This window comes from Cyrtonyx montezumae, unplaced genomic scaffold, assembly GCF_038088225.1.
Source record: "Cyrtonyx montezumae isolate F1298 unplaced genomic scaffold, pur_monq_1.0 scaffold_8, whole genome shotgun sequence".
Classification (NCBI taxonomy): domain Eukaryota; kingdom Metazoa; phylum Chordata; class Aves; order Galliformes; family Odontophoridae; genus Cyrtonyx; species Cyrtonyx montezumae.
Window position 1 is genome coordinate 37,572,340 of NW_027072089.1, and position 144,179 is coordinate 37,716,518.

At 37.7% G+C, this 144,179-nt stretch overlaps 1 protein-coding gene across 2 annotated transcripts; it reads left to right on the forward strand.

The window, feature by feature from the left end:
- The first annotated feature begins 41,775 nt into the window (after positions 1 to 41,775).
- PCMTD1 (protein-L-isoaspartate (D-aspartate) O-methyltransferase domain containing 1) lies at positions 41,776 to 82,681 on the forward strand. Of its 2 annotated transcripts, none has more exons than XM_065753074.1 (6): positions 41,776 to 41,979; positions 58,872 to 59,292; positions 63,357 to 63,459; positions 74,850 to 75,021; positions 76,639 to 76,762; positions 81,221 to 82,681. In XM_065753074.1, exons 2-6 carry the CDS (start codon positions 58,986 to 58,988, stop codon positions 81,589 to 81,591), a joined length of 1,077 nt encoding a protein of 358 aa, XP_065609146.1. In that variant the 5' UTR covers positions 41,776 to 41,979; positions 58,872 to 58,985; the 3' UTR covers positions 81,592 to 82,681. The 2 variants fall into 2 exon arrangements, with proteins under 2 accessions (XP_065609146.1, XP_065609147.1); XM_065753075.1 differs by lacking the exon at positions 41,776 to 41,979 and adding an exon at positions 42,763 to 42,781.
- The last annotated feature ends 61,498 nt before the right edge of the window (positions 82,682 to 144,179 follow it).

Below are 144,179 nucleotides of genomic sequence, written 5' to 3' on the forward strand. Positions count from 1 at the left end.
CCTAATAATTGTATAGATGCACTTTAAATTCAGCCTCAGAACCTTCTAGTTTGGTAGCCAGGTACTGTAGGGGAGAAAATTTATGAGTAGTTTATGAAGTTTTGTATTAATGCTGTGTGGGTAGCCACAAACTATGTATACTTCCATTTACCGCTTCTAGTGGGGGGGGCAGTTGGTGACATCCAGTGTGCAAGACTTTCCTTCCAAAAACTCAAACTGGCATATGTAGGGTAAAGTGGAGTCAAACTTATTGTTTGGATCTTAGTAATAATCTGGGCAAGGGACAGCCACTGTACTGCATGTGTACAAGTTTTTCTTGGCACTAGAAGCAGAGCAGGAGTTGCCTTGAAAACTTCCAAGTCTAACAGGCTTGCAGCTATCTGTCACAAATATCTCCAGGATTAGAGAGGACTGTTTTAGGTATCAGTTAGGGATTTGGGAACCTTGAATTCTAACCAAGTCTTTCTGGAGGATTTCCTAAACCCCACAGCAGATATTTGTTTCAACTAATTACAGACAATCTGTTCTGGAGAAAATGAATATTAGTGCAGAACTGAAATGTAGAAGATGCATCTGAGTATCTGAGAAACATGCCCCTTTCCATAACATCATACATTTCTTCTTGTTATTTTAAAGGGAACGTGAAGTCGCCTGATAACTTTCAAGGTCCACAAAAATATGGCTTCTGGCAGTCAGTGTCTTGTCTTTTTTTTTTTTTTTTTTTTTTTTTTTAGAATTTTATATAATGTTTCTTCTGCTACTAAATATTAGCTTACCAAATGAATGCCCCTGTTTCAAGTGATTAGAGCAATCACATGTGTCCTGAAACTTTCAGGCTGCATTATGAGGTCTACAGAAAGCCCAGCCAATGGTTATGAAGATATTAACCTAATCTGCAGTATTGCCCACACCACAGTTGGTGCTTCTTTGCATATTTGCTTGCAAAGAAGATCCATACTGGTACTGTTTTAAAGTCTCCACTCCACAGAGTTAGAAAAAAATACAGAAAAAGAAAGGAAAGGAAAGGGAAAGGAAAGGAAAGGGAAAGGAAGGAAAGGAAAGGAAAGGAAAGGAAAGGAAAGGAAAGGAAAGGAAAGGAAAGGAAAGGAAAGGAAAGGAAAGGAAAGGAAAGGAAGGAAAGGAAAGGAAAGGAAAGGAAAGGAAAGGAAAGGAAAAGGAAAGGAAAGGAAAGGAAAGGAAAGGAAAGGAAAGGAAAGGAAAGGAAAGGAAAGGAAAAGGAAAGGAAAGGAAAGGAAAGGAAAGGAAAGGAAAGGAAAGGAAAAAGAAAAGGAAAAAGAAAAGAAGGAAAAAAGAAAAGAAAAAGAAAAAGAAAAGAAAAGAAAAAAGAAAAGAAAAGAAAAGAAAAGAAAAGAAAAGAAAAGAAAAGAAAAAGAAGAAAGAAAAGAAAAGAAAAGAAAAGAAAAGAAAAGAAAAGAAAAGAAAAGAAAAGAAAAGAAAAGAAAAGAAAAGAAAAGAAAAGAAAAGAAGGCCTAAAATACCATTTGTTCTTAAAAATAAAAAAAGACTGTTAGAAATTAATTTTCACACCAATAGTATAAATAAGGAAAGAGATCTAGAATTCCAGAGTAGGGTTTTATTACTCTTGTATTTTAGTGCACATATTTCATGGAATGTCAAACAATTATTAAGGATAACAGCTGAATATAGCTGCCTAATAATAAATCAGAACTGAATTTTACAGAATCTGTACAAATATCATCAGTTTGTGTACTGTAATACTTTACATGAAATACTCTTCAGCTGAGATAATTTAGAAGCACAAATAACTACCCTAAAGGAAGTGAAGCAATAAAGCTTAATGCAGCACATCTAGGAGTAAAATTAATTATTTGCTCAGGCAAAAAAATAGAATGTTTCCTGCTAAAGGAACTAAGAGCTTCCCATCATCATTAGGGTAACAGCATACAATATACTACAAGTAGTGATAAAATATGCAATCTTGTGACAACGAACTGTAATGTCATGCTTGGGGAATAAATGCTACATGCGAATGGGGAAAGTCACAAAGAGATATTAAAAAATAAAGCTTTAAATTATGTGCAAAGAATTTAGCTCCTTTGTTCTTTTCAGTGTTCCCCATAGCCAGAAATAAACTTTTTAAGTATGATGTAAGAATTTCCCATCTAGCATAAAACATTAGAATCTCCTTTTTCTGTCCAAATTTCATCCTGTCTCCTGTCTTCAATGAACTAAATAGGCAAGAATTATTCTATTATAAAGAGATTAAAATGTTATAGAAAGAAATTATGAAATATCTCTAAGTTGTAGTTCTATGGTATATTTCTTCTGATCGATGAAAAGTGATCTCTGCTTCATAAGTACAGTGCTAATAAGCTGAAAGCATTCATTTTTTGAGTAGCCAAGGATAGATAAAGACAAATTTTACCATTAGGCAGCAGAATTTCCTCATCATTCTTTGGTTGATCTGCAAAGTCCATCAAGACAGAGTTTACCTTCTTATCCTTAATACAGATCCTCAATCTCTCTCATTTAAAATATCCCGAAAATAACCTTCAACTTCTTTAAAACATAAAGCTTTGGCATTTTGGAGAAACTGTAATGAGCCAATAAACCCAATTTGGAGACTGGTTAGTATCACATAAATTAATTTCCCTGTTAAATGATCAGAAGAGTCACATCCACCTTTTTCACTACCATCTGCCTCACAACAAAGTTGGCACTGTACTCCTTTGAGAGGTGGACTGTAAAAGTGTCATTTAGAAAACGCTTATTAACAAAATCCTTCCTAAGTTCCAATTTTCCTGTTCCAGAGTAATGATCACAGACAGCACATATATACCGCTAGCAGGAAGCACTCAAATGTCCATATGGCACGAAGAGGAAAAAAAAGCTTAGTAAATAGAATGCGTTTATGGCTCTGTATAAATATTCGCCTCTTTTTTTTCTTTTTCTTTTTTTTAATTTGCCTAGGTATTTGGTCACAATGAGTCTGCTAGTTTTTAGTTGTATCTCTGAAATACAGTACCTGACAGTTGGAGTATTTTCCATTGCCTCTGGTCCACATAATCAAGCATTTTGCTACACCTATAAAACGATGCTGGAACAAACGACTTCTCCTCATCTTGCTTATTTTTTTCCCCTGTCACCATTCTGATATGTAACAAACACTTAAGGTAGCACCCTTGTCTGATTCATTTCATTCCCCAGCACAGCCAGGTACATGCCAACACTTTGAATATGATGGTGATGAACATGCAGAGAACAAATGCATGCTCCAACTCTATGCAGAAAGACTTTACAACTTCCAAAATTCTAATTTCTAAGTTCCTAATTTCCAGGAGTATTCCTAATCATAATGATCCAAAGCTCCAAGAGGGCTTCCCTAACTGACTGAAATTTCCCAGTTTCACTGTGAGTGGATGTGGCATGTATATCCTCCAGCACTGAGGAGGAAGTGATATCCAAATGCAGGTGAGGACTGCAGTCCCTCTGTGGATACATTCCAACAGGTCTATGTCTCTCCTGTACTGAGAACTCTACGTCTATTCCAGGTGAGGCCTCACCAGCACAGAGCAGAGGGGCAGGATCACCTCCCTCACCCTGCTGGCCATGCTTCTTTTGATGCAGCCCAGGACACTGTTGGCTTTCTAGGCTGTGAGGGCACATTGCTGGTCCATGTCCAGCTTCCCATTCACTAGTGGCTCATGACCAGCTTGCCATCCCCCAAGTTCTTTTCATCAGCGCTGTCCCCTCTCCTTACATCCCCCATTTTGTAATGGTAGTAGGAGTTGTCATGACTCTGGTGCAAGACTTTGCTCTTGGCTTTGTTGAACCTCTTGAGGTTCTCCTGTGCCCACTGCTTGAGCCTGTTTAGGTCTGCCTGGATGGCTTTCTCAGGCCCTATTTCTCTTCTTGGGTTTCTCTTTGGTTTTCTTCCTGTCCTCATTCCTGCACCACTTCAGCAGTTTCGCTTACTCTGTGCAATGTGAAGCAAACTGTCTTTGTGGTTTGCTAGGAAAACTTCTAGCTTATAAGTTCATAAGTTCATAAGGTTGGAAAGGACCTATAAGATCATCTAGTCCAACCATCCTCCTATCACTATCTCAACCCAACTACTAAATTAAATCCTTTAGCACCTCATCTAAACGCTTCTTGAACAGCGCCAGGGATGGTGCCTCAACCACCTCCCTAGGCAGGCCATTCCAGTGCCTGACCACTCTTTCAGAAAAGAAATGTTTCCTCAGGTCCAATCTAAATCTTCCCCGGCGCAACTTGTGGCCATTCCCTCTCGTCCTGTCGTTAGTTTAGGCTTTATGTTTACCAGCTGTTTCAAACCACAAAAACTTCCAAATGTGGTTTCTAGATTCAGATTAGAAACATAATTCTGGATTTTTTTGCACAAACTGTGAGTGAAGATGCATAGACTCATAGAGACTAACATGTTCTTTTGACTGAGTAGCCTTTTTTGAAGGTAGCAAAGTTTTAAGTTCAGACAGGGCCTGTGACAATGTGGTCCCCTCCTGCCTCAAGATCTTCCTTCAAACTGGCAGTTATTCTCATGAGTTATGCTCTTGTGGTCAGTGAGGCGCCAATGACAGCTCAGGACTGATAGCGATCAAGGTATAGCTAGATAATGACCACAACACAGTTTCAAACTGAGTGCTCAAAAAAATGATAGACATCTGGTTCAACAGGTGCCAATTGAGCATGTGCTAAATACTATGATTGTGAGTCGATTATATTACCCCAAAAATAGTGAGCAGCCCAAGAGGCCCTCAAGCCCTCCTGCATGGCGGTAGCTCGCATGATAGAATTTCCCCTTGGGTAGAGATGCCTCCTAAGGTTACACCTGTACAGACAGCCTTTGCACCTTGATGTCAAGATGCCTTGTCTATACAGATCCTCAGTAAACAACTATTCATTTTAAGCTTTATTAAGGTAATGTCTTTGATTGATTGTGCACATCTAATCCTTTATAAATAAACTATTGACCATGTCTGGGACTAGGAGTGAATTCAGCCATAGTGGGACTCCTTACTTCCATGGTTCAAAGAGTTTAGATAGCAAGGGAGACAATGCTGAACCTCATGACTCAACAGAGAGGACTCCTGTATGTGTTATCCTCTATGCTGTAAATAATTAAGTATATCCAGCTGTTTTGAATCTTGTTATATTACTGTATTCGTTGTTAAATCACTATATTATATAAATAAATACAATCCCTGCTTTGCTGTTACGAGTGACGGATAAAGAGTAGTGCAATTTCCATCCATGAGAGCAGTGCAATTTCCATCCATGGCAGGTCCTTTGATCTCCTTTTGCAAATAATGGAAAATTAAAAAAAAAAAAACAACAAAACACCTTTAAAATGTAGCTACTGAAGAAATACATTTTTCCAGGTAAAGAAAGTGAGTAGAAAGTTGAATGCTCAAGTAAAAATGTGTAAATAAGCATTTCAATTCTATACAGAAGAACAAGAACAGAATGTTACCAGTGTCATTTATTTTGCAGTGAATGACACTGTCTCTTCCTGGGCTGAGGTACCTGTGGACCACAAGCACTCAGACAGGGGAATAGTACCAACATAATGTAAAATTGTCATGCTACATTGCTCTTATTCACTAAATCTCCTTCAGTTCTACCTAGTACAACATAACCAGCAGCTTTGCTTTACTTTCCAGGATAAGCCTTATCTTCTCCAAATTCTTAAATCCTTTTTTTTTTCTCCTTATCATTAACTATAAATTCTGATGTAGAAACAGTTTTTTTTTTCTTTGACTGTGGTGACCTCTCTATTCAAAAAAATGGAGAGGAAATAAAAAAGTAAAGGTAGAAATAATTAAATCTATCTAATTTTTACTAGAAACTTGAAGTTCTTGTGTTTGTCTGTTTGTTTGTTTTGTATTGTTTTTTTTCTTCCCTCATTATAGGTGCTCCCTCTGGTTTATTTTTAAGGGTATTATAAGGACTGAGTTTTAAGACATTGTTTTCTGTGAATGTAGTTAGCAACTTCAGATATTTTGAGAAATAAAATGAGTATCAATAGTGTCAAGAGTCAAAGTTCACTCTGAAGGCATTTTTAAAATCACACTATATATTTCTGATCTCATTTTTATCCTCAAAATGGAATCTAAATTATTTGAATGAAAATTAAAATTAGTAAACTATATGATTATAAAGATCAAAAGCTAGGTCACAGAATTATGCACAGTGTCTCTTTCAGATTTTTTCCCAAATACAGAAAGAATTCCTCTCTATAGAAAATACTCCTCTATAGAAAACTTCCTTTCTTTTGAAATCAGTCCTGCCAGTAAAACACCTAGAATAATTAAGATATTACAACTTTTATTATATTTTCTCAAGGTGTTTATCATCTGAAAATGTATTTTTTTAGGAGAAAGAACTGTATTACATGAAATATATTTTCTCTCATTTTCCATTCCCATTTCCAACAGAGATTTCATCTTGATCATACTACTGGTTTTTCTAGTATTTAAAAAAACACATTACAGAATAGCCTAAAACTTTCTGGCATCTGGATACAGAATGTCTTAAAGTACTGCAGTCCCCAAAATACAAGCAGTTGCAGTATGGCAATGCTAGTATTAGGTAATAACAATAACAAAAATCCATATTTCAGAGTTTTTTGGCTCATTTTGGGTATAGGAAATGTTGTCCCCATTCTGGAAGGTCCGGTCTGCCTGGGGCTAGTGATCTCCCCTTGCTAGGGCCATAGCTACAAAGACACCAATATGGGGATGTAGAAAATGGCCTTTAATAAGGCAATGCAGTTCTTTATATACATATCTCTCTTCGTCTACGCCCCTTAAGCACACGTCACACATCACTCACAGTGCAGGGAAGGTCCTATCGCGTCACATCCGGATGCCCCGGTCACGCCTAATACAACAAGGAAACATTTTAGCAATGCTGTATAAATAATGTTTGTCTTGAACTTGTTTCTTTTTTTCTTTTTTTTTTTTTTTAATATTCTACAGAAATACTGCCTGTATTCCATCCCATTTGCAGGTTCAGAGATACTTCACTGTTAATTAAAGTAAAAGCACTATTTACACTGCATATGTATCAATGTATCAACAAGTATCAATGTATCTGAGATCTTAGTTTGCCAGGTGAGTATTAATCTGGACAATTTTCCACCATGTGATCACAGAAAAAACAGAAGCCTTCTGTACAAATAATATTATGTACACAAGACACGTTGTTTACATTATCACTGAAGAGCTGGAAGAGTGCTCAGGCAGCAGAGCTGGCATGCATTGTGGGTGTGGAGTGCAGAGATTGGCTGCACATGCCTCATGCAAGTACAAGGTGTTCATGAAGCAAGCAAGGAAGAAATAAATGTTACCATTATTTTCTGATAACTGCACGTTGAATGGCATTGTGTGTTTCAGCACTTGTGATTTCTCATCTCTACATGAAGCCTCATCCCCTGTATGGAAGTGATAGGTTTTTTTGGTGTGATGCATCCGGACCTTGGGCATGGTTAGTAGTGTGGTGGATATGGGTTAATAGTAAGACTAGATGATCTTAGTGGTCTTTTCCAATCTTTATCTTTGTGTGACTCACATAAGGCTATTTTAACATGTTACTGGTGTACTACATACACTGAAAAATATTGCTGATTTTAACTTTGTTGTTGATTTGCTTAAAAATCAAATCTAAACCTTTGAAATACCATCACTGTTTCTGTGTACATGCTTTTGGCACAAATACAGAGCTGATTTTAGGGTAAATTGTTTGGTATTCCACAGATGGAAATGAGTGTAGTCACTCCATATTTTCAGCTGAATGGACAGAAATACTCAAAACTGCAAAAGCTACATAATGAAAAAAAGCTATGGCCACAAGTTGCGCCGGGGAAGATTTAGATTAGACCTGAGGAAACATTTTTTCTCTGAAAGAGTGGTCAGGCACTGGAATGGCCTGCCTAGGGAGGTGGGTGAGGCACCATCCCTAGCGCTGTTCAAGAAGCGTTTAGATGAGGTGCTAAGGGATTTGATTATTAGTTGGGTAGGGATGGTGATAGGAGGATGGTTGGACTAGATGATCTTGTAGGTCCTTTCCAACCTAATGTACCTATGACCTACGATATTTAAGATGGCAGTGTGCTTGGGGTGCACAGTCTTGCTCTAGAACAACAAGAAATCTTGCAAGGTTTATTAACCTGACCACAGCACCATGTAAAATGTGGCTCTGCTATTTCTAATTCTGCTCTGAGCATATCCAGATATGATACCTGATATTATACCCTGGATAAGTATATTTTGAAATACAATTTTGAACAGAAAGTACTCATCTGGAAGAAAAGCATAAAAAACCCAACAAAATAATTCAAGTAATTTAAACATTGTCAAATGCTGCAGCACCAGCCGCCAAGGTCTAGGGATACATTTTGGAGCTGTTTGGATGCTCACCCTGAATAAGTTTAACATCAAGGTAGGTCTGTATAAGTGTCTTCCTTGGAAGTAATCATCTCATAGTATTTTTCTCAGAACAGAAGAACATATTTTAAATCAGATCTCTCTCAGACCTTTGGAAAGGTTTCAACTACTTTGGACCTTTTTTACCTCATCTTCAGGTGTGTTTCTGACCTGCTCTGCTCAGAAGCCAGTATCTACTTCTCATCAATATTTGCTGTGCTGACTCCAGATGCTCAGTCTTCCTAGACTGTCTATGCTTTCTTTCACTTAGGAATTCTCCCTCAGAGGAGGATGAAAATGTTATTTCCAGGGAGAACTTGGTATGCTGCAGGTTGGCCAAGGTGCTTCCTTTCTCTTCTGATGTAAAGAAATACAGTAAGACTTAATGTATCTGATCAGTTGTACCATCACAGTACACAATTGTACACCTCAGAGCTTCCTTCTTGGCTGCAGTAGAGGACAAAGAGACTTAAAAACACAGTGAGTCAGACTGTAAAAGCTATCCAAGCACCAAACTTGTGCTCTAAATCAGTGATTCTTGGGCTGTGTGCATGCCAGGCCCTACAGGTCTTTAAGCTCTACTCACATGCATGTGAGTCTCAAAATGCTCTATGCAAGACGCCCTGATGCAGACTCAGCATTTTGGTGGTGCCTGCTCAGTATTTTGATTCTCTGTTCATGAAGTCTGTGAGGAGGTTTTGGATTACATTATGGATACAATACACCAAAACTGGGTGCTACAGCTCATAATTTCAACCCACAGCAAGCAAATGAATAGAACTTTCAAACCTGTCAGAAACCGCTCGAGCTTTACTGAGGCTGAGGACACAGTCTTAAGAACTAACAACAATCTTCCATGGAGAGAGATCTCATGTGTATAGAAGTTACGTTTTAACAGCTTAATTTAACCTGGGTTAGGTGCATTAAAATCTTCAGAGTGAATTCTGGGACTGGACATTTTCTCCATCTATGCCTTATTTACAGCAAAGCCATGTACCTGCCCCAGTACTGAAGTAGGCTTGGACTGATCCTTCCTTTTAGGACACGAGGTAATGGCTTTAAGTTGTTCCAGCAGAGATTCAGATTGGATGTTAGGAAAAATTTATTCTCAGAAAGAGTTGTGAGGCATTGGAACAGGCTGCCCAGGGGAATGATAGTCACCATCCCTGGAGGTGTTCAAGGACTATGGAGATGTAGCACTGCGGGATATGATTAGTGGGCATGGTGGTGATGGGCTGACAGCTAGATTAGATGATCTCAGTGGTCATTTCCAGTCTTGATGAATCTATGATTTTTGGTATTGGTTGGCCCTATGGGGCAGCAATAAATGCCATAGTCCTAAGCAGAAAAAGCATAAAGAAAGCAAAAAAAAAAAAAAAAAAGTTAAAGTTGATGTAAGATCAATGTATAAACTGTTGGTAGTCTGCATGCTTTTTTTGATATATATATTTTACTAGAATTGGAAGACTAAAGTTAGAGAGACACAAAATGTATCAATAATAGTCTGTAGATGTGTGCAAAGTGTCAATGACTTTTCAGGGAAGAAGTTGCTCAGATGTTGTCACCACTAATAAAAAAATAAAGCTTATTTGGCTAAGAGGTAAAGACAGTGGTTTTTGTGTACATAGGATGATACAAACTATTTTGGTATTCTAAAATCCTGTTCCCCTTAGTTTATTCAAGATTTCATTGCCTTGAGAAGTTTCAGTGGTTTGTTTGTAAATACCTGATTTTCTGTTTTTATTTATTTATTTTTTGGGGGGTGAAAGCTTGAATTTTCCGTAAGGGAAAGAAATCAGATAAGGGCAACAGGACAGTCACTCTATTATCTTTGACAAACAGTCTGTTGTACAGCTTTGTGGAATATTAGGAAGGTTACCATCTCTCCCTGAAGATATATGAAGTACACAGGGAAATAAATTCATTGGGTATAAAAGTAGGGAAGGGATTTATGTTGTTGTTCCTTTAGGGTTTTACTTGACTTGGGCCTAATTTTGGTGCTGCTGATGAATTCTGGGGCTTATCATTTAGTTTTTTCTTCTTTAGTTTGACTTCTTGATGTAGCCCCAGCTAGAGATAGGCAGCCTTCCCCACTGCTCAATTCAAGCCAACTGTTCTTTCCTATGATGATTCTAGAATTAAAATCAGAAGTATGGATTGAGAAAAACTGACAGACACTGCAATCTATCGTCGTGCTGCTATTTTTCAGAGAAATCCTATACTGAGTGACAGCTAGTCCATCTTTGTTTTGGCAAGTGTGTGGAAGTTTGTAAGTGGGGCACAGGATCTTTTTATGTCAGACACTGTATTTTTTGAAGTAGCTTTAAGATGAGTATCTATACCAGTAGACCAGCATGGTTATCATCCTGACACGAGTTTAAAAAAAGAATGATAGGTGTTTTCTATTTTTGACTGAAAAAAGTGACCCATGAGAGTACAGATGTGATCTGCTCTAAAAAAAAAAAAATGAAGAGGAGAAGCTGGAAAGATTATACAAATATGCCAATAAACTTGTATATTTTTTTTAATTTGTCCAGATGGTTTGACAGTCTGTAGTATGTTTGTGATTCTAGAAGCGAGTATCCTTCTTGGATTGCATATTCTTGGTTCTTTTTTTATGTAATGAAGAATGTTATTTAGTTAGTTATAGAACTTGGAAATTCATAAAACATTGTTATTTGACCCTGATCAAAATTTATTCTACTTGGATAAGAGAAGTTGTTCAAGATCATGTGCTTTGCAGTTGCTTCAACTGGGACATATGGGCATAGTGATACACAAACCCTTTGCATTAATGAAGTGATGGGAAAGCTGTTGCTGACTTCTTACTTGTCAAAAAAAAAGAATGAGACCCTTGTAGCTACTAAAGGCCTCTGCTGCATCCCAGCAATCTACCTTCAGCAAGTACAAAGATTCTTAGTACACTGTATTTGGCCTTTCTGCACTGGGAAGAGAAACATTCTGTCAGTCCTGCAAGCTTCTATAGTTAACCCAATGACGGTATTTTTTCCAAAATATATTGCCATTACATATGCACATGATAAGAAATATTATTGTTCATCAGTTAAGTGTTCCTTTCTGATTCTGATAGAGGCATCCTGGATTGAACTGCTAGGTAGCATAAATGTGCTGCTTAGATGTTACAGTGGTAGGGAACTTAAATCTCTAGAAAGATCCCTGCTAAATGATATGCTCTGCAGATAAACCCCTGCCAAATTCTATTCAAATAGCAAAGAGATAATGTGAATATGACTCTAATGAAGGAAGGCTAGAGTTGCCATAATGCATGCAGGTGCAATTGCTCCAAATATCTCTTAAAATCCATTTTCCTGCCAGTGCTCATTCTTCCTTTAAACAGAAGTTAATACTCTGCTGACATTACTGAACTCCATCATGCTCATTATCTCAGACTAGCATTTAGATCAGGTTTTTGGAGGTGAAAGACCAATTCATTAACTCTATTGTGCCATTCAATGACTTCCCGCAGAGAGATCAAAAGTCAGATGGTGGGTGCCACTGCTGGAAGATAAAAGACAGCTACAAAGTAGGAAGACAACTGGTATAATTTTTGGGGGAAAAAAAAGATAAAAATATCAGTTACTCTATAGCCTTTAATTTCTTTTCATAGTTTAGGCCTTAAGTACATTATTAGATTTTTGTGCAATTGAGAGATTTTTGTTGAGAGTTTCTGATAGGGAATGGAAGAGATTATTGGTTAGGTAGTTCTCTTGGCCTTAAAGAAAAGAAATAATACAGGACTAAATAATATAGAACAAATAACAGAGCAATTGCTCTAAAGATTAGTTAAAAATAGGAATTGTAAAGCTATATATGTTGAAATGCCCATATGTAACGACTTGACTTGGCTTAAGGGGAAAAAAGACTACTTGGAAAATTATCACTTAGTAAAAATGGGAATGTTATGAAACTGTTTAAATTTCCGTTAAAGAAAAAAAAAAAACAACAATCAAAATTTCTGTTAAAGAGAAAAAAAAATCAGATAAAATATTGTTCCCTCAGATTAAAGAAAAAGTGTTTATTTTGCAAAGATCTCTAGGATATAGGCTTTTCTTCAGGACTTTTTTTTTTTTTTGTGGAAAATAGACTGCTACTGCTACTGGTTATCAGCTGAAGATGAAGCTTCTCAACTTGCACATGGGAAATAAACAACTGAAACCCCTTTTTATGTCAGTATGAACAATTTGCAGCTGCTTAACTTGAAGAAACAGTGTCTCACAGGGAAGCTCTTTGTTAGAGCTTCACTGCTTCAGTTCAGGTACCCTGTACCTATTGCGTAACAAAACCCTGGGAGGTAATTTGTATGATTCATTTCTCCTTAGCTGTAAAAAGCACAGGGCCAGGGAAGGACTTTTAACAATGCCAAATCATAGGGCACCTCTAAGTTTCAAAGTACAAAGATAAAAGCCCTTTTCTGTGTATTTTTGCTGTAGGCAAATATGAAAATGGGTTATCAGTCAGTATGTGAAAAGTAACTGCACAACTCTTGATTCATTTCAAGGTAGAATATAGAATCATAGAATCCTTAGAGTTGGAAGAGACCATTAAAGGTCATCTGGTCCAACTCCCCTGCAATGAACAGGGACATCTACAGCTAGACCAGGTTGCATAGAGGCCTGCCCACTCTGACTCTGACTTGTCTCCAGGGTCAGGGCTTCCACCACATCTCTGGGCAACTGTTCAAGTGCCTCATCACCCTTATTGTAAAAAAAATTCTTTCTTATATCCTGCCTAAATCTCTCCCCTTTTAGGTTCGACTTTGAACCATTGTCTTATCACAACAGACCCCACTAAATAGTCATCCTTCTTCCAGATTCTCTTTAGATACTGAAAGGCCATTATCAGGTCACCTTGGAGCCTTCTATTCTACACGTTGAACAGCCCCAGCTCTTTCAGCTTGTCCACATAGGAGAGGTGTTCCATCCCTTGGATCATTTGTGTGGTCCTCCTCTTGCCACCAACAGATCTATGTTTCTTCAGTAATGAGGACTCCACATTTGAACGCAGTACTCCAGGTGAGGCCTCGCAAGCACAGAGCAGAGGGGCAGGATCACTTCCTTCACCCTGCTGGCCATGCTTCTTTTGATGCAGCCCAGGACACTATTGGCTTCCTAGGCTGTGAGGACACATTGCTGGCTCATATCCAGCTTCCTATCCACTATTGTCCCCAAATTCTTTTCATCAGGGATGTGTGCTATCCTTTCATACCTTAGTTTGTATTGGTAATGGGCATTGCTTTGACTCAGGTGCAAACCTTGCTTGCATTTTGCTTTGTTGAACCTCGTGATGTTCTTCTGGACCCATTGCTTGAACCTGACTATGTCTCTTTGGATGGCATCTCATCTCTCAGGTTTGTGGACAGCACCCAGAGCTTGGTGTCATCAGTAAACTTGCTGAGGGTGCACTTGATCCCAGTGTCAGTGGCATTGATGAAGATATTTGAGTATCAGCCCCAGCACTGACCCCTGGCAGACACCACTTGTCACTGATCGCCATCCGGATGTGGAACCATTGACAACCACTCTCTGGATTTGAACCTGCGCACAGTTTTTCATCCATCGAACAGCTCACTCATCAAATCCAATTCTATCAAATTTAGAGAGAAGGATGTTGTGGGGTACTGTGTCAAAGGCCTTACTGGAGTTCAGATAGCTGACATCAGTGGCTCTTCCCTTGTCCCTTGATGTAGTTACTCCATCACAGAAGGCCACTAGGTTGGTCAAGCAAGTTTTGCCTTTGGTGAAGCCATGCTGGTTCTCCTGTATCACCTCCCTGTCTTCCATATGCCTTGGCATAACTTTCAGAAGGATCTGCTCCGTGATCTTCCCCAGCACGGAGGTGAGACTGACAGGTTGGTAGTTCCCAGAGACATCCTTTTTACTCTTCTTAAAAATGGATGTGATTTTTTCCAGCCACCAGGGATTTCATCTGACTGCCATAACTTTTCAAATATCATTGAGAGTGGCCAGTTCCCTCAGAACTTTGGGATGTATCCCTTCAGGACCCATAGGCTTGTGGATATTCAGATTCGTCCGGTGGTCAGGAACCTGATCTTTGCTTACATTGGAGGGCCTTGAGTTATTAAAAAATGAGACTTGAGAACCTTAAATTCTCACAGTTTCACATCTATTCTAACCCTCTTAACACTAATAAATCTTATTTTTCCCCATTGATTCCATTACATTCTTATTCATTTGTATGAACAAAAAGTGCAGTTCTCAAGCTACAGATGAAAGAACAAATAAATTCTTCTTTTTTTACAAGCTAGATTGGAAGCAGCTACCTTTCCCTCTTTGGGCCGTACCTACTTTATTCTCACCTTAAGTGAGAATTTCCATCAGGATTCCTTTAAAAATGAAAGACAGAATTGAAAGAGGACTCAGAAGAAAGAAATCCTATGGCGGTATAAATCTCTCTACTATTCATACTGGAAGTTATTGATAAATTTGTTTCTTCTTAGTCTGTTATCCTGCAATATCTTTTTGCTCTATTTTTCTTTTGAATTGAGGCAGTCTCCACAAAAGCCTTCATTACTTTCCATCCATTTTACTTCTTATGTCTCCCCCTCCTCACCCTCTGCAATTGTAGGCTGTGTGCATTTGCAGTATTTGCTTTCTATTTGCAGACTGGTTGAACTTTTTGCATCAAGTAGCAGCTATGTAACTGGAGACCAAAGAGTCACTTAATATAAGGATCACTGAGAATCATAAACCATTTTCTTCTTGACCTTTTCTACCGAAACATTAGCTTCTGAATCAGCCTGCTTTGAAGCTACAGAAGTACTACATATTGTGTTGTTGATTTCTGACTTCAAGCAATTCTTTTCTTCCATTTCCTCTTATTTTTAGCATCTGAAGGCTGAAATTTTATAGTATGCTGAAATTTTATAGTATGCTGCCGCTCCTTTTTTTTTTTTTTTTTTTTTATTGGGAACAAACGTTAGCACATCAAAAGCTCACTGCTTTTAGTGTGTGTCACTAGAGATCACTAAAAAAGAATAATTTGTATTTCTCCTTATTGAATCATAAACCGTGGGTGCTACTAAAAATACTTCTCACAGAAGTTCTGGGATCAGTCATTTAAAAAATCTTATACAATAAAGTGAAGGACTAAAGATGAGCATTAACCCAAAAATGAAATATTATGTAACCAAAACATAATTCTTCTATATAGTCTGTCTATACTTTGTTATACAGACTGAGCATTTTTGGTATAAATTATATAACATTTTTAACATAAATAGCTGTATTTTTGCATACACATGTACTTGAATTGCTCACTTCCTCACTCTATCTCTTTTTACATGCCAGTCATAAATCTTCCAGGTGTGAAGGGCCTTCTGCAGCAATGTGATTCTCTGACAGGTGCAAAATAGTTGCTCGTTCGCAAGGTACATTGTTTCAGATTTCTAGGCAGATGGTTCATACTGGATTCCTGATCTTCAGTGACTAGAGAAAGTAGGTGTGAAGTTTGTGTTATCACTGTAGACTCATCTAGTAAGTATAAAGGCCACAGCAGCTCCCCTGCCACCTTAGCTGTGTTGCTATATAAATTCACATCCAGTGTAAGCAGATAGCTATCTCACAACTATATAGCTAAGGCTGCAGACAGAGTCAGCTGCCTATCAGGATGTAGAACTGCAAGTCACGTATAGTCTGCATCATAAACTCTGCATCACGAGTTAGGAGAACTCTTATTTTCTGTGACAATGAACAACTCCTTGTCCTGCTACCATGCCAGAGATGTTCACTGAGGTATTCAGAGGTGTTCACTGAATTTAATGAACATCTAGGAGCTGTGCAGTAAGCGTAGAGACTTCAATAAATTTGGCAGGAACAGGGAGTATAGATTTTTCAGAACTTTGTTCCTTTTGCCATTCATCAAGTTAGAGTGTAATGCAATAAATAAAGATGGAATATATCAAACATTTAAAATAGGGCTGCTAAATTGCCACCTAGTGGTCTCCTAACGTACTATCTATGGCATGCTGCTCTGGGTGAGAAAACACCCATGTACATTTTCAACCATCAGTGTCTCAGTATTGTTGCTCATTGTCCTCTTGCTCATGGCATTAACAGAGTGAAGGGATGGCTGGACATAATTCCTAAGCCAACAAAGGACTCTGCTGAAGGAACTTTTGGATGCTGGGGAAGACTTCTCAGGGCATGGACAATGTAATAAAAGGGAACCTCAAGGGCAATCAGCAAGTCTGAATTTATGATAAAAAAATGCTGTTGGGTAAAAGCTAATTATGTATAATCTCTATTTCATGCTATTTTTTTCCCTTTTAACTAAAAACAAAACAAAACTATTAAAGATAAGAGTTTTGATATAAAAGGAAATAAAAGATCTTCTTGGAATCCGTAAATAAGTAAATACTTAGGAATTTTGTCTTCCTAAGGCTCAGCAACCTCTAGTGGAGGAAGCCCTTTGATCTCCTGGGGTATCCTCCTACCTTCCAGTCTCACCCTGCCTGAGCCATTTGCATGAGTTCATCTGCATGTGCTGTTTATACAGAGCTATGCAGATAGGAAACAACCAAGGAGCACAAATTGAACAATAAGTTTTGCAGTTCTGCTTTTGTGATTTGCAGTGGAAATCTTCTCAGAAGCTACTATAAGAGACTAAAGAAATATTTTAACATGATGAACTGCACAGACAAAAACTATAGTGGCTAATGCATCTTCAGTCATCTTGCTAGTAATCTGCTTGGGATGCAGTGGGCTGTGTGCTGACAAAGATGATGCTTACAGGAGGTGGAGGCCTGGAGCGGGGGCTGCAGGCTACATCTCTTGGTGAACTCACCAATTGTTTCAGGGATAAGTCAGAGATAAGTCAGTCCACAGCAGTAGAATCCAAATGATTCATCTTCCTCCTCCACAGTCACCTGCTGGGTTTCAATGTAATTAGTGGCTGAAGAGGAAACATCAGCCCAGGGAGACAGGCTGGGGACCAAGGATTGCACATTCACTGTGGAATTTAAGGTGTCATGTGAGTGAATTGGTCTAGGGATGCTGCAAAATCATAAAACTTGACCATGGCTGAAATATGTTCCCTAGCAGATCACTGACTCCTCAGTTAAGGTATCAGTAGTTTCCATATCTTTAATGATGAGCCGAAAGCCCTCACTTATTTATCAGGGAAAGTTATGGAACAGATGATATTGAGGGAGATCACACGACACGTGCATAGCAATAAAGGGATCAGACCCAGCCAGCACGGGTTCACCAGGGGCAGGTCGTGCTTGTCCAACCTCATCTCCTTCTATGACTGGGTGACCAGACAGGTAGATGAGGGAAAGGCTGTTGATGTAGTCTACCTGGACTTCAGCAAGGCCTTTGACACGGTCTCCCACAGTATTCTCCTAAGGAAACTGGCAGCCCGTGGTGTGGACAGGTTCACTCTTCTCTGGGTGGAGAACTGGCTGGAGGGCCGTGCCCAGAGGGTAGTGGTTAATGGAGTTAAGTCCAGCTGGTGTCCTGTAACGAGTGGTGTCCCCCAAGGGTAAGTTTTGGGGCCCATCTTGTTTAATATCTTTATTGATGACCTAGACGAGGGAATTGAGTGTACGCTCAGTAAGTTTGCAGATGACACAAAGCTGGGAGGATGTGTCAAACTGCCTGAGGGTAGGGAGGCCCTTCAGAGGGATTTGGATAGGCTGAACAGCTGGGCTGAGCTAAATGGGATGAGGTTCAATAAGACCAAGTGCCGGGTCCTGCACTTTGGCCATAATAACCCCATGCAATGCTATAGGCTTGGGGCAGAATGGCTTGAAGAATGTAGAGAGGAAAAGGACCTGGGGGTGTTGGTTGATGCTCGGCTCAACATGAGCCGGCAGTGTGCCCAGGTGGCTAAGAAGGCCAACAGCATCCTGGCCTGTATTAGAAATAGTGTAGCCAGCAGGAGCAGGGAGGTGATCATCCCCCTGTACTCAGCTCTGGTACAGCCGCACCTCGAGTACTGTGTTCAGTTTTGGGCCCCTCACTACAAGAAGGACATTGAGGCCCTGGAGCATGTTCAGAGAAGGGCAACAAAACTGGTGAGGGGTCTGGAGCACAAGTCTTATGAGGAGCAGCTGAGGGGGCTGGGATTGTTCAGTCTGGAGAAGAGGAGGCTCAGAGGAGACCTTATTGCACTCTACCACTTCCTGAAGGGGGGTTGTGGTGAGGAGGGGGTAGGCCTCTTCTCCCTGATAAGTAATGACAGGACGAGAGGGAATGGCCACAAGTTGCGCCGGGGAAGATTTAGATTAGACCTGAGGAAGCATTTCTTTTCTGAAAGAGTGGTCAGGCACTGGAATGGCCTGCCTAGGGAGGTGGTTGAGGCACCATCCCTAGCGCTGTTCAAAAAGCGTTTAGATGAGGTGCTAAAGGACTTAATTTAGTAGTTGGGTGGAGATAGGGATAGGAGGATGGTTGGACTAGATGATCTTATAGGTCCTTTCCAACCTTATGAACTTATGAACTTATGAACTTCCCACATCAATCTGTTGTAGAAGACAAAACGGGTTGGGCAAAGAATAAGACTTTATTGGGTAGTGTAGATAAACTATTGAGTCACGGCCTGAACTAGTAATTGAGCACCTGCTGAAGGACTGTGGCAGGCCCAGGAAGCACAGGTGCAAAAAATTTACCTGGGCTTCCCACATGACTGGGAGTGGTAGACCTGGTCCCACACTCCCCCCACCCTCATTTAAAGGCTAGCCTCTGCAGGGAGAATGTCTTCTGGATGAAGGGTGCTGCCTGAGAAGGGGTGGTTCACAACTGGAGACCCTCATTGTCAGCTGGGTGGGTTAACCTTTTTCTTGAATATGGCTTTGTATTCTCAAAGATACTTAGCCTGGTATTGTAAAGAACTTGTCAGAAGTAGTTTTGCTGCTTCATATATGAAAAGATAGTAACAAGCATTTCAGGCTGATGACAGGAGCACTGTTTTCTTATGCCTTCATTTTTGTGACTGCAGTACAATTCACCATATGTAATATAGTGTGTGGTTCTGTTTGTCCCTTCATCCTTTGATGTTATTTTCAACCTGGTTGACCTTAACTTGTTCAAAGATACTTTCTGATCTCTGAAAGCTAGGTCACTCCCAAATGTACTGTAGGTTATTTAGTTTCTAAGGAGCACGCAATAAACAGTGAAATGTCAACACTGCTTGAGAAACTGCAGTTTTAACTATGTTACCTGTTGTCAGCAAAATAATTCTGGGACAGAATGTCTGTTAAACACAAGGAGGTTCTCCAAAAAATAAACTACTTGCTCATTCAAAGCTGGAAAGCTGCAAAATATCATCTAGAAGACAGTTGCTCACTAAAATTGTGATGTGTGACATCAATTTATCTTTTCTCTAATCTGTTCCTGAACTCATTAGTGTTCACTACGAATGGCATTGATTATTAGATTTACCACAGTCAACCTAACGTTGTTCTGCTCTCCCATGAAAGTAGCCTCTTGATTTTTCAGGTCCTGTTCTGATTGCCATTCTAAATGGCAGACACATCACTCTGTATTAGATAGTACTGAATGCCTTAAGATAGATATCTTTGCAGGTTCTGCTGATGTTTGCAGATAGAAAGTTCTAGATCCTCTTGTCTCATTCCCATAAATATTTAGCATTGCTGTTTTTATCCACACTAAATGGATCACTCATCTGTACTAGATACCTATGTACACTTACATAAACAGAATATTACTAGTAGAAAGGAAGTGTGGTCAAGTGTTACTGTACTAGCCTTTGACAAGAGAAATAACTGTTCAATTGCCATATGTAGGGAATGTGTGGCAACTTGAGGGTGCCGAGGGCTTGCTTGCACTGATTTTAAAATGGTTCATTTTCTCTACATTTTCTTCATGCTGAAGAACGTGGTTTTACTCAGTTCAGAACAGTCAGAATGAACTTTTCTCCCCACCGAAAACAACCTAACAGACTAAGCATTGTAGTGATACTCAAACCTGAAGAAGAGTTTTGTGGAGGGAGTTATCTGGATGGACTGTTCTGTAAGGGAGCTGCCTTAAGTACAGGCAGGCACTTAAAAATGGAATTAGCTTTCTTATCGAATTAGCACATCTCAGGTTAACTGCCAAAACTGAGCTTCTAGGCAAATTTCTTTGAAAGACCTTAAAGGCATGAGCACGTCTCACAATAATAAAACAGCCATGACCTGAAGTAAGATCTTTGTTTAAATGTAGAATGCTTTTCCATCAAAGGGATGTGAAAGCTGATATAACTGGAATGCTGTTTTTTTGGGTTTTTTTCCAACTAATTTTGATAAAAATGTTGTGGGAGGAAGCAATTTTGACCTTTCACAAGCAAGAATTGTTATTTATTTTTATTATTTTTGCTATGTATGCCTGCCTAACCCAGGAATACTGAACTACTAAAAATACTAAAATACTGAATACTAACTGGGAATACTGAAGTCAATTTCCCCTCCTTTGTTTATTTAGATGGAGCTGGTATTTATGATGAGCCTCCAGTCAGCTCTGTCATGTTCAAACGAATGTTCTGAATTATTGTTTTTCACCCGATTTCACAATCAGTCCTTTGCAACCCATAACACTGTCACTAGCAATCTGACTGAAGGCAAAAAATTTCTTTAATGTCTAAATCGGTTTATACTGGATAATCTCAACACCTTTCAGCAGCATTAGTATTTAAATACAGCCGAAGAAGAATGTGTCTGAGTTTTAAAAAAGCTTTGTGTATCTGTTATTCTTTCTTTCTTCCTGGGATCTTAAGTGTTGCACTTGCATTCTTTTTTTTTTTTATTATTATTATTTCCACGCTTTGCTAAAATTCTGCCTTGTCTTGTGTGTAAATGTTAGCATGTTTTAAGACTGATAGTCTTTGACATGGGAAAGTGACTGTTACAAAGCCATAGATATATAAAACTATACATAAACATTGTGTTTAAAAACTTGGGTTAAGAACATTTAGTAATATATCTATCAAGTATACACCTACTGTCCTGTTGCTGTTGATGAAGAGTACAAATTTTTTTTTCTGGAGGGGGTGGAAATTGTAGAAATAAAATGGCCACAGACAGTATCCCTATTTGCTGTTTGAAGTTTGTTTCCAGTCACAACTTCATACTTTTTCTCTGCTTTTCTGTGACCCTTCCTTATTCCCAGAAAAGAATAGCAGGGATATGAGATTTAGATGAAGAGTTGGGTGTAGTGAAGGCAGGTTGTTTATGTCCATTCTTCATTCAATTATTTTAAATTATTTTATCCTTTTCTATAGAAGTAGAAACCTTACCAAAACACTGCTTCCCACGCATGTATATGCTGGGATAAAATGCAATATTTCAACCATGTTTTTTTCTATAAACATGCTAAATAAATATGAAGAAAGATTAATAGCATCTCTATTTATGTAAATGTGCTAAGTATTCAAAGCACTAATAAGGTTAAATAGATAGAAACTTAAAAGTCTTTATCTCCTAGCTGTTTGCTGCATCCTGTGCTCTGGCTTGGTATGTGAGCTGAGCACCAGCAGAGGGCATTGTGCGCCTCAGGGAAAAGCAGATTGCAAAGCAAAAGCAAGGGAAGGGGAAATTATAATGATCTTTAGGTCATTGCACATTTTAGGAAATTAAGCAGAAACTTAATACAAACTGAAATTTACCAAACACAGGATCTGACATATTTCCCAAGTACTTCTTCATCTCTGTAGCTCCTGCACTGGGGAAAACAGTGAGTGAGCTATTTTTCACTTACAAACAGTGGGTGAAACTCCACTATTAGAACTGAAACTATTCTCCATTCTGAGCAGATGAATCTGAACAAAAACTGATTTTTTTAACCTATTCATTGGATAGCTTTTTCACTTCTACTCTTGGCTGACACACTTCCCTTACTGAGCCACATTCTCCCCTTGTCAGTATGACTTTTGCTTTGTTAGCATCAAGCAGCACTGACTTTCAGCATCTGAAGTGGCAGCCTTTGAACTATGTTAGCCAAAAGGGATTGGGCAGAGCAATGAGTGCATCTGCCACCTAAAAAAAAACCACCAAACAACTGCCAACAAAGAATGGCAGTTGTTGCTTGATTTCATTTTACAGGTATATACATAACATATACAATCTTCTACTACAAGCATCCTATCTACTATCATTACTATCAGTATTACTCTTTTCTATGAACCTAGCAGGTAGCATCTGATTTAATATCTATAAATTATAGTTTTTTGTAAGTGAAACAAAATACACTGGGGGGAAGGGAAGCCACCCTGAGGGACCTGGGTAGGCTGCAGAAGTGGGCTCATGTGAACCTAATGAGGTTCAACAAGGCCAAGTGCAAGGTGCTGTGCTTAGGCCGGGGCAATCCCAGGTATTTATACAGACTAGGGGAAGAACTTCTTGAGAATACCCCTGAGGAGAAAGACTGGGGGCTCCTGGTGGATGAGAAGCTGGACATGAGGCAGCAGTGCATGCTTGCAGCCTGAAAGGCCAACCATATTCTGGGCTGAATTAAAAAAGAGGTGGCCAGCAGAGAGAGGGAGGTGACTGTCCCCCTCTACTCAGCTCCTGTGAGGCCCCATCTGGAGTACTGTGTCCAGGCCTGGGACCCCCATCACAAGAAAGACACAGAGCTCTTAGAAAGGGTCCAGAGGAGGATCACTAAGATGATCAGAGGGCTGGAGCATCTCTCCTTTGAGGAAAGGTTGAGGGAAGTAAGTTTACTTAGCTTGGAGAAAAGAAGATTTATTGGGACACCTCACTGTGGCCTTCCAGTACTCAAAGGGAGCATATAAAGCAGGAGGGGGAATGAGTGTGTAGACAGGTTGATAGTGATAGGACAAGGGGGAATGGCTTTAAACTAAGATAGAGTGATTTACACTGGATGTTAGGAGAAACTTTTTCACTCAGAGAGTGGTGACACACTGGAACAGGTGGCCCAGAGAGGTTGTGGATGCCCCATCCCTGAAGGCATTCAAGGCAAGGCTGGATATGGTTCTGGGCAGCCTGCTCTAGTGGTTGGTGATCCTGCCCGTGGCTGGGGGGTTGAAACTAAATCTTTGAGGTCCTTTTCAACCCAGGCCATTCTGTGATTCTTGTTACAGTTCTGTACAGCTCCTCATTGAAATTGGATCGATCTTGTAATTTAATTTTTTATGAAATCTGAGATTTTGGTAACAATTCTAGTGATCCCTTAACTTCAATCATGGAAGCAACACTCTCATAGGGGAAAAAAGAAATTATGTCATCTTGCCTTTTCATCTTTACACTTGGAAAGAAGTTCTCTTACAAATGCTGTTCTGACAAGTAATATCTTGCATTTCTTAGTATGTTGACACTTCTCTTCTGGAGTGTTTTCCATGTCCTCAGTGAAAGCAGTACGAGAATCCAAATGCTACTGTAATGCATAACCATGTATTACCAAATTGAATGCACTCTAACTGTATCATTAATTTCATTAAAATATTCTTTTTAAAAACATACATGAAAGAAAACTATATGTTTAGTTAAGCTCTGCAGGGAAAAATAGAACATCTGTATTTCTGAAATGTGTAAAGCTTGCTAAATAAACTTCATGATATAATACGTTTCTTCCTAGGAAAATACTCAGCTATCACTTAAGCTGCTGATGAAACTGTTCTTATGTAAGACAAGAAGGAAGCTAATGTTCAGATGAGTCATAGAACAGTGAAAATTAAAAATATTTACTTCAGTGGACTGAATTGTTTACACAAGGATGAAAGGAATACTGTAGTCAGTGATCCCTTACATAAAGGATTCTAGCTTTTTAAGCTTGTAGATGTGTACTTAACATTAAATCTCAGAAAGCGAACATAGCACAATACTTATTTGCCTGTTTTTAAGCTCAGTATGTGCAGTGCTTTAAATCTAATGCTTGGATATTGCAATTTCTACAGGTGATTTTCAAGTTGATGCCCAGAATGTTACTACTGAGAAAGGCATATTCACTTCATCCAATGTGGCGTTGCTTCCTTAAATGAATACTTCAACAGCAAATCAATAGCTTACTGTAAAGTGTATATTGGAAATCTATCTCACATTTGTAAGTTTACATTTAATTCCAGTCCTAAAATTTTATTACTATTTACTTCCTTTTGCTTTAAAGGACCATATGACGAATATCTTTCCAATAACAAGAGTCCAGATGTGAATACAGATGATAATTTAGATTTTCTTTCCTTCTGCTTGTTTCAGAACTCAGTAAAACACTTTGATGAGAAAAGTCCTCATCCAGATAAACCTGAAATTATATTGACTTTCAGCACTGATGCAAATGAAAAAGTACTTTGAGTTTAAGCTGATTAATGTTTAGTGACTTCCATCCACCAAGTCAGTAACTGAAAGCTCTGCTCAAAGCCCACCTACATGTATGGGCCCTCTGCAGTCATAAACTGTTTTGATGTAAAAGCTTATGTAGATGTTTAAACTAAGGTCTGAAAACAAATGAACCTGGTGTCTCATCTTGCAAATACTTCATCTCCTATTGCCTTTATGACGCCATTCTAGTTGACTTTTGGAAAAAAAATGCATACCACAAACACCCTGCAACCCAGTTGGCATTAAAGGAGTAAATTAGCTTTATGCTTTTTAAGTAGAAACTTCTGCACTGATTATGCACATGAACAAATATGCATGAAATAAATTTGCATCCGTGTACTAACTAGTAAGAAATGCAGTGGGAAGACTGTGCTCGCTAGCCAAAGGTTGGCTTTCCACAAAAGTTTTGAATAGTTACTGTTACAAGTCTGTGATTTATGAGTGTTCTTCTTGGTGGCGAGGGCTTTTTTTGACACCTCTGTTTCTTTCTGATATTAATAGATAACAGGAGAGTTGCTAGAAGACAGCCCAGTCTATAACAAGGCCTGAACAAAAGAGACATTGAGAGTAGTCCGCATGGGGAGAGCTACACTACCACCAGAGCTACTGTCATCAGGAGGAATTTGGCTGAGCGTGGCAGCAGCTGGAGGGAGTCTAAGAGATAAAGGAGTATGTAAAGCATGATCTGCCTTTGTGTCACTTGGATCCAACTCCTTTAATAATGTTTTCTACTTTATTAACATTTGAACTACTCTTAAGGCGCTGTATCAAGATATGAAAGTTAGCTTTATGATCTTATGTGAGGACTAGGTATCACCAAAAAACTTCTCACATGAATAATTAGGATAAGAATAATAGCATTTATTTATCTCAGTGGGCTGATTGTGAGAATAAATTGCTGAGATACCATAGCAATGCATTCTAGTTGAATCTTAGATCAAAAAGAATTTTGAAAACACAAATGGTATTCTCCTGTTGTTTTTTTTTTAGTAAGTAATGATACAAAAATCTCTTTTCAATAACTATAAACTTGCTGTATGTAAGCAGAGAATTTCTAGATGAAAAGCCCAGAAATGTCAAGAGTGCTTATAGGGAAAGTCCTGACTTACTTGAGAACAGAATGGCTAAAGAGGATGCTATTAAGTGACCTACACTGCATAGTTCTGCAGCCAGGGAAGTGACTACTAGCATGCTCAGTTTGGTCTCTTCAGAATGCCTGGACTGGGGCTCTAGGTTGAAAAGTGATTATGTAAAAATAGCACTTCCTACTCAGCAGATCTGTTCTTGTGCGCTTTAGCGGGGAGAAAAAAATATCACTGTATGTCTTCACTGCTAAGCCACCCTGTCTCTAGGGGAAGAAAGTCTAGTTTATGCAACTTCATCAAAATCACCATTTTAAAGCTATAGTGTACCTAGGCAAAAACAATCATTTCAAAAGTATGTTCTTTGAAATCAGACCTGCATAACCTCATTACCTCCAGCTGAATGGAAATAAATGAAAGGAAAGGAAATAAATCCTTCAGACTGAAAAATCATGATTGGATTCCTTCCAGCTTCCTATCATCACCCAAACTAATCAAGCTATTTTCACCCCCAGGAGGAAAATGAAAAGAAAGTGAAAGGTAATTATTATTCTTTTTTAAATATTTGGCAGGTAGACTCAGAGCATGGAGCCCATATAAGTTTCAAGAGGTTACATGAGGACTACAGAAGGCTAATAGCATGAGAACATCTGCTAGCACAGGGATGTAAGCAATGCAAACATCAGATGCATGCAGTTTGGCCAGCTTGTTGCCAGGGATGTCAGACTCCTGAGTGATGAAGAGGGCTTTGCCACAATCAACATTATCTCCAGTTTCCAAAAGACTGGTATTCCACAACAACTGTTCCTCTTTCTGTCTTTCAAAATAAGTTTTATTTAGCAGTGTAATTGTTTTTCCAGATGAGGAGGCTGTTGAAGTAAGTGTTATTCTTAAAACTGGGAAGTGTATACCTACAATCTATCCAGTGATTCAAAAGAATACTTTAATCATTCTCGCTCATTATATACCTGTTAGAGGTGAATGTATAATATTCAGTTAATCTGCAAAAACTTCTTTCATCATAGACATGCCATTTGTCCTCAAAGCTGTTGTCAAAATTTCATCTCTAGATAACCTAATGTGTGAAGTGATGAATTTGTTTTCAAGTCCCTTACAGAATGCCTTCCATTTTTTTCACTTCAAAATAAAGCACGTACCTAACAGGTGAACTGCCTCTCCTGAATATTCTTTAAATATAAATATAAATAAACAATGCCAAAATCTTTCCCTTAGGGTTTTGCCTGACATTTCTTTTAGTTTTCCTTCTCAGATATGTTCTAATGGCATTATGTTATAGATACAACCCTTTTCTTAATGAGCAGAGATGTCTAATTATTTCTCCTTTCTATCTATAATACATATCATTCCAATGGACTTAATAACCCTGAATGATGTCATCTAAAAGCCTGGAACTTTAGATCTAGAAGCCTGATCCAATCTAGGACTGCAAGTTCTGGGTTAGGACTGCCATGCTTATTGGAAATAAGTCATACTCTAGAGAACTACGTAAGTTCGGAGAAAAAAACACATGTAGGGTTGGATAAAAGCTGTTTCACTGGTGGACATTTTGCACTATACTTAGGACTCAGGTCTGTTGCATTAGATTTAGGTATGACAGATTATTTAAAAAAAAAGACAGATTTTTTTTGTCTAATTGTGTTCTTACAGAGTGTGTGTTTTCCGAGCAACAAGCAAGCTTGAGATTATTTTCTTCTACAAAGAAAAATTTTAAAGAAACATAGTATTGCAAATCTTTTATGTATTTAGTGAGTAGTATTTGCTTTGAACTCTCTGACAGCATCTTGGAGACCTTTCAAGCATGGTCTGTGTTTATCGAGGAAGCATTAGGTAGTCCTTACAGTACCAGACATCCTATAATTAGGAGATTAAGACCTCGTACAAAAGAGGTATGCTGTCAGCAATGTATCTGGAATCAGCACTGTTAATCAGCACTTCTTTACAGTCCTAAAATTGAAGTAACCTGATAGAGCCTCTCAGAAAACAAAACAAAGACAAACATTTGAGCTACATTTAGATTCTCAGGTCCTGTTGGAATTGCTCAAGTTTTTTTGCAGACTGCTTATTAGAGTTCCTACTGTAGGAAGTTCTTGTGTACACCTGAGTAAGCTGGGGTCCACATGCCAGCAGTATTCCTCATCAGACCTTGAAGGAATAACTCCTTTTGCATAATCACCATCGTGGTGGGAGAAGAAAATGTACTGACTTACAAGGTCAGACACTGCAAAGACCTAACCTGTAAAATACAAAATAGACAATAAAAATATTAGAGAGAATCCTTTAACAAGGGAAAAATTTCTTTTGCACAGTGTTAAGCCTTTTCATTTTCGGTTATCACAGAAACATTTTGGAGGTTATAAGTAGTTTTTCTTTCCAGTGACAAGATCAGTAAATAGTAAAACTTGATAAAATGTCACAAATAATATTCTTAATATTTACAAATATATTCAATCAGATTATAGGAGAGGTGTTTTCTTTTTATAGTTTTATAGTTTTTCTTTAGTTCTTTTTCTTCCTTCTCTCTCTCCTCTCTCTCCCTCTCTCTCTCCCTTTATTTTATTTATTTATTTTTGTCTTCAGTCAGAGGACTTATATTCTTTGCAAAATATATTTTTTTTCTATGTGGGACAAATTTGTAGAAACAGATCTACTGAAAAGGATTTTGACACTTTCTTGGCAGTGATGCTTAGTGAAAGCAGCTAAGTTTTGCTGTAGATGAAATTTGTAAAAACTCATGAAAACAGTTTCTGAACTCATCCAAATGTCAGCCCCTTAAAGACTAGTCTAAACAGAAATGTCAGGATTATAATTTTTACCTCAGGCACTGCATTCAGTATATCATCCTTACAGTTTAATAGCAAGGTATCTTTCCACAGGAAAAACAAACAAACAAACAAAAATAACCTGTGACTTTAAGTGTTGACTCCATTTGTTTGTTTGCTTTCCTTTCATAGAATCATAAAATAGTTTGCGTTGGAAGGGATCTTAAAGAACATCTGTGTGTTGTGAGCAGGGTCATCTCCCACTAGATAAGGTTGTTTAGGGCTCCATCCAACCTGCCCTTGAACACCTTCAGAAATGGGACATCCAAAGCTTCTCTAGGCAGCCTGTGCCAATTCCTCATCAACATGAGTAAAAAAATATTTTCCTAATACATATTCTAAATCTACAATGTTTTAGTTTAAAACCATTCCCCCTTATGCTGTCATGACACTACTGCTCACTTTTCCTGTAAGCTCCATTGAGGTACTGGAAGGCCACAATGAAGTCTCCTCAGAGTCTTTTCTTCTCCAAGCTGAAGAAGCCCAGATCCCTCAGCCTGTTTCTGTTGGAGAGTTGCTCCGCCCCTTTGATCATCCCTGTGGCCCTCCTCCAGCCCCATTTCAATAGCTCCATGTTCTTTCTCTGCTGGAGGGACCTGATCTGGATGCAATATTGAAGATGGGATCTCTCAAGTGCAGGGCAAGAGGGGACAATTACCTCCCTGTAGCCCTGCTGGGCACTCCTCTTTTGATGTAGCCCAGGATGCATTTAGCCTTCTTTGCTGCAAGAGCGTACTGCTGGTTTGTGACTAGATTTTGTCTGCCTCTGCAGGGAAGCTCTCAATCCTTCAATCACTCCGTCTGTGTTGATGTTTGAGGTTTTAAAGTTGCCTGCACTAGACAGCTATCATGTAATTTTGTCAGGAGACAGTTTTGCTTTTCGTGTAAGAGTGGACAAAAATGACAGGAATGCCTGTTTTGCCCAGCTCCACTGAAACAGATAGAAGAGAGGCAAGACTAAAGCTAAGGGTTCTCACATTGTGTGCCATAAAGTACAGATCATTCTCTACCACCTTGGAAAAATGAAGGCTTATGATACAAAACTATTAGAAGAAATCAACAACATTTGGGGCTCTTCAGAGTAGCAGAAAACTCTATGCTAAGTGATCTAGACATGGTACAAGCTGGCCATTTCTGCTCTATAATCAAACTTTTGTTTTTATTCTAGTGAATGCTCTGATTTCAGAGATAGTTCATAAGCAATTTTCATTGAACAAAGCAGCACATCAGGGAGTTCAGGCTGTATATATCTGACAAAACTCACTTTCATTGCAATTATTTTCATACCTTCTGTCTACTAAATGAGCCTTGGATGTCTGTCATTTAATTTCTTCATAGTATAATCAGTTAAAAGCTGCTTCAGATGACATCTTAATGAAGGCTGATCCTGTGAAAACAGAACTGAACAAGGTGACAAGAAATTAGAATACTATTCTTGGTTTCCTATGTTTTTCTAATTCCGAGAAAATTGTTTAACCTCGCTGATCCTCACTGTACTTTCTATAAAGTAAGGATAATGATACATACCTATTCTACAGAGACCTGGGAAGATAATTATCTTTACATTGAAAAGCCATGGGAATGAGAAGTATCATTATTGCTCTCTTATTTAATTGTATTAAAATTATCCTTCAACTTCTATTAGAAACTTTGGCAAGAAATATAACAGAATTGGATAGAAGTAATGAATGCCATGATCCTTTATTTTCTCTACGGCTGAAGGTGTTTGTTTATATGAGATGACTGGCAGATCCAGGTCCTTTTAGGAATGCAGACCCTAACTTTTGTTGAACAGAGGAAGAATCTCCACCAAATTCATTTAACCTTTTGAGTTTACATTCTTCTCAGTCAGGTTTGGAAGCTTTAGGTCTCTGCTAGCATTATGGTGCTGCTCTGGTATTTACGCTGTGAAGAAAAATGATCTAAAAATAGGTGAAAGAAATCAGTCCCCCTAGCGTTCATGTCCCAGATGGAAGAATAACAGCAGTATGATGCCAACGAAACACAAATCTCTCTGCAGCATTTTAATAAACTTTCCTTACTACTGTGCTGACTTAAATCAGGTATTTCAAAGGGTTTTAATTTGTTTATTATGATTTAATTTTAATATCTATCCAAGTTTCCTCGGAGAATTAGCAACAATTATGACTGTGACATATCTTCCTTCTTCCTTTGTGCTAAAGACCATGTTTCTCAAAGCAATTCTCATAAAATCAGAAGAGTTACCAGCATAAAGATTACAACATTAACATCAGAAGGTCAGAAGCCATTTGATCTATTAAAAGGGAACATTGTGATAGCTGAGATACATGGGTGAGATGCAATAATAAAAATATATAATGACATTCCATGTTCTCAGTAATTGAAATGTTACAGACCTTTGCAATATCACCACCTTTGCATATTACTGGATTCCACTTAAACAAAAATAGATAATGTGTAATAAGAACCATTTAAAAATCATCAGGGTTATTAGGTAATAACCATGAAGGAAAATGTTTACCAGAGTTCATCTTCATATATATTTGTAGGTTTTTATGTCTTCGGATACAATGTAGGTGTTGAGTAAGCTGAAATTTTGGAAACAGGTTATAGGTCAGATTTTTATCATAACATCCACGGAAAGTTCGTAGTATGTCTCCCTAAGAAGGCAATTATAATTACATGATTGCTTGATTTCTCCTTTCCATATTGAATGAGGAGCATGTTTCATCTATAAATGTCTTTAAACATTATAGTCCCTTCAGCCCAGAGTTACAGATCCAAGTACTTATTACAGCCTGGATTCTCAGTGTGACTTGTGTTTTGAAATCCCAGTTCTGTTTGAAATGTATAGGTTCGCTCCTCTGAAACTAGTTGAACTAGTTAAACAAAGCCACACAAACACTACAACCATGTACTTAGTTTCTGTTGCAGGAAAATTATTAACCTGTGATAAAATAAATGAATTCTAATGCTTGAAGGGAATCAGTAAATGATTTAAACTAAGGTTCTGTTAGATTGTTCTTTCATCGTAATCACCAGGAGAAAGAAGAGCTGTTATTTTCTCTAATGATTCTTCCTGGCTACAGGCTAGTAAGTCAGAATAAAGGAAGGTAACACATTGAGTTCATTAATGTCAGTGATAATAAAAACAGTAGCAAAGGAAATGCCACAAAAAGCCTCATGGTCACTTAGCTAGGTGATCATGTAACAGCAGTGTACCTGTACTATACAAGAAATTGAAGCCACACTGACAGTTAATGTCCCAGAAGAGAGAACCCAGAAGGTCTACACAAGAAATTTTACAGAAATTGTTAAGGATCTGGGATAAAGTTGAATTGAGCAATGTCTAAAGCTGCTTCTGTGCCACAACAGGAAAGAAAACATAATCTAGAATTTAAGAAAGCATGCCTTCTGTAAAATTAATCAGAATTGCTTTTAAATCTTTATGATGCATCTTTCATTGTGGTTTACTAAAATTTGTTTCTACAAAATAAGATACTTCTACCATTTCCTCTTCACAGTTGAGGTTCAGGAAATAACTGTAATTTATCAATTTACCTGTCTATTTATTTATTTATTTAAAATTAAAAATGTTCTTACATCATCTTTTAAAGAAACTTGTAACTTTTTGGAAGGTAGAAGACTACTATAAAACATAAGAATGCTTCAAATAAATATTTTTTGGTATTAGAAGATGTGTTTGAACAAAGTGGAGTGTAATTAAACAGCCTTAGTTGTGTTGTTTTTGATTTGTTCTTTCATTAGTTTTGTTTAGCTATTTTCTATACATGTGTATAATTTCGCTTTTAATACAAATTATATGAAAGAACTACATGAACAAAGTTAGAACCCAAATAATATTACTTGCTATTATGTTTTTAGCTACATGCTTATCTATACACTGGTTAGTTTCTAGTGGCTTCTAGTACTTCAGAGACCTGAAACCATCTGGATGCTTTTCTTTATTATTAGTCCCTTATTATTAACTTTGTGCTCACAACAGTTCCATTTTGCTGTTGTATTCCAAAAATAAAAGTGGTTTTATACAGGTGAATTAAAATATACATAGAAAGAGTATCAGTTACTTTTTTATAGAATGGAAAGTTCTAGAGCTTCATTTCCAATTCTGCAGCATAGGCTTTTCAGAGAATAAGAGGGATAAGTCAGGAGACCTCTGCAGTTACCAATTACTTAGAAGGCAATGTGAAACCAAGAGTAAATGTCATTCATTGACCGCAGTGAAGTTAGAGCAAGTACAATTTAAGTTTTTGTGATTACCACCACAGGTAGATTTATTTCTAGTGTACGGTATGCTTTGAGTTCTATTTTTCAGTCGGGGAAATGATATGTGAAACACCATAACACCTAAAACATAGATATATACAGATCTTAAAAAAAAAAGAAGCAACAGAAATAATTATTGGGCTTTCACTATTGTCAACATGTTGTTGCCCATACCTTGTAAAATATTTCTACATAAATGCAGATTCTGACTAAATATATCTTAGAAAAAGAAAAACAGCAACCAAGTTTTAAAAAGGGCGTTTCTTGGGGAAGGAAAAAGAGATCCTTGCCTTTTTTTTTTTTTTTTTTTTTTTTGCTTCAGTAGCAGAGAAATAAGTCAAAGAGAAGCAAACTTAGCATACAAAGTAAATACTTATATTCTTAATATACTGAAAATTCAATTGCTCCAGGATCAAATTCTGCAATTGCTATAATGTGTAGCATAATATTAAAGGAATGCTTGTATATTGTTCTCAAGCTACACTGAAGACTTTCTTGCTACTGAAAGGCTCGACACACAGAATTAGAAGTATTATGTAGGCATAACCTTAAACTAAGATGTAGTTCCATCCACTCCAGTCTGCTGTTTAACTTGATGAGAAATTGCAGCCTTTAGCAGTTGGATTCTCACACTATTCAATAAGCCAATGAAGCAAATCTTCTTCTCTCATACCTGTGTTTCCTTCAATGAAGTTTTTCTTTTCATGTAATTTTATGAAAAGTTAAAGACAAACTTAAGGACATTCAATCCTTATGAAGACTTATAGTTTTGTTTTGGGTTTTTTTTGCCAAATATTTGATTATTTAGCTTGAAATTTCTTTGGTAGAAAATTGAGAACTGTCGGGAATCAGGATGAAACAATCTTCCACATGATTTAATGGGTGGAGACTTAACATGCTTATTCAGACTTTCTGGAGTACAAAATGTTCATTCCTGTTGTTACATGTACAAATGAATTGGCTTCAACAAGATCTTTCTCTGTTGGCTGTATGTAGTACAGGAAAGATGCTAACTCAAGTCTTAGCAAAAACATTGGTTTGCTTACTTGTATTGCACATTAAGATCCATGTGTTAGGCCAAATAAAATAAATGAAATATATATATATATATATATATATATATATCACAAATTCATTTGTTACCACAACAGATCATTCGAAACAATCAAATTTTTTTGGTGGACCTTTATCATAACTAATCAATATAATATAATGATAATCTGGTTAATGTATGTTGCACTAACATATTCACTGAAAAGTTTTTCATGTCAAATTAAACTGTGAAAGAGTTCTATTTGGGCTTGCTATTTTGAAAAGCATGGTATCAAGATTGAGTGCACCAATTGGCCTTGACAGACTTGACGAGTCCTATCTGGGACCTCTACTCACAGTTCTGTCCGGTGAACTGATGCCAGGAGATCTATTTAACATCAGCTTGCTCTACGCTTCCATCTCTGTTTTGTTGTTTGGATTCCCTGGCTTCACCTTTAATCTGGCTTGTTGCTTTGCTTTTATCTTGTGATTGATGGGTTGCTCACAGTAGTGTTAGAAAGGAAACTAGAGAAGTGGATTTTTTAACTTATTAACAATATGCAGGCAGCTTTTCTCATCTTTCCCACTTAAAAGTAGAATGTAAGAAACAGATACCTAATGGATACTCTTAAGTGAATGGTCAGACTTGAAAGATTCTTAAATTGTTGTGTATAGGTCAGATGACTATCTATGGAATAACACATTGTTCCATATTTAATAAAATCAGGCAAAAATACAGGAAAATTCCCAGCATCTGTCAATTTCAGAATAAAATCGAGCTATTACTTAAGATGCAAAATATAGTAACTTCCTTCTAACTGACTCATTCAAGTGAAGCTCATAGACTGTTTGGCTTCAAAGTATTAGTCATGATGGCATATAATTTTCTCAGTTTGAAGGGCTGTGTTGCTTATAAAAAAATAGCATCATAAATTTAGCAAAACACCCTCTTGATTTAAGCAAAAAGTAACAAAAAAGTCTGTTGTTGACTCACTATTAGTGGCAGCTAGATAAAAATCAACGTATTTTCACGGAGAATGTCCTAGGTTTGCAGTTTACAATCCACAAATAGGACAGAGGTGATACTTTTTGCTGAAATATTCATGTTGTATACTAATATACTTCTGAGACAAGTTACAAAGTGCTAAAGGAATGCTGAAGGAGGATACATCTTTTCGCACTGGGGTGATAGAAAAAAAACTGTAATTAAAATAGGTGTTCATATTTTTGTTTTCCTAAATGTCTAAAAGATCCCTATTTGTAAAATATCTGCAGACGACATGTAAAACAAACACTTGTCTTGGTAACAAATTCTATTTTTTATTTTATTTTTTTAAACATTCGATTGTGTAACTGAATTTTATAGTATGTCAGCTGTTGTCTAGATCAATGTGCTATGTTTATGAACAAAATTTGGATATATAATTATCAGTGATTACTGGCCACTGGAACCTTTCCATTGTTATGATCTCAAATTTGTTCCTAACAGAAGATGAGGGCATGAGCAGTAAACTAGAAAAGTAATCTGAAAGAAGGTCATACTGCAAGTAGATCATAAGAGAAATATCCTTGAGGCAAATGACTATGATAACAGATTCCAATTCATTTCAAACATTTTCATTTTTCAGTTAAAAAATATGTATATTTCTAGCTTGTGCTTTCAATGTTTAAAAATATGAACTGAGCATAACTTATGTTCTGGCAGCTGAAATAATACTGCTGGCTATGTGCCATCCTTTGCCTACACCCAGGAGCACTCCCAGCCTGACTGCTCCAGAGGAGCTGAGAATACTGATGCCAGCCTAGCAGAGGACTTCATGGCAAGTGGAAAAAACATTGCACTCTCCCATCCAGATGTGTGTAGACATATAATTTTGGGTAATATCACTGCAATTTCCGCTTACTTTGGGCTGTTATATAAAAAAGTTTCTCCTATCATGTGTTCTCTAACACAGATGATAGTTGTGATGGCTTGTGAGGTATGAGCATTGGTATGCATGGGTAGATTTCAGACATCCCAAATAAGTGCATATGACTCAAAATCCAACACATTTTATTTGGAACTGATTCTGTTTGCTTTAGAGGAGCACAGTCATGATCCACAGAATGTGGAAGTGTTCAAAAGCTTAGTGCAATTTATGTGTGAGAAGAGTGTATTTCAGAATCTACAGCCATGATAATTTCAGCTTCTAAAATATACAAATGCCTCAGCAAGGTTACAGCACCAACAACCTCAGTGAATTGGGCATTACAAGGACAGTGTGGCTAGTATTGAAAGAAAAAGTGACAAGTCTTCAAGACTAACCAGTTCACTTAATGATATATCCTGTCACATTAACATGGTACAGAGTAAATGATTTACTTTAAGAAAAAAAAAAATTATTCAACTTGACCTAGAGCCTTTGGGATGCATTATTCTGATCTTAAATATGATTGACATATAACCACTTGTATCTAAGATTGTTATTCTGGGTTTGTGTACCCAAAATTACAGCAGGCCAGTGATGCAGAGACACTACAGCTTGCAAAATTAAAGATGAAACTATCAAGTTTCATCTGTAAATGTGGCACCGTACAAATGTGACTAAACTACTTCTAGAGCCAGGTCACACAAGAAAGCAGTATAGCTGCATTCCTGCTTCAGAGGACCTCATCAACAGCCTGCAGAGCCAGCTTGATGTTTTCCGAGGCGTGTAAGTGGAGGTTACAATGTGATACGCGACTAGGCAGTCAGACAACTCCACTGTGGTTTAACAGTCAGAGGGTTGGTGCTGCTAATGCAGGTGAATGGACTCGACTCGGCTTTGGCACTTTGTGGGAACATGCTGGGAACTGGAGCACAGCTTGCTATAAATCATTGGAAACAGTGTGATAGCTGTTGGGATATATATGAGAGCAACAAAAGGGACATTGTAATATCCAGGAGAAAATAATTAATAACAGATAAGTTTTAAAAGTACAATAGGCAGGACAAACATTTGAAGTAAGATGAACGGTTTTCCAGAAGTTATTCCATTATTTTTCTCATTATGTTATTTGTCATTTTCTCAGAAGTACCGTATTTTTAGCTTTGAGACAGTGAATTAATGTGGTAATATTGTCAGCATGGCTAATCTTTTCTTTTAGGAACATCACGAAAATTAGCATATCTATCTAAACTGCTAAAAGACAGATTAAATCCCCATGGCTAACTAACCAACCCTGTGAGCTGAAGAGGTGGGATGGAGACCTCATGACAACTGCAGACCTCTCACCAAGCACTTAGGCATAGTGTACCCATATGTATATAAGGGATGTTTCTTTGTTCTGTTGGGGTGTACATTAGGAAGGAAATATCCCCTGTGCATCCGGGACCACATTAAAGAGTGCCTGCTCCTTAACACCCACATTGGCCTTCAAGAGTTTCATTTGGGCAGAGGTTTATCTGGCAATAGGAAGACCAAATATATAAGACAGGAGAAAGATGCTGCAGCTTTTCTGCATTTCAGAGTACGCTTCTTGAAACAGGCTACTCCACTGACAACGTTTGATGTAGTCTGCGGTATGGGCTCACTTTATCTTCTTCCCAGAAATAATACACACTACAGAGAACAGAGGGCAATACCCGAAAAGTGTAACTGCTACTTATGCAATATGTTTTCTGTGTGTTCCACAACTGCAAAATGATCAAACAAGGCTTGTCAAGAATGAAAACCCACAAAAATAAAAGAAATAAGGTAATGGAAGAAAAGAATGGAAAAAAGAGTTGATGCGCATACTCTATTAAAACACAAATATCAGAAGGATAAGGACTAAAACTGTAGTTTTAAAATGCTTCATAAATAAAGATGAAACAAAAAGCAGAATAAGATTAGATTGTAGGAAGGAAGTCTAGCAAGGTTGTGGAAACTTCAGAAAAAATAGTTACATGTAAAATAAGAAACAGGATGTTGCACTTCAGAAAGTTACACAAAGTTAAAAGATTTAAACAAAAAATATACCAGTTTTTTAGCATAGTTTATGGTATAAAGACACTTCTTAGTTTGTAGAGTAGAAGCAAAACAGCAACTTCTGATCTACAGATCCATCTAAATGTTCCACTAAGTGTAAATTCAGAAATCAGCGAACTCTATTCATCCTACTGGCTGCTGTTGGTGAAACTATTCGTTCAGAGCTCTTCAGCTGCAACATTTTCTAATGACTCTGCTCCATCAGCATAACAAAAGAAACAGACTGCAACTACCATTAAGTGAAAACAGGGAGCCTGCCATCGCTTCAAAGAGAAATTTTGTTCGGGCTTCACTGGTGTAATAGCAGATGATAGATGTTTTCAATAAGGAAAAAGATAAAAGACAAACAAAACAAAATAAAACAAAACCAACATACAAAAAACCCATACCCAAAACGTTAAATTTTCAAGAGTTGGTAATGCTGTATCTTTCATGGTTATTTCATTCAATTGGACCACTAACAATTGGAGCAGTTTGATGAAATAGAAAATGTTAACTTTTCCCTTGTTTAAAAATAACTTTCAGGTTTTATCAGTTTTTTGTTTATGCTACATTGTGAAATATCAAATCATGTCATTCAAGTCAATTCATCTGAATACACAGAGGGTACCCAGGGACAAAGCTTTAAACAGAAATATAATTTTATAGAACAGGTTCTCTGGCTACATTCCCATATCATTTTTCATATTTAATCTTATGCCCTTCATAAAGCATTAGTTGAAACCTCAGGCACAAGTAACTATTCATTAAAAAGAGATTTAATTGTTTAGATTTCAAGGCCACCATAGATTACTTCTTCCAACAGTAAATATCCGTAGTTAAAATGCTCTGGGATTTGTTTCTGTCTTTGTATGTATTTTTCACTCATATAGAAGAAAAGCTCAAAGAGGATGGATTTAGGTTAGACATAAGGAAAAAATCTTTTACAGTGAGGGTGGTGAAGCACTGAAACAGGTTACCTAGTGTTGTGGTTGATGCCCTGTCCCTTGGAAACTTTCAAGGTGAGGCTGGATAAGGCCCTGTGCAACTTGATTCAGCTGTGGTGTCCCTGTTCATTGCAGGGGAGTTGGCCTAGGTGGCCTTCATAGGTCTCTTACAACTCTAAGGGATTCTAAAAGCTAATGCAGATGTAAAAGCTAGAATGAAAAATCACTCTTTCAAAACGATAATACTTCGTAAGCTTTCAGTATTGCCTAAAAATCTGTGTCAAATACATGCACCATAATGTGAAAATAACTGAACAGAAACATAGATAAAAATAAAAATCATTAAATCTAAGCTATTTGTTTTTTATATCCTTCTCCTTGTATAGTCTTTCCATAGGTAAGCAAGGGAAGAAAGAAATCCTTATTTGGTATGATAATACTTAAGAAATCCAACAGAACATTATAATGTTATAACTTTATTGAAATTAGACTGTATTGCAGAACACCAAAAATATTTTAATCATTTATACAAGGTCAAGCTTTGAAGGCCATTTTGGTATTAAACATCCCTGAAAATAACATTTCAAGAAAAATACTTGTTATATCTATTTCCCGAGGCATGTGAAAGTATTTAAAAACAGTTATTCAGAACCATGGAACATAAAGTTGAAACTGACTCAAGGCAAGCCACATTGAACGCAATGATATATAAATGACTTTCGTGGCCTGAAGTGTGCATAAAAATAAAAGCACTGTATACTACATCTTGTTTTTACTTTCATGCTAACAGAACTACATTCAAGAGATCCTATTTGCACCATTCTGTTTTTAAGCTACTGCCATGTTTAGAAAGGCCAACATGTAAAAGAAACTTTTTTCTATGGAAATGAGAAATTCAGCGTACCTAACTACTCAATACATATAGCAACTTTTATTTGGAATAGTTTCCACTATCAGTTGCTGTGTATATCTAATTTTCATTTCAACATGATGACAGCTGCATTTCTATATTTAACCTTAATGGTTTCTAGTGTAAAATCTCAAATTTATCTATAAAAAATGGAAGCCTTAAGTACTGAAAATGCTTTAACCTTCACCAGCAGCACAGAATGAAGACAGACTACACTCATTCACCTAGTTCATATTTTATTTGTACGATCATTAAAAAATAACAGGATATCAAATCTTGAAAGAATAAGTAATGCTTAAATTTGCACAAACAGTAAAAACAACAAACAAACAAACAAATAAATAAAAATCCAGCCCAATCTGCTTCCAGTGAATAATGAAGTTCAAGGGCAACCCATTTTTTTCTTTATAAAGGTGAAGGGTTGTTCTCAAATTAAGAAGTGCTTCTCATGGGTTTTGAACTCAGCTAATTTACACGGATCTTTGTACAGAGCCTGACATTTCATGCTTAATCTGATATATGTTTTTAGGAATGTTAACTTACAGTCAAATGAAAAGAAAGGTTGTCCAGTTTATGCACATCTCATATTTATAACGATGTTACAATAAATACATTTTGCATCCAGATGCAAGTTACATATTGCAACAGAAAATATGTGCCTTACTTCTGATTTGAAGATGGATGACAGGAGCTAGCAGAGCCATACATGCTTGAATATAATATTCTGTTAGGCTTGAATACTGAACCTTTTTTTCAGCTTTGAGAGAGCAGAATTAACTTCTTAATCTGATGTTTATTAAAACTGTAGATGGAAAGAAAACAATATCTGTTAATGTCACAATAATTTACAAGAAAAAAAAAGTTGTTAGAAAATTTCTTTTAGATCAAATGAGCAAAATATAGCCATAACTTCTGTCCTGAATAAATACTGATTGAGAGCACTTAATCTGACAAGTAAGATATTGGTTATACACAAGAAGATCTAGGAAGATGATGGAAAGAGGAGGAATGAAAAGCAGGAAATGTTCATGCACAATAGGCAGGGAATTATACATAATAACTTGTCTAAAATTCCAAGTTAAAAAATAGTAGATTTTTAGGACCAGCAAAAATATTTAAATTCATTATCCGAGGGCAAGTCATATTTCAGTGCAAAAATGTAACTTGTCTCTTTCCTCTCCATCTCTCTCACGGAAGAGTGTATCAGTTACAGCAGTTATAATACAGCTATTTGAACTTCAGTTGAATGGCAGAATTATTTCTCAGTCTTAGCAGAAACTGTCCTCATTATATGCATCCAATTACGTCCACCTTAAACTGTTGCTATCTACAGCCACTCTACGCTGCAGGCATTAGCATTCCCCTCCCCCCCCCGTCGCCCAAGTGACATTCACTCTTGGCCTCTTACCAGCTACGTTTTTATGTAATTCATTTCTCAGGGGTTTCGCTTAGAAATCTTGCTCCACCAGCACCCAAACTTTGGCTAGAACTCAAACCCTTATGTCTCTCAGTTGCATTTTGCAACGCTTAAACCACTCCAGTTTTAAAGTGCTTTAAATGTCACCGAGTTACAGAAGTTGGTGCTTTAATTGTAACATCTGCTCTAGACGTTCAGGTTTTTATATCTACAAGCCTTAAATCCTTACGTAGTGCATATTCTCTGGTTGCCCTTCTCCCCGAGGGGCACAGTGCCACTTTCCCACGTCCCTTAGGAGGCCCTTCCCAAGCGGGATGTGGGGAGGTGACGGCCTCCCATCTTTCATTTCGCGTACTTTTCCCGGCCCGGGGAAGGCGGCCGGGCGCTACAGTGAGTATCTACCCCCACGAACCTCAGCAACTGATGACGACAGCCGTTAAACGCTTTCCTCCCATTGGCTCTCGGACTCGCAGCGCGCGACCAATCAGAGAATGAAGCGCTGCTACTTTTCCCTCCCCCCCCTTTAAAGCTGGCGCTGCGGCGCGGAGGGGGCTCGGCCGCCTGCGACGGCACTGTCACGTGACCTTCTGTTTACATCCTCTCAGCTGTTGGAGCCCCTCCTCCCCTTGCGGCGCCTTACACCAACACAAACAGCGGCCGTGGCCGGCCGAGCCCTGCGCTGTGCGGCTCGCCGGCTTCACCTCGTTCCCTGGGCGGTCGCAACCCTCCTCCGCCTGCCTTCTGCCCCGAGCGGGCTGTGTGCTGCACGCCGGGTGAGTGCACCGCGCACTGCACTGGAGGCGGCGGCGGCGGGAGGAGATGCTGTGGTGTGGGGCGCGGGGTGTTATGGCGGAGCCGGGACAGTTCGGGGTGAGAGAAGAATGCAGCCCCCCCCCCCTCCCCCCCCCTTCCGCGATTGCGGCTCCCATTGTCTGTTGGCACGCAGGCGCGTGGGGGTTGGGGTGCTTGGGGTGGGGGAGAAGTCGGGGGGAAAGGGGGGTGGGGGAGGGGGAAGAGAGAGGTTGTTTTCGTGCAGCCGGGACGGGCCTGTAGGGGTGGGGAGAGCGCTGTCCCCCGCCCCGTGGCCTCCCTGTGCCCGTGCGATGCGTGATCTGCAGCCCGAGACGGCGCGGGGGAGCCCCGCAGGTGTGCGCGGGGCCGAGCGGGACGGGGCGAAGGCCGCGGCGGAGGGGGATCTCCGTCCCCGCGCTCCGGTTCATCCCTGCTGTGTTTTCCTTTTGTTTTTTTTTCACACTTGTGACTCGAGGGAGACGCGGCGAGGGCGGGAGGTGACTTTTTGTTTTCCTCCCGGGCCTCGGTAACCTTAGTCGGCGTGCCGTGGACGCTACCTTCGAAGCGGAGGGAGGAAAATGGGGCCCGGTGCCGTGCGTCCTTCCGAGCTCTGCCGCACGGGCGAGGGGAGCTCGCACCCTCCCTTCCTCAGAAGAGGCGGTGCTGCGGCGGTGGAGTGGAGAAACGCGTTGTTTACATAAATAAAGCGTGTCACGCGCAGCGATGCGGCCTCTTGTCCCGTGTTCCGGCGGGCAGCGCTCGGTGCTGCGGCAGAGAGCAAAGGTAACGGGGCCGCTCCCCGCAGGCGCCGCTCCCGGCTCTGTTTACATCGCGCTCTGATCGGACGAGGTGGGGTGCCCCCTCCCTCCGTTCACCCCCCCATCTCCGCTTGGGAGGTGGCTCGCGGCACGTCCCCCTGCCGCGGGGTTGCCTCCTCCCCTCGTCCTGCCGCCCTCTGCCAGCGCCTCGCAGGGGAAGGGAGGGAGGATTCTTGGCGTCTGATACGCAGTTAGTGGCTGAGGCCTGCTTTGTGACTTTGACAGCAGAAGGAGAAAAACGAAGTGAAATACCTCCTGTGGTGAAAACCAGTGGCTCGGGTGGTGAGTGGGATTCACCTCGAGGGAGGGAAACGTTTTTCTGGGGTCTGCATTAGAGAAAAGATGGACCTGTGCTGTAAGGGTGCTTGTGTCCTAGCAGTACTCAATAGTACCTGTGTAGCTTCGGTCTTAGCGAACGTACTTTCTGTTTGTCAGGTCAGACTTCAGCACAACTGAGCTGTGCACTTCAGCAAGGAAGTAAGGCTGCTTCTGGTACTGAGCAGTAAACTTTTCAGGCAAACAGAGAAGATGCATAGATGAGGGCAGTCAGCACTTGAACAGATTAATGATGCCAGTTCTCATTCCTGTAATAAAGCGCTTTCCAAGGTGGAAAATTCTGTAGCATGACAGCAGGAGCATACTGGGAGAGTACCTTTGTAACTGTAATTTGTTTTTCTTACAAAGCAATTATATGTGATACTTGCCCCTTCTCACCCCCTCCCCCCAAAAAAAAACCCAACAAAAACCTCATACCTTATTCTGGGCACTAAGCAGACCATCTCTGGAATGAGTCAAGCTTGTATAATTTGAGCTGTTTTCAGCAGATCTCCTACCTCGTTTGTTGGAGAAGTTTGAGAAGTGTTTTGGATGTGTAGGCGGACAAATGAGTCAAAGTCAGTGTCTTCAGTGTCTTAACTGACTTTGGCTGAATAAAGATCATGTAATGGGAGGAACATAAGTTATTTGACTGTACTCAGAAAGCCATGAGAGCTTTGGTTAGAGATGAGTATATAGCCAGATGTGTTTGACAACAGTGAATGTCCCTCAGAAATAAAAGGAGAAGCAATTATACGTTGTTGGGAGCCCTGCAGTGAGGATAATGTCATGAAGTTGCAGAAATGCATGAGACAATACTGAACTTGCACTCAGGGCAGCCAAGTTTTATCTTTGTGTAGGATAAGTCTTCTCTTCCCTGCATTGTCTCAAATCGTCACAGCAAAACTTGTAACAAATCTCAATTGAGCTTTATCTATGGATTTTCTTCATCCAACATTGAACTTCTTTTACGTTGTTATTGTAACTTGCTCTAGATGTTTGAACAGTCACTTATGATTTTTAAATACTAGATTTATTAGTTCATTAAGTCTTGCCATTTTTATAGTCCCATCTTGCCAAATTGGTCTTTCTTATTCCTTAGTCTTTTGTTTCCTTGTTGATGACTACCCCAAGCTGCAGCTGCTCCTTTTGTAGAGGCTTCTGCTTCCCAAGAGTCTAATAATAGAACCTAACTACCAAACAACGCGTTATAGTTCTCCATGCTTGCACTGTGCTGCACCAGAGAAGTCATCTGGCTGTTTCTGTAAACTTATTGAGCTATTACTTTGAAATATTGTGAATTCTGAAGCCTAAAGGTAGGCTTAGTATTATACTGATGCAGGTTAAAGTCTCTAAAGGGCATGTTGCCTGTAACTCTTCTGGACAAACTTGAAAGGACAATAATACAAGGACCAAATTTCAAGATCCTACTGCAAAACATAATTTTTTTTTCTTCCAAAGGTACTCCTAAAATTTAACATGGACAAGTTTTTCTGTGCAGCCTTCCAGAAACATTTTTGCCAGTAGTTTGAAGACTCCTCAAAAACAAAACAAGTTGGAAGTAATTCTGAAATTGATGGGAATGCTGAGGAACAACTGAGAATACAGTTGTTTTTGGAAGAGAAACATTTTTACACCTAACAGTTCATTTCCTATGTTGTTCTCATTGTCAGTAGGAGTTTCACAGGTCAGCTGTTCTACCTTGTAGAACCTGTGAACAATTCTCTAGCTGATCATTATCTCTGCATAAGAAGAGTGGCTTGAGATCTACTGCACTTGGTAGTCTTAGTTGCAAGCATAATTGATTATCTAATTCTTTTTACCTACTTAAAAAGTAAATTCAGAGGTGGGAAGAATGCTTGCCATCTTGTTTATCAAATGAGCAGTTAGATCTGTGACTTGTGTAAAGGCACTGCAGAGGTCTTCCAGTAGAGTCAGAAGGCAGCAGTGTAGATCAGTGTACCTAATTTTTTCCTAAGCAAGGATGTGGGTTTTTCTAAAGAACTCTTCTAATGTGTTTGCTTTGTAGAAGTGTGATCATACTTTCCCATTTCTTTCCTATTCTTCTGTGGAGTTCTAGGGAGTGAAGTAGTTTGCGAAATAATGTGGATATAATGGTGTTAAAACATCTGGAAATACCTACTGTGCTCCAATTCTTTTTGGGCTTATTTTTGTGTTCAGTATAGTGTTTAGAGGCTTCAGGCCTGCTGAATGTGAGCTGTTTAAGCAGTTGCTGCTGCTGCATTTAAGAAGAATGGGCTGGACTTCCTGATTCTTGAAGAAAAGAGACAGTTTGTAGCAGTTCAGGATGTTAAGGATCTTGCCCTCCCCCAGGATTGGAACAATTAACTGGCTTCCATTCAGAACAGTAGTGTTAGTTTTCTTTCCCTTTTGTCCTCCTGGTACATCATGCCGAGTTGTTTCAAAGTTAAGCGTGCTACTGCAAAGTTGGCTGTGATAATAACTTGTCAGAAGGAGCCTGAAATCCCAACAACTGTGTTTTGGATTCTTAATCTGAACAGTGAGATACATACAACATCTGATTAGAAGCTTGTTGGAAAATGTTGAAAGTAACAAGTAAAAGTGAACTGAAAGTGAAGGTGTCTTCGCTGTGCGGATTAACCACCGTTTTAAAATTTGTATCAGAATGCAAATGGTCCTGGAATTTGCATCTGGAAAGTGTCCACCATTTGTATGTTGACTGCTGTAGATAGGTGACTTCTCATGGATTGTTTCTGTCCTTTAAGTTGATAGACAAGAATATAAATCCTCCCTCATTGTGAGGAGGAAGACAGTATTTTAGAAGTAATCATAAGGCGGTTAAAAAAAACCCAACAAAACGAACAACACCCTACAGCCCTAGAATAGTTCAGAGGTGACATCAGGAAGTCACCATGGTAACTCTGCACGTTCTGGTGTGGGATGGGTAGCCACGAACAGGAATAAACCGTTTCAGTTAGAGGGCAGCCTTGGGGCAGAGGAGGGGCTTGGAGCCCACCACTTAGAAATACATTTAATGAAGACTTATTTTTGGAGTTCATCTTTAGTGAAGAAAGGATGCACAAAGTTAGTTCAAAATGCAGAACATTACATTGCATGAGTTGCAGGAAGTTTAAGGTATTTGGAGTGTTGTTAAAGTGACTTTAAATATTGAAGGTTATAGTTTAAGTATTGCACTGTGCTCCAAATCTTCTGAAGGTAGTATTTGCTCAAAGTAATGCTGCAAACCAGATGCTTAATTCTGGAAGACAAGTGGAATTACTCTTTTAAAATGAGGTTTTGAAACTGAACTTAGTCTTAGAGCAAGTAATTTGTTAGCAAACTCGAATGCCTGAAAGCTTGTAATGAAAATAGTTTCATGTTGCTGATATGGAAAGATACTTACCCTTTAGCAGCTTTAAATAGATGCCTAGTATCGTTACTTGAGTAGTCAGCATGGAGCTGTTAGGTATGACGGTGTCTATTGAAGGCCTACATTTTTCTGAAATTACAAATTAAAAAAAAAGGTGTGGGGGTGGAGAAGAAAGGGAGAAAGTAATTAGGGATAAATCCAAGTAGCCTTGTTACAGATAGGATAGCTTTTGTCTGGTTTGCAACAGGAATGCTTTACTGAGGATTATTTTTTACATGTATGTATGTAAACATAAAAACACATATATAAAACACATGCACACGCAACCAACCAGCTGTATGGCAGTGTAATGACTATTTAGTCCTATTCATAGAACTTGGAGTGCCTCTGGGTTCTTTATTTAGGTCTCTTTTCTTGCAAAGGCTTTGGCCAATGACACCTTGGAATAAATACTTGGTTCCTTTTCCAGACCCAACTGTCGTGTTCCTTTCCAAGGCTCCATCTTTGTGTGTAGTTTATGTTCTTCCTAGGGGTCTTAAATCACACAGCAGGGAGAGGATGCATATAGAGGTGTGTTGTTACTTAACACTGACTGTTGCTGTGTCATAGGCTAAGAAGCCCATGGTTAGCAGGAACATCTGAAAGAACAGTGTGTGTATAAGCACCTGAATCACATTTCAAGTATCAACATTTTGCTGATATTACAAAAACTTTTTTGTGTAATTTCTAAATATAATTGCCTGTTAATCCTATCAGTAAGGATTTTTTCTTCCTTATATTTTTTAACAATTGGCTCATTGTTGTTGTAATGATAGGTGTGTATTTCTAATAGCTAATTAAGAAACTGCGAAAACTGTTTTTGGGATGAGTAGCAGCAACTTAGTGGTAGCAGGTGATGTTTCAGCAGGTGGCATCTGTCGTTGGGCAAGTTTTTAGCTGTTGTCTGCAACAGTTAATAGATTTAGAGATAAAAGAGGAACAGTTGAATCAGGGTTTTTTTTACATATAATAGTGGCTTAAGATGTAATAAGAGGTGATATGCAGTAATACAGTAGATACAGAATACATGTGTCTGAATGGATGCTACTATTCCAAATATGTGTATTAGTACAAACCTTAAAGAAGAACCAACAGCATTTGAGATTGACTTCTGCCTTTGGGAGCGAAAGGGAACTTTCTCAAGGAATGTCTCAGGGATGACCTCATAATTATTCTTTTGTTTGTTTGTTTTAAAAGTAACACAGAAGCTTCTTTTCCAAGATGAGCTAAGTGCATCAATATATCTTTTCCATATGTGAAATGATGAAATTACTGGAACTTGTAGCAGTAATTAGGCAGCTGGTAAATTACGTACGGAGGATGACATGCTTGTGTTGTCCCTGTTGCAAATGTAAAGCTTGGTTCCTATAAACAGTTGTCCTAACATTGAAAGAAGAATTAGAATTGTGGTTGGGAGAAAATGAGAAGTGGTTACTATTTTGAGAACTTGTGTTATTTCTGTCCTACTGTTTTCAGCAGATATTCAGGAGTCACCATGTGGTTTTGATTGCAAGTACTGCTAATATGTATGGAAATGTGAATTGCTGAGAGTGAACTCCTTAAGCCACCAGTGTAAACAGCAAAACTAGAAGTTAATATTCTTGGAGTGCTAATACCTTCAATTAGTCAGGAATGCTATGATTGTTTCTATTAAACTATCAGTATCACTGAAGGAATTGATATACTTTGGAAAATTTTGGGGCCTGTAGTTTTTGTTTGCTCTTGGTGTTGATATTGGATTCTGGCAGGTGGGATTTGCTGGCTCTGCTGCTGCAGCATGTGACCGTGCTGTTTATTTTCAAAACTGTCCTTCTCTTTACCCTTTTGAGAATGAAATGTGGTTCTGTTTTCATTCAATGTAGTCACTTACTGTCTGTTTTCTTAAGCATTACTGTGTTCTTCTATGGGCTCTAAATTTGGTGTTATCACAGTCAGGTCATTAAGACTGGAAGGAGGGAGACAGGCCAGTTTTGCCAAATCCTTTTTAATAACTTCTGTGGAGCTGATGGTTTGCAGCATTACAAATCCCATAGGCTTTAAATCTCTTCTTATTTACCTCAGTTAATTATAAGTAAAACTCATTACTGCTGAGTTTTCTGAGGTTCTGTGACATGTACTGGAGTAGCGGAGTTCTCAGAAAAGTCAGCGCAGGGTTTGGCTTGGATAAACTGGTGTAGTTCATGGTGTAAGAAAGGCAGATTATGTGACTGTAGCAGCCTCTTGTGTTACATCTGTAAACTACACCTCTGTCAGGTGACTCATATATGTTTGTAAGAATTTCACAGGGTAGGACTGTAATACGTTTTTCCCCACAGTTACTGTGCAGTGTATAGCTGCTACATCAAACAGTGATAGAAAGATTCTGAATGTCCTTATCTTTGTGAAATACTTGTATAAATATCTTGAAATGGTCACTGGGGCATTTTGAAAGCTCCAGACTCTTCTCTGGACTTCTCCTGCTGTTAGTCCCGTAGGTAAGTTCTAACTTTGAAGCTGTGTTTTCAGTAGTACTTAGTTCTTATCTGGAGACAAAATAAAACAATAATGCATAAACATTTTCAAGTTAAGAATGTGCTTATGTTTGTTTGCTCTTAAGGAAGTCCTATGGGGTTTTTTGTTCAATGATTATAATGCTTAAAACTAGGAAAATCAGGTGTGCCTGAAGTTGCTGAGAGATAAGAGGTAGGTTGGAATATTTGTGAAGGTTGGGTAATTATTTGTAGAATGTTTCAAAGTTCTGACTACTACATTGGCTTTATGTTCAATTTGGGCCACTATTAATTCAGTCAAGTTTGAGTTCTTAGTAGCTGACATTTTTGGAAGCTGTGTTTTCATTTTGTACTCTTTGCTGTAGAAGCTTGTCAGTATCTTGGGCTATGTGGATTAAAACAGTGGTATAAGAGGATATGCGAAACAACAGTACAACAAATAAGTTGTAAAATGATTCCCCTTGTCTGCTTCTTCCTTCTCCTGCCAGTTGCCTTCAGAATGATACTGTAAGCTGTAACTACTATAAAGGATTGTCAGCACCATTGTAAAAGTATTTCTCTGTCTTGCAAAGAATTGATAAGCACAACAAACAAGTAAGTGAAGAATTGATTTTGCAGCTGTCTTAAACAAAACAAACACAAAATCTTAAAAATAACCAAACATGGAATCTAGCTGGTTAGAGATTCTTTTTAGGGTTTGGTTTAGAAAGCAAACAAATCTAGTTTCTTCTAAATTTATGCAAGCTTCTAAAACATGTGCAGGAACTTAGATGGAAAGTTTAATGTCACCCCATTTTAGAAAGCAGTTGTAGTTTTTTACTGGACTTAGGTTCCTGTTATTAAAGTAAATTTTCAGAATCTGCTCCTGCATCAAAGTATTTCCTTCTGAAACCATCTCCTTAGTCATAAAACATAAGTTTTTTTTTGTGGTTAAGCTTTGATCCTGGTTCAGTTTTTCATAGGAATAAGTATTACCTTCATATATAAAATATAATTAGGCTTTGATTACATCTGTGTGTTTTGCCACATTCAGTAGCTTTAAGGATTGGGGTGTTAGAGGGCAAAACATCTGTCATCATCAAAACAGTGCAGGGTTTGATTTGACTGCTAGTGACGCCATCATTTTGAGAAAATTCAAATGAGTGGATTTGGGCAGAGTGCATTTGTAAATGTAAGAGTAGCACTTGAATTATCACTTTCAAACAAGGAGCTTTCAGACGTTATTTGCAATTAAAGCTTCAGAATTCAGTCTACATGAGTTAAGGAATGGATGTCTGTCACCTGAGCCTTAATTTAGGTACCCATGGCCAGTAGTGAGACTAAGGATGTATTCTCAGGAGACACCTCCAAGCTCGCATACACAGCTCATGCATACATAAATGCATAGTTGAGTATGCACATTAACACAGGCAGAGGACACAGCTCTACTGCAAGTACAGGCAGCACCAACTGCTTTACCCTGCTGCTGTTTCTAGATGATTAGGCTGTATGCTAGTGGGAAATGTGTGCATACGTGCACTGTGGATCTCTGAGTTAACTGGGGTTAGACACCTGTTCTACTTGTAATGGACCATTGGGTCTGCTTATTTTCTGTTGCCTCTTGGCATGCACACACCTGTCAGCAGCCCTCTACCTATGATGCCCCAGGTTCTCTAGCAGTGGGCTCAGACCACTCCTAGCAGCTGACTCCTCCAGTTACCTTGCTTATACACTGACTCCCTACCCATGGTCCCTAGGCTGCCTCACAGTCCAGTTTGGTATTCCTTGTGACCTGCCTTGCTCACTCCCTCCTTTGCTGTCACCAGGGGCACGCAGTTTCCTATGATCTGCTGCCTCAGGGGCCCCAGTTGATGCTACCGAGACCTCCCTACATGTGAAATAGAGCCCTATACTTGGAAGGAAGAGTTCAAAAAGTTTTAAGTGGAAAGACAAGACAGTCAGTGGTGATGGGGAGTACAGCTAGACAAACTGACCAGCAGCCTGCTCACATGTGACCTGTCCCTTCTGTCACCCTAGCCCTCTGTATTCCCATGCTTGTTCCTCCCCTAAACATCCCATAACAGATGTGGTGCAATCTGCACATGCTATTCCCCTGTCTCCCTCAATAAATGAGGCCCTATAAGCAGTACCACCTCCATCTTAAAGGTGCTCCTGAGAGGCCCAGTGGTGGCTGAGGTAGGGTGGGGTCAGTGGCTCTCCTGAGGAACCCTGGGAGGAACTGCAGCAGGCTGGTTGTTCGGGCTCCCAGGCCTCCTAGCATGCCTGCTCCTTTGTGTAGTAAATAGCTTTTTGTCACATCACCTCACATAGTTAACTTTGTTAGGTACTGCCAAATAATCAGTTTAATCACTTGCAAGTGAAGTTGAAAATGTATGGTAGAAGTGGCTACCCTGCCTCGTAAGGGTGAAGTAGTGTGTTGTTATTAACAGAAATCATACTCAACCTCTGAGTGTGTTTTTGTTCTTGTTTGTAGCTTTGTGCTTTAAATGGAAACAGGGAGAATGCTAGAACAATCACATGAAACTTTGTGGAGTACTCTTTCGCAATGGACTTTGATGGCAGTACTAATGCTCTAGTTTGAGTTTGTAAAAGAAGTAGCTGAATTTTATTTTGTTTTCCTGGATTGCTCTTGGATTTGCATAGGGACTTTTTTGGGGTAGATTTTTTAGTGTACATTTAGTTCATACTCGTAGGTCTTGAACATTGCAGTAAATCACTGATTTAAAAAAAGAACTATATGGGGAAGTTGATCTCTGTATAAAGGAGGCATTAGACATCTTAAAAACATGGATTTGTTATGGATGAGGTTGGACCTTTAAGCAACTGCTATTTACATGTGAATCAGCATGCTTGTAAACCAGTTGCATTTGAAAAAATGGGTGGATCCAGTGTGGTGCTTCTGGAAGCTGACCGTAGTGAAAGAGCTTTGTTATTTGGTTCTGATGACAAAAGACAGGATACAAGAGTAGGCTGTGCTCATACATGCCTCTTGAAGATTATAGGCCCAAGTAATAAAGTAGCTTCTTAAAATGTGCTGTTGTATTGTACCGGACCACTTTAAGAATCTAATAAACAGGATCAGGACTTGAGAATACTTTATGCAGTGTCTTATGGAGGGGTGCATAATAAGTAAAACTTGACATTCTTAGGCTGTGAAAGTAAATATTTTCATAGTATTGTACTGAGTTGTTTATGATATTGTTATTGCATGTTTTTGTGGTGCATTTGAAATTATGTCTAAAAACCACAAAATACAAATGTTTTGTAGTATGCTTCAAGTTCAATTGCTGATCTTTTTTATTATCTTTTGAGTGCTGTAAATACATAGCTTTGAGATGAAGTTTCAAGTGTCAGGAATGTAACCATGTTCTATTTTTATTCTTGACCTCATTTCTATTTTCTTTTGCTAAAGGCAACAGGCCTATGTTGTTCTGTTGCTGCTGGAAGTGAGTTATTTAAATTACTTAATGTTTATGCACAATAAGCTTTTGAACTCTAGCACTAGCTGAAGTACTGAATTTTCTGTCATGAGCCACATTTATTCTACTGGAAATTATATGAGCTGTGACTTGATCTGCTTAAGACTGTAGCTGCAGAAACTGTGTTAAGTTTAGGAGACTTTCAGTTTGTGTAGTAAAACCTGCTTTGTAATTTATTTTAAAAGATGTTCACCCCTATCCATTTCCAACTGACTGCTTTACAGATGTGAGGGAGTATCATATTTTACTTTGTGGTATCTAGTTTGCTACCTTTTGGTTGTCACTGCAAGTTAAACTAAGCATTTTCTTTCATGAAGAGAAGCAGTAGTTTTTAAAACATTTGATGTTTGACTCTTTCAGCTTTTATGAACCTGTTTGCAAGGAGTATTCTCTTTTAAATACTGTTGAACAAAGGTGTTTATTGTGGTGATGAGTTTTGCAGCCTGGTCTTTCTGAAACTTGCTAATTTCTGTAAATATGGCATAGACAGCCACTTCTCTTCTGAAAAAGAAAGCAGGTGCATGAATACAGACTCAAGGACTATCAGGCATCTGTATACACTGAGAATGCACATGTGTCTTCTGAAGTCCCCTGATGATTTAGTCTTGGTGGTGATGAAGCTGAAATTATCTGGTACCTGCTGTTTCTGTGAGTCTGTTAGATTATCCAGAGTATCTTTGTATGACAAAGCAGCTGTCTTCCAGTTTTTACTTGACAGACTTCAAATAGTTGTAACCTGGGAACAGGCAAAGCTGTAGGCACACTTCTCAGGAGCTGAGTCCTTCAAAAAAATTGTTATAAGAGAATTGTTGCTGGGTTGTTTCATGGACTCTGCTGGATGGAAAGATCAGGGCTTTTCTGTATTACACTGGGGCACCAAGTTAAGCTGACATCTTTTTGTTTGAGATATTCTTGTAGAGCTTTCACAAGTCTATGGGACATCTTAAGCTCCACAGAGATGAGATCATTTTATGCGGTCATGCAAACACCAGAATGCAGCCGTAGCTACCATTCCCTCATAACTGTATACATATAACCTCTCTGTTTTGCTAGATTTTTATATACATTTAACAGTTTATATATGGCCGACTGCTAATGAGCAGCATCAGGATGGCAAATTTGTTTTGGTGACATACTACTTATCCACATGCTGTGAAAAAGCATGTCATGCTGTTGTAGTCAATTACTAGGGACAGCTTCCCTGTCTCTCTGCAGGATATAATTAAGAAAGGTCATCTAGGGGCATGGAGGATATTCTAGGATATGAAAACTGGAGCTAGATCTCTGACCATACTGACAACTATCATTAAGTGTAGCCTGAGAGAGCACAGTTGAGGGCTACCTCTTTGTGAGGATATAGAGCTACTTTAGTACTTTTCTGGTATAGATCTCTATCTTTAATTTTCAGGAACTAGGCTGCACTAGGGGATTTACCCCAGTACTACAGACTATGTTGTTGAATTGCTCAGATGGAAACACTGAACTCGTTTGTTTCAAAGTAGGCATTCAGAACAAGTTTGTGGCATTGCACATGGGAAACTGTTTAAAGAGGAAACTTCTGAAGCCTGAGGAGGGTTCTTAATTGTTGTCTAGATTTTGAGTTGGATTATGGTGGTAAACTGCACATTCGAGTTCCACTCAGGACTATTTGGATTTTTGTTACATGAAGAAATGAGTTTTCAAATCTTTATCAGCATTGTGTAACTGTAAAGATGAAAATAACTTTACCATGAAATCAGCACTGGTGTCTTTGTTACTGCTCATACGTTTGTGGAGCCTTGAGCCTCAATGCGTCTTCTGAAAGCACCAAGTATTACAAACAGTACTGCACTTTTTTTTTTCAGGTGACTGGTGAAGGAGGGAGAAAGTGAAAGTAAGGGCACACCTGGAGTTTTGTATAAGCATCAGCTGAAGGCCTGAACTGAAGGATCAGGGTTTAAGCGTACATCAGACTCAGCAAACATTTTCTGCCCAAGTAGGTCAATGCAATTCAGGTTAAGTCAGTAGTCATAGCTGTTTACATTTATTTGGCTTAGCTTTAATCCTGTGGTCTGTTCCTTTTTCCATTGCTGTATTGCAAAGGACCTTGAACTATGCTGTGTGTGGTGTATTAAATCGGAGGACTGACCGTACTTGTTTTTGTATTTTTCTGTTTAACTTGAAAAGTTTATTGAAATGATGTACATGGACAGTAGGTTAGGAGGGAATGCACGAGTGGGGTGATTCAAGATATTAAAGAAAAAGACAACATTTCTTATAGTTTCCCTTAAGTCAACAATAGTATGCTGCCACATCCTAAAAACAGTCACTTTCTTCCTTTCTAACCTATTTAAAGTGAGAAGACAATAGCTGTCGAAAAGGGCAGTTAAAGTAGCAGTTATTCTTCGTGAAACTGTCTACACTTTGCTTCTAGTTGCTGTTTAACAAGACACAGGTACAGAAGTTCTAAAACTGTATATGAAGACTTCAGTCTTTGTATCTGTCCTGTTTTTTTTTGTCGTTATTACAGTTGCCTCCAGCATAGACTTAATATTTTTTGGTTTTCTCCAGTCTTCGCATGATGCAGACAGTGTTGTAGTTTTTCTGTGGTTTGAAGTTAAATTGCCTCTGCTTATGGCACTTTTAGAGTACTTAGTAGAACAGAGGAAATTAATTGAAAATTGGGATCCTTTGCTTGTAGAGTGTCAGGCAAAATACTGATCACATTCACTATCACTTGCAGTAGTGAGAGAAAGTGACTCTAGTAGAAGCAGATTTAATACTTGGTTGGTGGCCCAGCAACTTTTAAGCTTCTGCTCATGAGATTAGAGTTGTGAACTTTGCCATGAAGAAACCGAAACTATAAAATGGACTAATTTTTTTTCAGTCTCTTGCGTCATATCTGGTCAGTTTTCACCTCAGGGGAAACACTCAATTTTCAGGAAAGACAGCTAAGTCCTGTATTTAATTTTACTAATAGATTTGTGGTTTGCTTTCACTTCTCATGTGTGCTGTTCCCCCTAGAAGAGGGAAGGCTCTCCAAGTAATTTTACATGCCCCTGTAAACTGCAGGGAATGCATTGCAGTCCAAATTCAGTGTGATGTGGGAATTTCAGAGATAATATGGTAATGACAGTAAGGCTTTCTCAGAATGTATTAGTTCTGAGTAGCAGACTTGAAAATAAGGGTAACAGCATCTATTATACTTTGGTTTTCATTCTTTGAAACCAGGTAAGGGTTGAGATGGGCTAAAGGACATGTCAATATTACAAAATGCTGTAGATTTAATACCACATGGATCTAGAAAAGGCAATATTTTGCCTGTCAAATTGACTGTACTTTGGTAGTATGGTATTCAGTCTCTAAAGTGTATGGACTTCACTGACCAGAGGAATTAACTTAAAATGTAAATATATTTGTAAAGCTTCTGAAACGTGCAAAATTTGATTGGGAGCTGACAAACAAAACTTGACAAAGCTTCTATCCAGTTACTGACTTCTCAGATAAGAGATTGTATGGCATATAAAACAATTAAAATACATTCAAGTTACAGTTAAAGTATACTCAACTTGTCGACTGTTCTTAGTTTCACATAGACCAAGAATGTGTTCAATTAATGTCATGTGGTTTTTTTAATAAAAACACCACCTCTCCCCCAAAAAAACAACAGCAAAAATCCCAAACAAACAACCAAACCTAGAAACTACTTACAATGAGGAATTCAGTAAAATTGATGACAAAGATGTTAGATGTAAGTCAAAGGCATTGTGATGCAGTTATGTGGCCTTTTACAGAAGCTGAAAATTGTTGACCTTTCATTTTTATTGCAGGTGTGAGAAGAAATGTTAAGGTAAGCTTGTAGGAAGAAAAAAAATAGATGATGCAGAATGAGAAAAAGATCTTTAGTTTTAATCAGTGAATGAACTTTTTATTGAAGACTTTTTTGAGATTCTAATTCTTGAGTTCCAACTTTTTTTTTGGATACTCTATTCCAGGGATTTTGAAGGCTAAAGGTAATGACTGAATTTCATTAATTTTAGGCAGCTTTCTCTTCTGTGATTTCTAGATCTCTGTATAAAATTGTAATTAGAATGCTAGTTGTGCTCTGCCTTGGAAGATATTGCAGTTTAGGTATCTGTAAGCTCCATAGTATGCTTTATGTAAGCCTTGCAGAGTGCAGCTATATAGAATGTTTTTGTTTCCAGGGCATATTCTACTGTGCTTGATTTGGTCCTGGGTCAGCTGTCAAAAGGACGGCAGTTGGACTAACTTGCCTTTTTTTTCCTCTAACCTGTACTAAAATAACTTGTGAGGTGATTTCTTTTCTATATTCAAAATAATAGAGAATGTCTCTTGCCTCAGTTGGAAGTAATTTGCCTTTCATAAGGCAAAAGCATATAAACAAGCATTGGAAGGAAGTATTTATGCCTTAACAAGATATTTCTCTAAAGCACAAGAATCCATTTTTTCATGAAAAGACCTACTTTGATTTCCTAATGTGTTTTTGATCCATGTCATCAGTTGAAAACGTGTCCCTGTAGTAACTTTAATTATCAGATAATCCCAAGAACATTAGACTATACCTAAATAAATTTTGTTTTACTATAGTGAAAATATTGAAATTAACAAATGTTCTTGTGGCAAAGTAATTTCATGTAAAACAGAAGACATATCCTCAGAAACGATAAAGCTTTATTTTAAGTTGAAAGAACAGGTTTTTTCTTCAGGGTGGTTTTGTTTTGCTTGCGTGCCAGTGGAGTACAGAAGTTGGTGAAGTTCTCCATCTGCTGGTGTGAGGTAGTGAATACATTCTGCAAGTGGGGCTGGAAGTGATATTTCTTAACTTCTAGGATAAAGTTAATTTTCTTCCTGGTACCTCATTTGCTGCTGTTTTGTGCGTTGATGATAATGTTGATGACACTATTTTACATGTTTGAGTGGTATTTATATGGAATCAAGATCTTTTCCCTGTTGCTCGCAGTGCCATACTAGCAAGAAGCTGGGAGTAGGCATATCCAGGACAGCTTACCCAGCCTTTTCAAACAAACATCTATTCAGTACCATATGGTGTCATGCTCAGTACAGATAGGCAGAAATAGAATAATTTTAGAGTATTACATTATTATTATTAAAATATATTATTATATAAAAATTATTATCTATATATTATATTAAAATATAATAATTATATTATTATTATATATTATTATATTAAAATTAGAGTAATTTCTGATAAAAGGTTACATTTACTGAGCATTCTTTTAAAAAATATCAAATACTCTTGTTTGAAGAAGCAAGTGGATTTTTAAATTAAAAAAAAATGGTGGTAGTAAATGTGATTAAAGAATTTGCATGTATGTGTATTTCTTTGTGAGCAGCAATATCATATCTAGGTTGAAGTCATCCACGCTGTTGGTGGAATGACCTTGTTTTATAGAGAGTATTTGTGGCTGTTATTTTTGTTCGAAGCATGCAGAATTGAAGCAGTGAATGTGGTGGTTGCTTATTGTATGGGAACTGCTGTGTCATGGCCTGAACCAGTGATGGAGCACCTGCTGAAGAGGTGTGACGGGCTCTGGGAGCGCAGGTGCAAGCAATTTATCTGTGCCCTGGAAGGGGTGGGGAACTGGGGTCCAGTCCTCCCTGGTCACATGTGAAGGCTGGTAGCTGAGAAGGAAACTTCTCTATTGGGGATTGTTTATGTCTGGGAGTTTTTAGTGAGTCCTTGCCTTTGAAGCAGGATGGGCTCTACTTTTATTTTGACCTTTCCTTGCTTGATGTTTACATATTTTGTCTAATGTACGATTTGTCCTTGTTTAAAGGAATTATACTTGTTTAGTTCCTTTAGATCCAGTGGGAGGATCTCAGAATGGTTCCCAGTGCTGAATCCAGGACAGTGTAGTTGTCTGTATTTATATTCTGGCTCAATTTACAAGTGAATTTCTAAAATATATCTCTTGGTCATTACCAGCTACCTGGATTTGACTTCTACAGCAGGTCTGGTTTCAGAGCATGTTAGCTCAGTTTCTTGAAAATACAACTAAGTTTGTGTATTTTTAATCTACTGTTTGGTATTTAGTTCTGCAAATTTGTCTAGAGCTAATCCCCACAAATCTAATAATGGGTGAGAATCTTAGTACTGTTTTTTGCAGTCTGTATAAACTTTTTTTCTGTACTGCTTGCTAATGTAGAGAGACAGTGAAATATTCAAGTTAAGCTGAAAAAACACTGGATTGTGTGGGCACAAATCTGAAGAGTAGATGTTTTTGTTGAAGTACTGTGTCCAGAATATAATGGTGGTTCTTGAAGTGGTTCAGTGATGTTTCATCACTGTATAATAACTGTCGATTTATTTCTCTTGAAACCCAAGTTATGTAAATTTCTTTTTTTTTCCTCCCTCAGGATTCATTTGTGATGTGCTTTTGAGAGAACAAAGGATCTGTTACTAAATGCTTTTGGGGAAGCTCTCCTCCTGATGTATTTTTCAAACTAATTGAATCACCGTAGAAATTCAGCATGGGAGGAGCTGTGAGTGCTGGAGAAGACAATGATGATTTAATTGATAACTTGAAAGAAGCTCAGTATATCCGCACTGAAAGTGTGGAGCAAGCCTTCAGAGCAATTGATCGTGGTGATTATTACCTGGAAGGATACAGGGACAATGCTTACAAAGACTTGGCCTGGAAGCATGGAAATATACACTTGTCAGCACCTTGCATTTATTCTGAAGTCATGGAAGCTCTGAAGCTTCAACCTGGATTATCTTTTCTAAATCTGGGTAGTGGAACCGGATATTTGAGTACAATGGTGGGATTAATATTAGGTAACTTTCAAAATATTTATTTTCATATTTTGCTACTGTGTATTTTTAGAAGATTATGTAGAACTTGCACTTCTTTAAAATAATATACAAAACTGGATGTTTTTACGATACTGTATGATGTCTACAAGCTGTAGATAAGCTGTTATCTGCAGATGCTTCTGTTCACTGGCATTTTGTGGAGTGGTTTGAAGGAGAAGGTTCATGCTTGTTTTTCCTTTAGCCTAGAATTTTAATATGAGAGTGTAGACAGCCTCTCATTACTCAAAAGGGAAAATCATAGCAAAACAGTCTGAGGGCCAAAGTTTTACACCATATTTACGCTATTTATAGGAAAAATATAAATAGTGTTGGCTTATGACTCTTGAAGAAACTTAATTGAAAACCATGTCTCCATCAGCATGCAAGCAATTTTAAGATGCGTGTATTGAATTAGTGAGAAAGTTAGGGATGTAGATGTAAGACTGCTTAAGCTCTGCAGGTCTGTAGGTTTTAAAGCTATTTTACTGCTGTGTTCTTTACTGTTCAAATGCACTTTCTTTTGGAGAAAGGTTGTAATGAGAAATCTGTGATTAAGTTTAAAATCTTGAAGCCTATCTTCAGAATAAAAAACTCTAATTTTCTCACCACAATCTGATACTTAGAATACAAAGCACATATGCTAAAAGTGTATTTTTATTTTACATGTGAATTTTATTATACAACTTTATTTTAGTACATAGCTCTTACAGGTGTAATTTTGACTACTAAATGGATGCTTATTGTTGCAGAAAACTTTCTAGCAGCTTATAAGTTCTGTTGCATGTGTTGTTTGACACAAATCTGGAAATGTCAGGAGTTGGTTTGATAGATTTCAGTTTTTATCATTCATTCTCACTGATTAAAGAATAGAAATTGTTCCTAATACATACATAACAAACTTAATTTGTTGGGATCTCTGGCAGTGTCTTTGGTTCCTGTTAATAAATTCAATGGTAAAGATACTGTTCTCTTATGGAAATAAAAATTATGTTCATTAACAGATAAAAATTTAAACTGAAGATATCTGTTTGAATAGAGCTCCTTTGTACTTTTGGAGGGTGTTCCTGTTTAATAGAATAGATTGGAATGTTACAACTGTGCTAATGTGTGTAATCGTATTCATTTCTGTGCACTGTGTAAAGCTTTGTTCTTTCAGTATTCTTAACTATGATGTTCAAGAAATTGGATCATGTATATTGCACTTGTATTCATGTACTTGACCTGTATTCAGTGGCTTTTGATTACCTGGTGAATGCTCCTTCACTTGACCCACTCTGTCAAGCAGAATTTTTCTTACAGAATATTATATGTGAAGTTAAAAAAAAAAACATTTAAAGATTTGTTTTTGAGTATTAGATGGGTTGGCAGCCCTAAGCAACACAGTTAACTCTACAGATGTTCTACATTTCCAACTCAGGTGCTGATACATCCTTCACAATGCTGAGGAGCCTGGAGCTGTTCAGCTGCATTCAGAAGCAGGCTTCCTGTTTCCATAGTACTTCATTTTCTTATTTTCTGCTCCCATTGATAAGATCACTAGTTACATATAATAATTCTTCCTTATTTTAGTGTTTGTTTTGAACCATGGAGTAAAGGAGTAGAAACAGAAGTATGCTTCTGATAAATACATATGTTGCTCTGAAAGCAATACATCCTACTCATTTCCTTGGAAATTACAATGGATATGAAGAGCCCAATCACAATTTGTTAGAGTAAATTCTCAGCTGCAAAGCATTTCTTCAATATGGTCACCACCATTAGCTGTGGATTTTTGACAGTGATGAGCAAATTTGCATGGCATGCTCTCAGGTTCTTCACCAGCAGGGATGGCCTACTGTCACCAGTGCTGAAATGCACCACCCACCACCTCACTATGTTCATACTTACTTTTTGGTCTCCGTAAGCATTCAGCAAGCATCAGTGAATGTCAGTTTGTGCTGTTTTTTCCACACAAAGAAATTCAGTGACACAGCTTTGTTCCATATGCACTCCCATGTCAGACAATGTCCCTCTGCTGCCTTCTGTCACACTGCAACAAAATGAAAGAGGGAAGGTTCAAACTCTACTGACATACCACTAATATCTGCCTCTAATGTTGTGGGGCAACATAACAAAATGTGAGTTACTTTTGGAGTCCTCGTGTATGTATTTTTAAAAGCCCACCTAATTTCAAGTGTTTCTGTATGCAGTGTGAATAGTAACAGGGAACCATGTGTTCTTTGACAGTAGGTGGGCATCTTCCAATTTGACAGTGTAGTGAATATATTTCTGCCATGCTGTCACCATCAAAATGAATTTAAATTAGCAAGTGATTTGAAAGTGGTGTACACTATGCTGGTGAGTATAATGATGTATGGAGGGAAAAAATTGTTCTAAAGAGATTAGATTAATTGTCAATGTTATTAAAATACCTAGTTTAAACTAGATGGTAGAATTATGCTGAATTCCTCTGGAAGTGATCAGTTTGCTCTGGAAAGTAACAAAACAGTTTCTAGTTTTTAAAGTGAATGACTCTTCGTCATCTGCAAATTTAGTGATGAAAGAATAGAATCTACTACTTGTATTTTTGTTCAAATTAGGGGTATCATGGTATGTTACAACATTACGGCATGTTGCATTCACAAATCTAATTTCAAGCTGTTGGAGTCTACAGTTTTTTTTTTTCAAAATAGAGTATCGTAAGGAATACAAGTAATTTTGGGACAGGAGTAGCAATGCTTTTTTTTAGTTAACATTATAGGACTGGAGGAATGACAGTTTTAATAGAAGCATGCATTTGATGCTGCTGCATGTTAGGAACTGCACGTGTGCTGGATAGGAATGTGACAGGCTATTATTGTGCAAGAGACCATTAAATAAACACCACGAATGATATACCCTAAGTGAAGCACTCCTCTTAATGTGATGGTTGATAAAATAAACTTGAATAGATGTGACTGTCAACAGGAGGTACATGTTTTCACAAGTTCAAAGTGCACCTGTTGAAAGATCTACCTACCTCTTGGCTGATGTTAGTGAGTTCTCTCATGCTGTGCATATGGCTTGGTTTTATGTCACTAAATGGAAAATATTCCACATTAGATTAAGAAATGTAATCACTTCAGTGACCTACAGTAGGTTTTGTTATACTGGAGCAAGTTTTTCCAGCAACATTTTTGTAATTGGTGTCCTCTAAGAAAAGTAGTAGAAGAAACATTTTTGAGCTAAATACTTAAGCAAGATTTAGAATGCAGTAGATTATTTAAATGTAAATTTCTGTCTAATGTTATCGATATTTGCTTTTTATTTCTCTACCCCTTTTCTGGTTTTGTTCTGATGATTAAAGTCTCTGGGCTTTTGGATATATATTGCATGTAGAAATCTCACAGCAAACGTGAGATTCAGACTTTTTCCTGATGTAGACAGTAGTCATAATTTAGAAACAAGAAGAAATCATGAGACAGAAAAATACCTTTAACTTCTAGTGCAGAAGTTAACTTGGAAATATGCTTTGATTTGATTGCAGGATCAGTAAGTGCTGCAGCTGTAGTGGTATTGTGATGAGTGAACATAATGTGGTCAGTTGCCATGTTCTAGGTGGAAGTTAAATGCTATCTGAGTAATACAGGAGCAAGCTTCTGCAAAACAGAATAGATATAATTGAGGGAATGTAAGACAGAGTCCCTGAATTATCAGAAACTTAGAGAAAACCCTTCAAAATTTGAAGAATACAATACAAACAAAGTCATTATTTTAGATTGTCTTCCAACTAAATGATTTGTTGAAAAGGAAGTGACTCAGACTGTCCCAAGTCAAGATTTTCTGCATTCTTATGATGAAAACTTAATTATATAAAATTGTTTTGCCACGGTGTTTTTTATTTTTTGAGACCTTTGACCTTATTTTGTTTCCTCTTAATCATCTGTGATGCAGGTACAAAAAGATCTTTGCCTAGCGTTTTTCAATACTTCAGTGTTTACATGATGTTAGTACTTTCACAGGCAAAAGTACAGTATTGTTCTGTGTGATTGAGCTGTGATTAAAGAAACTGCTGTTTTTATTTACAGGACCTTTTGGGATAAATCATGGAATAGAGCTTCATTCAGATGTGGTAGAATATGCCAAGGAAAAATTGGAGAGCTTCATAAAATATAGTGATAGCTTTGATAAGTAAGTATCTCATTTGTCTAGTTTACTTTGCAGCAACTTTTTATTTAAACTGACTGCATCGTTGCTTACAAGTTTAGAGAGGGGAGCAGAAGAATGATATCACACATGGCAAACAGTATTTTTTACTACAACGTAAAACTTCCAGTTTGTCAGTTTAGTTCACAAGGTAAGTTAAGGCTTAGGAAAAAAGACTTCGGAGTGGGGACAGCAGGGCTCTTGCTGTATAGTACTTAACAAAACTGATCTTGCTCCATTTTGGTAATGTGTACACATGCACACACACGTGCATGTACTTGCACGTACACACATACATACATGATATGTACTATATAGATGTCTTCTGTGAGGCAATTTATATCTGTTAAGTCAGTTTTTATTACATAACTGGACATTGTCTTTCTGTGTGTAGTTAACTTCTAGTATACAGCTGTTAATCTTGGTATCCTATTGTATTTATGTTTATTAGCAGAAGAGGTGGATTTAAAAGTCTTCATCTGTGTTCATGTACCACTTGTTCTTCTGATTTACTTTAGGCTTATAAGGCTTTGAACCTTACCGGTTCCACTTACTAAACAATTTTTTTCAGTAGTTTATAAGTTGGTCCATAAGAATGTAGATCTTGGGCCCCTCTGCCCTTTCAAAATGAAAAATGGGGCTCTAGCTAGGTCTATTCGCTGTAAAAACTGTTTCCTTTGTAGAAAATAATTTCTCTAGTGTTAATTGCAAGGTAGCTGCTGGAAATTCAGAAAAATGTTTTGTGTTGTAGGCATAGAGTAAGAATTGCATGTCCTTATTTCTCCTGCTCGGAGGGGAGCAGAGAAAATTCTTTTTATCCTTTTGCCTTTTAACATCTTTTATGAACTGCTGTGCTTTTGATTTTCTTATTTGAGCACTGTCCAGTTTTTCCCTTTCACCAAACTTCTAGAACTCTAATCAGACAACAGACAGTGCTTCTTCAGCTTTTATATAAAGGAAGGCTCTTCTAACTGGAGTATAAAGAATCAGCCTAGTGCTACCTGTAATTGTATTCAACTCTGTACTTCTATCATTACCTAGATTATTCTAGTTATTCTGTTAGAATAATGTTGGAGAACTGAAACTGTGTCATGTTCTAGTATGTATATATCATTACTAACATCTCAAATTTAATACAGACTTTTACTATTAGCTGATGTTAATACATACAGAAGTGAGAACTCTGGTCACTCATGGTCATTATTAATACTACATTAATTGCTCTATTAATTGAGTTGCAACTGCCAGCTAATGTTTTCCTGTGTGGACCTGTATTCCTGTATGTGTATTCTGACATACAAAAAGCTGACTTAGACTGAAAAGCCTTGCCAGTTTGGTGATTAAAACCTTTATATACATAGTTGGGAGAAATTGAGTTGGACCGAAAAGCAGAGTACATTCCTATTGTTAAACAAAATCAGTCTAAGCTATTTATGTGAATAAATACCAGGAAAGTGTGGTTTGTAGCTGAAAGTTTGCAAGAACCTGGGAGAAAGATAATCCTGGTGTTGATAAACTTGATTTAACAGAATGTGTGCACATGTACTGTTTGAAGGAAATAAGTGACTGTTTAATAAAACATGTAAATATTATCAAAGCAGAAGAAATGTATTTTCTGCTAATTTAGAGATTGACTCTGGAGACAGTGTTCTGAATGATGTGTTATGTACAGTGATAGCAAAATTAGTGTTTAGTTATAAGTGTTACTCCACTGAGGAGAAAAAAAGATTAGTGAATATAGTTTATGCTTTCACTAATTTATATGTACATCACTTGGCATGTACTTTTTAATAATCTACAAGAGAAAATCAGAGCAGTGTCTGTGGTAGCACCCTTCTCACCAACCTAATGAACGCTATATGTCTGAATATTTTCTTATATAAATCTACTTGGTAATAATTGAACTGCTGTTGACTTACTACTGATTGCTTGGGGTTTGGATTTAATGGAAGGTTTTGTAACTCCTTGTCTGCATAGCAATTATATAGTTAATTTTGGTTGACTGTGTGTTTTAATATAGTTATTTAAGATGACATGTTTTTTCTGTGATTAACTGGGTTGTTTATATATAATTTCTGTGTATATGTATGTCAAATATATAGTGTTTCCACTTGTAATCTTCCTCTTAATGTTCTCCAGGTTAGTAAGGCTAGTTTTGATGATTATTTCAGGAATTTTTTCCTGAATTTTGCCTTGTGAAAAGAAAGATACTTGCTAAAAATTGTGTGGACTGTCTTTTGAACTCAACTACTGATTTGATTTGCTTAGTACATGGAGGAGAGATCACCTATTGAAAAGAACAAGGTGTGCAGAGTCTGTCTACTGTTTAACACTGATGTATACCTAGAAGACGAGCTTGCTGTTTGAAAACTGATTTTATGTCAGACTGGTATGAATGAAGCTAATTGTCTCAGTGGATATATGCATGCTTTGTGGAAAAATATCTTACACTTGTGATCGTCCTCTAAAGAGACTCATATAGAAGGAGCACAGAGAGCACATGTATTGAGTTATGCAAATGGGGAATTCTGTGTAGCTCTTCTTCCTTTCTTGTGTTTTTGTAGTGGATAATGTTGAGATCAGACTGCAGAGTATTTGAAGTAGTCGCTTCCTGAAAAAAAATTAATGAGGGATGTAACCTTTAATGTAGATCCTTCAAAGTCTTCAGCTTGGATTCTAATTAAGTGCTTTAATTTTATTTGTGCTGTTCTTTCACTAGAAACAGAAGGTCTTTGTCTTTGCATCTGACCTCCAGCATGGAGCTAGGTTATGATGATTTTCTTTTTGATGTTTCGATGCCACTTTTCAGGAGAGAATGATACAGTGTTCTGTGATATAATCATGCTTTTTATGGTTCCTGATTAAAATGTTGTAATTATATTTTACATGTGGTTTTCTTTTTAAGGATTGGGGCAGGTATTTGATTAAAGTTAGTAACAATGTAAAAGTAACGTGGTAATTTGAGATACGTTCTGTTCAAAGGCAGTTTATCCTTCTACCGGTTGTCTCTTGAGCTGTTCGTTAGAGGAAAAGCTTTTCATATAGCTGTTTCAGAAAGACAAATAATTACAATAAGCACTTTATATTTGTATCCATATCCCACCAATCTATGACAAATTTGGTCTAAAGTGAGATGGAGTTTTTGCTTCTGAGAGGTAGAATACTGCCTTGGTTTTATTTGGTATATGTTTTTCAGTAGAAGTAAAGGAAAAATGCCATCACCTGGAAGTATTGTTATGGTTGAGGCGCAAAGTACAAAGAACTCAGAGTTGGAAGTACATGTGAGGATCTCTTTTGTACTTAAAACCTTGAAGAGGGAATGCATGCCATTTAATGGGAAAAAAAACAAACATTCCTTAAGAAGGCTGTCTGAAACACATTGTGCAAGTACCAGGCCCCACTTCACCTGTTTTTATTGAAGGGGAATGTGTTGTCTTTTCTGCTCCCAGTCAACTTCTAGACCTAGAATATCCAGCTTGGAGAGAGAGCCACAGGGCAAGGCTAGGTTGCCCATCTTCTAGCACTCTATCAAAAACCAAACCTGGGTAAGCTGAAGTCCCTGATGTGAAAGAATCACCAAACCTTCTCAGGATCAAAAGAAACCACTTCAATGGTAAGTTACAAGAACCCTAGTACTACTTCTGGTATAATTGTTATGGGTTTAACTTCTTTCTGAAGTCCTGTAATATAATTATTGGCATTGAAAAATAGCTTAAGCTTCCAATAAAGTATTTATTCATCTCTGTTGAAATTCAGGGTTCCTGATTGAACACTGTAAGCTCACTTTCATGAAAGCAAGGTTGAAGTTGGAAGTTCCTTTTATGTGCTCATAGTAAAACTGCATTTGTTCCTGTGCAGCTAGTTAATAGCTATAAAAATCCATGCAGAAAAAGCAGTTTGTCTCAGTCCCAGTTGTAGCCTTAGTTTATATTTTACTTTTAACACTCTTAGATTTGGATAGTGAAAATATTGTGCTTTTTTTTAATTGCTCTGACTAGAAAAAACATGACAGTAGGAAGTGTAGTGAGATTCTTTGATGCTGTAAGTTAACATAATTGAGAAGAAAATTGGCTTTTGAAATGTCTCTTTTTTGGTTAGAGATATTAAATAGAAGTAATATACCTAAACATCATAAGCTAGGAGGCTCCAGAAGTACAATCAAGTTTAGTGCTTTCTAGGAAGAAAATAAAACTTCTCAAAGTGTTTGGGAGTTGGAGCAATCCATATTCTTGCTATCTTTAAACATGTACAAAATGTCTTTTAGAAATAAATTCTGTGGTGGACACTTGCCTTTCTGTGGAAATGCTGCAAGTTTTGATAGTATCTAGAACATTTGTTACATTGAAGTAGTTGATAAAAATGTTAGTGCCTGGTTGCTACCAAATCTTTAGCTTCACAAAAGCACTCAGTATACAATATGACAGTTTTAAATGTATAAAACTATCTTTTCTACTTCGTAAAAAAGGAAGCAAATGCTTTTCTGTCTATAGAAACCATGAGCTGTTTTTCAGACTTGTATCCACGAGTTTCCGAGGGCCCTGACAACAAACTGAATTGATGAAACATTTTATCACCTTCTTTATTCTTAGGAGTGCAGCTTTCTTAAAATAAACAGCAGAATCGATTTAAAAATACATAAATCAATTCAGGGTACTACTTTACTTTTACCATCAAGATTTTAGATATCCTGTGTAGTGAAGTTTTAAGTTTGTAAACCAGTGCTGAATAGAGAGTAAATTTAAATTTAGGCATAGGTGTTTTTAAAGTTCAGCAGTCACACTCTTCTTTATAAATAAGAGCAATGTTTTTTTTTTTTTTTATGTTTCAGTGAAGCTGATGAATATTAGCAACTGTAAACAAGCAAGATAGCTGAAGTTGCACAATATAGAAGCACCAAATTTTATTCAAAATCTGAGATAACAAACAGAAGTGAAGCTGGAATGCACTTTTCACTGGCCTACAGCACTACTTGGATGAGAAAAATGATCAGGAAAAATTTCCTGCATAGAAATGTTGCCAGCACTACTTCTGGCTGTTTTTCTTATCCTAATAAAATCACCATTATTATAATTGTACATAAGGGAATTAAAAGCTGCCACAGCAGATAGTAACAACTGTTTTGTTTTTATCCTTTTGTTTCTATTTATATTCAGAGAGTACATGCAGGAAGTCCCAGTAAGTAAAGTGCATGTAACTTCTCTGTAAACTTCTCTTCTATGCTAGCAAGCCATGAGGATGCATTTGCATGTGAGCCAGACTTGTTAAAAATGCAATAAATAAGGCAGAATGAGCAACGGAGAAAAAAATAAATAAAAAGGAAAAATTGCTCTCTAGTCATTCTGTTGTTCCATTTTTAATATTGAAAGAATTCACACTGTTTAAAAATAATTCTCTTATTATCTAATGTAGTTCTTACTGTTAGGATCTTTAATTAAGATAATCTCCAGGACAGAATATGGGAAGTATTTATTGAAATAGGGAAAGTTATTCCTCTACTCTGCAGTATATAAGAAGCACCTTTAAATCTGGTTGTTACTTGATTAAGAGTATTTCTGCAGTAAAGTAAGGTGAAAAATGCTAACTGGCCATTCTGTATGTTACTCGTTGCTATGGCATGGTATATTACAAAAAGTCATGTTTCACCTTCACTTATTGTTTTCAAAGAGTATAAGATTTATTTATGTCAATTTAAAAAATGAAATGGATTAAATGATCTCAGTTTCTTGGGAGTGTCTTTCCGACTTCAGGTATATTCAGAGTAAGATTAGTAACTTATGAAATTGTTTTATATGGAAGAAGCCCTGAGAGTATTATATTTTTAGTACAAATTAACAAGTTGGAACTTCCTAGATTTAATTATTTGTAGCTCTTTGTTCTCTGAGGGCAATCACAGAAAATACTTTTCAGCTTCTGTAGGTGCATTTAAAAAAAAAAAAAGGATGGTTTTCTTGATAGTGAAAGTGGTTTAGAAGATCCTTACCCATCCTGACACATCCTTCAGCTGGAAATAATGGATTTAAAGGAAGTTTGATATAAAGTTAACTGTGAGCTCTTTTGTGATTCCCTACTGTTGGCAAATAATATTAAAACATTTTTGCCATGAAAAAAATTGCACCCAAAACTTGTCTTGGGATGCTCGAGATTTCTTTCTTTCAGTGTATCAGTGTAATTCAAATGGATTGCTGTAACAACTTGCCAGTCCTACTGAAATTGAAGAGTATTCCTCTGTACTGTAAGTTTAATTTATTTTGATCCCCTTACTTCCCTCCCAGTAATAAAAGATGCATTATGATTTGTTTTATTTTTCCCTTTTTGGAGCTGCTGAGGGTTACTGTGTATTTTGTCTTTATTTACTCTATTAAAAAGCCTTCTGGATTATTAGAGGGGAGCAGATTGGTGACCCTTTTATATTGGTTTGAGTTGATTGAACAAAGGAAATGATTGCAGATGGCAAACCAATATCTTAAATCTATACTAAAAGGGTTTTTCCTTTCTGTAAGGACTGTGAGCACCAAGCTGAGATGGGAATGCAGTAAAATAGGTAGAATTAGGTGGTATCCTTGTATGAATCTTAGTGGTTAAGGGGTGAGGTGAAATGTAGCTGGAGGGGTGTTGATTTCTAAGAACTGTTCTCTTCGCCAGAGACAGGTGTCAGCAGTGCAAGTAGTTTCCCAGTATTTTTTTTATAAGCATCTCATAACACATTTCACTGTTTCCTTTAAACACAAATCTGTGGGTGTTAAAAGTTGTTTTGTGATTTCATACCCTATTTTATTAATCTTGTTCCTTTCTAAGGAATCAAGTGCATCTCCTACATAAAACAAAACACAATTCCTTACCTCTTGTTTGATCTTGAAGAGTTGTCAGGATTAATAATGCACTATATTCATGAAGACTGTATAGCAGAAGAGCTTAGCCCTTGAAGGATGCAGTACATCTTCAGAGCTGGAAGTAATTGGAAGTTGGATTGTCTGGGTAGGTTATATGGTAGGAGCTACTAATGAATTACTTTGGAAAAAAACTTATTAGGATAGTTTATTTTTTACCTATCCTGTTACCACATGAATGCTAGATTGGTGGATATGGATACAAGAATACATTTCAATCTTAGTTATTTAAAATTGTTTTTTTTAAATGGATGTTCATTTATTGCACTAATAGGGTTTCTTGTGTTGATACTCATGGAGACTCTTAAAATAATGTGCGCAGTAATAAACTATTTCTTGATCATTTTCTTAATCTGCTGTGGTGAAGACAAAAAAGCTCTTTAAATCTTACAGGTGTTTTTTGATTTTTCTCTGAAAGAAGATTGCTGTGCCTAAAATGAATTAAAACTTTAGTGCTGGGGGGATGGATATGAGATGCCTGCTCTTGAGAGACAAGTTACAAAAATGCAAGGGAGGAAAGAACAGAATCAGATCAATGCACTTCAGGTGCTTGAAACTGCTTTACTGTCTTGGTCCATTGCTAAACAAGTTCTGCATGAAATTAAATTTATCCCGTGGCTGATGATAGTTCATACGCAAAAAAGCAGTTGCTATGTTCTCTGTAATAGGAACTCAATTTCTTTTCTGTTGGTTGCTTTCTTGTAAGCAAAATACCGGATTTAACTGATCAACCGGGTGTGATTCAAACATCTGTTCTAGTACTTTGGTCTCAGGTTTTGTTTTTTTCCTTGTTTGTTTTTTGCTTCTTATCTATGGAAGAAAAAAAGATTGTTTTCCAGATATAATTGTCTAGCCACCCTGGCTATTTGGTAGTGATCAACAAAATGTAAAGAACACTTGCCATTTCTTAAGTTGTTTTCATAGTTCCATTTCAAATTGGTAACTAAACAAAATATTACCCCACCTTGATAGATAGCTTATGTGTATGTTAAAGCAATAAACCATTCCTTTTCAACAAAGTCATTACTGTAATAAAAATAACTTAGTCAACATCCTTATGTGTTATACTATCTGATATGTTTATATATCCTATCCTGAAGGTAGTGGGATTGAAATTGCCTCATTGGATGTAGTATCATATGAGACTTAAGATATTTGGGTTTAAGGTTAAGTTCCATTGTAAAACAATGTGATAGATGCTGTTTTCATACTGTAAGACTAACAAGCTGTTTATTCTGTTGGTAGGTATTACTCCCTTGAATTTGCCAAAACTTGTGTTAATAAGATCCATTTCTGGTCAGATGGTGTAGAGGCTTGTACTTCAGTGAAGTAGAACTTAACCTTGCTTATCTTGGAAATGGTTTGGGAAAGTTAGTGACACAAATTCTCTATATTTTATTCTCTTGGAAGGTAATTACAAATTACTAGACTACATAGATACCACAAAATGGTACATTTATTTATCAGTTTCCTGATTCTGAGACGTGTGCATTATTTTGTAATAACAGTGTCGAATAAAGATTCAGGGAGTGAGGAGTCTCCATTTATTCAGTGATGAAGATTTGCATGAAGCACAGGGAAATAACTAAGCTTTGTTGTTGTACAGCTTAACTAAATTTGAGAATTCCATAATACTCTAAATATGAACTTCATATGCATTTTTATATCTTGTATTTTGACACTGTTCATATCATAAAACACAAAGCAGTTAATTCTGCAGGCAGCTTGAATGAATGGCATTCGTTTTTGAACTCGAGTGTTGCTGTATCTTTTCAAAGATTAAAGTCTTTAACTCTCACATATTACAACCCTTATGTAGTCTTCTGAGTAGAAAGATGATGTGTATGGTAATTCTTGAACTACATGATATAAATATGCAGCGAACGTACTACTGTGGATGTTATCATTGCATTCCCAAGGGAGCTGAGTCCCTTGTTTTCCATCTGACCTGGACTAAAACGATGTCTTTCTGAACTGCTTGTACTCCAGTCAAGACTGCTGTGGGAAAATCAGTCTTTCAGGAAGCTCTTACTTTTGACAAATTGGCTTTAAACTAGCTGGAGCTACTGGGATGAAGAAGGCTGTTTTTGAAGTAATTGACCTAATCAATATCTGTCTATCTTGGTAGTAAGCCTCATGTCTCTACAAATCTATGCTTACATAGTCCAGCCATGTTCAATGCACTGATAGGCAGACTTAATTTCTAGTGCTTATCCTATGTTGATTCTTACAGATGTAATAGGAAACTAATTTGGTGTCATCCTTACTTGTATACTTTTGATTGCAAGCTGTGAAGCTAAATGAGAAATTCTTTACAGCTTTTACTGTATTTATAGCCCTCTATATATAGTGTATATTTTGTGTCTGGGAAATGTTCTGTGTTTTTGTCTTGTCTTTGCTTTCTTGGGAATTTCGTTTCTGTTTCAAGAGTGTAATTGGTTGCTTCAGTAGAAGCATTTTGGGAAAAATCTGGTAGTAGGATTTGGGAGGAGCATTTTGAGAAAGTTGTGGAAGTTGTCAGGTTATGCAACCAGTCTCTCTTCTGTTGTTCTAAGAATATAGCTTAGAACTGTACTGTACTGATATCTAAAATGGCATTTCAGAAGAGTGCCCTATTCCTCACCCCTGGTTTTTGTTGTATTTTTGAAGCTTACTGTGGTACTTAACTTAAACTTTCAAATTAAATCAGTGTGATGATGCTTTACTTCAGTTGTAGACAACCTGAAATTAAAGCTACGCATTGAGCTGTCTGTCTTTTTCCTAAATGTTGAAAAATATGATACTTGACACACTGAAGAGAGATCACTTCACTGAAGTGTTCGGTGCTTTGGGTTTTGTTTTCAGAGCATTTAATCTTGCCTAATGTATCTGTAGATATTTCTCTTTGCCTCTGAAATTACTTCAACCACAGTTGAAGTAGCTGTCTGATTGTGTCTGGTTTGTCTTACTCCCCTCCTGCCACCTTCCTTTTATTTTTCTTTTTAATCTAGTAGTGTTGATTATAGCTTTCATTTCTTCTGTCAGACTTGGATTACGAAACAAGAGCGTGGACTGTCAGCCACCTTCAGTTCATAAGACAGTTGCCAGTTGCCAGTTAGTCAGTAAGGGATTCTGAGGTCTGTCTATGACTAGTCAAATAAAGCACTGAATTACTTTCAGGGTCATGCACCTCATCTTGAAAACAAAGTGCTTCAAGCAAAAACATAGCTTAATAGAAGTCAAATTTGTAGATAGGAGAGTCAGCCAAGCCTTATAGGCAGTGAGATCTGCCAGGCTTCACTGTAACTAAGTGGTGATCTGGATGTTGGCAGGTGTTGTACTGGGATTACTTACTGCAAGCCAGGTCAAAATAATTTTTGAATGTAAACTGTAAAGCTCATAAAATGACTATGCATTCAAATAAGTATTTGCAATTAGTTATTCCTTATGAGATGAAGCTTGAGAGGCATTACATTTTGATGTTACCAGATGGCACTGAAACTACATTTGTAACAAGGAAGTGCTAAGTTTTACTTAGTTTTTTTCCAAGTAAACCTTAAATTGTTTCTGTCAGCAACTGTGTAATACTGCTCTGTGAAGTGGGTGAGGAAAGTTATTGACTGAATGTTGTTGGTGTGTGTGTGTGGGGGGGGGGGGAGGGGAAGGAGGGGTGGTTGTATTTTTTCCCCCTATTTTTTAATACAAAGATGTAGATTATGTTATAGTGACATGAACGTTTTAATCAGATGTGCTGCAGAGATGTGAAAAATATCAGGAGGTATCTTTGTAATGGAAAACATATGCAGCTTTGGCAATAAAGGTCTACTGTGTGCACCTTTGCTATTTTATGCAGTGACAGGAGAACTTAGTCCTTACAACTTCCTTATGCTTAAGTCCACTTAGAGGCAGTTATGTCACTTTCTTTTGATGAAGAAAATTAGAACAGATGTTTTGCAGAATTCATCTTTTTTTCCTTGCTTTGTGCGTAGTTAAATTTTTCCATTTTATTTTATTTAGCAGAAAAACAGATTGCTTTCAAAGTGGAAAATGGAAGATGTAGAGGAAAATGATTATTTTTTTTTTTTTAAAGTGAGGTGGAAGGTACTGGGAATTGGGCTGCTTCGACATTTGTGAAATATTTAGGTTGCTAAATATTGTATAAGTGTTGATAAACATCTGTCTATTTTAAAGAGACTTGACTGTATGCCTTGTCCAGAGAAACCTTGCAAGTATGTTTGCTTACTGTTAAGAAGTCAAGTGTTTCTTTCAACCTTCTTTGTTTCTATACAATGTACTCACTAACTTTTAAAGAATTGTTATTTGATTCTTGATGGAGTAGAAACAATAGTTTTGTTTTCTGTTTAATATGACTGTGTTTAACAGTGATTGTTAAAACGGGTGCTCATATTTTTTCTTTATATAAGGGAAGATGCTAAACATAATTTTACTGGACTGTCTTTTTGTAAGAAAACTTTTTTTGAATGTTTCCTCTTTTTATTTTCTTCTTAGATTTGAGTTCTGTGAACCTGCCTTTGTGGTTGGTAATTGTTTGGAAATAGCCTCAGACAGTCATCAGTATGACCGGATTTACTGTGGAGCTGGAGTCCAGAAAGACCATGAAAACTACATGAAAATCTTACTGAAAGTCGGAGGCATTTTAGTAATGCCTATAGAAGATCAGGTGACTTAATGACAATTTCCCCCCTTGTTATCTTATAGTGTATGAGAAATACATAATTTAAGAAGTGTTCTAAAAATGTATAGTTCACTAAGTTAATGTTCAACTCTTGTCATCATTATTCAGTGTAATACTGCAATTCAGCAAGTGTTTTTGCAATGCAGTCTTATCATACATGGTGAAGTGTCACTATTGTGTTTTAGCTGTGATGAAACTGTTTTATCTTCAGTGAGGCTAGAATTCCACTCATTACTATTTTAAATAAACTATACCAGTCCCAGTATTGTCTTGAAATCCTCCCTGCCACACATTGTCAGTTAATAGTTTAACACATCTTTAAACGCTCTGAAACAGGAGAATTGATTTCAGAGAAATGTTTGTAATCAATGGTAAGAGAGATGGAAAAGTGGAAGAAAAAGGCTTATTTCCAGCACTTCTTGGTGTTGCTTCTTTTTGTATTAGATTAGCATTTTCCAGACAGGTGTATTATTTTAATAATGCTTCGCACTTTTATCACTTTTCATCCTTAGATCTCAAAAGGCTTTACAAAGGTAAGTATTCTTCTCCCTGTTTTGCTAATAGGGAACAAAAGACTGTGACTTACATAGAAGTCCTCTTGAATATAGATAAATACTAAATTGTTTGGTGGTAAGCTTGCTAGTTACCTTCTAAAAATAACTGTTACTGTATGTTTACTTTCTGAGAATATCGAAGTGATTTAAATGTGGCCTGTGTCATTAAGTTATATAAATACTACAGAAAGTATTTACTGGACTAAGATACCACCAATTGAAATTGACAGCATTCATCTTAAAGGTAGTCTGGATTTGAAAGCAAAATTAAAACTGCCATTAGTTCTGCCTTATATGGTGGTTAGGGTGGTTAGTTCTGCCTTATATGGTGGTTAGGGTTAGGGTGGTTAGGGCACTAGAACCTGTGAAACATGAAGAAGCTAAAACCACTAACCTGACAGGGAGGAAAACAAACAAAAAGCCAAAGAAAGAAAATACACTGAGCTACAGAACATCTTATTCTTAGTTTATTTATGTGGTAGGCAGGAGACAGTTTTTTGTAGATGCACAGGAAATTGAAAGAAAAATCTTGCGGATTCTGTAGCAAAAGAGTATTCTGCTTTGATAAAGGGAAAACAGTTTTTCATAATGAGTTGAATACTGCACAATGTGTTAAACACTCGAGCAATTTGTCTAGAGAGGTTGTGGAGTCTCAGTCCTAGGAGATTTTTTTCTTTGTAGATTTGAGAAGAATTTGATTTGCTTGATTTAACTTCTGAGTTAGTCTTGATCAGTCAGGAGGTTGGACATTTAAAAGTTGCTTCCAACCTAAGCATTTTATGATCCTTTGGAAAAATCAGAGGGGGAAAGCACAAAACTTATTACCTTGGGACTTTATCTTCCTGCTGCATTTCTCCCCACTGCAGAATAGTACTCTGGTGACAGAATAATATTTCTGGGAATATGGAAGTAGTGGCTGTTTAGAGAACAACCTCTTCTAAATTAATTTTGAAGCACAATCAAATTTCAGTGTTCGAACATCAATCTGAACAGTATTGAGTATGACAAAACTGTAACCACTGATTTTTGTTTTGTCGTTCTTCTGTAGCTAACGCAGATCTTGAGAACGGGACAGAACACATGGGAAAGTAAAAATATTCTTGCTGTTTCATTTGCTCCGCTAGTGCAACCAAACAGGAATGACAATGGCAAACATGATACTGTGGGACTGCGTAAGTGTCACTTGGTTTGGTTGATTTTAATAGAGCTTGCTGGTGTTACTCTAGAAGTTGACAGGCGATCCTTTACACATGTATGACAGAGTAGGAACATAGAATTTCAGATACTGGTAGCTCACTGATAGTTTGTGCTGCTGTCTGTTGTTTATTGCTGCACAGTTAACATCTCAAATTAAAAAGATGCATTGTTTCCAGCTTACTTTTCCAGATTCCTTTTCCTTTTGGATTCAGCTTCTTCTTTTCTAATGAGATACACCTAACATACTGAGCTAATGTTAGGCTTATAAAAAGTACTAGATAGTCTCAGATGAAAAAAAAATCCTCTCCTGTCTCCCCTCTGGTATTACAATCTCAAAAAGCACAGCTGTTGCCAAGATAAGATGATAGCATGATGAGGGGAAAAAAAAAGCTGAGAAAGGTATAAAGATGAAACTTCTACTACCACAGGCAGAGTTAGGAGCAGTTATTACGTAGGGCTTTAGTGGCACCCAGGAACTTAAATAAATGCTGCAAAGAAACTAGGTAATAACATTTCTCTCCTGTTTTGTTTTGTTTTGTTAGCATAAGACCAATGTGAACTAATTCTCTTGTACTATTTATATGCCTTTTGCCTCTATGCAGTTTTGAATGCAAAACAGATATAAGCCGTTCAGTAGACAAGGATGCCATATCAGGTTGTATCACTTGTAACTACTGATCTGGCACTAATTTTGAGGGTATACGTGAGCTTGCAAAGAATGATTCATAAAATCATTGAATGCTTTAGGTTGGAAGGGGACTCTAAGATTGTCTAGTTTCAGACCCTTGCTGTAGGCAGGGGCACCTTCTTCTTGACCAGTTTGCTTAAAGTCCCATCTAGCTTGGCCTGGAATGCTTCCAGGGAAGGAGCCTCCACAGCCTGTCTGGGCAAACCTGTTCTACTATCTCACCACCCTCACAGTAAACAATTTCTTCTGAAGATCGAGTCTAAATCTACCCTCTTCCAGTTTAAAACCAATTCCACTTGTCCTGTTGTTACATGCCCAGCTTTCTTGTAGGCCCCCTTCAGGTTCTGGAAGACTGCTATAAAGGTCTTCTTGGAGCCTTCTATTCTCCGTTGTGAAGATCCTCAGCTTTCTCAGCCTGTCCTTGGCAGCAAGGTGTTTCAGCCTTCTGATCACCTTTGTGACCCTCCTCTGGACCTGCTCCAACAGCTCCACGTCCTTCACATGTTAGCAGCTTCAGAACTGCATGCAGTACTCCAGGTGGGGTCTCACAAAAGCAGAGTAGAGGGGCAGAATCATCTCCCTTGGTTGCTGGTCATGCTTCTCTTGATGCAAAGCAGGATACAGTTGGCCTTCTGGGCTGCAAGTGCACATTGTCAGCTCATGTTGGCAAGTTGAATCTGTCATCACCTGACACTCCCAAATTCTCCTCAGGGCTCCCCTCAAGCTATTCTCTGCCCAATCTTATCTGTGCTTTAGATTGACCCACCTTGCAGTTAGTCTTGATTAACTTCATGAGGTTGGCATGGACCTACCTCTCTAGCCTACCCAGCTCCTTCTGGATAGCATTGCTTATCTCTAGCTTGTCAACTGCACCAGTCTGCTTGGTGTTGTCTGCAAACTTGCTGAGGGCACGCCTGATTCCACTGTTTTTGTTGCCTGCAAAGATGTTAAATAATGTTGGTTCCAATGCTGATCCCTGAGGAGTGGCACTCATGACTAATCTCCACTTGTATGCTGAGCCATTGCATGGAACTCTGAGTGCAGCCATCCAGCTAATTCCTTATCCTTCAAGTGGTTCATCCTTCAAATCCATTTTCTCCAACTGGCAAGCAGTATGTCATGTGGGACAGAGTCAAATGCTTTGCACCAGCCCAGGTAGAGGACATCAGTTGCTCTTCCTTTATCCAATGATACTGTAACTTCATCATAAAAGGCCACCAACTTTATCAAACATAATTTGCCCTTGGTGAAGCCATGTTAATTGCCTCCAATCACCTTGTCTTTATCTTCCATGTGCATTATTATGGCCTTCAGGAGGATCTGCTCCATGATCTTGCTGGGCACAGAGGCCTATAGTTGCCTGGATCTTCTTCTTTTTTTTTTTCCTTTCTGAAAAATGAGTTGTTTCCCCTTTCAGTGATAATTTCACCAGGATGTCATGACCTTTTAAATATGGATGTCAGCTTCATCTGCTAGTTGCCTCAGAACCAGTGGATGAATCTCATTGGGTCCCATGGACCTGTGGGCTTAGTAAAATCCCTTGTAAAAGATCATCTTGAGAATTTTAAAGAGTTCTCTATTACTATTCTCATATTACAGATGAAAACAGTATAGACCATTAGTGTTTAGAAGTGAGATACAGTACAATAAGGATGTTTCCTATAAGTAGCTTAATAGAATACTCTTAAAATGACTGTTTAGTTAGAAGAGGAAGAAGGAAATAACCTACAAGTATGCTACTACCTTGCCAGTACTATCCAATTATAAATTAATTAGGAAATTGAAGTTGCCCTATGAAATGAAATCAGTAAGATAATACTTTGCTCATGTTGTCTTTTTACTATTGGCTACAACTGCAATCAGTATTGCCAGTAATAAGAACCTTTTTGGTCTCAAATTTGAATGGCTAGCATGGAGTCAAAGTCAGTGTATGAAATAAAAAATTTAGTTGGAAATTCATTGAAGGTTTTTAAATTGAATGCTCTATTGGCAATTCTTTTATAGAACTTATTACTTCATTAAATTCTCCTTTGCAGTAGTATCCATAAATTTAATTCTATTTTATGTAGGAACAAAAATGACAAAGTTAACAGGTGGCAGGTTTGGCTGATGTAAAAGCACAGAATAACCAAGGTTGGCAAAGACCTCTAAGATTGAGTGCAACTGTCCACCTATCATCAATATTTCTCACTAAACCATGTCCATCGGTACAACATCTGAATGTTTCTTGAGCACCTCTAGAGATGGTGCACCCACCACCTTCCTAGGTAGCCCATTCCAGCACCTGACCATTCTTAGAGAAGTATTTCCTAATGTCCAAAATGACTCTCCCATGTCGCAGCTTGAGGCTACCTGTGAGCCTCTTCTTCTCCAGTCTGAACAATCACATCATCCTCAGCTGCTCTCATAAGACTTGTACTCCAGACCCCTCCCCAGCTTCATTACCTTTCTCTGAATGTGCTCCACAGCTTCAGTGTCTTTCCTGTAGTGAGGAGCCCAAAACTGAACACAGTACTCAACATGCATCCTCACAAGGGCTGAGTACAGATGGAGGATCACTTCGTGTTCCTGCTCGTAACAGTCTTTTTGATAGAAGCCAGGATGCCATTGGTCTTTTTGGCCACCTGGGAACACTGCTGGTTTGTGTTCAGCCAAGCACTGGCCAACATCCCATTATTCTAATTATCCATTTATTCTATATAGTCTTCCAGTCACTCTGCCCCAAGCCTGTATTGTTGCCTGGGATTGTTGTGGTCAAGGTGTGGGACCTGGTATATGGTCTTGTTGGCCTTCATCCCACTGGCCTTAGCCCAGCTATACAGCCTGTCCAAATCCCTCTGTAGGGCCTTGCTATCCCCAGGCGGATTGACACTTCCTCCCAACATAGTGTCAACTGCAGACTTACTGAGGATGTACTGAAGGCGGCCCTCATCTAGGTCATCAGTGAAGATATTGAACAGGACATGCCCCAGTACTGACTCCTGGGGAAACCACTCAAGACTGGTTGCCAGCTGAATGTAACTCCATCTACCATCTCTTTCTGGACCTGGCCATCCAGCCGGTTATGTACGTCTTATTGTTTGCCTTGGAATTACTTGACAATAGATCATACAGGGTATGTTATCCAACTGCCCAGCAATGCTTAATTGTCACCTACTTAAAATTGCAAAATATGAGGCTTTTGGCTTTTTGTTACTCTTGTTCAGAAGTTTTGATTCCTTTTCTGCTACAAGTATAAAGGTGACGTACTTGGTTGGTCAGCTAAGATCTTGACATGGTGCTCATCATTTGGGTTTAGCAGGAAAAGTATTTTGTGTGGAAGAGAGAAGGAAGAGGAGCACTTGCCTAAACCAGTGTGACGTGGTAGGTAGGGAGAACTTTACCAGCAGCAGGAGATAGTGGGAGCAGTAGGTCCCAAAGCATGCTATATTTGAAGTATATTGTCTGAAATCAATTTTTAGATTGTTCATATTTTCTGCTTCTCTTGCTCATCTTTCAAAAGATCTCTTAATAGCTTGGACCATGCGTTTTCTCTAAATGAACAGCCATATTCCAGAAGCCACCTTCAGTCCTAGTCTGAGTACGTCTGGAGTTTGTCGGGAACCCTCTGTATGTTTCATTTGTCTATTGCACCATGTACTAAAATTTCAATTATTCTTAAACACAAATCTCACTGTCTTGCAACTAATGTTTTTGTTTGAGGGAAATTTTGTTTAATGAGTCTAACTCTTTCTCTTGCTTTCAGCTCCGTGTGCTGTTAGGAATCTTCAGGACCTAGCTCGAATATACATCAGACGCACCCTTAGAAACTTCATAAATGAGGAGATGAAAGCTAAAGGCATTGCTCAGAAGGCTCCCCCTAAACGAAAACGCAGGCGATGTCGTAGACGCAGGATCAACACCTACGTGTTTGTTGGTAATCAGCTCATTCCTCAGCCTCTAGATAGTGAAGAAGATGAAAAAATGGAAGATGATAACAAAGAGGAGGAGGAAAAAGATCACAGTGAGGCCTTGAAGCCAGAAGAGCCTCCTCGAAATCTATTGAGGGAGAAAATTATGAGTCTACCATTACCCGAATCTTTAAAAGCATACTTGACCTATTACAGAGAGAAGTAACTTGTTATAAGTAGAAGTAATGCCTACTGATAGTTCCTTTATTCTTGAAAATGTAGCATTTATTAATAGGTGGACAAATTATTATTAGTCTTTCATCAAGACTGAAGTACAGTGATAAATCATAACTTATCTCTATCTTTGCTACAAGGAAGACTTGCATTCAACAGTAAAATCCCTTTTTAAAAATCTATTTTTCTTTAAATTTTGAAAATGCTGTTTTAACTCTGATAGAAATATATATTCCATTATGCAGCACTAATCAATATTTTGCATGGTATGTCTTTTTGATCCCTAACAGATTTGTATTGATAAAAGGATGAGTGACATTTTATATCTGCTATATAATTGTTAAACATGCGCATCTGACTTGAGCAACTTGTCTATATTTATTATTAGGGGAACATTTTAAACATGCAGACACTTATCCTCTAATGTCAGTATGAGACCCTTTTAAAAGTTAATTTTACTATGGCTTTGTTGCAATCATTATTACTATGTTGGTATAGAGGTATTCCAACAACACAAGTGCAATAAATGTATACAGACACTGAATTAGCTGGCTTTAATGAAATATGAAAGTGCAAGTTCTGAAACATCAGGTGACCCTACTACTTCTGCATTTATCTTTTGCCAAAAGATCTTGAGAAAAGTAACAGCTTCTCTCAGAGCCTTAAAGAAACATCATATTGAACGAAAAGGAAAGCAATGCTTACTTCAGCTCTGCTTATACTTAACTCCATTGTATGCTTTCAATATTTCTAACTAGAGGCACTTCCTCACTTGTGAGATGTTTAGGACAGTATTTTTTGTTTATTTCTACAGCTCATGGCATTGAGACATAATGTTTCGTAATACAAGATTGTACTTTAGATTTGTCATCTCTATTTACTGCTTTTGGGTAGAGGTAGGACTTCAACAAAATTTAGTTTGTATTGCTTATCAAAATAGTCATTATAGTAAATGTTAGAATTTGTTTGGCAAATGCACTTTAGTAAGTAGATTTTATACTTAACATGCATCTCCAAGAAGGTAGAATTGTGCTAGCCTTTTGTTTCTGAGCATGGCTCTTAGCAAAAAAAAATTCATAAAATCGTATGCATCTTTTGGAAACCTGAGAATAGCAGTGCAGCTGTGGGGATCCACGATAGTGCTGATTTAAATTCTTTTACAGTTTTTCCTCTTCTGGTTGTGAAGTTGTTTGCAGTTCTGATTTTTTTTTAACTTTGTTTGCTCGTAACATCTTAATTTCATAATTCTTTGTAACGTAACCATGAGGCAAAACACTGTTTATTGAGAACTTGACATGATGCGCATTAAAAGCCACGGTCATTGGAACAATCTGCCTGGACCCAGTGAAAAACATTCCTCGTGAAAAAATATCCTGCACAATACATTTTTAATACTGATACTTTTTTTGTGTGAAATAACAGACAATATAACCACATTCTTCTAAAACAGTTTCTAGCCCAAGTATTTATAACCAGCCAATATTAATGTGAACTAACTGTCCAGTATTGACTTCCAAATATATAAGCCGAGAAAGAAGATGCATAACCCTATGACAATGACCCTTTATTGTGCATTTCATGCTGAAGTACCTGGTTGTTGTTGTTTTTTTTAAGGTACATGATAGTAATGTTTGAATGGAACTTCATGAAGGCCTGTTGTACCAGCATGTGGAGTTATTTTCCGCAATATATTTACAGTACACGTAAACAATACTATTTGAAATAAATACTCTGACTTCATTCTAAAAGCAGGAAGAACTACTAGGAAATAATTTTCCAAAGTAATGATACTAATAAAGTAGTTGTGATGCTTCAGCTATAAGAATTGAGCATAATCTTGTTTTAAGTAGGTTATTTTAGATGGAGTTTAAATCATCTAAAGTTTGAGATGGTTTTTCTCTCTCCTTTTCTTGGAATATACATCAATAAACTCAAGAATTTGAGATTATTGAATATCGCTTATATACTTTAAGGACTCTATACAGGATGCTTTTGGAGAATAAACTTCTGCGTTCTTTCACTCCTGTGTACTTGGAAAAATGGACAACGGATGATTTGTCATGATTATTCAGTATGTCTTTTTGCATTCACTGAAAGAGAATGTTTCTTCTGTGTTTTTATATGTGGATTTATTTTACACTCTTGAATTTATATTTACATAAAAAAGTAGAAATGCAAAATGTAATAAAACTTAATTTTTGCCATCTCACTTGATGGGGACATTGTTGCAATAAAATGGTTTTTCTGGTGGTTTCTGCTTGCTTGAATTCCTGTGTTTCTATGGAAGTATTAACTTATATGGAATTTCAGGTATCACTTTAGTCATAATTTGGACTCTGATTTCGTAATAAAGGTGATCACTGAGTCTCAGAAGTATTGAAAGAATAGTACTTGCTACGTTCTGAATTTTTGTAGAAGTTGGAAGATGAGATATTATTCTCGACACAGGAAAACTCTTTGGGGCCCAACAGTACTTCTGAAGTACTTCTGAATTTATGTGGAGAGTTTGTTTTTGTCTGGAGAGCCCAGAATCTGTGCTTCAGCTGTGTACTCAAGACTGGTTCTACAGTCATTTCTAGATATTGAGATTGGTTTGACCCTGAACAGAGCAATACTTAGGTTGAAATAAATAAGAAAAACTTTGAGGTAAGAATAATAAGGGCAGTGAACAAATTGCAAGTCTTTCTTACTGAAACTCTGTCTTGATGTGGCCTTATGTTGTTAGGATAGAGAACAAATGTGGGTAGGCTAAACCTGTTAGCAGTGCTGTAGTTGTAATCACTGTAAGAAAGGCTGTAATGAATTAGAACTAGAGGGGTTTTTAACCTCATTGACCTGGAGGAGGTCTTGAGACCAGCAGAATCTTTCGGAAGACCTGAAGTTATTAATCCTGTGTGTAGGTAAGACTGAACTAAGCCATATTAAAAAAATTGGGAATCTGTTAAATTTAAATGAATCAGAGCACCTGTGAACTGGGTCCTGTCTCTTTTGTTCGTTTAGGTGCTGGCAACTTACGTCTTTTTTATTATGTATGCATTTTGTTTGTTTAACATACCCACCCATCTCTCCTCTAAACTACTCTATTAGTGCATATCCACCAGTCAGTATCTAAACAAATAGGGAGTTTTAAACAAACATGTTCAGTTCTCATTTAAAACATTTAACTCATTAAATTGTAATCTGTCTCCTTCAGTTATCCACATATTTGATTTAGTTTGAGATGCTTCTATATTTGACTTTCCTCATCATCATAAAAATTAAAGGAATTGTGTGCTCTATTCTTGAAGTTGAATATAGAATTCCGACCTTAATGACCTAGTAATTATTTTGACAATATTTGCATAATGTCTAAGGCACTTTCTGTAATGTTCTTTTTGAGAAAGTTCTTGGACTTTCTGATGAATTACTAAAGCTTTCAAGTTCTTGATAACCTTCCAGTAAAATTCAGATTGCTGGCTTGATAAATGCCTGCTTTGTTTCTGTAACTTCAGAGTGTACCATCATCTTCATGAATTACTCTGTTCAAGTAAGTCTGGCTTGTTTAGCTGTAGGTTTGTGTCATGCTCATGGTCAGTTCTGTAACCCAGAATACTGATTTATCAATGCTTTGTAATATGATGGTAATATTTCCTCTCTGTTTTTTTTTTTTTTTTTTTAAGAGTCTTCTGATTGCCAGTCTTTGTATTGTGTGTAATAAATAGTTTCAGAAGATTAAGGGACTTGTAACCTTCCTGGTTATAACACTCGATCCTCTGCTGCTGCAAGCTAGGAATCTGTTACACCTTGCCAGTGCTGGAGAAAAGCACTGAAGTGTTTCTTCTTCCTTCGTGCATTCACTGGCAATCGTGATGAATATTGACTGGAAGGGGAAGAAACAAAGCAGGTTTATTAGTACATACTAAATATATATATTTTTTCACCTAAATATTTACTTGTCATTTTTTCTGGCATTTTCCTCCTAAGTTAAAAAGAATTCACGAGTTTCCTGATTTAAGACAAAACAGATCTACTTTGCTGCTGCTTTACTGCTTATTTGACTGGCCTGCCTCAAAAGTGTTTAGTTACTCGTGTATGATTGCCTCAGACTTGCAGGCAAAATAAACAGACTTTATTTCTTTCAGACATCCTGTTGAGGTCTTGCACTAGTATATTGTTTGAACAGATTTCTGTATACTTCTTTTTGAAGTCTAATGGTTTCCATTCATATTGAGTCTCTAAAAATCAGGACATGATTAAGAACAAAACAGTGAAGCTAAATACTTCAGGAGCCTTTATTTAGACTCTCACTTCTGGAATCATATTGGTGGATTTCATATCTCTACAAGCTTCTCTGAGATCTATAAAGAAAACTATGTTGCTCTTCAGCACAAAATGATTGCTTTTCTGGTATAAGACAACCTGTATGTCCATAATGAGGACTTCAGTCTTCTAATGTAAACTAACGTGGCTGAAGTTGTTTTTACTGAGGCTTTTATTTGATTCCTTGTCAAGATCTGGAGGCTTGCTAATCTCTAGATCCTAGAATGCAGTAGGTATTTCTCCACCTTTGGAAGGTGGAAAGAACGACAGAGCAGTTACAAGTGCCTGTGTAATGATTTTAATTGTGTTTTATAAAAGTACTTAGTTTCTTTTCCTTCTTTTGTTGTGATGCTCTGCCTCCATTTGTTTCTGTCTTACATCCACAGCTTTGAACTGCTGTATTAGGGTAACACTGAATCTGAAGTGTCCGGAGTCATTGAGAGGTGAAACCTGTTGATACTGCTGTTGTCTTGTTCTACCAGGATCCACACGGAGTCATCTGTATCTTTGCTGTGTGAATTTGCAGCTTTCTCTTCCCTTGTTCTGCAGCTGCAGCTATTATCCAGATTTTCTGTACATGGTACTCTGCATTTCAGATTGTATTTTTGTTACCTGAGGAGCAGTTTTGCCCAGTTCTTGAACTGACACCTGGGGAGCTGTGCGTAACCTTGAGGGTTTGCATCTCACATGTAGGACCCAAGATGCTATCCTAAACCTGCATTGCTCTGTCCTGCAGCTTCTCAGGGTTCTGCTCATATAGAAGATTAGCATTTGTGTGCTGCAGTATTGCATTATGACCATACATTCCTCATCATAGTTAGAAAACAAGCTTGACTATCACCTCGACTCCATGGTATTACTACTTATTCTGGGACAGGAGCCAGGGATTAAGGATTAAAAGAGGAGAAATTTTTATAGGGAAATGTGATTGGCAGGTAATCAGTAACAACAGATCAGTTTGTTTAGTGAGAAAGCAGATTTTGCTTACCACTAATTCTGATCACTTTAAATGCTTGTTTAAACTTTCAAACTTAAATAACGTTTTTCTTTGCCATCACTTTGTTTCTCTCTACTAAATAATAGTATTTAGATAGGGTTTACATGTTGGAGTCAGTAAGAGCAAACTGTGCAGTATTTTTGTACTTTTTGCTCTAAATGTAACAAGCTCTAACACTGGCTTTCAATAATGTGATAATAGTAATGACCTTTAGATTGACATCCAAGAAAACTAATTTCAATATTTATAACATTACAATTGTTTTAAATTGTTGTGGTTTTTTTTCCCCTCGAACTTGTTTTCTACAAAATGCAGAGTGTAATATATCCCTTAAAATTAAAAATGCTTTCTCACCTTGCTGTGGAATTGCATTAGAAATCTGTGCGTATTAAATTGCGCCAGGAGAGGGCAGTATTGCATTGTAGTAGATATGGTTGCGATGACTACTAGAAGAGGCAGTTGAAGAAAAAATGCTTGTGTAATGAACTGTTTCTGAATTAACTTGCTTAGATACATAGCTGGAAGATGCGTAATCATTCTAAGTGATCACTTTTATCGTTTTCTCAATGCTTGTCTGAGATCACTGTTTTAAAAGTTTAGTATACTATATTTCTTTTTGGGGTGCAATTTCATGCTGTTTGAGATCTTTCCAGAGTTGCTGATACAGTTATAGCCTCCCATTCGTAGAAATTTAGGGCATCACACTGTAGAAGCAATTTAAGTAGCAGTAATTTAAGTTTTTAGTTTTAATTTGTCCAAGTCATCTTGAGTTTCATACCTATGCTTACTGTAAAGAACTACGTATGAAGAACCTATGTCTTTGTAGAAAACTGCTGTAATCTATACCTGTGCCTGACTTAGATAATGCAGTAGGTGGCTGCTGCTACACAGAACTGCTGCTCGTCTGCTTTGAAGAGTAGCATGCAGTGTAGATGCATTAACCTAACACCTATTGCTATGAACTTATGTAAGGGAGGCAAACAGGCATAAAGTAAATAGGTATTAACCCAGCCACAGTGGTACATTTCCCAGAGACAGTGATGTAAAGTGATGGAGGGAAAGGCACCTGGGAGCGAAGTCTGCTACCAAAGGCTTGCAGCAAGAGTTTTTCCATCCTAGTTCCTCAAGGTATGCCAAAAGCAGACCTCAGTCCTACCTTCAGTGTTTCCATCAACAGCCACAGTGGATGCCCAAGTCTCTGGATTACGCAAGTTTTGCTTTCCTGAGAGTCCTACTACTTTACTGACAATTGCTGAATTACTTCTGAATTTTGGAATTAATGCAAAATACTGGCCAAAAAAGCAAGTGTATTATTTAAAGCTTGAGACAAACAGATCTGTCATGCTGTTTCCACAGTGTGATCTCAGCATTGCTAATGAAGTCAGTGCTGAGATGAGCATTGGCAACAATCTTAATCAGACGCAGTTTTAAATTGTCTTGACAAACAAGGCACATATCTAAACTGCTGTAGAAGTAGGAGGAAGAGGTGAACGCTGAACCTTTTGAAGGCTGGAATAAGACTTTGCATAGATGCAAAGCTTGGCACTATGTATTTACTTAGTACACTGGGGGAAGGGTGACAAGATCCATCTTCCAAGGAGATCCTCTGCTACTTCATTCCACAGCTCCTCTATTTCATTCTTTCTAAGATAATGGCTTTGTGATTATTTCCTGGAAAGCTGTAATTAGATCATTGTGCTAAACACCTGTAACTGGCAACTTCTTCCACACCCAGAAGTTGGGATTTTTAGATATTTTTTTTAACCTTTACTGATTTATTTATTTTTAAGAATGTGACATGCATCTCTGTGATTTTATCTCAAAGAATCATATAATGGTTTGTGTTGGAAGGGACCTTAATGTTCATCTAGTTCCCAGCCCCTGCTGTAGGCAGTACTGCCCCCCCATGAGTTCAGGCTGCCTAGGACCCCATCCAATGTGGCTTCAAACACCTCCAGGGGTGGGACATCCACAGCTTCTCTGGACAGTGTGTTCCAGTATCTCATGTTCTTCTGAGTAAGAACTTTATTTCTTTAATCTAATCTAAATCTGTTCTTCACACCCCCGTACCACCCTATTACTACACGCTCTTGTGAAAAGGCCCTGGCCTTCCAGGGTGCAAACACACACTGCTGGCTCACATTGGGGCACTGTTTCTTGAGAAGCTTAAAGTCCTCCTCAGGGCTGCTCTAAATTCATTCTCAGCCTGGCCTGTATCTGCATGGGATTGACCTGTCGCAGGTGCAGGGCCTTGTACTTGGCCTAGTTAAACCGTGTTATTCACCTAGGCCTGCCGGTCAAGCCTGTCAAGATCCCTCTAGATGGCAGCCCTTCCCTTCTGCATGTTGTCTGCAGTATAGAGCTTAATGCTGTCAGCAAACCTGCTGAGAGTGCTCTCAATCCCACTGTCTTTATCACACCAGCAAAGATATTTTAACATTTCTGGTCCCAATGCTGTCTTTCTGCCATTCTTCACTGGTATCCACCTAGGTATTGGGCTGTTGATCACAACTCTTTGAATGTGCCCATCCAGCCAATTCCTCATTCCCCAGAGTGGTGCATCCATCAAACCTATGCTTCTCCAATTTAGATACAATGATGTCACTGTGGGACAGTGTCAAATGCTTTGCACAGGTCCAGGGAGGTGGACTTTCATGTCAGAATTTCGATTCCAAAATTTATTACTTTTTGTGTGTGTGTGTTTAAAGAGGAGGAAACTAAATTTTTGGACAGTGATAGTGATGTGTTTCTAATCTGAGATTAATAATGCATTCTGCTATACATTTTTTTCCCCCTGAAAGCATAATATCTTGTTTTACTGCTATTTAAACTATTACATTAATGTCTTTCATTTCTGCAGTGCTGGCAGCAGTTGGCACTGGACTGATTTGGTTCTGTCACAGTAACCTTGTTGTTTTTACCTACCACTGATCTTCTGACTTGAATCTAATCCATGGACTCCAGTGGTCACTGATTGCAAAGCACTGGTTGTCTAAGATGCTGGAGAATGTCTGCTCTAGGAAATGGTTAGAGATGAAACATAGAATGTAAGCGAATAATGGATTTAAGAGAGTCTTTTCAGGCAAATAAAAATTAAAGGACCAAGGGGAATTGCAAATCATATAGGCAAAGTTCCATGAAAGTGCTTTCAATTTTCTAGCTGCTACTTTCAGCGCTTACACCAGAAGTTAGTATGTTCATGTCTTCTTTATTCAACTGCTACTTCTGATCCCTGCAGCTTACAAGGCTGTTTAATGTAACTTAATTTTCACTGATGTATTTCCATTGAATGAGAATCACAGAGCAGATATTTCTCAGTTCAATTTGTCCTGAAAGCTCAAAACACTTCTGCTGCATTGTGCCTCAGGGAAGGTGAATGATGCTTTTCCAGAAGGGAAGAGGTACTGATACAAGCCCTCCCTCAAAACCATGACAACAAAGGTTTTGAATGAAAGTTCTCCTGTAATAGCTGTCTACGCTGAGAGGATTTGTGGAAGTGAATAACAGCCATCTTTTCCTTTCTTTGGTTTTCATATTTGTGTCTAGTTAATTGTGCTGGTTCGTATGTCATCACACTGCCTGCTATGAATTGCATGCTGAGATACTCAAGTCATCTGAGAAGTATGGCTTTAGCAAAATAGCAGGACAGCAGGTCTCTTTTGTGTATTCAACTCTTTTGAAAAACAACCAACCAACCAAAGAAAACAAACTAACATCATGGTATTTTCCATCATGAAGCAAAATGTTTATTTGTTTGCATTTGCTTCATGTTGGGCTTACATTTCTTTCTTTTCTTTTTTTTCCCCGAAGATGGTAGTTTTTTGTAAGTAAATTGCCTTAAATAATGCAGCCTTGCTTTGCTGTTAAATTCCTTGGAGATTTCAAAATCAATATAAAAAGGGGTGATTGAAAAGGCTGTTGTAAATGGTCACAAGTAGTAATAGCAAGGATAACAATTATGCTTCTTTGGCAATTTTTGAAGGTCTCTGTCAAAACAATTTCCTAATAACTGCTTAGGGATGCAGTAAAGAACAGACAATAAAATAATTAAAGAAAATAGCTGAGCAGTAAGCTTCTCACTGTGTTATTTTCTAGAAAAAGATGTTCCGGAGACTTTACTTCTTTAAATTGAATAGAAATTTCTGACTTGGATATTCTTATAGAATCAGTGTGCTAGCAGTTGGAAATGTAGCTAATGCATCTTGATAAAAAGTACCAGTCTACTGAGCAGTAACTATAAAAAAGATGAAATCCTAATTCCATTTAAATCAATAGGAGTTCTCCTCTTAGCTTCTATGAAGGATTTCACTACTGTTAAAAACTTCCAATTTCTGAAGATTTAATAGCATAAGACAAAGAAGAAATTAAGTGTGTAGGAAAGGAATACAATATAAAATTAGTGTCTAACCAGTTTCTTGTTACACATTTCTTCCAAAGTAATTTGTTCCAATTTAAAGCAAGGCCTTTTCTGGATTGGTTTGAAGTCTGTAACATGGACATTCATGAGGGCTATGTTAAGGTATGAGCTGAGCAGATGAAGCAGAAAATGAGAAAGAGTGGAAATGGTATAACAAGCACAAAGGAGAGATTTGGTTTGTTCTGGGATTCTGATAGTAGGAGAAGGTGGGAAGGAAAGGGGCTAACAAACAGCAGTGAAAATGCAAAATAATATTGACAATATTGAATCAAGGAAGAGTCAGATGTTGATTTTTGCTTGGGAACTTCCAAGGTTTTGTAAGTTTCTAAAGCCCTAGCAGGACATTTTAGCTCTGCTAGTTTGTTGCTGGGCTGCTATTACACACTCCTGCTGGATTTCTGACCTAGGAAGGTCTAGGAAATTCTGACTAAAAGGAACACCAATTAATTTTCCCTGATCTGCTCAAATCACCCAGAAGATGGCAAGAGAATTTTCTGGAGATACTTCACTCACGCAAGTCTTTGATCTGGAATGGATTGGTCTCACTCACGTTGAAACCCCTCAGTTCTGCAAACTTGGCTTTTCTGCAACTTCTCTTCAGGTGTGCTAGGCGTCAGAGAAAAAGCAGTGAGCAATGGCCCACTGAATGTATATGTTATGCACTGACATTTTTGCAATAGACCAATGTTTGATACTCCTCTTTGTACTTTGAAAGTGGTGAATTATGAGCTGTAGATTATTCTGTATAGTAAATCAAAGAAAATATGAATTTTTGGGTCTCTTCAATTGAAATTACTCTCATTTTCACAGAATAATTTATTAAGCATTAGATCAGAAACATAGCAAACAATATTTTTGATGGCTGGAAGAGAAGAAACTTGAATTTGGCCTCCAATGATTAAATAGTTTATTTTAACACCTTCAAAGGAACAAACTAAGGCCATAATCAGCTGTCTAACCTGCCTACTCAAAAAGGGGAGACATAGGAATGGAAAGACAAAGGTTAAGCTGAGAAATCTCTAAATGTAGTTCCCATTGGGAAGGAAGGTACATACAGAGACAGGAGAGAAGAGGGAAAAGTAATAGGAACTGAACAGAACAGGGGCAGAGCCACAGAACAAGGGACAGTTGGCTGGAAACAGGTAAAAGATGGTACACAGAAACTGGGAGGTAGAGGGGAAAGGACAGTGGTTGCCCCTAAAGAAGATTTGACTGAATTCATTGGCAGCCACAAGGTGCTGATGCGGCCTCCAACTCCTGCTCAAGGTGAGGTCTCACCAGCTCTTCCCCAGCCAGAGCTCTCTACGAACATCTTCTTACACACCAGCACAGCATGTTTCCTTCAGAGAGGCAGGGAAAATGTTAGAAACTTGCTCCTGTGGTAATTCAGCTACTTCAGTGACTGAGGAATGAAAGGGCAGATGTTCACACAAGTTTTAAATGAGAAAATTGTACCACAAGGATCTTCCTCATGAGTGCTTAGGGCTTTCTGTCTCAGTAAAGATGAATGGTAGGTCTAAAGCACTTCTTCTGAAGGAGCTGAGAGAGCTGGGGCTCTTCAGCTGGGAAGAGGAGGCTCAGAAGATCTCTTCAGTGTCCATAGATACCAGATAGGAGAGTTGAATGAAGAATGAGGCAGACTCTTTTCATTGGTGTCCAATGCCAGAATAAGAGGCACTAGGCACAGAGTGGAACACAGGAAGTTCCCTCAGAGCTCCGGGAGCACTTCTGTGCTGTGCAGGTGACGGAGCAGTGGCACAGGCTGCCCAGAGGCCGTGTGTGGGGTCTGCTCCTCACAGACCTTCAGCAGCCGCCTGGACGTGGGCCTGGGCCCCTGCTCTGGTGTCCCTGCTGCAGCGGGGTTGGGCACGATGGACCATCCTGCCTGCCTCATCCATCTGTGATTCTGTGACTGAATGAGGTAACCCTAAAACTGCAAAGTTTCAGACTCACCTGGCCCCAGATTTAGGGTAGAGTGGACTTAATGGCAAGTATTTTATATACCTTCATATTTGCAGTTAAACAAGGGGCTGATGAGGATGGGGAGAAATCACTTTGTGAAATATCACTTTGATACAGGGCCCCACAGGAGGCTATGAATAAATATAGACTCTCTAAACTGTGACCTATGGGAGCAATAGTAATTTCTTCTGAAGATACTACTTTGCATCCAGCAAAATACAAAGCTGGAAACAAAAACTTGTCTCCCATTTTTTATTCTTAAGGTCTTATAGTGGTGCCTGGCAGTAGAAGAACTTACACTCTGTAGATGACATGTTCAAAAACTAAGGAATGCTGTGTATTGCTAATGCTAGAGTAAGCCCTTTAGTGGATCTAGCCATAAGTTTCCATTTCTGCCAGTGGATCTGAGGACACACCTTTCTTAGTAGTAGAGATACGAGAAAGCTGGGGAGAATGCAATGCTTTCAGAGGCCTGTAGGTGTCCGTGCATGCCGTTACTCCAGCCCTCAGTTTACCCAGTGGGAAAACATGCTTTTTGTCACTGTACCATTTTGGAAAATGTTTATGTGAGAAGCACTACAGGGATGTATAAGAAGCACCTTGTTTTTTAAAATGACACCTTGCATAGGTACACCTGAATTCTGGTGCAAGGCAAGTCAAGTCAGGAAGCTGCTTTCTGCTGAGTTTTATCATGTTGGGAAAAAGCTGGCAAAGATGGAGATGAAAGACAGAAGGAGGAGCAAGAGTAAAAAAGAGAGAGGTTGCCTGTTCAGGCTGTAGGGAATTTGATGTTGTTTTATATCGTGTATCTGAGAAGCTTCTTTCTGTTTGCATCCTAAGGTTGATGCTCTACAGAAATATGGGAGTGGGCCACATTTAGAAACACTTTTTTGCACGAAGCAGTGCTGTTTGGCATCTCTGCACTGTTTGTGCTGTTTTGTCTTGTAGACATGCATGTGACTGGGTTGCCAAACCTAGGTTTCATTCCTTTCCAGAGAGGAAGAAGCTCTTCCCACGCCTCTCCTGAAGTCTGCCTTGCCATCCTGGGTTTAAGTAGAGCTTCAGAGTTAGATCACAGGTTTCTGCCTTGGAATTACAAGAGTTTGATCAGCAAAGAGATCTGGAGGGGCACTGAGAAGGGGCAAAACTGTCACAGTGTATAAGCAAAATGTCAAAATATTTCAATTTTAGGAAGTATCGAAGGTGAAACTGCAGCTGCCCTAGTGATCCTAGTGCTGGCAGGACCTCCAGACAAAATGCAAGTCAGCAGCAGGACAGAACATTTCTCACTCTGTGTCTCCACATCACATCCTGCTCAGGTGTTCTGGATGAATAAAAAGGCTTCTGGATACAGTGGTAATGTTATTATTAGAAAATATCCCCAAACTTGTCATTTTAAAATGACATTGTCAAACTACAAGTCTGACTTGTATCTGAAGGTTTAGGCTGCGCTGGTTCTCCCTGCAGCTAACCAAGATATCATTTTTGTCTGCTCAGGAGATAAGACTTCCATGCTGTAATTCTTAAAGCAAACTCCACTGCACAGCCAGTAATGACAGATGTTTTTCAGCTTGATTACTTCTACTGTCATTTAGTTAAGGTTTCTACATGTAATTTTTGCTGTCCTTATGTTTGTACATCAGAAGGGGATATTTGGAAATGCTTGCTTTGTAGGAGTGCAAATGAACAAGGAATGTAATGATTACAGCAGCATGAGATTATCAAATGCCTGTATTTCAGAGGGTGTGTTTGTACGTGATTATCCTGCCACCTCCCTGTGAATGACTTAAATCAAAATTAGTTTGACTGTAACTGATTAAAACTGCCGTGGGCACACGCTCTCTGTTTGCCTGTCCATTTCTGTGCACGTGCATTGGGTGATCTGAGTTGGAAGTTGTGCTAGGTTACATTCAGGAAAGAGTTATGAGGGCGTTGAAAACTTTATAATTGCTGCTTTTGTCTTTTTAGCCCCAGTGGCAACCGGCCTGATTTTTTCTTTTGGAGCCTATAAAGCAAGCAGCAGTTGATTAAATGGGTGAACAATGGATGGCTGAGAATTACATGGGAGTGAAAGAGCTTTGAGTTGAATTTGACCACAATTCAATTAATCTCCTGAAATGCAGCCTATTACTTAAAGCTGTTAAGCAGACAGTTTTATAGCCACAATGCTGTGTGTTGTTCTTTCAGATTTTCCTTCTTGAAGCTCAGGTCAATGAAAATTTCACCTCAGTTCACCCATTTATTTCTCCTAGAGAACAAAAGAGCAATTTACAGCCACAGCACCTACCTAGAGCTAAACAATGGAGGCTTTAGTAAAAAAGTGAATGCATCTTTTTATAATATTGAAATGAAATGATGAACTGCAACAATAGTATCAACACTATTTCTATTGCTTGCACTTTGTCACTAATCATTCATGGAGACCCCAGATGTCAAGTCTATTGCAATGTCCATGCACCAGCTTACAGCTGAAGGCCAGATCCTACCAATGACTCCATGCAAATACGTCTCTTGTGAAAGACAGTGAGATCCTATCTACAGGTTTCCTCTTTCCTAAACATCATAGTTTCCCCAGTTGGAGTCAAGAGATGCAGTGAGGTGCTACCTGCAGGTGGAAGAAAAGTGGAACTTGGTAGAAAGCTGGTGAAATAGCAATGGAAACACATTATACTATTATACTATAATATCAGAAGATAATGTGGAAGAGAGCAAGTGAAAAGCCTGTAGAGAAAATCACTGAAATGCTCTTATTTCTCAATGAATGCATTTTGCAATTTTGGTTAATTTTGTTTATTTGTTATTATTGTCAAAATATTTAGAACCATCAGTGTCCAACTGCAAGTTCTATGCCCTGGGTAATTCACATACGAATTTTATTTTCTGAAGTTGTATCGTTTGAATGGACACCAGTTTCCTACATGCTGCTGCCCACAGGGAATCCACATGGTTTTATCGCAGTAGTATCCTTTGCCACTGGTGCTGAGTAAATAATGATCGCTTTACACAGCACTCATGTGGGATATTAGAAGAGAATTAAGACCATGAGCTGCATTCAAGTTGGAATATGCCTAGAAAATAAATTAAAATCTCTGGGTTATCTTCAAGTATTTAAATTAATTTTATGGCATCAAAGGTTTGCAATATATTATAAGCAATACCTTGCTCTTCTACCGTGTACCATTTTTCAAATCTGAAAAAAAAATTTCAAATGATAAAAAAAATCTGCTCTGTAACAGATCTGCTTACTTAACATAAGAGAAAAATTGCCCAGTGCTGCAAATGTACCCACAAGCACACTAGGGAAAGGGCTGTATGCACTTAATTGGTCCCATTTGCTTTATTTATTAATTCAATCTATAACCTTATTCTGTCAAAGTGCACAGAAGTGGGGCTGTTTAAACATAAGCCAAATAAAGCAAATGCAGAACTGCATCTGTTTTTAATCTTATCCTGTATCTTCAATAATAACCTGATCATACCTGTGGGTGACATAGTGCTAATGTCCTTCAGAAATCATGAGTTCTCTTTTCAACTTGAAGTGCAGAAAATACAAAATCTTACACTTTTTGAAACCAGTCAGATGATCAGGAGATTAAAAAAATCATGGTAATAAATATAGTTATTTTAGGTGCGAACAACCTTCTGGCTAACAAAGAGTAACATTTTCTTGACGGTTTCAGCTGAATGCTCTGTGTTATGAGCATACTGATATGTTGTACAATTCTCTGGTGAATTGTAGGGGTATGTATAGGAAATATAAATAACATCTATAGAAAGATTAAAAAAAATAGGGGCAGTACTTGGTTATCATTTGAATATAGACGATGCTTTCTCAGATATAAATTTTGAATACTTTCTTTTCCTATTTTGTACTTTTATGTATTGTATGATGTATTTCTTGATTCGAACTGTGTCAAATCTATATTTGATCTATTTATGACATTTTTTTTCCACGTGAAGAAATGAAGAGTTCACCTATTCCTGTAAAAAAAAGGTAATAAAATAAAATAAGAGGTAAACTCTAAAAGAATAAGCTTGGTCAAAAGGTATTTTTCCATTTTGAAGAAATCATTTCTGCTTTGTCATGAACAAAACAGGATTTTACCTGTGATTTTGCAGCTCTCATTCTGGCTGTTAACCTCTGCATTTTATCAGATCAAAAGAATTTCATTCCTCCTTAGTGGAAATGATGATCAAATGCAGCTTTGTTTATCATGTCTTGGATGGTATGCCCAGAGCTGCTATCTACTGTGCTTATTCTTTTGTTTGTTTGAGCTTTTGTTGCTCTTTGATCTGAAAACTCCATTTCTGTTTGGACAAAAAAAAAAAAGTTTTTTTTTCTTTTTCTTTTTTCTTTTTTTTTTGGTGAGATGCTTATGAAACAACATTCAGTTGTAGAAACGTGAGCATGCAGCCAATCCAACACCTGGCTTCCTGAATGGGAGTTCTCTAGTCCTCATCTATCCCTCCCCACCTGATATCTTGTGGAAAACTACCACTCATTGATAGCCATTAAGGAAGGATTATTTTTGGTGTCTTAATGACGTCTAATTTTGGTCTTCACAATAGCTGAGCCAATTTGAACTGACTTCAGCTGACACACAGTCATGTGACTGCATTCAAATTGCTTTTGTGCTGGACAGTTTCCAGATACTGCAATGGCATCTTCTGGAAAAGAGCTGTTATATTCTCTAAACTCAGACCCAGGGACAGGCTGCCCAGTGTGGCAGTCACAGTCCCAAGCTGCCAGAGTTGAAGGAGCATTTGGACACTGATTTTAGACAGTTTGTTTTTTGGATGGAACTATGTGGAGCCTGGGGTTGGACTTGGTGATCCCTGTGGGTCCTTTCCAGCTCAGGATCTTCTATGGTTTTATGATTCAGAAACAATGGAAGTGTGGATGTTGTCTATCTAGTCTAAAATCTTTGAGATCATTTGAACATTGTTGTTGTCTTACTTCTTCAAAACTACAAGGAAGAAGCAAAGAAGAAATGACAAGTAGGGATACCAGATGTTCACATTTGAGATCCTTCAGGAAGATTGTTATCTAATCATTTTTTGGAAAGATATGCTAAAAAAGGTGGAACATTCCTACACTTTAAATCTGCATTTTGGAGTGTGGTACCATAACAACATCAGTTTGCTTTGGTGTAATGTTCATTGTCCTGGACTGTGGGAGAGGTTGTCAAATATATCTCAGGAACAGCAGATATTTTTGGCAAATGCATGCAGAAGCCAGTCACCTCTATGCTTAAAACTTACATATATCTCTGTTTACATCTTATTTTATAGTACTCAGCGGTACAGTTTGACAGATGAGAGTCTGATCTCCCCTCCAGCACTCCACCCCAATTCCAAGAGGTTCTGAAGGTATTCAGAGAATCACAGAATTGTAGGGGTTGGAGGGGACCTCTGGAGATCATTGAGTCCAAGCCCCTGCTAAAGCAGGTTCCCGACAGTAGGTCAGAAAAGAATCCAGATGGATGTTGAATATCTTCAGAGAAGAAGACTCCACAACCTGGGCTGCCCTTTTTAGTGCTCCTTCACTCTGACAGTAGATACGTTTTTCTTCATGTTCATGTTGAATTTCCTATGTTCCAGTTTGTGCCCATCACTTTTTGTCCTGTCACTGGGCACCACTGGAAAGAGTCTGGCCCCATATGCTCAACTTCTTCCCTTTAGATGTTTATAAACATTGATTAGATTTTCCCCCCTCATCCTCCTCCAGGCTGACCAGTCACAGGCTTTCCTCATAAAAGAGATGCTCCAGACCCCTCATCACCTTCGTGACCCTCTGCAGAACTCTAGAATTTACCTGTAGAGCCCAGGATTAGAGTTCAGGCATAAACTTGACAAACAATTCTAGTGAATAAATACAGTATGTTTTAAAGCATTCTCAACTTCCTTTTAAAAATATTTTGTCTTTGTAAAGAATATTTTTAGTAAGGAGTAGCCTAAGCTTTTACATAAAGATAATTATCACTCAGGATTATTCTACACTGCAATTTCTAAGTGACTCATGATCTCAACTTTCCCATCCATGCCTTCAGGATAGTGAGATGCATGCAAAATGAATATACTGGTTTAATTTCCACTCATGAAAATCTAGTCATACAGTTTTAATGCTATCGCAGCCACTAGGAATGTACTGAACCCAGTGCATACATGTAAATCTACGTTTATAGAAAGACTACCTGAATCAGTAATTATAAGTCAAATATGAAGTCAAAATATATAAATACACTTCAGAAAATTTAAAGTATACCTCCTCCATATCTCTTAGAAATATATTGTCTTTTTTTTCTTTTTTTCCATGTCTGTCATTTTATTTTTTATTAAGTAAAAGAAAAAAACAAACAAACAACAACAACAAAGATTATGGCTGTAGGATTCATCCTTTCCTCAGCCAGTGAGGGCTGAATGCTGATTGCTCCCTTTGAGGAGCCCTGAACACAGTCATTTCATTTATTGCAGTTGTAGCAGTAATGAACTGCTTACAGCTGATGCTTGGGGTGTGCAGCCCGTGATTCATGAGGAATAGAGAATATAATTCCAGCATACTCAGAAATGCCACTTTGAAAAGAATTTAATGACACATTTCTTTTGCAATATTCAGACAGAAAAAAACTCATGTAAAATAAGAGAGGAGAGATGGGTAGCAGAGGAATATCAGGACTTCACAGGATAATGTGTTCAGTAGAGAAAGGAAAATATTTTAGCAAAACTTCCTGATTTAACTGTACTTGTGAGACAGTATATTACCTTTTCACACTCTCCTTGTTTTATGTATGTTTGTGTTCCACAAAATTAAACTGAGAACAGATTTTATTGTATAAAACAGGGAGAAGTGCAGTTTATTTTCATTTTTATGTACTTCATTGGAAATTACTTAAAGAATATTATTTCAGAGCATCATTCAAAATTTGTCAGTTACCATACTCACTAGTAATGATCTATAAAACTCTAAAATTCTCGGCCCCTGGATATCAATGTTATCTTGTTATGAGTTCACTAGGAAGCAAATTCCTTTGTTATTCCCTTGTTTTGTTATTGAGTAAAGATTTTTACAAATTTGAAGACAGGTTCATTGAATATATAAATAACATAATTGTTTTCTGAATAATGTGTATAGTCTTTTGAGGAAACTAAGCTATGATAAGAAGAGGGAGAAAATTTTGTATATCAGGCTATTACGCGTTTTCTAATTACTGCTAGTTTGATTTATCCCATCTGCCCATCTGTTTTCTTTCATGTTTCTGGTTTGGTTGTGGCTCAGTCCTGTACTGATTGTACTGGCAGTCTGATCCTTTGGGACATACAGATCGAACTCAGTAGGTCAGGTTATTGGCTGGGCTTTGAAGGTCTTTCCCAACATAGATGATTCTATGAACATATTGGACTTTCCATTTCTCATTTCTCGGGTACCTTCTACCTTTCACTGACCATCCACTAAAACAAATAGGCAATGACCATTTGCAGTGCATATGCTAAGTCACAGCTTGAACCAGTGATTGAGCACCTGATGGGAAGGCAGGGCCAACCCAGGGGAGCTTAGGGTGGATGTTGGCTCCACCCATACCCAGACCTCATTTAAGGATTGGCAGTGGAGTCAAAGGTGTCTTGATGGAGACCCTTTGTATCTGAAGCTTTTCAAGGGTAAGTAGCTTCTTTCCTTAGTTTCTGTATCCACGGCTTCTGTATTTGGGCTTATCCACACTTGCTGTAGCCTAGGTCTTTGGTACCCTGCTATTATTGCTGTGCTTTTCATTGCTTTATAGTTACACCATCTACAAACCCCTCTTCCACTGCAAAACAGGAATCAAGTTTTAGCTTTAAGTTTTCTTGTAGAAATAGACTGTGCAGTGGAGGCTGCTGGTGCTGCTGTGGTGGCCGCAAGCTCACTGAAGTACCAGGGCTGATGGTGGTGATTCTGTTTGGCAGGATTTCTGAGCATATAAGACAAGCATCAAGGGGTGTTTTATTAAACAGTGTATAAGGGATAACATTAAAAGTCAACTGCTAGTAGTAAAAAATGAAATATATGACTACAGGGAGGGTTGCTTTCAAATTTCAAATTGGTTTCTAGCTCTTTAAAGTATTTCCAGTGTAAAGCTTCCTTTTAATTTTGTATTGGAATAATAATGAGCGAAAAACACAAGCTTTCTTAGGTATGCATCTTTCATTTAATGTTGATCAAACCAGATCTAGTGTAAGCACAGGTCCCATTAGTACATGCTACTGCAATCTTTTTTTGTGTCTGATAATTTATTCCAGCTCTAAGTGCAGCTTACGAGATATTTAATGGCCACAGGCAAATTTTGGTAGGGTTTGTGGGAAACACTTGCCTTTAAATTCTTTATTTTTCTTTTCCAACAAGAAATTACAACAGTATTTTATGCAGTTTCTCAGGAGAGGCTGGCATTTCTAAGGGCTGTAATGCTTACTGTTTTCTATTTATTTATGTCTTACACTTTATGGGTACCATGGAACTAATTTTTTGGTTAAATGTGTTTCCCACTGTGACAAATGGGACTGAAAGGTACTGGAAAAGCAAAGGAAGCTCACTCAGAAGACACAGCAGTTTTCTTCCTTTTCTTTTTGTAGAAGAGTAAGCCCCAAGGCCCATTGAATCAGTGCTGGTCTGTGCAAAAATGACTTGTATCTTGAAATAAATATTCTGAAATACAGTATCTTACTACTTTTGAAACTGAGCTTCTCTTCTTACTGGCTCCATTATTGTTTCAGTAATATTCATCCAGGCTAGATGCAGCATGCTTGTCTTTATTTATTTGTTTATTTTTACATATTCCTTGTAACATGTTGGTGATATTTTTAGAGCCCAGTGGAGATTTTGGAACAGCTAATATCATGTTAAAGTCCTCAAGTATGTAAATCTATCTGAAAATGGCTGCTTAGCATGTACACGCAACCCCAAGGGCCAGATCTGTTCCTGTGCATCCTCTCTCACTCAGCAGGTGAGCAGTCTTTGCAGGTTCATTTTAAAAATGGACAAATACATCGGTTTTGTAGTGAAGGAACATAGGGAAGCAGGATAATATACTGTAAGTAGTGAATTTTGCTTCAAGATCTCTTGGATTGAAGAGTGTAATTTTAGTGACTATCGGAGTAGATATTTATTTGTGTGTTTTAGATTAATGGTGGGAAAGATTGAATGGTACGAACCTTTAAAGACTGAAGGCTCAACTTTCCTGAATTCTCCTTTCCTATGAAAGTTTTTGTCTTAATGAGCAAGTGTGAAACTTATTTCATTGTGGTTAGAAAAAAAAGTTTAAGAAAGCAAGCTTTGGTTGGTTTGTTTTTTCTTTTTTTTTCCCTCTTTTTAGAGAAAAAATTATCAGTTATCTGAACTTAAGAGAGAAGTCAAAGGCTGTGGGTCTGCAAGAAAGTAACACTGTGAGCAGCAATTATTTAATTGCTAACAGCAGTCCAGAGACTGAATTACTGGATTGAATGGATGAATATTGACAAGGAGTTCAAAAGCAGATTTGCAAAGCTTCAGCGTGTACTGTTTTCTCAGATTATTTAGGGAGACCTTGTACATTTATTTTGAAAGAGATAGAAAGTAACATCACACACCTAGCAGAAAATACCTCCTGTGCTTTTGACAGTGACTGTGACAGAACATTTGGATTCTATGATGCAAGAAATTGTTATATTTCTTGTCCATTTTTTTATGGGGGGGGAACTTTTCATTGAGTGGAGAAAAAAAATTGCTTTTCCTTCCAGCCTGAATTTAAAGAATTGATAGGACTCAGCAGCTGGTTTTGAAAACAATTTTCTTGAATAACTCTATGCAAGATATACAGTTCCCTGTTGGTGTTTAAAACTTTCTGCCAAGAGAAAGAGGGGAAGAAAAGAAAGTCACTTAGGATGCAGGTCTATTCTGTTGATTCGAATAGAAACTTTGCTGGAGACTAGCTGAGCCATACTGTATTCTAAATCAGAATTAGTTTTCCTTTTTTTTTTTATAAAAAGCAGATTCAAACTAGTTAATAGGATGTTATAAAAATATTGGAAATTTCTGGACAACTCTGATGTCTTTGTCTTCTTATTTAAGTTTTTGACAGCACTCGTGATTATCACTGCACATCCTATTAGTGTGTAAGGAGCAGAAGAGAGAAGCCTTGCATGTGACACCATAGCAAACAGTGTCTCTGGAACATATGGCTATCAAAGGTCGAGGTTTCTCCTGGACAGCTCCTGGCTGACCGAACTGCAGTAGCGTGAGCAGAACAAAGATGTTCCTTGCCTGGAATGTCAATCTGGGAACTGGAAAAAGGATGTTATTGGACACCTCTGGCAATGAGGCTGATGCCTTCCAAGGACCTAGAGAAGATAGAGTCTTAAATCACTGCAGTAAGAGTTATCTGAGGAGCTGCTGGAACCTGAGGCCCACTGAACTGGAGCTTTATGTCAATGGATAACTCTGTCCAGGAATGAAGAGTTCCACTGTCTGGTTCCTACAAAGTGTTCAAATATTAGTTGCTGGCACCAGTATAATTCCTATGGAATTACATCTGTCCAAATTTTCTGATAATTAGTAGGAGGCAGCATTAAATTAAATTGTAAAAAGATTAATTGGATTACTTCAGCAAAATTTGCTTCACATGTATCCAGTGAGCTGGAAACAGACTCCACTATTCATTTTATTTTACATTATTTAACCTGTTTGGAGCTGCATTGCAATTCGTACTGCAGAAGAGCAAGGTAGAATGCATTTATCGAATTTAGATATAATTTTTGCTTCCCTCCAGATGTTCTCTAATGCACTTTCTGGCACGTACTTCTCATAATTTGAACTGCTTTTCCTTTCTGATACTCTTGCAAAGATTGCTAATGTTAATTCTTGCTTCTTTTTATTCATGAAATTCAACATCACATGGAAGAACACAGCTTATCCCCTGACTTACTTAAATTGTCTCATTACATTTGTGGTCTCAAGTAGGATTAGCAATATTAGTCTATATGGTTCTCTGCAGTGCTGCAGAGACCTAAAAAATGCATATTATGCAGATTACCCCGCTGATAAGAATTTGATTTTTTTCAAATTCTTTTTTTGTTCATGAGGGTGCTAAATGGGATACTTAACTCTGTATCAATGCAGAACACACTTCAATGGAACACTCTGAACATTTGCTTAGTTTATTCTTTTTCTGTCTCTGCTTGGCTATTGCTATCCATGTGAAATATCTTGTCGTCTGTTACACTTACTCTCAGGGCTTATGTGGTTGTGTCTGAGTTCTCTTCATCAGTTAAAAGGTGGAGACAGAAAATAGATATCATTTCCAGACTATCTTTATGTAAAAATAAGTGTAACATCTATCTAAAAATCATTATGTGATAATGTGAAACCTTGGCTTTTATGTACATATTTTGAAATTCTTAGTGACTGAACTTGTTTTATACCATTATAAGAATCTTCCAGGTAAAGGTAGATAAGATTTGGTTAATTATGTTTCAAAATGTGGTGTCACTGATCACATTATGTGCTTTTATACAGTAAAGTAAAAAAGAACTTGCAGCCTTTCAGTGTTCTAGACATGTCCAGTTGAACACAGCTGCATCATGCTGCTGGGCACTACAAAGAAACAGATGTAGAAAGAGTTGTCTGAAAAATAATAATGTTAAAAAATGATTAAAAAAAAAAAAATGAAGCCAGGCTAGTTGTATTGCTTTAGTTTTATTGAAATCAAGTCAAAAGACATTTACTGTATCTTTTTCTGGATATCATACTCAAACAACAACATGGAAGTGAGATTTATAAAGAGCTACAGAAAGAAGAAAGTAAGATTATGGAACTGTGCTGAAACTGAAGTGGAAATAGTAATGGTTTCAGAAGACGCTGACATAAACATATGATAACAGTGGTATGTTCCTGTGATATCCAGCGTGATAAAGAAAAGAAATGAGAACTTAAGAGAAAGTTTAAGAAATATGAATTTGAAAAAAAACAGGGTAGGCTGAACGCAAACATTTGTGTGTTGGAGATGGGACAGAGTTTGAAAAATGAGCGTTTAATAGTAGAAGGGTGAGGCAGATTTGTATAAACAGTGGAGACATAAAGGCTGGTTGTGAGTTTAAAATTTAATTCAGATATTACAGAAAAAGAAAAAAAAATGAAGCCTGAGGGCTATATAATCTGACAGAACAAACTGTGGTCTGCACTAGACTTGGTTTGCACTCAGAATTGCACTTGTGGCTGCTGCCACCACACTGCTACCACTGCAGTGGTGTCCTGAGTCATTTGGACTCTGCTGACAGAGGAAGGGGAAACAGATTTTGGTGATGTGGAAAATAGGCTTTCAGGTATTCAATGATGAGTACCTATCAGAACTACTGAATTTGAAACAAACAGATGCATTATCTTGAAGAAAAAGGTCTGTGTCCCTGCTGTGCTTTTTATGCTTTCAAAGTTTCAGGCGTAAAAAGCACTGTGTTGTTACTGTTCCAAAACAGTGTCTTCAATATTATAGTTATTACTGGCAATTTGTTCAGCTATGGCTGAAGCCACAGAACTCTTCATTCTATTTCACTTGTCCAGCTGAAATTCAGCTTTTTTCTTTCTTTCTCATTGCAAGTTTGAAATCGTGTTCTTTAATTGAAAACAGCAAGAACATTGTTATGGTTTAATTCCATGCGGTGTCATTGTAATTAGTGAAAAGAGGTGCTATTAGAAATGCTTTAGCTCTTTTGCCTAAGTCATGCTGGTGTGGATAATTCAAATAAGTGGCTCTTGCTTGTACTTCCATACATTCCAGATTGGATTTTATCAGTTATTTTTCTTGTTATTTTCTTAAGATTCTGGATATTTCTAGTGAAGCCTCTAAATTCAAAACTTCCTGCTATGATTTAAAACAAATAAGAGTGTTTGTTTTGTTTTAGTTCTATTTATGTATATTTCTGGCTAAAATTTTTCTTGCCTGGTGATGGGAAAAGCAGTGCTAAACTCCTGCATGTGGTGTATCCCCCTGCTCTCTGCTGAGGTGCCATTGTAACAAATGCGTCCTTAATGGTGTCTACATAAGAGCAGCAAAGGCTCTGTTCTGAGGATGAAGGGAGCTTTCTGTTTGTAGAAGGTCTTTCAATCTGTGTGTGTTTCCTCTTTAGTTTCATTATCACATCAAAACTGTGAGCATGAAAACATGCAGCAGATGGAGCATCTCTGTTTTGTTCATGAGCAGCTTGCAGTGTTGAGGCAGGGCTTATTTGCACTCTTTAACCAAACAGAACGGTACAAGTAGCATTAGAGCTGCTTCAAAGGCAAAGCCTCTTTTCTGCTCAGGGAAGGGGATGACTTGCACTTCTTTGTGGGTTCAGATATATCTCAAGAGAAGCTGTGGGTGCCCCACCCCTGGAGGAGTTTGAGGCCAGGCCCTTGGCAGCCCTGCCCACAGCGTAGGCTTGTAACTGGATCATCTTTGTTTCTTCCAACTCAAACCATTCTATGTTTCTGTGAACTGGGAGACCAGAGGTGTGGGGCTAGACTGAAGCTGAGGGAGCTCAGGCTCCTCTGGCCCTGATGCAGCTTTGCAGGAGAGGAGTTGCCTCCGGGCAAAACCGAAACTTTGGCCATCTCAGCCAAAAACACAGCAGTGAGCTCATACAGGCAACGTGAGGACACATTTTCTGGTCCTGATCCTGGCAACATCCATCAGACACAGTTTGTAGGGCATGCACTTTAAACAATTCTTGTTTATTTCCAAGGTGAGAGAGGTAGAAATACTGACAACCGATCTGCTCACCGCCTGGCAGACCTGACAGTAAGTTCCTCTCGCAGCTCTCTTTCTGGGCTCTGTATTAGCCCCCAAGGCTGAAACCAGATCTTTGTTTTGGAAATCTAGTTGCTCTAGTACCAGAGCTCTGGTCAGTGAAATTGCTCTGACATTTATCTATTGCCTCATCTGACACAGAGCAAAATGTGTCACTTCACATAATTGCCAAACTTCTGGCGTGAATTGCATGTGGCCTTTTTTTTATTTTATTTTTTCTCTCTCTGTTTCTCAGAGAAGTGCCTAAATCTGTGCAGTACTGTTTAAAAGAATGCCATCATTTACAATTCTCCAAGCTACAATTAGCATGATAATTTTTTACTATTGTGTGGAATTGAATTGATGGCAGTTGCAGATTCTTATGAGGTTATGAAAGAGATGGGAAGCAATAGTATGTAAAGCAGCTTCACTTCCAAGTAGAAATTATGTAAGCACTTCTTAGAAGATGTTAGTACTTCTTTAATTTCTTGCATATGTGTTTGTAGTTGAAGCAACAGATGTATAATGGAGTATTGAGAGTGCTTAGGAATGATTCATTATCATCCCTGACTTCCCCATGTAGATATATTTAATTTAATCTTACGTAAGTCTCAATTTTCATGGCCTTATTTTTTTTTCTATTGTGCCAGATGGATAATTTGTATCGTATAATATGATTTTATTTTCATAAACCAAAGTGCTTTGAAGCTTCTTTGTTTGCAAAAGCACTTCTCAGGGGCTGAGTCTTTCCTTGTCCTACATAGCCTGGTACCGTTCCCTCCACCTGTTCATTTCAAGCTCCATAAATGCATACTGCTGCTCTGAGGTGCAGGAGAGGTCCTGTCAGCAGTAATTGCTGACCTGCCACAGTTCCTTTCATTGATCAGTAGATATGGCTTTGCTGCACAGCAACAGTGGGGGGAAATTGCAGAACCCACTGAGAATTTGTTTTCAACGTGCAAACCTGGCTGATGGCCTTCAACAGTAACGAATGTCAGGTAGTGACAGGCACCCTGGGGCAGCTTTAAAGTACTGCTGGAACTTGACTGGGCAAAAAGGAATGCCAGCAAATTACTCAGTGCATTCTAACAAATCACATCAAAGTAGGGGAAAAGCCTGAGCGAAAGAAAATTACTACTTTCATTTTCTTTCTTATCTTCTGCTCCGACACAGCATGTGAGCTACCTTAGCAGTACTATCAACCATGGTACTAATGAGTGGTTCAGCTGCATGAAGTGATGAAGCTTTTATGGGATTGGCCGAGGGAGCTGAGTCACAGGAGGAAATGGAGAGATTAGGAAGAAGACATACCCCTGCAAGTGTATTAGCCAACTTTCTTAGTTCTGCATACATAGATTTTTAGGTGTGAATCCCAGGATTGTAGGGTTTGGAAGGGTCTTCTAGAGATCATCTAGTTCAGCCTACTGCTAGAGCCAGTACCCTACAACAGGTCACACAAGAAAGCATCCACGTGGGTATTGAATATCTTCAGAGAAGGTGACTTCATGACCACTCGGGGCAGCTTGTTTCAGTGCTTTGTCACTCTCACAGCAAATAAGTTCTTAAATATATTTGATAATATTTTATCTTTAGATGACTCTATGAATTCAACCCAATCCAATGGAAAAAAGTAAATTAGACAATTTTTTTTCACCTTTTTAAGTTGATCTTGCAAACTTGCAATATTTAGTGCAGCTTTGCTTACTTGCAGTGCCTTAGTTCCTGGAAAGGTTTAATTCAGGATGGGAGGTGATTTTTTTTTTTCCCTTTGTTGATAACTTTGGCCATCTGAATGTGGAGCTGATCAGCAGAATTGCTCAAACTGAACATACATGCAGGTTCAAAAGTAAAAATCAGAAGTATCATAGAAGTATCAAAGAATGGCTTGGGTTGGAAGGGACCTCAAAGATCATCTAGTTCCATGGGCAGCATTGCTGACTACTAGGTGAAGCACTATGTTAGGCTTCCCAGGGCCCCATCCAACCTGGCCTTGAATACCTCTAAAGATGGGGCATTCACAACCTCACTGGGCAGCCTGTGCCAGTGCCTTACTACGACCTCAGTGAAAAATCTCCCCCTGACATCTAAACTAAATCTACTCTGTTTTAGTTTAAAACCATTTCCCCTTGTCCTATCACTATCTACTAACATAAAAAGTTGATTTCCCTTCAGTTTATAATCTCCTTTTAAATATGAATGAGGTTTATTTGTTTCCAGAAAAAAAAAAAAAAAACCAACTTCAAGTTCAGTGAGTCAAAAAGTATGGAAATATTTTCAGAAATTCTGTTTCCAAAATACAGCAGTGTTACTGCCCATCTGATTTTTTTTTTCTCCTATGCTTTAAAGTGGATTATTACTATTTCACCAGATGTAAAGAATTGTCAAAATGTTACAGAGGTATAGCTTCAGGTTCTCTTATCTTTGGAATACAAAGCTTTTTGGTGACTTGCACTTGTGCATAATCTATCTAATGCCTGATATGTGAAAGGTCTCATTACAAACAATGGAATTAGTGTCATGCTTCAGAGAAATGCTTTGTTTTAATAGCTAATAAAAAAGGGGTCAAGAGTGGATGAATGATGTTGCAGTCCTTTGTGTATGCTCTTTGCCCCTGCCTGGGGAGAAGGAAAGAGCCCATCTTCTTTGTTGTTGTTGTTCAGAGCAAATGTTATCAGCTGCGTAGCTGTAGTACCCACTTCATGCTTGCACCTGCTTGCTCTGCACTTGTTGCTGTGACATCTGGCTGGACTGAACTGTGGGGAGGAAAGCTGTTAGGTATCAAGGAGTGTTTGAACAGACAATGGCATGAGTTAGTCATACATGCTAGTCTTCAAGCTCCTAAAAGTTCCCATATGTGGAATCTGATCTCACTCTCCAGCAAAGATTTTTTGGCCTGATTTCAGGTAATACTTTTATTATATCTCTTCTCATATCTTTTAGCACGAATTTACAAGAGACAGACAGGACTGGCCTTAAATAGCTGCTGCAAGCCCTCTCCTAAGAGACAAAACTCATAGTTTGTGTTCCTGGATCTCTGTGTAGGAGATACCATTTTAGATGACTAGAAAAGCAAGATGTCCAAAAGTGCAACTGTAATAGACCGAATGTTGCTATGAATTGGCTGATTTGAGCTATTATGAGATATGCTGTGAAGGAAATAGCTATAAGTTCATAAGTTCATAAGGTTGGAAAGGACCTATGAGATCATCTAGTCCAACCATCCTCCTATCACTATCTCTACCCAACTACTAAATTAAGTCCTTTAGCACCTCATCTAAACGCTTCTTGAACAGCGCTAGGGATGGTGCCTCAACCACCTCCCTAGGCAGGCCATTCCAGTGCCTGACCACTCTTTCAGAAAAGAAATGCTTCCTCAGGTCTAATCTAAATCTTCCCCGGCGCAACTTGTGGCCATTCCCTCTCGTCCTGTCATTACTTATCAGGGAGAAGAGGCCTACCCCCTCCTCACCACAACCCCCCTTCAGGAAGTGGTAGAGTGCAATAAGGTCTCCTCTGAGCCTCCTCTTCTCCAGACTAAACAATCCCAGCTCCCTCAGCCACTCCTCATAAGACTTGTGCTCCAGACCCCTCACCAGTTTTGTTGTCCTTCTCTGAACACGCTCCAGGGCCTCAATGTCCTTCTTGTAGTGAGGGGCCCAAAACTGAACACAGTACTCGAGGTGCGGCCGTACCAGAGCTGAGTACAGGGGTAATGAGTAAGGAATACGTTAATATGTTTCAATAAACTGTACACTGTTATGAGCAGAATTTTTTTTTATGGGCCCATATATATGGAGTTTCATAAAAATAGGTACGTATGCATATATGTACACATATATATATGTATCAGTTTATTAGTTGTTAGTATTGTAATTTTAGGATCACTGTTAGTCCGTATCTAGTTACTGCAGAATAGCAAAGAACAACACCATCCTCTAGAGTACTTACAGAAACAAAAATCAATAATGACAGTATTATTAAAGTTGTAGCGCACATACATAATTTCCACTCCTTTTCTTGCAGTTATGCTCACTCTTCTGCTGCTCTGTGGATTCTGAAAGACAGAGGTTTCAGTCTGGTGTGTATGGGGCGTTAGGGCATTTTGCCATCACCCACAGTCCTCCACCAGGAGGAATATAATGTTCATGTTGCTGATTTCCTCTTCCAGGATCCACTGGCAGCCATTTGTATGTTTGCTGTGCGTTTTTGCATCTTTCTCTGTTCTGCTGCTTTGGGAGATAGCTGGGCATTGGTTGGGGGGGGATGAGCAATTCCTTGTGCATCACTTGCTATATATATATATAAATATATATATAATTTTTATCCAGTTATTATCCTTATCGTTTTCTATTAGTAAAAAAAAATTTATCAGAACCCAGGAGTTCTACTTTGTCTTACACAATTCTCTCCCCCACTCCACAAGTTAAATAAAGCTACCAGGAAGTCCAGAAAAGCCCAGATGTGACAGTTCAGAAGCACTGCAGATGCTGTATAAATGTAAGGATTTGGATCAATATTATAAAGTACTTAATCATTTTGGGAAAGAAAAGGCACTTTTTCCTGAAGATCTCTTTGCAATACAGGGCAAGAATACTGTGATCCTATCTAGCTTTTAGCTAGATATCCTTTTACTCAGGGAAAGCTGTTTGTACTTTAGCTCCCTTTAGAACCCCACCACACATAGACCCTCTGATAAACTTCAGCTTCTAAAATTCTCTGGTAGTGCCTCCCACAGTAATTGGGGTCATTAGTCTTTGTCTTCCTGGTCTAATTACCAGCACAATTGAAATGTTGACCTCTAAAGAAAAGGAGCTTGAGGAGGTTAAAGGCTGCAGGCACATAGGGGTATAAATAAAGGTGAAGACAAAAGGTAAGTCAGAACTATTTTTCGTCTTTTTGTATTTTATTCTCTATCTTAATGTGCAAGCTGCACTTGCTTCTACAGGAACTGTTTATTTAGCAGGCTCCTAAATCTTAATTTCAGGCCAGTCAAGTAGAAAAGAGATGCGTCTTGACTATGTTCTTACTTTAACTTTGTGCCTCCTAAGTATAGGTCAGAAATCAATTCCATCTACATTTTAGTCTGAAGGATGTGTTGTTTTCAACTTCAAGTATTTGCTACCACAAGTTCTGGCTGGTTCCAAACTGAAATACTTTTTCCAAGTTTGATCAACATTAAAATTTTCTCAATGAGATGAAAAAGCCACAGGAGCTGCCCATGCACTGTAACATCATTTTTTTTTATTTAATTTTTTATTTTAAGTCCAATTTAAGTCACTCTGTGCTATCTGTTTGTTAAGATAGGGAATAATCAGTGAGGAGAGTAAGATGTAAGATATATCTTTTTAATACAGAAAAAGTTTTTATTTGACCTTAAAGTGTAACATGAACATAAAAATTTTATAGATAAATCCTTAAGGTCATACTAGCATGTAGAAAGCATTTGTTTCAATACTTTGAGTTGTCAAGTTTACTCAATTTGCGACTTGGGATAAAATGTATGTCAAAGTGCTGATGAATGCAGGAAAAATAACTCATCGTTCCAGATCTGGAATTTTGCTCTAAATTGTTGGTTGTGGTTGGCATACTAGATACTTGGTAATGAGTTTCTGAAAGCAGTTTTGAGGAAGAGATCACCACATTGCCTCATGTTTCAGATAAATTACAGTCATGCTGATAGGTCAAAATGATTCTATGAGGAAAAATGTAAATAAGCATGTCTCTAGGGCAAGACTGCAGCTTATATTTGCATTCCTTTAATAAGCGTATGAGACAGGAATGTACACTATGCAATATGTTTTCTCTAGATAAGTTTTCAGGGCTGTATGGCGTAGTTGCCTCTGGGGAATGAATGTTAGGGCAAGCTTTTGGTCACTGAAGAGTGCATTTAGCAGAACTGCTTTAGGATTGTTGGCTGTTCGCTGCATTTGATCATTACGGAGTTTGGAGTAGGCTTTGCATTGCTCTGTAAGGGATGGAAAATAGAGACTATCTCAATCCTGTTGTTATGCAGAGTATCTGAGCTTTTCTATATGTACTGCGTGAGCAATGAAAAGGGAGCTGAGAGTTAAGCTTTAACCCTGGTGCTTAGGCTGGCAAAAATGCTTTGCAAGAATATGTTCTTTGTAAATGAAGAGGCTGAGCTCTCCTAACTTTCTCTCCTTTTTCACTTATAGCCTTCCTCCATCTTTTTGTTATCTTCAACCTGAACAATTTTGAACAGCCATCAGGCTCCGGAGGATAGGATCTCACTTTTGAATACTCCACTGAAATTTGGGAATGTATATAGATTTGTAATCATTTGCACTGTACTTACAAACTGACCTGTGCGAATTCCTTTCTTGCAGCTGAAGCAAACGAATCCACTTTCTGATACAGAGAAAATGTTATGCATAACAGAAAGTATGGGTTGAATCAATGGCAAAGAGTCATATAGGTTCTGTTGCTGCTTATATTCTAGGTGGCAGAAAGGTGAGGCTTTTTTTTCCCCTATATAATTTCTAGGCAATGTTTTTTCAATAGTGAAGTAGTTTTAGTTATGTCTTGAGATGTTGCTCAGGACAAACAAAAATACAGCTGTCGAACAAACACCAAGGGGAAAGAAGGTAAAAGAGATCTGCAGGAAGAAAACATGAAGTCAACTGAACAGCTTATTGTGATGAAGTGCTTAGTACATTCCCAGAACTGCGAGTCATAGTCTGGGAGTAAAAGTTCAGGAAACAGTTTCAGAGATCAGGAAACCCTGAGAAACCAGGAACGTTTTGAAAAGATGAGGGTTACAGCCAAGTAAGGCTGTTGGTCCCTGTAAGCCTCTCTGCCAGATAGGAGAGGACTTATTTACCATATGTGAGAAATAAAAAGTGAAACTGGTTTAGAATTTTCTGCTGGAATGATACGTAGAAATACGTATTTCTTACGATGGAAATTTTGTTTGAAAATATTGGGTATTTTTCCTCTAAGGGGATAGAAATGAAGATTTTCCTGCCTTGTTCTTCCTCTGCATTGAATATATTGACTTTGTGCCTCCTCTGTGGCTTGCCTGGGAAGATAAGCAGGAAGTATGAGTGCTACTCACAGGCTCTAGGGCAAAGGACTTCAATTTCACTTCCCAGGAAAATGACAGTGAAAAAGCAAAAGTGACAAAAATCTTTCAAGGTGAGCTTTGAGTCATGTGTTGCCTGTGGAAAACAGATGTTCCTGAAAAATTCTGTCTGCAGTACATTATGAAGGTTTTAATTTTGCTGCTCCTGATTCTTTTGGGGAAAACAAACAAACAAAAGAGCAGCAACAACAAAATTCCAACCCAACCCAAAGCCCTCCACCAAAAAATCACCATTTCGTTTCAGAAAATAAATGAGATCAAAACTTGTCATATCACTTCATGACAAAGTACGTTCTCTTAGTATTTTAATATCCGACATAATATAATGCATCTTTTCCAAAGCCAGTTCACCAGCTTACCTGAAAAATTATGTCAGAAAATGTATTTGATATTGTATTATGTATGCTTAGGTTTGTTTCAATTTTCTTGGTAAGAAATTACAAATATGCTTTTTGAAAGCTAGTTGAAATTATCTAGAAATCATTTTGTCTAGTTCTGTTCTGTTTTTGTCTTGTTTGCTCCCTCCTCAGTTTTATTAAGTTTTTAGTTTGACGTTTGTTTTTCTGCACAGATTCTTTACTGTAATTGCAAACCTGAGACGTGCCAGAACCAATGCTTCTATTCTACCAGTTCATATAAAAGTTTCTTGTTAATGCATCTCTTTTTATTAGCGTGGACAGACTGTGTCACAAATGGTTCATTACCTGCAGAGACTTCAACAGTTTTTTAACAAAACAAATAATTGTATTTACAGGCAAGCTGAGAGACTGCTCAGTAGAAATAATAAAAGTCTTCTATCTAACTCACTTGAACAGACTGTAATTGGCAATTGGGCTGGAATTCTGAATGAGGTTGCAAATTGACTGTAAATTATGAGCATCATAATTTTTCCAGTTCATCTCTTCTGTGTCGTAATTCTGCCTGTTACCCTCTATGATTTATTACAGAGCTCTGTCAAGAGGAGAAAGAAATTAGAAAACAAGTGCATGTGTGTGTGTACGTGCTTGTGAGACTTAATTCTTGTGAAATACTGGACCTGATTGCTGAGTTCATAAAAAACAAGGGGAGAGAATGGGGAGAAGCAGAATGAGAAATCCCTTGAGCTGAGTTAAAGATGGGGAAATTGTTCACTGGTTACTATCATGAACAGAACAAACTCAATCTTGCAAACCGTAAGGTAAGAAAAAATAGCTTATATTATTACCATTTAAAAAGTACTATTTAGACAGAAGTAAATAGACCAATTTTAAAGGAAAACTTTTCCTTCAGCTTCTCACAGGCTCAGTTTTATGCCTTTGCTCCAGACTACCAGCTCCCCACACCAAGTAGCGCAGCAGCAGATAAGTAAAGGAGGCTTGGGTCTTTCCAAAACAGTTCCTCTCTGTTCTCTCTTATTTTTTTCACTGCTCTCACCAGCGTGATCTTCTCCATGGACTGCTGGGCAATCTCTGTTCCAGAGCCTCTTCCCTCTCCTTCTTCTCTGGTGCTTGTACTGCTGTTCCTCACATTTTTCATCTTATGCAGCATTTTGCCCTTTCTCATGTTTCCCTGTGCGTGCCATGCATGTGACTAATGGCTTCAGCTCTATGCTGACATATTCTTAAGTTTTCTTGGACTTACAAATAGTTGTGAAGAAGTTAGAGGTTTGTTTTTGGTTGTTAAATGTCCAATTTCCTTTCTGTCCCATTCTAAAATTGATTGAAAGCATTGTTTTGAGGATCTTTTAATCCTTTAAAAGATCATAAAAACAAAAGCTAGATCTGTAGTATTGCTCTGTAACTACAGTTTTCTTCCAGTAGCTCAGAATGAAAAAAACACAAAAGCATACAATATATTTCCTTCTCTGTTTTCTTTGTTGTATTAATGGCAATGATATAAAGATAATTTTACTTATGTCTTTCATTTCAGAAATTATTGTTTATAAAGTAATTACTAATAAGAGAATACTTCTGGTGAATGTGAATGCTAATTTAGCATGTCTTCACAAGGTGCCTTTACTGTAAATGTTACTGATCACTGAAGCTATATTAGGAAAATTCATCATATCTTCTGGAAACTGTTCTCTGTTTAAGACACAAATATTTTTTAAAATGAAAATATTTAAGAATAAAATATGTGTGTTTTTTTAAAGCTATCAGAGTGCACCTTACTCTTGACAGGCCTTTATTATTGAGTAGATCATAGAATTGGTTGAGGTATATACTTGCTGTTTATGAACTTCTGAGGGACTCATTGAATACTCATTGTTGTTCTTCTGGCTCAACTGTGCTTTCAACCTTTTCCTTGTAGAAGAGCTGAAGAACCTCTCATCACATAGAGAGATTCATACTGTATCAACCCTGTGAAGAGAAGTCATAATCTATATGTGCATACTTTTTTTAAAAACCTGAAATGAAATGCATATATCAAAAAGAACTTAATTTTGGGATGCCACATATTCTTTTCTTATCCAAGAGATTGTATAGCATGGCTGCAGGAAACACTATATTTTGAGGAAACAGGAACACTTAATGCTCCAGAAGGTATGAGAAGAAGTCATGTCTTTGAAACTTTTCTGTTTTTTACCTTGATCTGTAAGACAAACTCAATCTCCACCAAATTTCAGAACAATTAACTTGCATGAGAAATACCTATCTCATAGAAGGGAAAAGGTCTTGTCATGATTTGTGCTGGGATAGAATTAGTTTTCTTCCTACTAGCTGGTATGGTGCTGTGTTTTAGATTTATGATAATAATTTTGATAACACACCAATGCTTTAACTTCTACTGAGCAGTGTTTACACAGTCAAGGACTTCTCTGCTTCCCCTGCTGCTCTGCCAGTGAGGAACTGGGCATGCACAAAGAGCCAGGATGGGACAGAACCAGACAGCTGACTCATACTGGTCAAAGGGATATCTCATACCATATGGCATCATACTGAACAATAAAACTGAGGAGAGTTGGACTGGGGAGCTGCTGCTGCTGCTTGAGGACTGACTGGGCACTGTGTGGGAATGAGTTTATGGCTGCGTAGTGCTGAGCTACCTTTTAGGTTAAGCCACAACTGCTGTAATTTACATTTAATATTCTTTTCAAGCATACTATGTTTTAGAAAACTGTTATTTTACATGATGCTAAAAGACTTTATAAACACATACAAGAAAAAAGGTTAAAAAACCCTACCCCAAACAATAAGACAAAGGTGGCATGTGGTAGGACAATGTATAAATCTTTCCAGGCTACCTTCTTATCCTGGCTGACTTCAAGTTGACAGAAGTAAAAACCCTCCTAGGATGTAGTTCTGACATATTTTTAGTTGTCTGCTTTAGGGTGTGATGAATTGCATGCTAATCATGATGCAGTCACACTGTGGATTCTAACAGAAGCCCTTGGGTGACTGGCTCAGATTTAAGTGTTTGTACAGTATTACTGGGAAAGAGAAATCTCATTCCTCTTACCTTTTTTCATCTTAGTGCATGATGGGAAAATTTGATTGGTATGTGATACTGAGGGCACCTGTTGAAAATACCATGTTTTCAGGCAGAAATATCTTGATTCTATTATCAGTAATAGTCAGCAAACTGCAAATAGAAATCAGAAACTTGCAGAGAATGCCTGTTCCTGACAAGTCACCTTCAGGGGTATGATCTTACTTATAACCTTAGAAAGAGGAATAATTTAATGATATATTTCTGCTTTACTGATTTAATATTCTTACTTTAAAAGAATGAACATTGTGCTGATCTTCTTGAGGCTGTTGTTCAGATTCTATTTTACATTCCTTCATGCCACTTGTAAGTACTATACATTTATTTGTATAAAATCTCTGGAAGGAATGAAAAAGCTACTTTTCAACTTTCAACCAATGGGAATACTACGTGCAGACAGATTTGCTGTTGGCCAAGTCCCACAGCAAGTCTATCCCAGCTGACGAGATTTGAATTTATCTCTCCGAAGTCTTTGCCTAATGCTTTAATTAAATCAATCCTTTTTCTCTGTAGTGGTTGTTGATAGAAAAGTTCATCTGTACCAGGTACAAGTATGTGGTGGTCACGAACACAGATACTGTTCCTTCTGTCAGATTCCTAGTGAGGGATTGGACTGTGAAGTATGACTTAAAGAATCCCTCTCCACCTTTTCTGTGGGCCCCATTTAGGCACTGGAAGGTCACAATGAGGTCTCCCTGAATCATTCTATTCTCCAGACTGAACAATTTCAACTCCATCAACTTGTCTTCATAGGAGAGGTGCTCCAGACCTCTGATCATCTTCAAGTCCTTACACTGGACCCACTCCAACAGCTCCATGTTTTGTGTTGGTGGCCACAGGCCATATACAGTACTTCAGTAGGGACCTCATGAGGGTAGAGCAGAAGGAGACAATCACCTTCCTCACCCTCTGGCCACCTCTCTTCTGACGCACAAAAACGTCTAATATAAGAACTTGGTTGCCTCTGATCATGAAGAAACACTTCATTGAATAAACTAAAAGATGATGAGTGTAGCTACTCAATTAAGAAACCAACACACACACACACACAAATCTAATGGATGACTTTCTGCATGTTTGGGTGCAAAAAATCAAAGCCATGTTACAAGTCAGCGTGATTATTGCACATATACAAAGCATATAGGATTTGAAACAATGTTGAAGCTTTCCTGATTTGAACCTAGCTGGCTTGGGTACTGATAGTTTGCTATCTGAGATACATAGCCGAGGGCAGCTGGAGCATCTCATAAAGCTTTTGGATCTTGGATGTGCTCTCAGTTCTGTGGCCCATATAAAAACATTTAGGTAACTCAATTTACATCAGTCTTGTCAGTGCTGTGCTACAGACACAATAAAAATGTTTTTGGAGCCGACTGGTGCATGATAAGAGTTGATATATTTATTTGTCTGACAGCCCAAGATAATACAGCATTGAATTGAATGTTTCCTCTGGTTCAGAGTTACAGTTTCAGTCTCACAGCATCTCTTGTACTGTTTGTGCAGGGAGCTGTTTCTGAAATGGGAGGTTAAATCCCAAGCAGCTTTGTGACAAAGATTGAAGAACAAAGGCCTGTTTATGTGATTAGTCAGATACTAAATCACAGAATCATAGAATTGTTTGAGTTGGAAGGGACCTTTAAAGATCATCTAGTCCAACTCCTCTGCAATGAACAGGGACACCTACAGCTAGATCACATTTCTCAGAGCCCCATCCTGCCTGACCCTGAACGTCTCCGGGGATGGGACACGAGCCATAGCTCTAGGAAACTTGTTCTAGTGTCTCACTAGCCTTATTGTAAAAAACTTTTTATTCAGTCATTCTTCCCTCTTTTACCATCCCTTTGTTTCCCCTTGTTCTATCACCACAGACCCTGCTAAAGAGTCTGTCCCCTTCCTTCTCATTTGATATTGATCTTTAGAAATTGAAAGGCCATTATCACATTACCTTGAAGCCTTCTTTCCTCCAGCGTGAGCAGCCCCAGCTCTCTCAGACTGTCTTTGCAGAGGAGGTGTTCCATCCCTTGATCATTTTTGTGGCTCTCCTTCTGGGCACACTCCAACAGGTCTATGTCTCTCCTGTACTGAGGACTCCACATCTGGATGCAGTACTCCAGGTGAGGCTTCACCAGTGCAGAGTAGAGGGACTGGATCACCTCCCTTGCCCTACTTTTGATGCAGCCCAAGATGCATTCGGCTTTCTGGTCTGCAAGGGATAAATATTACCATTCATTTAAACAAAGAGTAAGATCACAAAAATAAGAGACAAAGTAGTGCACAGTCATGTTTATGAATAGAAAGATATCTCAGAGATTCCTTTCTAGATCTGTGACAGAAACAGGTATTAACCAAAATGCTTCCCCCCATTACAAATGCACTTTTAATTATTTTCTCTTAATCTGTAGATTCAATACTCAGCCTCTGCTAAAGATTTTTCCCACTTTCCAGGTGAGCTCTTTAATTTTTGGATGACATATTTGACCAGAACAGAAGATGCCCCTCTCAGGCCTTCCTTCCTATGGAACTGTTTAATTGCATACAGAGCTGCATAGCTGGGCACATTAGCATGGGTCTTTTGCATCTCAGAGATGCATCTTGACAGCTCAATCTCTTTCTGTCCCCATGAGTGGCTGAATGGTTTACAAAAGGCTGAACACTTCAGCTGAAAGCTTGGGAGGGATGTGCCTTGGACAAGTACTGCAGCATGCACTCCTGAGCACAGTCAAATTCTTAACTCCTCTTCTTGCTCTCTTCCAGACTGGCCAGTAAAAGGATCACCTATTGAAAATTTAGTATAAGAAACAATATATTGCTTCAAAAGTTGTAGTATTTATGGGAAAAAGAAAAAGAAAAAAAAGGTCTCATGGGGAAAAGAAAGGGAGTTAAAAACAAAGAACCATCCACCTCTAATTCTTATGCACACAAGCAAGTCCATGATTTTCCCAGAGATGACTTGCCAGTGAGATCCAGTCCCACAATTAACAATCTTGCTGAATTGGGTTTTAAATCAATGGTTATTCTTTTCCAACTGCCAGGCACCCTGAGGAGTGAGAAAGCAGCCTCCAAGGACAGGATAGATTTCTATACAAAAACAAATACTTTAATTTGTGCTTGTAGAAAAAATATTGTGCTGTCTAATGTAAAACAAACTTGTTCATTAACACTGTATTCTATCAATAACACTATCTGCTAAGTAAGAACCTGACTTCCTTCTAATTTCAGTGCTCCCAAGCTATAATTCTCTTTTCTCTTTTTTTTTTTTTCATTCCTGGTAAGTAACTATCAGTACTAGAATTATTGCCAAAATTAAAATGAGGTACTCTTTTATAAGATTAAATATGAGATTACGCAGTTTTCTTATCATGAATTTAATTTGCTTCTAATTTCTGAAAAAAAAAAAAATAATGTATTAAATATAGTATGCTTTGGGGAGTATTTTTTTCTTTTTTATTTTCTGCTTATGCTTTTTTCTTTAAGACAGTATCTCAAGAAATAACTTGATATGGATAGGTTCTGTCTTAACAAAGGGCTGTTAAGTCTGTGTTGGGTTTCCTCTTTTTGGAGAGAGTAGATCACAAAGGACCGTGCTCTAAGGTGAAATGCATTGTGTATGTTCCAATTCTAGTCTTAAATCAAGTTGAGGAGATGAAAAACATAGCTAAATATCCAATCAACTTAGAGCTGAGAAGGAAAACTGAAAATGAGTGGTGAACTACAGGTGCTAGGGTTTTTTTTTCCAATACTTCCTCTAATTTTAATATAGCTTATTGCTTCTTTAAGACATATCTTGTCCTTGTGATTGAGCATGTTTGTGAGTTCTGTTCTTCCTATGTTTGCTTGCTATTATGTTCTTATTTATGTACTTGGCTTTGCCTATAGGTTGGAAATATGCAGATGCACTGCACGGTATTGTCAAAGATCACTCTTTATGAAAATGCAGACAGTGGCTTGCAACACATGTTAATTACTTTTTGCTTACTGCTCTGAAAGACTCTCATCTCCCTTAATAGTTATCTATTTCTATGTCAGATAAGATCTGAGTTAGGATTAACTTCAAAAAGTGTTATTTTTTTTAATTTATGAAGCTTACTTAGATTTACACTGTGTGTTTTGATAAATATCAAGGTTTTTCTCCCTTTTATCATCAAATTCCTTATGGATTTTTCCTATATTACACTCTCAGTTAGACTAAGTGAATAAACCGTCTGGTTAGTGTTTTTCTTAAAATCACTACAAATTCCACTTTGCTAGAACACTCTTGATGTGGTGATTCCCATTTGGGAATTTGTGTTTCCAGTGCTACTCCCTCTTTCCGAACAAATTGGAATTGATTGGTAGAACCCGACATATGGCCTTTATATAAAAAGAAATTGGGAACTAATTTCCTAATAAATCACCCCTAATTTGTTTCCCTTAATGAAGTTTCCTTCTGTAGTTTGTGCTCCTTTCTGTTTGCATAAAGGAAGTGTTTGATTCTTCTGAGGTTAAGCAAGAGTTTAAGCAAGTGCACTGAGATTTATGTTGAGAAAAACTTATCATCATTTTAATTGCCTTTGGGCTTTTTGTCCAGTACAATATAAGAACAAGAAGTTTCCAGCACTAATATCAGTGAATGAGTTCCTAATTATATTAAAGAAAGACAGAAACTTAAGAGTTGTACAATTCCTTTGCCTATAAAGTACTTTTCCAATTGCATCTGTATCATCGCATTAGCCAAAGTAAGGAAGTCCATGGATCTGTAGTCAGTCTTAAGCAAGCAAGCAAACAAAAACCAACCAATTTAAATCTTTGCAAGTGCATATTCAGAGGACTGAGAGTTTCTCTTCCTTTTCCAAGGATTTGACAATATCACCTTGATAATTCATACAGTGGAAATCTAAATCTTTTCTTCTTCCTTGCACATGTTCAAACCACAAATGTTTTTGAAGATTTTCTTATACAACCTACCTCTCTTCAGATACAGCCTCTTTTATGTGATGACTTTTGTTTGATTTCCAGAACAGTATGAAACTTTGCAGTCCCTACTGTACCAAACATTAATGCCAGACCGCAGGAAGCTATGGATTCTGTAAGAGTGATGCACTTCATCCTGTAAACATTCATTTAAATCACCTTTTATCAGGGAGCTCAATAATTATCCTTACCAAGGGCAAACAGTGGCAGCTAGGCATACCTTTAGTCAGGCCACAGCTGTGGTTTGAATGGTACCAAATATAGATGGAGAACAAACTGGAACTTACTGACCAGGAAGTTAAATTCTTCTTCTTTTCATGTAGTGGTTTGATGGGGAGGCAGCGGAAGCACTCATAATCACATCTTTCTCTGTTTCTTACTCTTGTGTGTATTGATCACACCACATATGTAATAATATACGTGCTTGGAACCAGGGGATATACTGTGAGATTACTGATGTTACATTAGATGAAATAGGCGGTTAGAAAAAAGTTGCTGTTTACAGTCTTCTGGTGAGAGCCACAGAATGGTTCAGATTGGAAGGAGCATACAAGACAGACTAGTTCCAAGCTCCTTGACATGGGCAGAGACACCTTCCACCAGACTAGGTTGCCCAAAGCCTCATCCAACCTGGTCTTGAACATTTCCAGTTATGGGGTATCCACAGCTTCTCTGGGCAATCTGTTTCAGTGCCTTACCAACCTCACAGGGAATAATTTCTTCCTAATACCTAATCTAAATCTACCCTCCTTTAGTTTGAAGTCACTACCCCTTGACATGTGTTTAAATGTCCCTGACCCCTTTCTTGTAGGCCCTGTTTAGGTACTGAAAGGCCTCAGTGAGATCTCCCCAGAACCTTCTCCAGGCTGAACAAGTCCAGCTCCCTCATCCTTTCCTTATAGGAGAGGCTCTCCAGCCTTCTGATCATGTCCCTTCTTTGGACTCACTTCACCTGCTCCGTGTTCTTTTTATTCTGGGAGCCTCAGACCTGGATGCAGTACAACAGGTGGAGTCACATGAGAGCAGAGTAGAAGTGGACAATCATCTCCCTCGCTCTGCTGACCATGCTTCCTTTGATGCAGCCCAGGATACATTTGGCCTTCTTAGCTGCAAGCACCCACTGCCAGATATTGTTGAGCTTCTCATCAAGTGGCACCCCTAAAGCCTTCTCCTCAGGGCTTCTCTTATTCCATTCTCTATCTATCCTGTATTTGTGCTGACCAAGGTGCTCAAGACCTTGAACTTCATGAGTTTTGCACAGACCCACCTCTCAAGCCTATGATGGTCCCTCTAGATGGCATCCCTTTTCTGCACTGTGCCAACTGCACAACACAGCTTGGCATCACTGGAAACTTGCTGAGAGTGTACTCAATCACACTTTCCATGCCCTTAAGCTTCACATTCCCTGACAGCCCATCCTTTTTGACCAGAACAAGATTCAGCATAGCATTTCTCCTTGTTAGTTTCTCTATCATTTGGAGAAGGAATCAGAGTATTACAAGAGTCTATAGGATTACCTATGCCTTGCTGTGTTGTTCATCCAACAGATTTGATGTGGTTAAAGTCCCCCATGACCAGAAGACCCGTAGTAGTAATGTTCTTTGATTCCTGTTGCTTGAGAGGCCAAGAGTGAGCAGTCACCTTCTCAGGACCCTCTGGCTACCTTCCTGCTGTTCTGTTCAAGGTAAGGTTTGTCTACTGCCTTATTACTAGCAGGAATGCAGTCACTTTCCCTGCTGATGATCGTGTTGCTTTTTAAATCACAAGTTTAAAAGTTTACGCTTTTTCTTTAACAGTGTCAGAAATGTTGGGGAAGCTGGTGGATTTTTTTCCCCAGGTTGCTGTCAAACAGCACATGTTCCTGCATGAGGTGATTGTCAGCTCAAGACTTCAGTCTTGTTTGAAAATTCTCAGCATTGTCATTTCTGAGAGTGACCTCCTTCAAAGGAAGTAAGAAAAATGAACACTAAGCTATACAGCTAAGCGATGGTCTTTTTACTGTCATTTTCCATCCTCCATGCCCTGTTCATGTGTCTAGCAGTGCCTGCTCTGGCTTTCCTAAAGTATTTTGTTTTGAAAGTATTTCAAATACTTTTTTTATGATATCTTCCAACACTGCAGCCCCAGTGGGACAAGAATGGCTTTCAGGCTTTCGCATAGAAGATGTCTGTGAATGAAGCAGTTGGTATAAAGTGTTCATGTGTTGAACAAATGTCATTTTCCCCTTTTCAGATCCGAGTGTACCACCTGCAATATGCCTAATTGCTCTGAATTCCAGCTTTTACACCCTTTAGAAGAATCTCTACTATGAAACTTGTTTTCATGAGCTAAGGCAACTGTTATGTAGTGCCATATGTGCGAATTGGTAAAGAATAAATGCTTTCTCAGGAGATAGAAAAATGTTACTCCAAATGAAAGGAGCGTGCCTAGAAGAGTCAGATGGGATAAATATTCTATTTCAGTTTCAGAAGATTAATATTTTTTTTTCTGATTGGTGTTTTTCTTTAGGTGGCTCAATCCATTGCTTATCTGATACAGAATGCTAAATGAAGTTAATGAATTCTTTCATTCTATTTAAAAATGACTCTCACTGAATCAGTTCTAGTTTCTAACTCTATCTTCTTAATGGATTTGGCGATCTTAGACATCCAAGAACTTAGATTACATTGTATGATTAAACTTATCTGACTGCCAATACTTGGATGAATATACCGGTTTTATAATTCTTGAGGTAAAGGTATGTCTAAATTGTGGTAGAGCTGACAAGTTTTTGTGTTTTCATGTATAATCAAGAGAACATTTTAGGTATCATTAAAGAAATTATAAGCTTTTCATGCTTTTAAATGATCACAGAATAGGAAAGATAAGAAAAATACATAAATAAGGATTGGAATCTTGATATTGCTAGGACAAATGTAAAGTACAGTAGCTACTATGATCCCTAGAACAAGTAATCTCCTAGGTTAGACTTCAACTAAGTGTTTTGCAAATGTAGATGATGTCTGTGCAACTCTTACATGTCAGGCTTTTAGGTAATATTAGGTAATAAGTGCAAAGCTGCTTCCTGGTAAATCCAAAGATATACTTTGCCAAAACTCTAGTTATGTTTATTCTTTTTTATTTTTCCTTGACAACAATCACAACACTGTAAAGTATCTTGAATGTGAGCCTACAGTAACATACACAAGTATATTCATTCTATTAATGATAGATTTCTCTCTATTTTCTGCTGATGTGTTCTTTAGCTTCTAGTATTCATCGTCTTTGGGGTTTTTACTTTAAAATTTTTATATATGAAGTTCTGAACTGGACCAAAACCAAATATTTCAAAATTCTTTGTGAAGAGGAAGGCTCTAAGGAGCTCCAAAACCTTCCAAAATATTAGAATAACTTGAGCAATGTGCTTCATTATTATTTGGGTAATATTTTTTAATATGGTTAATAAGGTTATGGGGTGTAGAATATTTTTTCTTTTCCTTCTCCTTGATTTGCTGGCAACCAGTACATTCACAATCTCTACAGTATTCCTCTTGGCTTATGTGGACTTGACAAGCCTCCTTGGTCTTCTATTATTAATTAAATCATGAGGCCTGGACATGAAAAATTTACTAAGACTGTCTTTAATTGCTACTGTCTGAGTTGCAGTTTTTTTCAAAGAAATGTTTTCACCACTTGTTTCACTTAATTAATCAAGTAATCAAATTAAGTTTTAATTGAAGAATTAAGGCACTACTGAAACTAAGAATAATTTAGCTAGCTACCATGGTGAAAACACTTGGCAAATCAGAGTTGGTCATGTGTTCCTGTTAACTTTGTGAACAGTTCCTAAAGTCATCTATTCAGGTAGAAAAAGCAGGGGTTTCTGTTCTAAACATACACTTATGAGTGCTTGAATGAATGCTTCTAGGAGTCCAGGAATGCTTACTTTTCAGAGTTCTCCATCGACACTATGTCACTGAGATAGCTGGCAATCCCAGATGCTTTTTATCAGGATGATACAGATGTTGGCCTTTATTAATAATTAACACTGCGATGCTAGGTGCTTATTTTTTCTTAATCTCTACAGCATACAGTTTTTTTCTGGGCCTGAAAACAAGTAAATGGCATAAGCATGAGCCCTGTGCTTTTCCCAGGCTAATGTTCTTTGCAAATAAGTAGAGCTATTGCAGCTAAATTGTTTCCATTACATTCATCAGGTTATCCTAGGACTCATGTCTTCCACATGGCACTAGTATATGCTGTGCATCTTTGTTTCCCTTCCTGAATTAACCCTTCTGCTCAGAGCATAGTTCAACTTGATTTTTTTATTGTGTGTTTCTTTCCTCAGTTGTTTGCTTCTTCCTTCATTTCTGTTTCTCTCTTCCTCCTAAGGAAATGACAAATCAGAAACAGTTGAGTGGTCAAGTGTATCTGAAATAAAACAAGCTGATGAATATGGCATGGTTCAGTGGACGGAGCATTTCATTCTGCGTCAGAAAAAACTCCTTTCTATGCTACTCATTTTTTTTTTTTCAGCACTGGACAAGCTATTTCATTTTAATTTAGGCAGCAGTGAAACAGTAACAATGCTATAAGCCTTCTGTTGTGTACTTTGACACTCAGGTTTGTAACATACTATATGAGATTGACTTACCTATTACCAATTATGGGAGGAGAACTAAGAAGATCTGTTTATGTGCAGCTGATGTGCAACAGAAAGAACAACTAAGAAAATAGTACTTTTTTTAAGAATCACTTACTTGTGGACTATCTTCTTATCTTTGATCTGTAATAGTTAGAGCTTGTCATCTTTTCAGACTCGCTCCCCCCAAAAATCTTAAAATTCCAGATGACTGTGGAAGCCCTAGAGAATGCAGAACCTATGCATCTTCCTTACAGACACTGTGTTATTCATGTCCTGTTTTCTACTGTCAGAAGTGAAGTCCCAGAAGAGATGTATCCTCTCCATAATAGAATTGCAGAAAAGTGCCAGCTGTTGTACATCTTCGGTATCACAGAACTGTAGGTATTGGAAGGGACCTCTAGAGATCGAGTCCAGCAGCCCCGCCAAAGCAGCTCCCTAGCCCAGGTTGCACAGGTAGGCATCCAGGCAGGTCTTGAACATCTCCAAAGGAGACTCCACCACCTCTCTGTGCAGCTGTGCCACTGCTCCGTCACTGCACTGGGATGAAATTCCCAAGCACATTTGTGCAGAACCTCCTATGCTTCAGTTTGTGGCCATTTCCCTGTATCCTATCACCACACACTGGTGAGTAGAGTCCAGCCTCATCACTTTGCCTCTTGCTCCTTAGATATTTATAAACATGGATCAGATCCCTTCTAAGTCTTCCTTTCTCAAGGCTGAACACACCCAGGTCCTTCAGCCTTTCCTCATAAGAGAGGTGTTCCACATTCTTTATTGTCTTTGTAGCCCTTCACTGGACTCTTTCAAGTAGATCCCTGTCTTTTTGTACTGGGGAGACCAGAACTGGACACAGTACTCCAGTATGAATCACTTCTGCTAATTTTAAATTTGGGCAAGGCCCAATCTTGCAGACACAAGGTAGTGTGATGTAGAAACACCTAGGTGACCCTGTTTGCAGACATTGATGTTTTGGTTGAATTCATTGGGCCTGTCCCTGCACCTACTAGGCTGAGTCTGAACTAGTGTGTGCAGAGACATCTGTGCTCTGGCCTAGTAGTCCTGCTAGTCTGCAGACTGCCAGCACGCATCCATTAGGGCTAGGTGACAGCAGCAGTTTGGGGATTGAACTGGCAATTACTTTGCTAGCACAGTGCTGCACCTGATCTGATGAATCTAACTGGATTGGAGCACCTGAGCTTGTTTTGTTCCGCCACTGGGGCTGCAGGCAATGAAGCTGCTCCATAAAAGGCTATCATCTGCAGCTGCTTTAAAGTACTGTCACAGTAATTTTGTCACTGAGGGTGCCAACAGAACCTAAGTTTTTTATTTTGCTGTTAATTTTCTAGTGGCTGGATGCTTAGCTTGAAGAACAAAACAAGGAAACAGTGGGTAAAGGTAAGGTTTGGGCAAAGAGCTTTTCATCTCCTTTATTCTTAACAAAGAATAACTCCTCTGAAGAAATGTGAAATAAAGCCTGCTAAGGAAAAAAAATATATTATGCTGGTGAAAAACAGTGCTTCAGTGAAAAGATTATTCATTATCTTTGGAACAGATGGACATCAGTGAGACTGCAAAACCAGTAAGTTTACTGAGTTTGTGATTATGCTGTCTCATAGAACTCATAATTGCTGCAAATAATGAGCGCTGGACCTCAAATGCTCAAACTTTTGTGCTGATTAGAATGGATCCTGACTCAGAAATAATCTGGATGTGTTGGCTTCTAATGCTATACAGCGATATTTCTGATAATATACTTCAAAAGGTGATATAGAATATTGAAGTCTGAAGAGTCAAAGAATATGAAATAAAGCAGTTGCATAATAATGTGTTAATCTTTGAGATGATAGCACTTGAAAAATACTTCTTAGTAGACTTCCAGTGAAAAGGAAGTAAAAGCCCTGTACTCAGAGTTGAAGCACTGCAGTGCAATCTGGGCTGTGAGCTATATGTATTGACATGAAGGTGTTGGAGTGAAATAAAGGGGCTGAATGTTCTCATTTGAATTCCCTTGATTGTTGAAGAGGCAAACATTTGTCTGACTAAAGGATGTATCAGAAAAGAAAGGCAATAAAGCATCAGATCCTTTTCAGCTGAGCCATTCTTTTATCTTGTAGATAGTTATCAGAAAAGAGTGAGGTCATACATTAGAAATGTATTTTTTTTTCTCTTTGTTCTACAAGAGATATTAGCAGGTATGAAAAGTAGGATTTTTTTTTCTTTTTTCTGTCTCTTTCAGTGGTTATTAGAGGCATTCATTTTAAGGAGGCCTTTTCTTTCTGATAAGATACTATGTGACTTGGGACCTTAATTGTTCTGGTGCAATTCATTTTACAGGCTTGGATGAAAAAGGGATTTGAGGTCTCCTTACTGAGTCTCACTCTTTCTTGCGCCAAAGCAGGAACTGGTGTTTTGTCTTAGTGGCCTCAGTGCAAGCGGGCTTAGAAAGGTCGTATCCCCCAAGCTGCTACTGCAAGAGTGAGATGTCCCTGGCCACCTGCACACCATTAGGTCAGGACTGAACGTAGCTCTTGGAAAGTCAGCCTATTAGTCTCAGGGTCTTGGGTAGCTTCTGGGAGAAGTTATGGTTGCTCTTCTGATGTCGTCTCAGGACATCAGAATTCAAGTTCTGCCAGGGCTCTAAAACGCTGTTTTTATGGCTGTGTGATCATTATCTGAGTCCTGGTTGAGAGAAGAGCAAGCATGGCCTGGCCCTGCCTGTGCACCTGCATGGAGAGGTCTGTTAATCACTGAACTGTTGAAAGTGCTCTGAGATGTCTGTATGAAGGAGTATATATACAAAAAAAGAAAACAAAAACAACAAAAAACATTATCTATGAGGAAGACGATAGCTAATGCACTGTAGAGTAACTGCACTTACCTGACTAGTCCATGTGTGTTATTTTAACTTTGCTTTTCTTTATAAAGATGAAAATATAATAAATTATATAAAATAAATTGCACAAACTTTTTTCTTAATATAGATATTTCATTGAGCATGTTACAACCTATCAGTTATCATTTATTTATATAGGAAGTTGGAGTCAAATGTGTAAACATGCAATCCCTTAGATGCTTAAAAAAAAAACACCTAAGTACACCCAAAATGTTAAACCATGCTTCATTTTAATGTAAATATGCAAAACAGCTTGTTGAGAGACTTCAGTTTAGCAATTCACATTACTGGTATGTCCCCACTACTAAAACTTATAAAGTTATGTTTACTCTGATAATTCTGGGCTTCCTAGGTTCCAAAGAATGTCAGAGTTGCCATTCTTTTCTTTTAAGCAAAGAACACAAACACCTTCAGAAAATCTATGAAACAATTTCCAGATTTCCAAATTTCTCAGAGAAACAGATAATTCTTAAATCCGTAGGATACTATGGAAACAAAGGACATGAAAAGCTCAATTCTTCAGTCTGCTTCTATTCTAGATACTGCTTTAGACCCTGTAAGCATTTTGAGGATTAGTTAGGAGTTAAGAATTAAGTTAGGAATTTAGCATTCATGTGGTAGTCAGTATATAGTGGAAAAGTTTTCATGGTAATTTCTTCACGTGTTGTGGATGTGCTTTTTTTATGTTGAGATTCTCTTTTTCTTAAAAGTGTGCTGCAGTTATTTGGCCAGAAATCACCAACAGATTGTGGTCCATTTCCTAACAGAAGAGAATGTAATCCTAAACTTCTGGTATTTTATTTACTGCTGAAGCAATTAACACAGGTGTCCTGGGCTTGATATACAGTGATAGGATTTTTGTATCAGCAACAAAGCTTTTTGGTGCCTATAGCAGCCAGAAGAAAAACCTCTGCCTCACCTGCCTGTAGCTTTAGATATCTTCTCAGTCCAGCTGCTTCTCTTCCTCTGCCCTTCTGAGAGCAGGAGTGTGCAGTAATGCCTTGATATTTAAAAGCAGCCTACCCTGGGAGGAGCAGTTCAGCTAGTGGTACAGAAATATTTTTTCCCCTGGGAGATGAAGAGCTGCTGAACAGAATATAGCAAGAAGAGAGCTTTGTGGAGCTTGCTTGAGACGATGTGCAGCATGCATATGCCACAAGATGCTTGTATTATGCAGTGACCCAAATCTCTGTTTCTTCCCCTTTTACCCTTTGGGGGTTGAAGAATACCAACAAAATCAAATATCTTGTCATCCTTGTTAGTTCAGTGCTATTTGCTGCTGGGATTCAGCTACCTGTCTCCAGTATGTTGACTAAAGTGAGCATCGAAGCACTAGAAAAAGACTGATCAACTTTGCACAGTCTTTTGAAATCAAAACTTACTAAATAGACTAGGTGTAAGAACAACTGTATAAAATGCAGCTCAATGAAGGCAAAATGATCGTCTGTTTGCCACAAGCTGCATCATGATATCTTCAAGAGTATATTAATATGAGGCAGCAGTAGCACTTCTAGGATCCCAAGATGCAGCTGTCAAGTAACATCTGCCAAAAATGGACTTGCTTCATTACCTTCAAACCTCTCCATTGCTCATTAGGTCTCACCAGATGGGGATTCAATATTTTGAAGTCAGTCATCCTGTATGAGGTGTTTTGTTCATGACACTGATGAACAATTATCTGCTCATACAGTTGAGACTTTTATGCTGTTTATTTCAACTGAGTGCCGTTACAGGGCACAATTTCAACAGTCAATGTAAGAATAGTTGAAAAACAAAAGGTCAGGTTGTCTGACTGCATAAATGAGATTGAAAGTTTTCCATGATAGCTTGATGCTAGTTTTTCTACAGCAGAATCTATTATTATACCTCTCATAAGGTTTCATTAAATGTTTATAAATTTATTTTGCTATTTCAAGTACTGAAAAACTAATTATAATTCAAAAATATTGTTCAAACCCATTCAGTGTATGATAAACTGCTGTTCATAAGTGTTGTATTTCTGTTAGCTGATAAATGTTTAATGGTTTGTTAGGAAACATTGTCAGTTTAAACAGGAGAATGGCAATAGTAACTCAGTATAATATTTGCACTGTCACCTGCAGAAGCAGCTGTAAAAATAATTTATTCTAAATCCTGCATGTAGTCTATTGATACCAATATATGGCAAACTCCTTTGTACAAATTCCAAATCCCATTGAAATGTTTCTTTGTATTTTCTGTTGTTCTCAATCCTTATAAACAATATATATATATATAAAGAAGTCTTCTGGATCATGTGAATTGTCCATTTACGAGATATTGTAATGGTGACTTGTAGTAGTTTCAGAATTAGAATACAAGATGTAAAATTACCAATACTGAGGCAGTAAAAGTGATTAAAAACCTGAATGGTAACTTAAGGCTTTTTTCTTTTTCTTTCCTTTCACATCATTTTATTAAGTGGTGGCATAGAAAATCTGTGAGAAATGTGTGTGTACAAATATGTGAATGTATATTTGCACACATAATTATTTAACCTCACTGTTGAATCATAGTGGAAATTATTAAAACTAAACATTCAAGTGTGTTAAAATAATTCCCTTTAAAATCAGTAATCATTTTCCTGACCAGATGCTCTCTTTGCTAAATTCTCAGTAAACTAAATTCTTGTTGATTCCAACAGGAAAATGCATCTAACAAGTCTTCACCCTGAGGTGTCTGAGTCACCACTGGTACCAGGAGACCAACTTTTTCACAGTAAACATAGATATGACATAATTGTCAACTTTATTTTGGGAAATATGCTGTATCTAATTAATTGCAACAGCACACTGACATTTTTAAGGTCCTTTCTTGGCCTTCATAAAAGAAGTCAAGGAGGAGGCTGTGCCAAAATCCTTCTTGCTCTTTTATTGCATGATTGAGCAGTGGTGTCATTCAACAGCAGAGGACTTCATGTGCTCATCTCTGCTTTTTTTTCAGGAGCTTTTCAATTGGCTGCATAGGAAAAAGTAGGATAAATCTTCTTCTCTCTCAATGTGATGAATATTGAAGCCAATTTATGAAAGATAGAATTGAATGACATCACCTTCTTCCTTGAAGTACCTACATTAAAAATCTTGCTTTGCAATTCTAATCTGAGCACATACTAAATGGAAGCTGGTTCCTTCTATCTCTGTTTTTATTTTCCCTTCAAACTTTATTTAACAAACCCTGATGCTTTTGGTTCTGAATAAAAGGTTTTAAGGCCCAGAAAGAATAAACAAGTATCTGTTTAAAACCTCGGAATGAAGTAGGTCCTTACAAATGTTGTACGTTTCAAATAACTCAAGAAGCAAAATGATACTTTTCTTCTGAATAAATAAATAAATAAATCTTATTTTCCTTAATGGGCTTAAAGGTGAACCCAGGTTTTAAATTTAAAGCATCTTAGGGCCACAAAGTATTTGGGGATTAAATCTGTCCAGCAGAATTTTTCCACTACAACCAGAACATTTGTGTATGTTTGTTTGCAACTACATAGTCATATTTATAAACATTTAGAAGCAGTTAAATTATTAGATCCAAGTCTAAATCATCTGATCATGAAATATGATGAAAATTCTTCTCTGATTCAAGCTTTAAGGTAGCCCAAGATATTTCATGCCTTTCCTGAAGCTTCAAAGCAAATGTATTTCTTGGTATATAAATCAAAGATAAAAATGATTGGTTGTCATGTATTCTGTCTAAGACAGATTTACGTCTTTTGCATAGGTGGCAAAAAGCAGAAACAGAGGAAGAAAATCAGCACGATTCCAAAGCGCAGAAAAAATGTGCTAGATTTATAAAGAATGGAATGAATCATCTGGTGCAATCATCTGGTATAAATGGCTATGAAAATAAAATTATGGTATTGACTGTGGCTGAAGAGATAGCAAGTTTTGTATTACCTTGGAGCTGAGAAAAGACCCACGTTGGACAATTTCTTGTGGAACACAATTGTTTGCTGAAAACTCCTTCCCTCATCTTTTCAAGCACTAAACAAGGACAGTGCATAACAATCAAATGCAGTTGGCGTATGTGCTGACTGATGGATGAACTTTTCTGCATTTCATTATCAAAGTGCAGGAAATGTATCTTTCAATGCTCTTTGGTATATTATTTTCAGTAGATGATGTAGAAAAAGAAGCAGGGTGGCAATTCTTCAACCTTAGTGGTAAATTCTAGAGAATCAGTGCTGTGCAGATTAGACATGGCTCAGGAGAACAGGACTTAACCCTGCTACTAGCACCACTTACTACCACTTTATGGACGGCAGTACATTTTTCATTTATGGAGTAGAAGTTAAGCTGACTTCCACAAACATAAAAAAAATCTGTGCTTCTAGTTAAGCAGTGTTATAGTGCATCAATAAGGTCATTAGTTTGGTTTCTTTACTAGCATTCTTTATTATTCTGTATACTGAAGGATGACATTGCTGGAAATGCACCAGTGGAAGCCTGACTACAATACTGAAGCCAAAGGGGTTAAATCCAACACTTAACAAAAAAATATCCAAGTGTTGGTGAAAGCGTGTGGATTTCAGTGGACTCCTGGGTGTGAGTATGCAGTCCATCACAGTTTCTTAGTATGTGTACTCAGCAGTAAAAAAAAAGTAGTTTCTAAACAGGAATGGAAAACCTCAACAATCCAGAAGCTTTTGACCTGGGACTGTGAATTTTAAATGTTCACTCTCTTCAGAAATTATTTAAAATATATTCAATGCATTTGTGCACATTTGAATACTGACCCTCATGTATAGCAAAGATATCTTGCAGAGAAGTTGAGCATCAATATTTCAGTGTTTAATTTGCTTTGTTGAGGAACCTCATCTAAAATACAATATCAGTTTCATAGCTCTCAGCTGCCATTTCCCTCAAGTTAGAAAAAAGATTGCTAAGCACTGTAAATTTAAAGCACGGCATCTGGCAGAAGTACAGCATGAAAGCTGTTTTTGTTTCCTACCTGCCTTTGCATGCCAAAAGTCACTTGGAGCACTTTAAAATTTTGTTAAACATTTAGTTAAATGTTTTTAATCAATTTTTATTTTGAGATGAAGTACATTTTGTTTACATTGCGGGCTGTGAGATCTGGCAGTTTTACTAGCAATTCGTGACGTTTGCCTTTGCTTCTCACAGGGCTGAACTGTTTCCTATGTAATTTACTGTGACAGAACACTGACCCGAGTTATTGTCCATAAATATCAGCCCATTAGCAATGTGTGTGAAGTGCAGCTTTTTAGTGTCTGCATAATATTCTTGGACCTAGAGTTAAAGGAATAGTAAACACCTTTTTGGTTACAAAAGCAGCGCAGGATATTTCGTGACAGTTCATACCTATGTGAATACAATCATGAATCCTTTTCACCTCAGTCGAATTAATATTCTTGAAAGCTTTAGGCTCATCTCATGATGATGGGCAGGTCTTGGCTCTGTATGTTCACTGCATAAAGAAGAGTAAAAGAGGCTCCCTACTCCTTGTTGTGAACCTCCTTATGAAACTACAAAGTGCCAGCAGAGATGTGAATTTAGACAGATTTTGATAAGTACAAATGGTTTCGTTCTCATGCATAAAGTATGGTAAAAAAGACCTGCAGCATATGAGTAGGAGGCAGATAAATATGCAGTATTTGAGAAAAATACATAGCTCATGCAAATAAACCTGTGGCTTTCTGCCACGTTTTAGAGCTGCAAGGTTAAGAACAGTAAAATGAATATAGCTGGAAGTCAGGTGTGCTTAAAAGATCACTTCAACTGAGGTAGCAGTTAAAAGGAGAAAAATAGGTTTTCTTGCCTTGAAAAAGTTGTTATATGTACTCAAAACAAAAGAAAATTAAGTGGGGATAAAAAAGAACAATTTCAATTATCTGAAACAAAAGTTACATAAAAAAAAGTTCATAAACTATTTCTCTATGAAATGCTGATATTGAACTAATCACAAGTGTTGAACCTAGGCCATATACCCAGATCACTAAATGAATTATTGATGCAAATATGAAATCAATACATTTAATCTGAATAGTGTTTATGTAAAGTAGTCCCATATAAGAAAGAACAATCCTATTAAATTAAAAAAAAAAAAAGAGGAACTTAAAAGGATAAATGAGAGGGTAAGTAATAGCAAGTATTTTGGGTGTTAAATATCTCTGTACTTATTTATTACACTTCTTTGTCCTAGAAACCTGAACTTCAGTGTTTTTGAAAACTACTTTCTCTGGTCTAGATCACGTCTACTAGAAGTTCACTTAAACTTTTATTTCCTTAGAATTGCAGTTGCAGAATGGCTGAGGACAGTATGTCCCTCAGGGTCTCTCTTTCTCAACCTCTACTCCAGCAGGGACACCAGAGCAGGGGCCCAGGCCCACGTCCAGGCGTCTGCTGAAGGCCTCCAAGGAGGAGACCCCACACACAGTCTCTGGGCAACATGTGCCGGTTTCTCCATCACAGCACATGAATTCTCCTCAGAGGAAATCTGTGTTCCATTTTGTGCCCATTGCCTCATGTTTGGTGGTGCCAAGTGCCAGCAAGAGAGTGAATTATCAACAATATTTTGATCACAAATCCAAAGCGTAACACCATATGAGTATCTATGGTGAACAAGTGTCTGGGCCAGGTAGATGATGTGGGTATAAATAGAAATGTTATCAAAATTTTGTGAAAGAGCTGGATACTGAGTGTCACCTGTGCAACTTTCTACCCTATGTAAAAGAGCTAGTCCTTAAACAAACAAAAATAAGCATTAAATACCAGATAAAATACATTAACAAAACAGCTAGCTGTAAAACTGAGAAATATTTCCAGATTCATATACATATATATTAGTATATATCAGTTAATTAAGATGTGGAAAGTGCAAGGTACGTTTACAATGGTCATTTTTCTACTTTAGGACATCTATTGCTTCATTCTCTAGATTTTGAATCACAGTGTGATTATAATATTTCAGAGGAAGTCATGACTCAGAGAACAGAACTGTAAGCTAACACTACTAGTGTTAATGCCCTTTAAGTTTAACACCATTAACTCTTCATATATGAATTGAATGTATTTTTTGGTCAGTTTGAAAACTATGTTAATAATGTATTATGTTTTCCCTAGACCATGCGCATAATTTTGTTTATGCTAAGGACAATACGGCACTCACAGTAGATGCTTTAATCTCTAGTGGCTCCTTTATTTTTCTTAGTAACATTACCCTTATTTCATAATCGTGAAATATTTTAAAAGACCATATAGTGCTTTCTGATCTCTGCAGGATCACAAAGTAAACCCTGGGATAGACTGTTTCAGCAGAAACTTTAATCAAAGCAACTTGTCTGAACTGATTGATCAGGATTGGCAGCTTTCCACAGTACCATCTTTTCTAGTTTCAGGTAGGGTAACTTTTTGGTTTTCATGTGCTTATTGTTAATTGAGATATTTTAAATGTAAATTATCTTTGAGGATGAAAATCAAGATGCAAATAAAGTTTTACAGAACATGTTAATTCTTGACAAAATCCCACTAAATCACTTCCCATAAGGAAATAATTACTTCACAGTATTCAGCAGTGTGTTTTAACTCAGTCTTGCTTTCTTTATATTACTTTGTTAACTACATCTTGCATGAAATTCCTTTTTAGTTCTTAGTTTGTTGGAGAAGTTTTAAGTAATTAAATAATGCACAAGTATGTATTTTCAGCAAGCATGTATTTTCAGAATCTGATAAAAACAATTAATTTTCTAATTATCACTAAACTGGGGAATTGGCTATTTGTGAAAATATTAGATTGTGTTACTGGAACTGTACAGGAAAGAGACTTATCATTTCTTGGAAGTGGTGCTGGTGATGGTCTAGTCTTTGCTATAGACTGTCAGACCTGTCTTTTGTTGAATCCTTTCCCAAGGTTGGGATGAAATATGGTGGAAACATGATCTGGCAAGATGGGTCCATACAATCTAATACCTGCCACTCATAAGCTCAGAATAATGGCATGCTGTGTAGTGAGCTAGCTAATTTGTGCTGCATAGATCTTCTATAAATAGAGATGAATCACTTCTCTAATGAGACATACAAGGATCCCTCTGATGTGCTTTGAATCTTTAAAAACCTTTAATTAAGACTTTAGTTACAGATTGTGTTTTTAAAAAATATGTGGTGAGTACGTAGAAATTGTTGCACCTAACTGTTATCTCAGAGGAAATAAAATTCATTTTTATGTTTAAAATAAAAAAAGACCAAATATTTACATTTTTTAATATTGTTGACATTTAAACACCTGATTTTCCTGTTCTCTTTTGAAAGTAATCTTAAATTCAGGTGCATATTTCATATCAGTAGTCAAATGCAGATAGTGCTTAGGATAAGCAGAACATTTTAAATTGAAAGTCTTGTTGAATTTTGTTAACTGTGGCTAAGGCTATGTTGGTGCATTATAGTATATTGCAATTTTTAAGTGTGTTACAAAGCTTTATTGTACACAATAAACTGTGCCTCTCCTAATACCAAAATCCTACTACAACAGTGAAATTTTGTGTCTTTTTTAGTTTAGAGAAGAAAACACATGGCCAAAACACAGCAGGACAACAAAAGATTAGGAAAAAATTAAAGATGGAGAGGGAGCAATATGCCTAAAATTAATAGGTAATTTTAACATGTTCAGAACAGCATTTGATATGTCAGAATCCATTCAAACAATTTTGTAACTCTCTGGGTATGTAAGTCTCTATGAAGATTATTAACTACTTTTTAGTATAAATTAGACCTATTGCAAAGTGGTTAATTAATATTTAATTTGTATTTACTAATTTATAGAGGAGCTGTTTTTAAAAAAATAAAGCCATTGAGTTTTCTGGGCAGAAAAGTGAGTAAGGTTGTTTCAGCTATCTGTTACAGAGTACTAATTGGATTAGACCCTTGTAATTGTCATAAAAACCTGTTCAAATTTATTATTTATCACAATTGTCTTCATTAATTATTTCTACTTACAGAGTATTGTGTATTGCTTTGCTTACAGTGCATAACCAGACCAGCCAAAAATTGCCTTTCGCAGTTCATTGCTTAAGAGCTTTCACAATGTGTAACATTTTTTCAGTAATTATAAATGTACTGCCTTTAGAAGTTGCAACCTGAGAAGTTATTGAGATACTGGGACAATGCTGGGTCACAAAGCCTCACCTGACCTCTAAACTGCCTTGGGAGAGTACAGGTCTCCAGTGTGACTTTGGTCCAATCTGTGGCAGGAATGACTAGGATGCTCAAATCATTAGGCATGCAAATCATTTGCTGGTTGTGTCAGGATATTTTCAGTGGATGTATACAACAAGCTTTATGGCAGAAGGGTAATATTAGGGCATAATACTTCTAGGAACCTCTCAGAATGTTACTAGGCAGTGTTTAGTACCTGAGTTTCCAGGTTTTCCACCTGGACGCCTACCTGTGCGACCTGGTGTTGGGAACCTGCTTTGGCAGGGCGTTGGACTCGATGATCTCTTGAGGTCCCTTCCAATCCCTATGATTCTGTGGTTCTGTGATTCTGTTTTTGCCTGCATTGGAAAAGAACAATCTCAGGAGTTTTTCTTCTGAAAGCAGCCTGTTGTAAAGTTTTAATCTTTTTATCTGAAAAATATAATAAAAAATAAGTAGAAACACAAGATGTCAAAATCATACACAGGAATTCACTCAAATACTCTCGCTTTTCAATTCCCCAGTGAAACTGGAAAATTTTTTTTGATGAAAGTTGACTCTTTGCAACAATGGCAAAAAAAAAACAAAACCAAACAAACCAAAACCAAACCAAACAAAACAAAATGAAAACAAACAAAAAACACTGAAAAACACTGAAACAACAAGATCAAAAAACAAACAAAAAATTTCTTTTTCTATTGAGGAATAAAATCCAATTTTGTGATAATAACATTAAAAGTATTTTAGTGTTTCACTAAATAATTGCACACACTTTATTTTTTTGCTGTCACTGTATTCACGTGCTTATTAGATGCAGACAGTAAAGTGTGTACTTTCTGTTCTGTATAGGGATGCTTTGTTCTGACACGAGTAATTTCTCTATCCTATTTTATGTTTTATTGATCCTGCCTTCATTTTACTTTACCTTTTCTAACCTTAATGCTGTTCCTAAGGTCCTAAACATGTCAGTCTAGACCCAAGGCTCATTATTCTTCCATTTTATAAACCAATCTAGAATTTAGGTGTAGCCTCTATTTAACTTTATGTGAGTGCTTTCAGTTCAAGAATACAAGTATGAGAAGTAAATGATACTTTCCAAAACTGTAGGAGGCCACAAATGGCTCAATGTAGATGCTTAGAGTAAACTAAACCAACAGTTGGGAAAAAAATCTTGTACAAGCACAAATGACATCTCCAGTGCAGTTTTACAACTAACAGAATAGAACAGAAATTAAATCAGTTGTTTTCCAACTATGCCTTCAAATATAATATAATTGAAGAGTGTGTGCTTGCATGTATGTAATTCAGTCAAAAAATATACAGGAAAAGAATACATCAGATGCAGAGCAGAGGTCTGGTACTGAAATGCTGCCTCTGTCAAAGCCAGTAGGAATCTTACTTTTGATTTTAACCAGACCACTACTTCAGTCTTCCTTCAACACTTCTAAGAATCTATCAACAAATATCACATAGATAAACAGCAAAATTCAGTGTTATATATGGGCTTGTTGCTGTCAGGATATGAATTAGGGCTGTTTCGTTTACAGTCTGATTGTGCTGCCTTGATGAGAAGAACCTTTCTACTGCCAAAAACAATTCAGTGCACAGAAAATATGAATCTCTTTTAAAACTTTTTTCTTGTCCTTCATTAACTTTAAGAATTCATGTAGGTTGGTAGAGAGCACTAATGAGGTTGTATTGTGTTTGCCTCTCCTAAGAGAGCTAATAGCTTGCCTCTCTATGTTGAGGTTAGGGAAGGTTTCACTGCAACTATAAATTAATAGGAGCAGTATGTTTCCTTCCATCTCCTTTTTAATTAGATCAGGTGGGCTAGGGTCCCAAAGATACCAAATTTGGGTCGAAATTACATGAGCTGCCTTCTGGTGGCAAGCAGTTTCTATTCTCATGATAACCAAAAAGAATGAGCACAAGTATCTCTTACCCAGAATGACTGGGTGGTGACTGTGACCCTTGTACCTTGTGCTATGATTCAGATCAGTTCCCCAGCTATGAAGCTTTATGTTGCCCACCTTCCTTAAGTAATATAAAATGTGACAAGCAAGAAAAAAACGTTTTACGTGCTATAGCTAGTGTGTAGGAAATTAGATTGTGTCCTCCCATCCTGATGTATCCCATTTAGATCAGTACTGATGAATATAATACAGCAGTGCTCAGTAGTGTGGCAGTGATCCTGCTGCCTGAGCCCACAGACCTAGGGGATGGAGTGATGAAAAAAAAAATCCTTAAATGTGTAGAAGTGTTCTTCTGTCTTGAAGCTAAGTGAGAAGCTGTCCTGGTGTGTGCTGCAAGCTTTTCTCCTCATCTGAGTCTCTGTGAGAGTATATGCTATGCTACAAGATATAGAACACATTTAAGGATGAGTATTTCCTCAAAGTTGATTTGTGCTACATATCCCTCAGGCATTTTCTTAAATCCTTGTTGTTGTTACTTTGATATTTACGACCTCAGTTCCTCTGTCTCAAAACTAATTATTTTCCCTGTTATTCATGATGAATACTTCTCGCCTTATGCTGAAACTGTTCCTAACAGTAACTCAACATCCTAATGCTCAAAAGCTGAATGGAAAAATCAATGCTTTCATTAATTACACAAATATGTGCCATTAAATATTTTATCACCACACTTTTCTGTGCATTCTTAATTAGGTGTATAACCTTAATGTTCTAACAATGCTAAACATGATCACTTTTCTGAAACAAAACAAAACAAAAACAACAATTTTGTTATAAAATCATATGAAAATGTCAATTAAGCATTAGAGAATTGAGGTTTCTCCAAATTTGAAAATCCAAATTAATATTTTAAATATTGATCTCACATTGAATGCTGTCCTCCATAATATATTCCTGATGGATCTATTCCTTCTGTTAGGAGTTGTACTGGAAAGACAATCCCATGTCTTTGAAAACTATATAAAAGAAAATGTGAATCATAGCGTGGCTGATGTTGGAGGTCATCAGACCCAACTCCCTGCTACAGCAGGGACACCCAGAGGTGGGAACCCAGGCCCACATCCAATTGGCTTCTGATGATCTGCAAAGGGGAGACTCCACAGCCTCTGGGGAACCTGTGCCACCCACACAGCACAGAAGTACTCCCGGTTTTCAGAGGGAGCCTCCTGTGTTTCAGTTTCTGCCTATTGCCTCTTGTCCTGGCACTGTACACATCTGAAGGGAGGCTGGATTTATTGCTCCCTCCCCTCAGGTATCTACAGACACTGATGGGATCTCCCAGAGCTGCCTCTTTTCCAGTTTCAGTAAATCACAGTTTTTTTAAATGCACTTGAATTATGAGTGGCTATCTGTTGCTTAGAGATTATGCATACATGTGTGCTGTATCTCTGTACTTTACCTGTATGTAAATGTAAAATTATATGTGTCTGCATTTATGCATATGTTATATATAGTGTATATATGTATTTACAATACATTTGCACATATCTATATTTATATGTAGGTATATGCAGTGTCTGAGGCACAGACTCAGGTATAGAAGATCCAAATTGTTTATTACAGGTTCTAACATCCCTTATATACATTCACAAGCTTTCTCTTGTAACTTTCTCACCCACCTTTACACGTCAACACAATACTCCCCAAACCCTCCGTAACCGTGCATGCAGGCACTTATCCAGTCAGGGTCATGAGTCATTCCAAGCCACGCACTCCTCCTCCAATCAGGGTCTTCCATCACATGGCTTACCTGAAGTTATTTTCCTATTCTTCTGGAGTGTCCTTGATTCTCAGCCTTCCTTTCTCATGCTGTTCATCTTGCTCCACACCTTCTGCTCTGATTATACTTTCTTGTATTCCCACAATGTATGTATAAATGTCTTTGTAGCAACTATATACATGCAGTTGTCTCACATAGCAACACTGAAGAAACAGCCATCTTCCTTGCATGAAAGGGTAATTTATGGCAGAAAGTGATCTTAGAAATCACCTAGTATCCTGATTTCTTGAATTACTAATATTTGATTTAGAGGTGTTCCATATAATTCTGCCTTTGAATTATAGATTAATGACTTTGTGATTTCTCATAGAATCTTTGTGATATTGTCCTATAATTATTTCAAATTTATCCTAAAAATAACATCATTCCTTTTTTTGTGTGTGTGTGTGTGTTTATATCTTTATGTATTTTTAACAGTTTCATATATGCCTACCTATCATTCACTCACACAGATATAACTTATTTTAGACTGCATTAAATTTCATTGTTGTAGAATTCTGAATATAATAATCACTTTTGAAAAATTATAAACTATTCTGGATAAAATATTTGAGATGACTCTGGTCTCTAAGTAGCCTACATTTAAGACATGTAGGTAGATGTCTCTAAATACCCAAGGTACAATTTAAACTGGAATTGCTACTCTAAAAGACGCTAGGAAATTACTTGCTCTAATGTGTTCTGGGGAACTAACTGAATTGTATTAAAATTGTGTTAAACTGCAAGTGATTAAGGAGAATTTTAATATTGGTGATGGCCATTTTGAATATGATACCAGTATTTTACCACATTCTTCCTTCACAGATTAGTTTTTGTTTGAAAATGAAAGCAGAGACTTATTTTTCATTTTATTTGTTTTCACTGTGCAGTTACAACTGCACTCACTATGTTGCAATGTGGTGGTGCACCTAACAAATAAATGAGAAAGCATAGTGATTATGTAAGCATAGTGATTATGTAAGGCTTACTACTTAAAATGTTGATGTAAAATTACTACTTTTATTCTAGTAAATTTTTAGTGTCAAAAAAAAAAAGCCTTTTAAAATTAAATTTGTTGTTATATAACATATTTTAAGGGGATGAAAATAAAAGTTCTGTAATATTCTTGTTATCCTTCTGATCTCCTCAAAACAGAATAGACTTGGGAAGTACACAAAATCCACAGGTCCTTTAGTGGCCTGGCTC

What these genes read in the sequence shown, in the direction of transcription:
- PCMTD1 (XM_065753074.1), top strand. Translation starts at nt 58,986, where the DNA reads ATGGGAGGAGCTGTGAGTGCTGGAGAAGACAATGATGATTTAATTGAT. An exon ending in AATGGTGGGATTAATATTAG is followed by an intron (nt 59,293 to 63,356) that starts GTAACTTTCAAA and finishes TTTTATTTACAG; the next exon opens with GACCTTTTGGGATAAATCAT. An exon ending in TATAGTGATAGCTTTGATAA is followed by an intron (nt 63,460 to 74,849) that starts GTAAGTATCTCA and finishes TTTTCTTCTTAG; the next exon opens with ATTTGAGTTCTGTGAACCTG.